The 140222-nt window shown below is 45.1% G+C and overlaps 16 protein-coding genes across 19 annotated transcripts in view; 9 read left to right on the top strand and 7 right to left on the bottom strand.

Moving 5' to 3' along the window:
- The window catches only part of LOC128730209 (signal recognition particle receptor FtsY), a 5321-nt gene extending 4101 nt beyond the window's left edge, over window positions 1-1220 (bottom strand). For 2 of the 4 annotated variants that reach the window (XM_053823244.1, XM_053823266.1), the window contains exons 1-2: window positions 1167-1220; window positions 802-1084 (exon numbers count right to left, since the gene is read on the bottom strand). In XM_053823244.1, the coding sequence (XP_053679219.1) occupies window positions 802-820 (19 nt within the window). In that variant the 5' untranslated portion in view covers window positions 821-1084; window positions 1167-1220. Of the gene's footprint in view, window positions 1-801 lie in introns of all 4 variants that reach the window. The other 2 variants (XM_053823251.1, XM_053823259.1) reach the window with 2 other exon arrangements.
- Window positions 1221-2469: 1249 nt separating this feature from the next.
- LOC128720531 (centrosomal protein of 131 kDa) lies at window positions 2470-6984 on the top strand. Its single transcript, XM_053814204.1, has 6 exons — window positions 2470-2496; window positions 2622-4875; window positions 4944-5220; window positions 5307-6383; window positions 6455-6748; window positions 6852-6984. Exons 1-6 carry the CDS (start codon window positions 2470-2472, stop codon window positions 6982-6984), a joined length of 4062 nt encoding a protein of 1353 aa, XP_053670179.1.
- Window positions 6985-7086: 102 nt separating this feature from the next.
- On the bottom strand, window positions 7087-12157 carry LOC128730192 (mucin-12-like). The gene is made up of 2 exons (XM_053823224.1): window positions 11662-12157; window positions 7087-9133 (listed from the first exon to the last, which is right to left on the bottom strand). Exons 1-2 carry the CDS (start codon window positions 11899-11901, stop codon window positions 7277-7279), a joined length of 2097 nt encoding a protein of 698 aa, XP_053679199.1. The 5' UTR covers window positions 11902-12157; the 3' UTR covers window positions 7087-7276.
- Window positions 12158-16778: 4621 nt separating this feature from the next.
- LOC128731263 (sister chromatid cohesion protein PDS5 homolog B) lies at window positions 16779-21232 on the top strand. The gene is made up of 7 exons (XM_053824369.1): window positions 16779-17248; window positions 17345-19652; window positions 19721-19857; window positions 19954-20048; window positions 20100-20353; window positions 20460-20765; window positions 20854-21232. Exons 1-7 carry the CDS (start codon window positions 16779-16781, stop codon window positions 20989-20991), a joined length of 3708 nt encoding a protein of 1235 aa, XP_053680344.1. The 3' UTR covers window positions 20992-21232.
- A 788-nt stretch (window positions 21233-22020) lies between these two features.
- Window positions 22021-23461, top strand: LOC128730191 (39S ribosomal protein L39, mitochondrial). Its single transcript, XM_053823223.1, has 5 exons — window positions 22021-22081; window positions 22146-22328; window positions 22404-22646; window positions 22716-23161; window positions 23244-23461. Exons 1-5 carry the CDS (start codon window positions 22021-22023, stop codon window positions 23301-23303), a joined length of 993 nt encoding a protein of 330 aa, XP_053679198.1. The 3' UTR covers window positions 23304-23461.
- Window positions 23462-24831: 1370 nt separating this feature from the next.
- Window positions 24832-27250, top strand: LOC128720005 (digestive cysteine proteinase 1). Its single transcript, XM_053813651.1, has 4 exons — window positions 24832-24960; window positions 25385-25705; window positions 25791-26048; window positions 26131-27250. The coding sequence occupies exons 1-4, from the start codon at window positions 24918-24920 to the stop codon at window positions 27150-27152; spliced, it is 1644 nt and encodes a 547-aa protein (XP_053669626.1). The 5' UTR covers window positions 24832-24917; the 3' UTR covers window positions 27153-27250.
- A 243-nt stretch (window positions 27251-27493) lies between these two features.
- LOC128722158 (reversion-inducing cysteine-rich protein with Kazal motifs) lies at window positions 27494-52447 on the bottom strand. Its single transcript, XM_053815995.1, has 6 exons — window positions 52231-52447; window positions 36373-36428; window positions 30586-31066; window positions 30095-30511; window positions 28618-29694; window positions 27494-28551 (listed from the first exon to the last, which is right to left on the bottom strand). The coding sequence occupies exons 1-6, from the start codon at window positions 52445-52447 to the stop codon at window positions 27755-27757; spliced, it is 3045 nt and encodes a 1014-aa protein (XP_053671970.1). The 3' UTR covers window positions 27494-27754.
- Window positions 52448-54789: 2342 nt separating this feature from the next.
- LOC128724992 (synaptotagmin-B) lies at window positions 54790-60091 on the bottom strand. The gene is made up of 6 exons (XM_053819085.1): window positions 59672-60091; window positions 59506-59589; window positions 58985-59363; window positions 58713-58903; window positions 57434-57670; window positions 54790-57365 (listed from the first exon to the last, which is right to left on the bottom strand). Exons 1-6 carry the CDS (start codon window positions 60089-60091, stop codon window positions 57081-57083), a joined length of 1596 nt encoding a protein of 531 aa, XP_053675060.1. The 3' UTR covers window positions 54790-57080.
- Window positions 60092-72093: 12002 nt separating this feature from the next.
- LOC128730190 (pericentrin) lies at window positions 72094-98620 on the bottom strand. The gene is made up of 13 exons (XM_053823222.1): window positions 98549-98620; window positions 91331-94321; window positions 91112-91255; window positions 90527-90904; window positions 86533-86658; window positions 85250-86422; window positions 84412-84579; window positions 83426-83482; window positions 82045-82239; window positions 81456-81974; window positions 76532-77209; window positions 76260-76295; window positions 72094-75474 (listed from the first exon to the last, which is right to left on the bottom strand). The coding sequence occupies exons 1-13, from the start codon at window positions 98618-98620 to the stop codon at window positions 72094-72096; spliced, it is 9918 nt and encodes a 3305-aa protein (XP_053679197.1).
- A 651-nt stretch (window positions 98621-99271) lies between these two features.
- LOC128722107 (dynactin subunit 2) lies at window positions 99272-101263 on the top strand. The gene is made up of 5 exons (XM_053815936.1): window positions 99272-99348; window positions 99467-99554; window positions 99621-100448; window positions 100512-100614; window positions 100700-101263. The coding sequence occupies exons 2-5, from the start codon at window positions 99519-99521 to the stop codon at window positions 100885-100887; spliced, it is 1155 nt and encodes a 384-aa protein (XP_053671911.1). The 5' UTR covers window positions 99272-99348; window positions 99467-99518; the 3' UTR covers window positions 100888-101263.
- A 61-nt stretch (window positions 101264-101324) lies between these two features.
- On the bottom strand, window positions 101325-103292 carry LOC128722105 (mitoguardin). The gene is made up of 3 exons (XM_053815935.1): window positions 103245-103292; window positions 102315-103172; window positions 101325-102241 (listed from the first exon to the last, which is right to left on the bottom strand). The coding sequence occupies exons 1-3, from the start codon at window positions 103290-103292 to the stop codon at window positions 101624-101626; spliced, it is 1524 nt and encodes a 507-aa protein (XP_053671910.1). The 3' UTR covers window positions 101325-101623.
- A 954-nt stretch (window positions 103293-104246) lies between these two features.
- LOC128730795 (probable histone-lysine N-methyltransferase CG1716) lies at window positions 104247-112481 on the top strand. Its single transcript, XM_053823874.1, is given in 6 exon segments — window positions 104247-104951; window positions 104996-107936; window positions 107979-111047; window positions 111111-111325; window positions 111388-112074; window positions 112153-112481. Coding segments are annotated over 6 exon segments (7797 nt in total). The 3' UTR covers window positions 112333-112481.
- Window positions 112482-113149: 668 nt separating this feature from the next.
- Window positions 113150-114455, top strand: LOC128721775 (60S ribosomal protein L27). Its single transcript, XM_053815567.1, has 3 exons — window positions 113150-113183; window positions 113499-113723; window positions 113894-114455. The coding sequence occupies exons 2-3, from the start codon at window positions 113505-113507 to the stop codon at window positions 114083-114085; spliced, it is 411 nt and encodes a 136-aa protein (XP_053671542.1). The 5' UTR covers window positions 113150-113183; window positions 113499-113504; the 3' UTR covers window positions 114086-114455.
- Window positions 114456-118306: 3851 nt separating this feature from the next.
- On the top strand, window positions 118307-121031 carry LOC128730697 (protein germ cell-less). The gene is made up of 3 exons (XM_053823772.1): window positions 118307-118521; window positions 118595-118967; window positions 119041-121031. Exons 1-3 carry the CDS (start codon window positions 118385-118387, stop codon window positions 120115-120117), a joined length of 1587 nt encoding a protein of 528 aa, XP_053679747.1. The 5' UTR covers window positions 118307-118384; the 3' UTR covers window positions 120118-121031.
- A 1807-nt stretch (window positions 121032-122838) lies between these two features.
- On the bottom strand, window positions 122839-126008 carry LOC128730396 (protein unzipped). The gene is made up of 7 exons (XM_053823442.1): window positions 125745-126008; window positions 125435-125674; window positions 125189-125353; window positions 125013-125124; window positions 124744-124940; window positions 124520-124672; window positions 122839-124450 (listed from the first exon to the last, which is right to left on the bottom strand). The coding sequence occupies exons 1-7, from the start codon at window positions 126006-126008 to the stop codon at window positions 124022-124024; spliced, it is 1560 nt and encodes a 519-aa protein (XP_053679417.1). The 3' UTR covers window positions 122839-124021.
- A 9843-nt stretch (window positions 126009-135851) lies between these two features.
- On the top strand, window positions 135852-138023 carry LOC128730189 (uncharacterized). The gene is made up of 2 exons (XM_053823220.1): window positions 135852-135861; window positions 136234-138023. Exons 1-2 carry the CDS (start codon window positions 135852-135854, stop codon window positions 138021-138023), a joined length of 1800 nt encoding a protein of 599 aa, XP_053679195.1.
- The last annotated feature ends 2199 nt before the right edge of the window (window positions 138024-140222 follow it).

The following is a 140222-nucleotide window of genomic DNA, read 5'->3' as shown; positions in this document are numbered from 1 at the left end:
TTGAATGAATAAAAACAAAAACATCCTATTGAAATAATCTCTAATCAAATAATAAATTTTAAATCCGTATTGAGCAATGAATTAGAGCAAGATTCAATCAAGTAACGGTGGACCTTCAACAATTCCGTCATTAAGGAGCAAAAGGCCAAACAGATGGTTACTTCCCGTTGGCCCCACGTTTGTCTCAAGGGCCACGGAGCTACTTGACCCTTCTTTTTCCCCCAATCCTTCCCGTGGACTGTAAATGAAGCGCGCATGATTGGAATTCCAACGGACAGACGCCACACTGGCGCAGCGTTGTTTCGTCCATGAAATCATAAGACGGACAAAAAATGCAAATGAAACATAACAACGAAACAAACCGAGGGTGGTTCGGGAGAACCTCAGAGCTAAAAGCGAATAAGGGGTTTGACAACAAAAATGAAACAAAATACTCTAATCAAACCATACTGATTAAAATCCGAAGGGGGTTTGAGTGACTATTTTTTGTAGATAATTGGCAATTCTTAAAGACAAGTATGCAAAAAAAAGCACCACTGAACATTTAGAGACGTACACATGAGGGATCACATTTTAGTATGATAATGAAATTTCAACTCGAAACGTTCCGTCCAAGAAACACATCATGCCCCGTGCACACGTGTAGGGCTGACATAAATCGATGCGTAATAATCAGCTGGAAGAGGGCCTTTCATTTGCGCGAGTGCTGTTGACTTCTATAAGCCCATTTTTGAAGGGATCATCGTGACGCAATTTGGGTGTGAACACTTTTACTCTTCTTCGTTCTTAACAGCTACTCACCAGATATTCCACTGAACATTTTCACAGGTTGCGACTTCGGGAAAACTAATTCAAAATCCGTTGGCCTTGAACTGGGCGGGACGCGTTAACGCTGCGGATTCTCTTTTGCGATGTATGTTTTACAAAGCGCACGCACGTGAAGGGGGCAGGTAGCGAGTGCGGATGCAGTCTGTCGTTCGTTCTCTTTCTATCTCAATGTTACTTCAGTGCAACGGAAATATGCAATGACGTCGTCGGTATTCAACCGCAACTGGTTTTGCTTTCCTCCTAACCGGATGGGATGCTAAAACAGAAAGGAGATGGATCGGTGTGGTGCTGGGTGGTAAGGCCAGAAAGGGTGCGAACTCGACGGATTCTCGACTCACTAGCGCGGGTGTTACGGGGAACCGAGTTTGGGATTAGGTCTTCACTACGCGAACGGTGCTAACGAAATATTTTCGATTTTCCTCTCAAAACGCTCCAAGAGTATATGAACAGCCGCACGCGTGCCGGACATGCCTTGCACACTGGTCTTGATAACGTTGTTGAGGTGGTCACGTTGTAGTTAAATATCTCTACTTCTTCAACAAAACTAAGAATAGCAATTCAACGTTTATGTATGTTCCTAAGTTTATTGTTCGTGTATGTAAAGTGGTATAAAAATTGTCAATTAATACACTCAAAAATGCATCCTTATGAAATATACTCACCACCTTTTCGAAAATTTGGCTTTAGGGAATATATGCTTTTGAACTAAAACTATGAATTTTATATTATTGTGATGCTGTTTTCACTTGAAATTTTCATTCTTCAAACACGTATTTCTTTCAATTACAGTTTTCTATGTGGCTAGCTAGATATGGTTTAAAATGAGACAACCCTGTCTTTGCAGACGAACGACGCATGTGGTTATTTTTCTCTCCTGACTATAATGAATTTTCTCTCTTGTCAGCGATGATTTTACTCTTTTGACGAGTTAAGTTCTCTCTACCTGCATCGATGCAACAGAAAGCGTTCTACTGATTAAACGATTGCAGTAAATTGTAAAAAAATGTTTTATATAAAAAATTGTGTTATATTAAAGATAATCGCTTGCTTTAGTTTCTACGATCAAAATTGTTTTGAAAGAAAATGAATTTGTCCATGAAATTGCTGTGGTTTAGTGGAATTTAATTTAAAGGTGTAATAATAGGTGCTTTACAAAGCATACGAGTTATCAAAACAAGAATAAGACCACTCTAATTAGTACTTTTAATCCATTATTTACCTCAGTCACAAGGTAAGTTAAAATATGCATGAATTCCTATGGACTCATTTATTACATTTCTATACTCTTTCATAAGCTACTGCACAGCATTGCGTCTCCATCGTTCGAGCGTTCAGCTCAAGCACGTGGTCCGTTAGATGACCGTTGTGGTTGAAAAAACGGCCATTAACGAGCTTCTTAGCAACGCTTCTGTCATTGCTCACCTTTGTAGTTCCGGGTATGTTGCTAACGGCAACCTTTTTCCAAAGTATCGCGGTTGCCATATTTACAGCAATTCAACACAAAACATTTCTAGTTTCATCCAACCTGGGCATTCCTACTTCTGAATGAGCACATTTTATTTTATAATTTCATCAGTGAAAAGTTCTTCAAAAGTTATGATTCTTTATCACGAAGTGTAGTGGACATTCCATTGCATCAGTATGGAATTGAGTCTATACGGTTCGCAGGTGAGAAAAACGATAAAGAATGGTTTCAAAAGTACCTCATGTTCGATCACGGCCCAAACACAACAAGGTAGGTCATGGTGTGAAGTTGGTATGTGACATTTGACGCGCCATTCTCGTACCAACAGATTAGCCTGGCAACGCGCGAGAAATCTAACACAAATCTTCGAGAACGACCAGGTTCGGCGCTTCAACACTCTAGCCGTCCTTGTTCGGGGGCCAGATCGTACATCAGACGTCCGTTGTCCGCGGATAGTACCCAGTATCTGTACCGAAAGCGTCCGTCTTCGAGTGGGAGTGGAGTTGATGGACCACGACAACCTACATCGCCGTTCCATCAGCTGCAACAGTCGAAACGCAGCACTTCCTCCTCAAGCCTACTACTGAAGAATCTCCTTGCAGAACCGATTCCTCGCTACTGGGAATCAAAATCTCTTTCGCGTTCTTTAGCAAACAACTGTGCGGAGCGCGAACGCGTTCAGCTGCGTCGTCACCAAACGCAATCAACGTTGAATAGTGGTCGACCTGTGGCAAAAACAAAGTGCCGCAAACGATCTGGAAGTGGGGGAGGGAAAACGAAAGTACCTTCGAAGACAAAGGGTCAGCGTTTAAGGACGCAACGTGACAGCACCGAAGAGGACGACCGAGACCAGGACGAGGGAGACAGCACCATGGACGATATGGAAGATACCCAAGAGTCTAACAACGAGGCAGAGCTGGAAGGAATTTGGCGAGCCAAACCTTCAACTGGCGCTAACCGGGAAGAGAAAAAACGATCTCTTCCATTACCAATGGTCGCCTTGCCGCTTACCCAGAAAGCTATCGAAATTACATCCGGTGGTAATACAAAAAAGAACAATGTGTCTCCAGAAAAGCAGCCTCGAAAACTCGACCTACCCGGGAGGGTTTCGTTCAGTTCAAACGACCCATACGAAATAGACTATAGTGATTTCGAAGATAACGAGTTTGGTTGCCAAAAAGAAGCACCATTAAAGCAAGCACACAAGATGAAAACAACTGTTGGTCCAGAGAAAGGCAAAAAATCTATCACTGGCACGGGAGAAAACATGGGTTCAATGTACGATGAACGAATGTTCCAAGAAAATTCACTTCTCGAAGAAGTCGCCGTACGATTCGGAAGCGTGAAGTTCGACGAAGATATCGCCACAAGCTCAGGCTACGAAACCAAGTGTGATGACGGTAAATCAACCTTGGGAAAGCGGGTTTCCGCTATATCGGCATCACCATCATCAGTTTGTGATGTGCGAGAGTCTAACAAAATTATAGAAGACTACAAGAAGGAAATTGAGGATCTTAACCGACGGCACGATATGGAACTACGAATGGCCGTTCGAAATGAGGACGATGTCACGATGCCATCGAAGCAATATGATTCAAAATGTTTCACTCCATCCGACACTCCGGAAGATTTATTTGCCAACTCGTCTTCCACGAAGGCGATCGAGAGTACCACTGATGATACGGATATTGAGCTCGAACGTTCACAATGCAAGTCGAGTTTATTTGAGAAAAACGTCATCAATGAATACTATGAGTGTATCAACGAGATTATCACCGAACAATCTCCTACGCGGCAATCCAAGAATCGAAACGGTCCTCCACTCGTTCGGGACCTCGGTGGATGTTCCGATGAAAAAGAGGACACAATTCAGCACAACTTGAACAACGAATCTATCAAAAGCGGACCCAAAGAGAAACAATTTCCCTCGTCGGTTATGTCCACTGGTAAAGTAAAAACTGCGAATGGTGATAAAAATCGTCTGGATGGAAGTTCAAACTCGGTCATTAAGAACTACTTTAAAGTGAAGGAGCAAAACATTGTGAACGCAAGTGCTAGTAGTTTGGCTAGCGGAAGTGGCAGCAGTACCACTGGAAGTAAGTCAGGACATTCAAAAAATGCGTTGATATCGAAGAGAAACATAAAAGAGAAACCGAAGTCAGCTGATACTCACAAGTCGATTCTAAGGAATGCCAAGAAGCAAAACAACAGCAATACTGGGGATAGCTTGAACGGAAGCGCCGGCTCCGGTAAATTTTCATCCAGTCTATGCCGAGAGGATAGTAACATATCCGAGTTTCACATGGACAAGGTTGTGAGCTGGATGTCCTGCAACGAGGATACGTTCCCCGTCGTGGGGGATGTGCGCGTGTTGGACGACGCTCGAAAAGATGAACCGCAACGAAAATGCTCAACTACGGGGGGATTATCTACTATCGACATTCCCGATTCTACCGGTCGTCCGCCGGGATTTGCTGTCAACTTTGATTCTGTTCCTCGACAGCCCGACGAGGCTGTCAGTAGCACTCAGTCCAACTGTGACGATGAATCCCTTATTAGCAGTAGTGCCAAACAAAAGTCAGGTTAGTCTACAGCATAGTACATTTGATGTCAATTTCCTTTATGTTTTATTAATTTATTTTTCCTACAGATTTTCAGGCTTTGAAAAACGAAGTTGAGTATAGATTGAGCAACATCCTAGATTGTAGGGATTCCCAGGCAAGCTCTGGATGTGAAGACGAACCCTGCGATCAGCAGTCAAAAGGAAAGGTAAAGGATTTGTTCTCGTACCTCGATCAAGTCGAACTGAAATGTGAAAAAGGTGTGTACAAAGGTACCGGTGGATCATCAGGAGTGATACCCTCGGAATCGGACCGCTCCGAGTTGGAGTTTGTAGCCGAACCAGATTACATCGAAGCTGTCCCAAAGTGAGTACAAAGAAACAAGCAAAGGACACCGAAGGGTATCGAGTATATGAAATATATTGTTCATATGTTCATGAAATATGTTTCAGAATGAACGACCTACTGGAACTTCCACCGCATCAGCTAGCCCGAAGGGTGATCAAACTTTCTCTCCGTGCCAACGAGCTTAGCAATGCAATGCAGCTTTCAAAAAATCACATTGCTACCGTCCGGGCAGACAAGGCTAAGGCAATACGCACGGAGAAGTGCGCTCTGCAGGGAAAGCTTAAGGACCAGAAGAAACACTACGAGGACATCATAGGCCGACATCAGGAATTCATCGACCAGTTGATCAAGGACAAATCGGGTCTCTGTGACAAAGTCACACAACTGACGCGTCGCCTGGACTCGCAAAACCAAAGCTGGGAGCACCGGTTAAAGACGGAACTGGAAAGAGCTCGTGACACGGCTCTAGCGGCGGAAAAGATCCGTCGCGAGAAGTGGATGCGCGAGAACACGAAGAAAATTAAGGAGCTAACCGTGAAGGGGCTGGAGCTAGAGATCAACAAAATGACGGCATCCCACCAAAAGGAGATCGGAGAGTTGAAAAGACAACACAAGGACGAAACGGTGTGCGCATTGGGGGAGTTGAAGCTGCAATTCGAGCAGAAAGAAGCTGACATGCGCCAAGGGCTGATTAAGGACCGGGAGACTACAGTCGAGCGGGAAAGGCAGGCATTGCTGGAGCGATTCGATAGACAAGTGAACGAAGAACGCAATATTTTCGAACAGCAACGGCAACATTTGTTGAGTGAGTTTGATCTGGAAAAGGAACGCCTTCAGAAGGAAGCGGCACGTAAAGCGCAGTACGCTGAAACGCAGCTGGAGGAGTTGAAGCGTGAGAACGTGAAAAATCTAGACTTCGCACAGAAAGAGTACGTGCAGATGTTGAAACAGCGCGAAACGAAACACCAGGATGAGTTGGCGAAGTTGCAGAAGCAGTTTGAGTCAGATTTTGCCATTTGGAAACGAGAGCACGAACGAAAATCCAAGACGGAGCTAGAAGAGCGAGAAAATGAAATCCGGGCGCAATGTCGCATCGAACGGGATCAACAGATCGATCGAATCGTAGCGAAGGTTGATGCAGAAACCCAAAAGTATCAACAAGAATTCGATGCCAAAATGAGGTAAGCTTTTGCCGTATGTGTATGACTCTTTTTGTGCACTTACTCATGCAAATCTTGGCTTCGGGTTGCAGTCGTTTGAAAGAAAAACACGAAGCTGAACAGAAGGAATCGGAGGCTTCCGAAGCGTTACTGAAACAGAAGTACCAAGACGCCCGGGTGAAGCTTGCCGAGATGGAGGCAACAATGCAGAACATGAAAGCCACGGCCAAGCAAACCGACATCCAGTTGGACCATGCGAAAAAGCTTTGCGATGATTTGTTACGAGAGAAGGAAACGATGCGCGAAGAGGCTCGCCGCGAGGTGCAAAAGGATTTAACCAATATGCAGCGCGAAAGAGAGCGCGAAATAGAGCGCATTTATTTCAGGTGAGTCCTAGAAATCCTACAAACAATGATCATTCTAATGTGCGTCAGATGGTGGTTACATTAGAGTGCTTGAATATAATGCAATTTTCTTGTTTTCATCCAGAGTCCAACAAGCGATAGAGAAGAAGGATGCTTCCATTGCGACATTGCAGAAGGATATCTCGGGTTTGAAGGAGCGTTGCTTAAAACAGGATGCAATAATCCGGCAGCAGCGAATGGATTATTGTACGAAATAACAGCAAAATATCTGCCCTCAAACCACACAAACGACTGAACGAATCCCATCGTGAATAGACTCCTGCTAGGATTATAATATTTCGAATATTTATTGTTTGTTTCTAATCACAACAGTCAAAACACACAACATTTTTACAAACATAACAAATGAATAGTCCATGCGTGCCTATGCTATTATTGCGCCATTTTTTCTTAGTAAGGAAACCTGGCATTTCCCGATGAAGTTACATTGTTTTAAAGCTAGTGTGCCAGCACTAGTTCATCTTATGAACCAGCAAAGTCGCAGCTCTCCTAGGATTCCTTAGTGTTGACCACTTTCATCTCATCGATATCGATCTTTATGTCTTTCAGGTTTGTCAAAAACGGATCCAACGAGGTTTCGGAATTGGGAATAGTTTTAGTCACAACGACCATATCCGGATGGTTGTTTGGAGCATTTGCGAGATCCTTTGCAAACGATACATATTGCTGCTGTTGTTGGTTATCGCTCACGGCCACTTGGCTTGGCCGTCGATTTCCTTGCTGTTGTTGCTCCTGCTCCTGTTCCATCCTCTCCAAATCCGTCAAAATACGGAATACGGGTTTGATGGTGTCACTTTTTGAGTCTGAAACGTCTACATCAAATCCCTGGCGTGAAACCGATCGTTTGATGGTAAAATTAGGTCTTCCGTGAGTAAGCAACAGCTTACGTGCTGTTCCTCCGGAAATGGAACTACTGTCTGCCCAACGATTCAGTGGGCTTTTCGGGGGTTCTTTGTTCACCTTCTCGAAGAGACCCGTGCGCTCCTTTGGGGACGTATTCGTCGAAGACAGAGGTGCAACATTCGCAGGTGTTTTCGGTGGTGGAGATACGGCTGCAGCTGCTGTCAGTACTGGTGCAGGTTCAACCAGTGTCACCGGCAGCTTGGGAGTTGGTTTCGATGTTTCCAGAATATCTGTGTGGCTCACAACGCTACCGGCTTTAGTCAGTGTTCGAATCTGTGACGGTCGTATGGAAGCGGCGCCATTTCGTACCTGAGGCGAAAGAAGCTCCTTAGGCGTAGTAGGCGATGCGGTGCTGTTTGTAGAGCTCCCTGCCCCGTTCGGGCTAGTATCTATAGTAAGCGGCTCAAAACTGGAAGGTTTTCCATTCCGTACTACCGAACCAGAAGTGTCAGCAGCCGTTTTCACAGCAGCCCCGTAGCTGCCAATAGAAACCTTGACGGTGCTGGTGTACGCAGCAGGTACGACGGTTGTCGGCAAATATGTGGTAGGTTTTGCTCTTGGAAGTGTGTTCGAGTAGTACATTCCGTTTGATAATTTGCCCGGCTCATGGACTGATCTCGATGCAGTAGATAGCTTCGGGAAATTGTTGCTTGTGCCATTCGCGATGGGAACTGTACTCGTGACAGAGTTTCCATTTGACATCTTCGTAGAATTACTAACCCCTACACCGATAGTTGTAGTAGCTTCCTTGACAGAAGATGCATTCTGACTAGCTTTTACTTTAGAGATAAAACTCGGCACGCCACCGGTGGCCGAAGATCCATTTGATCCACTCGAGATCGATTTGCCCGTTGAAGCAGGAGTGGCGTGTCCAGACGATACTGGTGGCCTTTTATCTACACCATTGGCCACTGCCAAGCCCTTCGGCGAAACCGTAACGGGTGACGGATTATTTCCCGCAGTATTATTAAAATTGATCACAATGGTATTGCCATTTTCGATAGGATTTTGAGACGTTGAAACCTTTCTTAGAGTGGAAACACCGTTCGCAAGCGGCTGATTTACGGTGAAAGATGGAGATGGAGAAACCACAGAATGTGACGGCGATTGACTTGGTGGCTTGGTCGGGGCAACGATAACACTGCGTTCCTTATCAACAATATCGACGATCGTTTTTAGAGGATTTTCCACCTGGGAAACGTCCTTGTTCGAGGCTACTGATTGATCGTTCACCTTCAGCTGCACCTCGCTGCGGGAGCTCTCGATCGACCGTTCGATTTCATCATTCTTTCGGCAGTCCCCTTGCTCGAGGTCCTGCATCTTGATTTTTCGCTTCAGTGTATTACGCAGCTCGGCTTGAAGGGCGTCCTTCATCTCGTCCATGGAGGCCGATTTGTCGCATGCGCCTGGTGATACTGGATCTCCGTTGTTATGCAGCACACCCTAAAAGAGGAACAAATTGGACATTCGTTACTCGATGGCTATCAATTTAAAAACATCAATTTTCAATTATGATCTACTAAATGTGAGTTTATGTGAGGAGTATGTATCAAACCAGTATGTATCAAAACTGTGAAGCAGTACAATTGCGTCTCATCACTCTATAAAATAATGTATAAATCGCTTCTAACCATTGAAATAGCACGTGTCTAGCCATCATATAATGCAGGTTGATGGTGGCTTCGCTGGCGCTACGGCTCCTAGTGGTGCAGTGTGTGTACTAAGTTACTCAAGCTGTGCAAGCAAATGCACCGCTGCATCATCATCCGAATGCCACGCCCTCCACTGAGCCATGTTGACAAGTGGTGATGATGGTGAAGTATCCGAGTGTCACACAATGATTCATATCGCTCTGAACAGCGGGAAGTTCCCAATCATCGCGCAACTACACAGCAGTATTGAACGAAAACAATCGCTTCAAAATGTACTTTAGACAGCTAGTGACCAAGCGCACTAGCCAAACCACATTCCTGACGTTCATTTCGTGAGGAATTTTATCATTTCAGTTCCATCCTTTTATCGGCAAGGTGACACCAATCTACCCCTGCCCGTTTAGAGTAAAGATGATTCGTTGCCTTTACAACTGAGCGCCGACCGCGGTGTTTTCATGCGTCACTATGGCGTGGCACTTTTTTACAGTAGATTGCAGAGTCGCGCGGTTAATCGATCATTATCGATAAAAAAACAGAGCAAATCGGTGGTGCGCGTGGGGTGTAATAAAATGATGGTTTAATGGGTGCGACCAAAAATCTTTCGCTTTGAATATTCCTGGGACACTTCGGTACAAAATCATTAAAGAATGCTGCACGGAAGTACCTCTTTACGTTAGTGAGTTGAAACAGAAATGAGTCTAGGAATGCTAATGGTGTATTGACTAGCTTCCTTGTTGCTGCACAAGGTTACCACAGTGTCTAGGACAATGCGACATGTACGTCGAAGAGAAATCTATTGCCATCGATTGCTGGTTGCAGATTAGAAATCCTCCGCCAACGACCGTGATGAATGGAACGAAAAGGAGAGGTCTCAGTCTAGAGAAAAGAATTGCGGTGGCCTTCGGGCACTGGGAGGCTGGCACGGTTGTCTCCACTCATCCGGAAGCGCTTGCAGCCGGAGCTTTCTTTGTTTTGCACGTGCAATTCTGGCGTCGGCATTGCGTGAACACAATGTTACATTATATCGGCCGATTCCATGCCAGGCAAGATGTTCCCATGCCCTCCACAGGCTTTCTCACGTTGGCTTTCCCATTGTCTGACTGTTTGCGATGAACGAGATGGCGCTCCAAATGAGAGAGGGTTTTGGTTAGAGTTGGAAACTTTCGGTTTTCCATGGATGTCTCGTTGTATGCGAACGAACACTGGAACCACGGCTAACAAGCCCCAATCTAGCCTATTCGGTTCACCTGGTTCCTAAACTAATTGATAGTTGGGTTTGAAAAATGCATCCAACTCTTTCATTATCGTACAATTCTCCGCGAAGGATTAAATGATTAACCAGCTCCACCTGCCATGGCTCAAGGGTTCGCCCTACTGCGCAACACACGCTTATCTGTAGTAACGTTTGAGTTTAAGTCGGCAAAATCAACGATAAACTCGAGGGATAATGAGCTTGGTCGTTGTAAATCCTTACCGCTCGGAGTTCAATTTGCGCTGCCAGTGCATGCTGTTCTTGCCGAAAATCCTGCAACAGCAGGTAACTAACGAGTACCTTCTCACATTCAAATGACCATGCGACATGTGTTCAAAGCCAATCCAAAACAAACGATCCACCCAGACCTGGCTGGCCTCGGGCTGCCGGCAAGTTGACGTCATCCGGCAATGGCGGCGTGCCTATGAGCCAGGCATTGCTGGGATTTTCTCAGTTCCAGTCGGAACTTATTAGCATTTTATCACGAATCGCGCATCGTTACAAAAAAGCTCAGAGAGAGCAAAAAAAACCGAACCGACCGCACTCGCCTTGGTCAACGGAACAGGTGTGCATTTAGCGGAACAAACATTTTGGAGGGAAGCTCAAAATTGAACATGCTTTACTTCGGCTGTGTTTTTTTTACAATAATTTTCCTCCAATTTTATGCCCGTTAAGAGAGATGTGATGTTTACACCTGTGTGCGATTGGTGTGTGTGTGTGAAACATACACTTCAAACGGTAGGAATTTGCTTCCCCCCTTAGGGCATCCGCTGAAGCACCCGAACAGAGTGGTTGTAAAAGATGAAACCGACCGCGACCTTAATTCGCCTCTCGGATGCACACGTGCATGAAGGGGTTGAACATAAATAAATAAACCAACACATCTCAATTGAACACGGTCGAAAGGGAGCCACCGGTGGGTCGCTGATAATTGCCGGTCCCGGCCATCACGTACTTTGTAGGCCGTTCAGGCACGACTGTTCGCTCATTGGCGGACATGTGTGTTAACAAAATAGTGATTGTACTCACCGTGCACGGGTTGTGTCCTAAAAGGACAATTAACTTACATTGGCTTGCTTGATAAATCCAGGGGTGCTGCGATCATTCGTTTTGGCTGGCTTCAAGCTAACTCCGTTGCGAATGGCCGCCATCAGCTGATCGTTATGATCTCCGACGGAGCTGGTCCCTCCATTGCTGGCAGTGGCTTTTGGAGACCCCATCGGGGACGCTGCGGTACCGATCAGGGGTTCCGTGGGTACCACCTGGGTCTCTGAGACCGGTGGTGGAGGTGGTGGCGGTGGAACCATTGTCGGTAATCGCTGACACTACGGGTCTGATGATTGATCCTATCGCCGTCAAGGGTTTCGATAGAAACGAGTATGCTCTTGATGATCGAGAGCCCGGGTTCGGGTTGATGAACTGGGGTTAAGTTGTTAATCCGGGTCGCAACACTTGACACTGACAGCTCAGTGGGGTTTCACTAAGCTCGTACACCGAGAGCCTTCCAGTCTTCGTCCTCGCTCACGTTGGACACCTGCACTCCCAGGGGGTTCGCGGGAGATCCTGCCCCTTTCCTCAGGATATGTACGCACTTTCTTCACGGAATCACGAAAGCACGTCGAGACACGTTAACGCGAGGCAGACACAAAATCGCGACTAACACGGTCGCTTACACCGACGATTTTCAACGCACGTATTTTCCACCGTGAACCGACGACAACCGCTTCCTCGGTTGAAGATTGGATTCGCATTAAGATAAGCGTTATCTTATCAAACGCACAGGTCGATTTTCGATTTCGTACAGCCAACAGCTCGTCCTGTGAGAGTGAAAGAGTTTTCCTATCGCTTCTCAGTCTGTTTAACACTGTTTATCTTTGGTGTAGTTCCTCCTGCCTCTCCCGTCGTGGGTGGGGGTTGTTTTTATCTTCCCACTGCCGAGCACCTTCGAATGGGCTAGCGGTGGGTGGTGCTGCAAGGGAGGATGCTTAACATTCCGTGTTTTTCTCCAAGCTTGCGCAGCGGTAAAAAACAATACTCCTTTCTTCAACTTCACTCCTATCGACACTGGCGCGAGTGCGCGCGTTCCGCACAGGAGGAGAAACGAAATTCCCAACCGGTGGCTACATTTGTTACACAAATTAGCGAAAGTTGGCGGTACTGGCAGACCGGTAATAAACGCCTCAAATATCGTCTACGAAAACGGAGCAGTGATCGTTAAGTTGGTCGGCAAAAATCAACCCCCAAAAACTAGGGTTGTTCGACGGGGTAGCTTTCATCGGGCTAGTCTCCCCACGTGTTCAACCGCGCACGATGCTGTGACCGATCTGGCCGCGTTGACTGTTGAAACTGTCTGTCGACTCCGGGGAACCTGTTCGCTGGAGCTCTCACTCTCTTGTGAGCTTCACGATCGCATGAGTAAAAAGCACCCTGTCTCTGGACCGGCACGACCTCCATCAAGCCCCTGGCCCGGAAGGGATGCCTTTCCCACTAGAGGGTGATTCATCATCTGTATCAGGTTTCGCGCAGCATATCATAAGGGGTTGTTTTTAAGTTTAGCCAAAATAAAAATGAACGCGGAGCCTCTTCTGCGGACGACAAAAGCGTTCAGCTTTCTGACATGGAATACAAGAACAAAGCCGACGTTGTTGGTGGCTTACGTATGTTTACGAGATGGTGTTAGAGGTGCAAAGACACATTAAGCTATGAGACTCTAATAGCTGGAAGCATTGAAAATTGATTAAATGAAGGATTGAAACCAATTTATACAGTTGTGGCACAAGCATTGAATGTCCTTCGTAGCTTCGTTAAGTGCTGACATTGATACCGGCAATGGCGTTTGTGCGACATGTCCCTGGCTGAGACTCTGGTTGACCGCGTGGCGACGACAGTTGATGAATATATTACACAAGCAAAAAAAACATTCGCTCTCCTGTGAGTCAATGGTTATTAATCATTGTAAACAGTTACTTATACCTCGTCGTTTTGTTTCTAAACATTTTGCTCTTCAACAGCAGAGCACAGTGTTGAACTCTTCATATGCTTCGAGAATAAGCTGGCATTTCATTCTCAACTAAATTAAAGATCCATTTTTCTTTAAAAATAGTGTAATTTAAACAACTTAATTCGCCGACAGAAAAACTGCAGCACGATTTTAGTTGAATTTGGGTTCAAGGTAAACTGCCTACCTATTACCTCTTCTATATAGTTTCTTTCTTATTTCATATGAAAGTGACAATCTAAGCGAAACGGATTGTATAATATGTAGTGCATTTTAGTTATCCCTCCAGGATACACCTCTGAGGATGTCACTGTAATCAGAGCACCGCAAAAGGAGCTTCCTTTGAACCGGCGATATGAGCAAGGCGTTACAACACCTACACGTGTTCACTTATCAGTCAACTAATAATGCTTCCATAGTCAGCATTGATCGATGGCAAGTTCAAGGAGTTCTTATCACGGTTGTGTCACGGATTTTTTTGCGTTACACATTTGCATATAGTGGTGCATATAATATACAGCCAAACCAAATTTGAAAATGGAAAAACATCACGTTCGTTGCGTGCTACGAATACTTGTTAAGAGGGGGGTTTCCTAAATGCTGATTTATTTGACACTGTGGATTGGCTTCAATATTTGGTTGGACCAAATAACGTCCATTCATGGCGGTCGTAAAAATGCGTTTGAAAGCAAAAACTTATCCGTGACTCATACGCAGTTCGACACCCAGTCTGTGGTCCCTTTTTTATGTTGTCTCACGTTCACCTTTTCATTTCGCTTGTCTATATCGTCTTATTCTTGGGATGTTGAATCCACAAATTTTTGTCGATCTGCATACTCATAGCAACCCAAAATAATTGAACCGAGCAGCATCAGCGGTTTGGTAATTTCATGATGATTCAGCATTCCATGAACCGAACGACTGCATCGAAGCTTAGGAATGCCTACGAAGCTGAGCTTAACGGAGCTTTGGGTTAGGATGGAAGCGAAATTGATAAATAAACCATCAAAAACAAAAAGCAGCATTAAACGAATCAGCGAGAGAAACATAAGTGACCTTCTGTGCGCAACCAATTCGAGATGAGATGTTCAGGGTTCGTGATTTACCTACTCTAGCGCTCGATCTTCGGAGAGGGAGTTAATTACATTGCGTTTACAATCAAGCCCATTCAAAAGGGTAGGCAAGGCGGGGTATGTAAGACAGTACATATGTACACTTTTTCAAGATGCCGAAATACACGTAAGCGGATGCAGTGTTTGAGAATGGTCGCTTTTTCTGCAGACTTCGTGATGCGGATGAATCCTCGGACGGCAGACGGATCGCTTTCATCGTGCAGGTCGTACGAAATCCATTAAGAGAAGAGGCGTTGCCTTTTGTCGATAGCAATATGAATCATTGCGCGTGAGTACTGAGCGTGATTGTGATAAGATAAAGATTTGGTGGATCGTTCGATACATTCAATCCTAGTGAAAAATTGCAGCAAATTTCACTTTTGCTTATCAGAATTGAACTCTTCTTGGTCAAAGCAAAGCGAATCAGTATAGTGTCGATCAGTGCTACGAGGGCATTAAAAAGAGTCACATCGATTCCGATGGCTTCACCTGAACAAGAAGGGGCAGCACCGGCTCCACCACCCTTATCCGGTCCAGTTCCACCACCTCCACCGCCGATATTGTGTCCCGGAAGTGGACCGCTGAAAGGACCCAGTCCTAAGGGAAAGTGCTGGACAAGACCGCCGAGTGACTCCATGCCCAGTGAAGACACTAACGATCGTTTGTTGGCCGACATAAGGGCCGGCGTGAATCTGAAGCCAACAAAAACCCGAGACCGTAGTTCAGCTGTTCTGCGCCGGAAAGGAAATTTTAAATAGTCAAATATAGTGTACAATTTGTCCTTTAAACAATTCTGATGCGAGCTGGTCAATAAATGGATTTCTGGTCAATAACGGTCAATAGTGTTCAAAGAATGGGATATATTTCATATGATACGTTCGAACAGTTTAGCATAAAACATGACGTTTATATATCAACTCAATGGGTTAAAAAAAATGGATGTTTAAAATTTAACTATAGTTATAGAACAACAGAAAATAATAAAAATAAGCCAGATGAAGCTCCTATTTCAAATTTCATGTAAAATTAGAGCCTTTCTCTATGATAGACATTTTAAAATTACTTCCTTCATTTCCACAGCTCGGCATTGTCAAACAGCTGTCAAGCCTGCAGAGCTGCCAACCTTCGCAGCATAAGTCGCTTGGTATGAGAAAACGAGAAGGGTGATGAACCAACCGGCGAAATCATAAGCTATTGAGCTATCTCGCTTACTCTGCCGCATATATTGCGAGGGAAAATGAGACAAGGAAAACCAACATCACAGAAGAGACCAAAGCAGAAAAACGGCAAATTAAGCAGAACGCAAGGATCAATTTTCGTTAGGGCGGTTTTTGTTTGATTATTTTCTTTCCTCTAGGAGGAAACGCGGTTTCGAGCATAAGCACTTTTGTCAGTGAAAGAAATGCGTGTTGTTTATGGTTTTAATGCGTTAAAGCACTTGTGAAAAGATTCGATGGTACACGGTGGTTCAGTCGGTGCGGCCAGAAGTTTCTATGATACAATCGTACTCTTCAGAGTAGATGGGATTGATCCTGTATGCTATATGGTTTTTGGTATAAACAATTCGTAAAGAAAATATTCGCGTCTTAGCCATTGTTTTTTTGTGTGAATAATTGTGATGAAATGGCTTCTATGCAGGCATTTTTTGAGTATGCCTTTATATGACACAGTCAAGAACGCCAAATAACGCCACAGCGCCGCTGCTGCAAAACAATCCATGTCATCCTGCATACCAAGCGTACGCGCCAGTATCGTATTGGCGCTTTAGAAAGATCCGGAAGAACTGTGGACGCTCCGTACAATTTGGCGCGTTGAGTTAATGAATGATCTCTGTTTACTCTCTGGGCGAACGTTAAACGAAAGGTGGATTGTTAGTTTTGAAAGTGAATAATGTGCGTTGGTTTGATTCGAGCGAGCCGAATGTAGTCGTTCACCAGGATAGATTGCATCGTTCCAGAGACAACCATTGCGGCCTTGCCTTGGACATTTTCAGAAAAAAAAACTTGACTAGTTGGGTACACTTCACCTTTGTGGGCGCCGTTGCACGCTTGTTTGTTTCGTATTGAGATTCGAAATGGCTGACATTACATACCCAGCCGGATGCCGTCCGATTAACGAAGACCTCGGGCAGGATGAGCTAATCCGTCGACTCAAAACACTTACCCACACGCTGCAGGCGATGGGCCAGGACGAGGACGGCATGTACACGCAGTACATTCCACTGGCTGTGCACCTAGCGGATGACTTCTTTTTGCAGCATCCTTCACGCGACGTGCAGCTTCTCATTGCCTGTTGTATTGCAGACGTGTTACGTGTGTATGCACCGGAAGCACCTTACAAGGATCAGGATCAGATCAAAGGCATTTTTATGTTTCTGATCCGCCAACTAAATGGATTGCGCGATCCAAAGGACCCAGCATTCAAACGCTATTTTTATCTACTGGAAAACTTGGCCTACGTCAAGTCGTTCAATATGTGCTTCGAGCTCGAGGACTGCCAGGAGGTGTTCTGCACGTTGTTTAGCCTAATGTTTAAAATTGTCAAGTAAAGTATCATTTGTTTTATACCGAAACATCGTATCCGCCTGGCATACGATGATTAATCGCTGATCGCCTACTAATATTTTTATTTTCATTTTAGTGACGAGCACAGCTCTAAGGTTAAATCCTTTATGCTTGATGTCCTTGCACCGCTTATCACGGAGTCGGACTCAGTTTCATACGATCTGCTCGATTTAGTATACATCAACATCGTAGAACCGTTCCGAACACAGAAGCGCAACGCTTACGAGCTTGCCAAAGAGCTTATCATAAAAACGGCCCACTGGCTAGAGGCATATACGCAGGCATTCTTTAATCAGATATTGATTTTGGATAAGAACGAAAAGCAGTACCAGATAATGCCGAAGATCTACGACGTGATCTATGAGCTGAACGTAATCACACCGACCATTCTGCTGTCCGTGTTGCCGCAGCTTGAGTGCAAGTTAAAATCGACCCAGGAAGCTGAACGGTTGAAGGCCGTATCAACGCTGGCACGGATGTTTTCTGAGCCTGGTTCTACACTGGCTCGGCAGTACGGGCCGCTGTGGAAGCAGTTCCTAGGCCGGTTCTACGATATTGCGGTACCAATCCGGATCAAGTGCGTTCAGAGTACGATGCACTTCTTGATCAACCATCCGAGCTTACGTAAAGATGTTATAGACACTCTGCGCATTCGACAGCACGACTCGGACGAAACTGTTCGCTACGAGGTTGTGATGGCCATTGTGGAGACAGCAAAGCGTGATCTTCAAATCGTATCTGAGTCGGAGGATTTGCTGGAGTTTGTGAAGGAACGTACCCTAGATAAAAAGTACAAGATACGCAAGGAGGCGATGAATGGGTTGGCTATGATCTACAAGAAGTACCTTAGCGACACAAACGTGCCAGCGACGACTAAGAAGTCGGTCAATTGGATCAAAGACAAGATCCTACACGGGTATTACATGACCGGAGTCGAGGATCGTTTATTGGTTGAACGACTGTTGATCACCTGTCTCGTGCCGTATCAGCTTCCAGCGTTGGATCGAATGAAGAAACTTTATCAGTTGCTTGGAACGATCGATGACAACGCCACAAAGGCTTTCATTGAGTTGCAGAAAAATCAATTGAAAGTACGACGCAGCGTAGCCGACTGGATTAAGCTGCACCGACTGAAGGACTTATCTGCGGCAGTTCAGAAAGAGATGAATGTCAAATGCACGAACATTGCTAAGCAACTGCCTGATCCCATAAAAGCACAAGAATTTCTGGTTAAATTTTCCGCGCAGATGCGCAAAGATCCAAAATTGATCGTCGAAATGGAGACCATATTGAAGCGCGATGTTTCGTGTAAGGAGTGTGCCGACACCATGGCAATAGTACTGAAGAAGCTTGGTCAACCAATTATGACCAATACGTACTACAACACGGTTAAGATGTTGCTCGAACGAATCGCATCGGTGATGGTGGACAAGGAATCAATTGGCGTGCTGATCGAGTTGATACAGGAGTGTATGAATGGTGTCAAGGAGGTGATTGAAGAAGTTAGTCTGCCTGCGGACTCGGCAGGCGAACGAGGCCTCAAGTTGTTAACCGTGCTGGCGTACGTATTTTCGGCGCATTTCCAACATGATGAAATTTTGCGGCACATGATCGGTTTGCTCTCATTCGGCGAATCATACGTCGCTCCGTACGTTTTAAAGGCGTTCACATACCTTGGGCGTTACAAAGCACTGATCGAGTCTCATCCGGCCATCCTGAAAGAGTTAGCGCCGCTGTGCAAAGAATTTGCAATTGTTGGCACACCGAAACAAGCTAAACATGCGATTCGGTGCATGTTTGTTAATACGCAGACGGGTAGCGCCGGTAGTGGCAATGATTTACAAGGATCCGGAACTGATCTCACTAGTATCGATATATTTCCGGAGATTGTCGAGGGGTTGAAGCAAACACTTCACCCACAGAGCGAGCATTACCGCACTGCGATCGTTACACTCGGGCACATTGCGTACAATTTACCCGAAAAGTTCCACGTGCAGATAAAGAACATCATCTCTCGCAAGATTGTAAAGGAACTGTTAGTGAAGGAGACTGCCGACGGGCGTACGAACGTACCGTCGAAGGAATGGTGCGATGAGCAAGAGCTGCCAGAAGAAACTCGCTGTAAGGTTGAAGGACTCAAAACTATGGCTCGCTGGTTGTTGGGACTCAAGAAAGACGTCGTGTCTGCACAAAAAACTTTCCGCATGTTGAACGCATTCATAAGTAAGAAGGGAGATTTGCTTGAGCAAGGTGGGGCTCTTTCCGCAGCTGAAAAGTCTTGGTTGCGTCTCAGCGCTGGTAAAGCTATGCTGAAAATCTGCGAACAGAAAGGCGTCGGGGATCAGTTCATTGCAGAACAGTTTTACAATCTTTCACAGCTTATGGTAAGATTGTTTACCTCAGTAAATCACGCATTTCTATACGCACGCCTTGTTCTTTTTTGTTTCCGTAGACTGATCCAGTTCCGGAAGTGCGTGATACGTTCGTTAAGAAGTTACACAAAGGTCTCAACAAGGGTATTCCGCACAAGTGCCTTCCGCTTGACTTTATGGGCTACTATGCGCTCGGCGGAAGAGAAACCGATCAAAGGTATGGCAAGCAAAAAAGCATTTGCAGGAAAGATTTGATTAGAATTATTACTAGATTTCGATACTTAAAATGATTTTTTTCTAAAAATTTTGCCAGCTTGTTAAGTCAAATCAAGTCCAATATCGAAACCGATGTCAACAGGCGTCGAGAATACGTTAAAACCTTTGCTACAGGTAAGATTGTTGCTTATAGCTTTCGATAGTATAATATTAATCGTTTTCTTCCATATACAGTCGAGCGAGCCATGAGCCAATTGCCGCACATTCTACCAGATTACATGCTCGTGTTCGCCGTTACGGTTTTGACGCATGATCCACAATTTACGCGACCGTCAGATCCAGTTCAGCTGCGTCAGATCGAACGGTGCCTCTGGCTCGTCTTGGAACCACTCGTGACAAACAAGGAGTTTTTCTGCTGTGGTTTTTACAAGAACTTGATAGAACGCATGAAACACCACAAGGATGCTCTCAAACCGGACGACGAAGAAACCAATCATGTGAGCGAAAAGAACAAAAGCGCGCGGAGTAAGACCGGCGTTAGAAGTCTTGTTGTCGTCGACAGACGATATTTGAACCCAATTTTGTCTCTCTTTTCTCGTTCAGAAATTATGGGCTATTTGTGATATTGCGATGGGACTCATACTCACTCGACTAAACTTTTACGATATGCGCGAGTTTCCGGTCGAGGCACGCATTCCCTCGATGTACTTCCAATCGCAGCCGGAAGATTTTAACAACATACGCTATTACATTCCCGACGATATGTACACTTTAACAGATAGAGCAGGTCGCACTGCTGTCGCTAGCAGCTCGAAGAGTGTAGCAACTGGAGCCAAAACCAAACCATCCTCTTCATCCTCTACAGTAGTAACAGTTGCGGTTGCTTCCAGCTCGTCGGCATCATCATCGGTAAGCCCAAAGGACTACGGCAATGAACGTTAGAATGCATCAACCTATAATAATTTATTTTATTGCTTTTTTTTTCTACTTCATTCAGGATCGGAACAAAATTAAAACGAAAACAGTTCGTCCACCAACACCCGACGATAGTGACCATAATGGTGAGGACGAGGAGGACGCAGGTCCACCTCCATCGAAACGAGCACATAAAGGAGTCGACAGCGACAGCACATAAGAGCAATGCATAAGCAACTTCAGCCGATGTTGGTGTGTTGTTGTTGAGGAAGAAGATGGAGAATTAATGTTTAAGTTATTTATGTACAATACTGGATAGCGCGGTTTGACAAAGATATAAGACGGAGTAATCGTTACTTCCGGCTCAAGCACTAAGTTGCCAAACTCAGGCTGGCAAGCAAGAAAAAAAATGTATGGATAAATCTGAATATCTTGAAAGTTTCTTTAATAAAAATGATACAGAATGCAGAACGCTGAATGCTAATAAACAATGCTGCTTATAAATGGAGTACAAACAGAAACAAATGGGATGGGATCATGGATTTGAATTTGAAGTGAGTGGCTGGTTTGTTTTCGGTATTAGTAACATATTTTTCCAATTCTAGATTTAATAATCACAATATGATAAATGTTATGATTATTAAAAGGTAGAAATTATTTTGTAAATATGATGTTGAGAATAATGATATTGAGAAATAAGATGATATTGATATTGAAATATTTCAATAAAAAGAATCACGCATGTTGTTCCTAGTGATTTGGGTTTCATTGAGCGCTTACGACGTCCAATGACTCTTATGGAGGAAGGTTTGTTTTCGGAAATGTTTATTAATTTTGTTAATTCTTTATTTAATAATCATAACATTTTAAATGTAATGAGTTTTAAAAAAGAGAAATGCAATTTAAAAATAGAGCTAGTCTTTGAATGAAATATTTCAATAAAAGCTTAGGACGTTTCAATGGCTATTGTGTATAAAGGTTTGTTTCCGGTATTGTTAACCTATTTTCGTAATTATAGGTTTAGTAATCGCAATATAATATACGTAATGAATTGCTTTCAATGGAAGTACAATTTTTAAATAGTGCTGGGCTGTGAATGAAATATTTCAATGATTTATAACGCATGTTGTGTCTAGTAATCTTGGAGTTTGTCCGACGATTCGTTTCAAAACAAACGTGACATAAGTAGAGCCCCGGCATTTAATTCAACACACATTTTTTGATAAAGTTCTAACTAAAAAGTGAAAAAATGCCGTTAAAAGTTGCACAAATGCGATCCACAGCAGTGCTACTGCACCATGTGATAAAAAGTTTGTACAATCATGTTGAAATCACATACATTTTATATCATTTATTGTAGTGTTTCGTTTGCAGAACATTACTCTGTCGCATCGAATGTGTCAACAAAGGCAAGCGAGCTGTTTTCTGATGAACAGAGGCGACAGCGGGAAAATGTGGGTCGAATCGAGAAAATTGAAGTCCGATATCTTGGCTTGCCGCACGATACGACGCTCGTGATGAACCGCGATATCTCCACACCGTACGATTGCGCTAGACGTAAGATGCGTGTTATACTAAGCATGCGAAGGGTAGAAATTATTGGTTGATGTTTCGGTTCGACTTGTCTTTTAGATATTGGGGAGAAATACTGCCGCCAATCGGCTTTGGCATTGCTTGACAATAAAACACCGTGGGATATGCGCCGACCATTACGTGATTCCTGCACCCTTCAGCTACTCAATTTCAACTCTGCCGAGCCACACATCGCTAATAAGGCGTTCTGGCGATCTTGCTCGTTTCTGCTTGGCGCAATTCTGCAGTCGAGCTTCAAACCGGAAGCCGGTTTACATCTGCACAGTTTTCCCAAACCAAATAGTAAGTTGCAGCTCGCTAATTAGTCAAGATCCATGTAGTTTATAAAGATCCATCAAATCTGAATTGTAGTCAAATCGGGCAGCTTTGTACATGACATTGTGCTAAACGAAGAACACTGGAACCCAACCGTTGCCGAGTTGCGAGCGTTATCGATCGAAATGATAAAGCTTTCGCAGAAAGACTTGCCGATCGAAAGGTTGGACGTGAGCTGCGACCTAGCATCAGAAATGTTCAGCGATAATCCCTTCAAGCGTGACCAAATACCGTCCGTTGCAGCTCAAAACAATGGTCAGGTGACAGTTTACAGAGTAGGTGAGCATTTGGATATAAGCAAAGGTCCAATGATGAGCTCGACAGGACTGTTAGGCCGTTGTACGATCTCAGCAGCGCATCCTATCAAGGATGGAAGCGAAAATGGAAAGTATTTCTACCGGATGCAGGGTGTTGCGCTTCCGTCTGTACTGCGCATCAGTCATTTTGCGTACGCCATTCTAGAAAAACGCTCAAGAAAGCTGGTAAGTTTAATGCATTCCGCGTCTGTTTAGTTTGTATTATATTACAATGTTAACAATTCTATCTATTTATTTATTATTGTAGAATTCAGCCAAATTACCAAATGAGCCTTTTGAGGACTCCGTTGCGGAGCAGGTAGCCTAATATGCATAATGAACTAGTGTATGGAGCTCAATAAAATTCATGTTAATGAATGAAACCAGCTATATTATCATGTAATTGTTATTGTCATTTATTTAAGAACGGCCTGGCCGTATTTAGATTTGGATAATTTTTTGTGAGCTGAAAGGCATTTCCTCCCAACAGCCGCAGATAGCCTTATCCCGGGCTGACTCGGTTATTATCATGTAATATAATAGTAACAAATCGAAGCATGTGAAGTAAATCAATAAATTATCCGAAATCAGTAAATAACAGTGGTATGGTAGATACATCAGTTGTCGTTGTTGGTTGTCGGCGAATCGGTACAAAAACTACCACGTCATCAAAAGAATTTTGGAAGTACAAAAAACAGGTCGACATCACTCGGGCAGATCGAGAAAATTTGAGGCAAAAGTAACAGGAGAGCATACCAGCTAGGAGGCTAATTTTTTCTCGCTCGATTGGTAGAAATTGTGTATAACAGTATTTTGAAACCGCTGTGTAATAGTTTCAAAACTCAGTCATACATGACGCTTTTTAAACTGGCGCGAAACATTTCAAAATTGAAATGTTTCATAAAGCGTTTCTGAAACGTCTTAAATGGTTTGAAATGTTTCATAAATTGAATAAGACGTTTGAATGGCGGTTGCGTCCAAAATATTTTTCAAACGTCAATACCTCGTAACTGGTATGCTCTCCTGGTATTTCTGCGAAAAATATTCTTGTTTCAAATTCGTAAAATTGCTCGAGATTATTTTTCTTTTTCCAACATTATGAAATAAATCAAAACAACAGGGGAACATAACAGCAGAAAGGTAATCGGACCAAATAAACTTGTATTTCCAGGTTTTAAACTAGCATGCACGTTGATTTATTTTTAATGCAAAATAAGTGTGATGAGCCAGATTGAACTGTTTTCAATACAAATAATGTGTGTTGTTTACAATTGTTCTTCTGCAGTTTGCGCAGGTCCAGGATGCACGTAACAGAATCGGAGAACCATAATTCTTAGGACACCAATGTGAAACACGTGAGAAATAACCGCGTGAAGCAACACAGAAGAACAGGCCGTTCCGGTGCCAACACACCACAAGGGATTAGAAAATATTTTACGTTTCTTTCATAATTGTTTCGACAAAAAATGGGAATCCTTTTGAAAAAGCAATTATGCCTATGCCCGATTGCGTGCGGTTTCGTTCCTTATTCCATTGCGCCCTGCTGGGCCAACACGAAGCCCTGTAAAAAAGGGAATAACATTCCCAATTCCAGCCCGATGTCGACGATCGCCCCGAGATGCAGCCGGCGTATGAAGCATCTGATACGCTAGCCGAGATAATGGCCCCTTATGTATTTCAATCAGCCTCCGTTCGTACGAGAGAAGGAGAGACACACGCACGCCATTCGATTACGCATTGTGTTCTGCCGTTCGGTTGTTATTCCGTATTCGAATCCTGCTGGCGAAACGAACCTCGGCTCTTATAGACGGTTCGAAGCCAAGGTACGTCAATCGTACGGTTGCCGTCCAGAAGGAAGGACGTATTTCTATGTCCATGTTCTGACCGATGTGCAAATAGGATTAGTTGTGTTGTGTCGTTACTTATTACTGTGTGTGTTGTGATGAAATTCTTGCTGTTAGTTTTAGGCTGCACGCTGGCCGTTGGTAAGTAAGCCATTGCCACTTGGATAGTGCACTTAATATTCGCCTGTACCAAGCATTCTCATCGCCAGCCGTCTGGTGTTGCGTTTGACCTAAAGTGACCCCTTATTGCGTTGTGGCTTGCAAGAACAATCATCGGCGATTGGGGACGACCTCGCACGGTTGATTCCTTTCTTTTTTTGTAACACTATTATGCATTCTGCAATGGCGCATGATCGAATGATCGGTCAGGTTTGGCTGGTTTTCGAAAACAAAATGGAAGATCATGTTAAGCCCTTTCATTTGCTTTCTTTTTGCGGCGATGTGCTATAGTTATACACGTGGCGATATCTAATCCTTCTTTAACAGGAGGGGTTTCCCTTTCGACTGCAGTCGATTTAAGGGGGCACTCTATGAAGCGTTTTGTGTGCATTTTTCTCATCCACAGCGCTTGGCACCAAGCCACCAAGATGGCCGGACGTGTATTCGGTGAGTGGCGTGTTAAACATACCGTACGCGGAAATCAACGAACCGTTCTACGCCTGGTACGATAAGACGAATGGACGCTCCCGGATCGACTACTACGGTGGGATGGTGAAAACGTATCAGCTCACCAAGCAGGGTGATTACGGTGTCAGCCTTAAGCTGGCCCCGGTCACGACGCAAAGCCTGCTGAACAAAGAAACCTGCCTGCAGGTCAACGGAACGGCCGATAACGCGATCGACGTGCAGGGCATCCTGCCGTACGTGAAGGACTTCAACTTGATGGGTAAGCGGCGTGACTCACGGGGCAGTCGTCCCCAAGCGGTAGCGGGAATCCTTTAAACGAAAGCGTTTTTTTTTGGTTTTTGCAGGCACCGAGGAATGCTCCGGCTATCAGTGCGATAAGTTCAGCCTTACTCAGCTCGTTGGCCAGAAACGAAACGTGTACACGCTGTGGGTGCGTTATGTCAAATCCCCTAAGTATCCTGCGTCCCGGATGCCGATCCCGGTGCGGTACGAGATGAAGGGCTACAATACGCTGCTTGGTTCGCATTACGATCACTATTATCTCGATTACGACTCGTACGATCACCAGGACATTCCCGAGGATGTGTTCGAGGTGAAGCTGAGTAAGTGAACAGCCTGCGATAGTCGGTTTACTCTTGGTGTTTGATTTTTCACTTCTCAATTTTATCGTCGCTTCCCGCAAAGGCGATCCGTGCGTTGGTTTCCCGGGACCCGGCAATGGCCACTACGCCACGTTTAACCCGATGCAGGAGTTCGTGCATCCACACTCAGAAGAACATCTGCACAACGAGTTCGGGCGGTTCAAGAACAAGCACAGGAAGTCGTACGCCAGCGAGCAGGAGCACGAGAGAAGGTTGGACGTGTTCCGGCAGAACTTGCGCTACATTCACTCGCATAATCGCGCCAACCGTGGGTTCACCGTGGCCGTCAATCATCTAGCCGATCGGACGGAGGAGGAAATGAAGGCGTTGCGTGGTTTCCGGTCGTCCGGCGTTCACAACGGTGGCCAACCATTCCCGTACGATACTCAGCTGCACATGAACGAACTGCCCGATAGCTGGGATTGGCGCATCAGCGGTGCAGTGACACCGGTGAAGGATCAATCCGTGTGTGGGTCCTGCTGGTCCTTTGGCACGATCGGTCATATCGAGGGTGCGTACTTCCGGAAAACGCAGAAACTGGTGCGTTTCTCGCAACAAGCCCTGATCGACTGCTCCTGGGGTTATGGCAATAATGGCTGCGATGGTGGTGAAGATTTCCGTGCCTACCAGTGGATGATGGAGGTCGGTGGTGTCCCGATGGAGGACGAATATGGCGGCTACCTGGGGCAGGACGGATACTGTCACGTACAAAACATGACACTGTACGCCCAGATCACCGGTTGGGTAAACGTAACGTCGGGTGATTCGGACGCGTTCAAGTTGGCACTGTTCAAGCACGGTCCGCTCTCGATCGCGATCGATGCCGGGCATAAGTCGTTCAGCTTCTACTCGAACGGTGTGTACTACGAGCCAGAGTGCAAGAATAAGCTGGATCAGCTTGATCACGCCGTGCTGGCCGTCGGTTACGGTAAACTTAATGGGGAGGACTACTGGCTGATCAAAAACTCGTGGTCCAACTACTGGGGCAACGATGGGTACGCGCTGATGGCCGTTAAGGATAACAACTGTGGCCTTACGACCGATGCCACTTACGTGCTGATGTAAGGCCCACGGGAGCCACTCCCCGGTGGGGTGGAGTTTGCTTTAGTTAGTGATTTGAATGAATTTACAATAAAAAAAAGTGTCCATATTGGCATCCTCAGAACAAACTGTGCTTCGCGTATTTCTGCAGGGCCACAAAAGGTGAATAGATCTCGTGTGTTTCGCACGTCTTGTTTACTTAACGGATGTTCGAAAAACAATTCCAAGGCAACTTCAATGTCGGCTCGATCATTTGGAACGTTTATTCTTTCTTCTATTGTAGAAGAGAGGTTTGGTAATAGAAAAGTCATGACGTACTTTGTTTTAACGTTGTTTATTTAAATAAACGGACGCCACCATTCGGATGGCAACACTGAAACATGGGCAGCATCGGCTGAAGCTGAAGCTATTATACACACCCATGGAATTGTTCTACGCTTAGACTAGACGAATATTGCTGCAGCTTCCTCTGCCACGGACTTGTGGGCTTTGGCAAACGATTAACGATACGAGTAACGTTTCCTAGTCCTTCCAACTAGACACGATCTATCACAGTCCTTCCATAGGTGCGCACTCAGTAACGAGTGGCCGCCCTACTACATCCTAGTTTGGCACGCGCGAATTCACTACCACGCCCGTAAATGGCTCCCAACCAAATATCCTAGTGCCACCGTCGCTACTATTACGCTACTACTGTACAAACCGCAGTTTCTGGCGGCGTTTGAAACCGTCACAAGTGTGGCCACTGTCAGCGCACTCAGGTTCAGCTCACTCGTGATCCGATGGCTTTGTGTCCTGACTAGGGTGACCAATCGTTCGGCTTCTCTGGCACAGATCTGCGACTGCAACTGGGATGGACTGCGGCTCAGCGGTTCCACTATCACGTACAGGTCGTTCTCGAACGTCAGTTGTCCCGACAGGCGACACTCGACCGTCTGCAGCAGTGCTTCGAGGGATTGCAGGATGGATTTCAGCGTCAGGTACGTCGCCGATTGGCCCTTTAGCGCGTACAGACCTCGATCGATCTGTTTGCGAGAGTATACGATGCGTAGGGCTGTGGCACATATCGGGCAACAGGCACCAGGTGGCAGGACTGGCGAGCAATTGGTCACCTTCCGTCGAGGACACTTGATCGAGGAACATCGCGCATCCATTGAGGCACTGATTAGTCCCACCTCCTGGCAGGGCCCGTTGTAATCGACCGTCGAGTAGTCACTCCAAGCTTCACACTCGCTCCGATAGGTGACGCCATTTACGCCGCAAACCTGGCTACGGCGACGCGATGTGTCGCAGGACTTGCGATACTTCTCCTGGTACGCGAACGTGGCCTGTTCGAACACCATCCCACACAGGTTCGCGTGGTAGCCCAAGTTCGTGTCGCGGATATCCGTAATGGTGGAGCAGTTGGTCGCCGTTAGGTTCACTGAAATTAAGCAAAGGATTAGACACGTGCTAGAGCTTCGATCGGCTGGTCTTCATCCTGACTTACCGCAACGATGCTGTGGACAGGGTTTGTGCATTCCCGACAGGCAAACGTTCCAATCGGGCAAGCAAACGGCTAGAGGTCCACAATCCACGCGTTCACAGGCGTTCCGTGCTCGACAGGCTCCGAATTCGATGTCACCCTCTTGAACACCGGCACACCTGGCCACACATGCCGACGGGTAAGTGTTGCCATTGCGCCCACACACAGGCACATAATGCGGTGGACAATTACACGGCAGACTCGTGAAGGATTGGTCCACGGTAAGACCCGGCACATGGCATTGTCGCTTGGTGCAGGTGATCTCCTCGGCAAAGCAGCTGCACACGTTACACTCGACGTAAAAGTGTGATAAGTGCGGGAACCGCTTTCCAGCCAGCGTGCACGAGTCGTAGCTAATGCAGGGCAATGGCTGACACTTCTCGATTCGACCGGATTCGCCACAACGGCACACCTTTAGGCAACCCTTCTGCGTCATTGACACAGGGATGCGCACGAATGCACCGACGGGCACGAGATAGGACGAGGCTTCTCCTAGTGGACATCCATTGACGCATCGGTAACCGTACGTACCGTCCCGGTTGGCCAGACAAATCTGTGTCGCATTGCAGGGATTGCCTTTGCACGGGGATACCAGCGCGACGTCGGATTCCACCGAACTGGATGGCTGAAATCGACCCAACGAAATGCAGGGCATCGAACTGTTCTGAGGTGCAAGCTGGTGGCAGAGAACGGACACCGAAAGCTCACCGGTGGTCCGTTGCCAATCGACGCAATTCCGAAGGACCTCGAGACAGTCCTGCCGGCAGATGTGGTTCGTGTGAGAGCCCTTGGTACAGGGTTTGATCTGCAGCGTGCAGGCGATCGACTTCCAGACCTCAAACGAACACTCGGTCTGGTTGCGGATCGGTAGCTGAACCCCGCCCGGGAATGGTACGTAACCCTGCTGGCGCCATTGGTGGACATCACCCCGAGCAGCCATGTCCGAATGCTGGCGGCAACTGCGGAACAACTCCGTCGGACGGTTGTTGAAGTTGCCACAAAACGACAGCCCGTCGCAACCCAGCTCACACGGTTCGTCGACTGCAACGGGAGAACGGGAGGAAGACACATTTGGGTTGGGTTGAGTGTGAACTTCCGGTGCGGAACTTCCGGTGTGGAACTTCCGATGCGGACGACACACTGCCGGCTCCTCGAGGGGACATGCGGTTAATCTGGTGCGAGGAATAAAACACGGTTCCACACAGGTTGGCTTGGTTTCATGCAGTAGTGTATATTATATCCATTGAGATGCACAAACACGACGGACACGCAAAACAAAAAGCGAACGAACGAAAAAACTAAACGAGAACAAAACACAGCGCCATTGTGCGGTTCGAATTTGAATTAGGCTCGCGGGAGGATCACGTACGAAATGCGACAACCTAATGGACGACGGCAAAGCGCGATCGTAGGACGTCCGGTGACCACTCGCACACCTTACCTTCGTCAATGCACTGCCGGAGGGCGTGCTCGTCCGGTGCAGTCAGGCACTCCTGCTCGAAGCCCACCAAATTCGTCGTCCACTCGTTCGCGTAGGTCGTGGAGCAGAGTCGCCGACAGCGCGTAGAGGAAGCCTTCAGACAGCAGTGTTGTTTGGCCGAGTCCATACCGATCTGGTTGATGCGTGAAACCTCCTCGGAAGCCATCTGCTGGCCACCTGTTCGAGGTCCTTCGGTCTCCAGGAAGCACTTCCAAAGGGGTTGCGTTGGCATAAGGGCACCACAGCCACCACGGTGTTGCAGTAGGTCTATCATCTCTTCCACCGTGTATGGGTCCGTATCCGAGCCACCTGCTGTGAGTGTTTCATGACACACACGCCTACACCGGGGTTCAGGGGAACTGTCACAGCACGGCACATCTGAGACGATCAACCGGGGCGATCAAGTGGGTTGAAAAGACAAGCCTTATGGACAATGGCAGATCATTACTTACATCGCTTCAGGTTCCGGTTGAAGGTGACATCGATGAATCCTCGAATGCACTGCAGCACGTTGCTGTTGTTGGAGTGACACGCTGTCAGTACCTGTTCGCGGAGTGTCCTTGAAGGGGTCTGGTAGCGTTGGAACACCTCACCACACGCTTTTAGACATTCGGGGGTTCTGGCGCTGCTGCAACACCGATGGCCGTCCTCCTGGCGCTTAAGACAACCGAAGAGTTGCTGCTCGTCACTGGCTCTACAACCTATTCGCAGATCGTCCCGTGATGACCCCGTGGCGCATGCGTGCTGACACCTGATGGACATTGCCTGTGAGCAACAGACACGGCCTGGCCAACTTGCACCTCTTTGAACGGCCGCCATTGTTGCGTTCATGCACTGCCAGAACGGGATCTGTTGCCGGGGACAGTACATGCGCACGTCCACGAGTTTGGCCTCCCGAGAGCTTGGATCGGCCGCGATGCGTGCTAGTGACAACTGAAAGGAAGTGAGAGGAAAAAAGAGACGAAACCGTTGAAATTGGTTAATCGCGTGCTATATAAATCTGTCGCAATTTGGATGTTTGCGGAGTAGTTTTACTGCAGACTCGTCAGACCGATGAAGGTGGTGATGCGATACGTTATCCTTTACGGGCTAGCTTCCCTCAGCTCGTTGGTTACTTCGTCCTTAGCGCTAGGGAGTGTGTATTACTCTCTACACTACCACCAACGGCATGTGTGCAATGCCATTAGCATTGGGCTCGGGTTTTGCCTTGTTCCTGCGGTTTGCATGAGCTCAAACGATCCAGCGATCAGAACGGAGTATACGGTGGATCGACAAATTCAAGGATCGCATGATACGAGGATGCTCAAAGAGCAGTGCCACGTGACGAGATTTAAAGCTCATCCAAAGCATGTGCTACTCCACCACAATGTTGCGGTGATGCAGGTAAAGTGTCCAACACTCCTGGCTAAATCGGTTGATCAAGGAGTTCCGATCCGTGACATCACCGGTGGAGATCAACTAATCCTGACAGGACTCGATGCATCCCAACGGCAAGTGACAACTCGTGTGAAAATTCTACAGTGTTCCGTTTGCGAAAAAGAGTACACTATGTTCGACTGCAAGCGGAATATGTGCCTGAAGCTAGCGGGAAAAATCCATTCCAAGCTATACACGTTGGATGTAAGTAGACACCGGGCAAATAAGTACAGCAATAACCAATGCAGTACAATAACCTATGCATATTATACCTTACGTTTTTTTTTCTTCATAGGGTCTTCAAGGTGCAGGAATTTTCACACACAACGGTGACCTCGTGGGATGCTTATCGTACGGATTTGCAAACGGCACCTTCGTCGTGGAAAGGGCGAGCTATTACGCACAATTCCTTAATGCGACAATGCGTGAGTGGCTTTCAAATTCGCACAAGTAAATACAATAAAGGAAGGCCAGTAGATTGAATGAAGTGTTTTTGCTTTTCATGCGACCATAAACATAGCACATTCGAGGCCACCTGAGTCAGAACAAACCAAACTTCCATAGCAACGTCCTCAGCATGCGATGCATTCTCGCACAACCCGTCGTTTTATTGGCCTGGTGCAACATTTTAAGCGATAGATGTATTTCTTTATATCGGCAGCCATTCCTCCGACCGGTTCAACGCCTTGTGGTCATAAACTTGAGCATCTCCATCCGCAATCGGCCCTCCTGCTCGAGCTCCGCGTACAGTGTGTGTTTAATCTTCCACCTAAACTGCCACAGCCAGGCTTCTCGCTTTTCCCGGCTTCTCACCGCTTGGGATGACTCCAAGGCGCTGGCCTGCAAGGGATGAGGTTACTTCAGGTGTTTTAGCATCATGGCGCACTCGATCCATATCGCACCTGCTTGAGACAGTCATTGTACAGCACGACCGTGCCGGGAATGACTGCACAAGGTAGAACCCGTCGAATAGCAAGCACTTGGCACTCACGGCAAGTCGATGTTCTTCCGGCGTCCAGAACTCCGTAGGTGGCGATGAAATTGCGAATCGTTGGGGCGAGACCGGACCGATCACTACCGTCAAGGGCGCGAACCAACGCCAGCGACGGTACGTTGTGGCGACAGGAAGGACTCCTCAAACTCGCTACCCTTTGGACCAAGCGCTCCCGGACGGCTCGGTCCGGTTGCGAGTCACCATAAATCATCACAATTTGGTGCTTTCGATGCGTCCGGACGCACTCGGCATCGCCGGCGAATGCTGTCGGGGACAACTTAACTGCCCAGCAAAGAAGGGATCGATTCCCGGTGGAAGATCGGAGCGCTACAAACTCACCCTCGACCGTGGTGGGGTGTGATTTAATGCAACCGGACAGGGTGGAGTGCTGCAGCAGTACGAGAAACAAGACCCAGCGTGCTCCAGACCGAATCCGGTTGCTGATGGACGGTGTTCGGTGGGACATAGTGTCTCCGGTGTGGTGACTAGAACGATCCTCAACTAGCGAATGGCAATAACGAGAGACGAAACTCTTCGATCGACGTAGAACCTAGGCTCACACACCTGACATCTCTCTGTTCTGTCGCGGAGCTCGCAGCCAGAGCACCTTGGAGGGTTGATTTATTGATTTGCCCTGGGCAAACGGTAATTGCACCACTGGGTGGACACTTTGCTGCACTTTCTGCTGCATGCGACAAGTTGCGAGCGTACACGTCGAGGATCGAAGATCAAGCATAGGCGAATGACGGAGGAAAGTGCACATGCGTAAACAGATAAACTTTGCGCAGGTTGGGACGAACTGCCGGTTGTAGTTTTTTTTCTTCATCCGCCATATTGCTCACCATAGCCACAGCGTGTGCGATCGTCTGCTGATCAGTCGCCGTTTTTCAACCGCTCAAAGCGAAACGAATATCGATCCCAGCCCCAGGTGAAACCTCGTTTCGGAGTATTAATCGTTTATCATATTTTATCATTTTGCCATTTTGTCTGTCTATTTGGCACGCCGCGCTAGTTAAATTTAATTGGGATGGCGTTCAAATGGTTTTCGAACGGATAGAAGCTCGCCTTCGAACTGTGCCTTATTTAACATAATTGGTGTTGGCCGCCATCGGATAAATAATTGCCCGACCGGACACAAAAGTCACAGGATCGAGGCCAACAGATCTTTTCGGTCTCTTTGCCACCATATGACACGGACAGCGTCCTTTCGAGGAGTGTACTAAAAATATCCACGGAGGCATTATCATAAATTCAAAGCAATAACGCCGTCGCCACTCCGGGCCCGGCCGTGAAGCGCGATGAATAACGAATCCACCGAAATACTGGTTTGCTGCTAGGCCGTCCCATCCGCACGATAACGCGTAGTCCTGGCGACTAATTGCATTCCGTTCACGAAGAGACCCGCAAGCCGGAGTCGGTTGATCGCACGGCGTGCGTTAATTAATTGGTAGCTGCACCATTAAACCGTCATCGGGAGCGTTTTCACTTCACTTGGTCGATGGCGTTGCATCCCGTGCCGTGCAAGATGCGGCCAATTTACCCTTGCAACCACGCTGGAGGACACCGAGCGGCAGCGTGCTTCGATTAGGAAACTCCCGCTGATGGTTCCGTTAATGGATCAATCTTCATCCCGAGTTCTGTGAACACCCTCGGTGCGAGTGATTTCAAATAGAACGTACCGAGGCGGTGGAGACGGACCATTTAGCGCTGCGTATGAATTAATTACGCCGCTCGCGTCGTTGGCATCGAGCACCGTGCCACGTCTTGCGGAGTTGAACCGAGGATCATCGGAAGACAACAGCAAAAAAAAGACACAGACTTACCTAAAATTAATCTCAACCTGTCGGGAGGATATCTAATATCTCTAACCTTCCCTGACTCAAAGATTCGAGATTCCTCGAGCTGGCAGCCCAGCTAATTGCGCAATCTGAGTTTGCCTGCCGTGTGCGATCGTACGCGCCCCCGGTTCGGGACGATCCAACGGGTTGGTCAATTAAAATTCAAAGTTATTCAAAACAAACGATTTGGTCTCCGTTTTCCGCTGGAACATGGTCCCGGTCCTAGGTCCGGGGGCAAACGGATCGTTATCTCGGCAGGATGTCAACGACCGAGTCCGGTGAAACCGCGACGGTGCATCGGGAGACGGCGTTTGGGTTGAGTTGAGAATCATGCCGGTCATAATTTATTGCCGATGGTGTGACAGCGATCGGGCCACGTACGCGTGAGGTATTCGGTGACAGTGGTAGACTAGAAACGAAACCACAGCGTCCTCCTCAGCGTTGGGACAGATATTCAAACCACAAAACCGCGAGCAGCCGATGGGCGGACCCGTTCAGCTGGTGGAATGCAGCAGGTTCGTGAAGTGAGGAGTATTTGGGTAGAAATTTCGACGAAGCCATCGGTAGCTATTTATTGGGGCCATAAGTCGTCAATTTGTTAGCTTTCTCGAGCGCCACCAAACGAGTCTCCAGCCAGTCGGCGAATTGGAAGTGACTACTGATTTTTGCAGATTTTCTGCAAAAGTGTTCTCTGTCCCAGAAAGAAGCAACAAATGTGTCTGGGACGAAATTTGGCCACAAAAGATTCATCAAACGGTTTTATTAGCGCGATGAGACCGGGAGGATGGAAAATGTCACCATTTCGGCACGGATTCGAAATAATCTCACATTATGGAACGTTATTATCCTCGATCGATATGCTTCCTTAGCTCATCCTGCTGCTATTGGCTCATAATGCTGAAGATCACGCCCGCGAGTTGGCCGCTCCTTTCTTTACGACAAACGATCAGCATGGAAAGGGACTCAATTACGTGGGAGCACGCGGACATCGGCGCGAATCTGCCAATCGTAAATACCGCCATCGTATAAAACATTAACGCTGATGGCACACCGCCGCCGTATATTCAAATGAGTCAGCCTAGCCTCCGAAGATTCCGTATTCAATTATCGGTGTTTGGTCAGACCCGCCAAATATTACCGCCTCGTTCCGTTTGGGGCGAGACCAGGAAGGGCACGAAGATCAAGATAATCGAGACTCTCCCCGCTGGTTTCCTGGTGCGAGCCAGGGGTGCAGTTCGAGAACGACAAAAAAGTAACATGATTGTCTTGAAGGAAGCCTTTCACGCCCTCGGGGGGAAGCTGCAGAATGGTGGAATCGGGTCCGCCAATGGAATACCAAAAACGAAGTGCTTCGCGTGAACAAAGACGAACCATAAGCCAAAATATGAAAATAAAACAACCGAAATAAATCATATTCACATACGGCTTCCTGGAAGTGGGAGCGGCCTGGCGTTCTCGTCGGTGGGGCTGGGGATAAAAAAATTCATTCCACTTTATTTGTAGTTCTTCTTCATGAGCTACCCCTTCTCTCGCTCTCTTATTCAATTTACCCAAAAGCTACCAGAAGCAGCATGTGGCACATAAATTACCATACCCACTCTGACAAAGCCACGTTTCCAAGACGAGGCCGTTGGAACGGTGCGAGAAGATAGGATTTGAAAATTAATAAAATGACAGATGGTTATTTGCGATAATGAGCGCAGCACCGACCGGTTGCCACATTCAGACCCAGAACCTGCAGGTTCATGCAGACCGAACCGATCGACCGAACATCGGAGCGGGATTGTGTACCAGACTTAAGTAAGACATTCAACGAAAAGCGTGCTCCACGAGCTGATCAGTCATTCGTTAGGTCCGCGGTGCAGCGACGAGCGCGATCATGCGTGGATGATCCCGTGGCGAAGGGTTTTCAGATTTTCTTATCCCGTCGCCCAGCGGGGTGGACGCGTTCGGGGGATTGATTGATACGGCGATACATCGGCGGGACTTACGCTCTCGCAGGCCACCTTGCAGGATCCCTGGAGGTCGGAGCAGCAGCGGAAGATATCTGCGGGGCGAGACGGAAACAAAGAAGACGGATTAAAAGAACGCACCAACGAGCGAGCGAAGATTAGATGCCGTCCGTAGGTATCGGAACGCGCTTCAGCAAGTCGAAAAGATAAAGCGACATGACAGGCGCAGATGAATGGATAATGAATTAAACACGGCAAGCGGTCTCGGCCAGGAAGCATACCTGTCAAGGGTCGTTCCATTCACCAAGGGCTGCATCCGCAAGCGGTTTTGCGTGGGCTTCGACGGGCTAAATCGCTCGCTTGCAACAAACATGCAGGCACCCGGTGTGAAGGAAAAGCGAGTGCGAAGACGAGAGACAGAAAGTGAGAAGGGAGTAAAATTTATTATGCAAATGTTAAACCCTTCGTTGTGCCCTGCCTAAACCTGAAGGTGCCCCACGGTGCGTACCTCCAAATCAATTATTTACCAGCGCGGGGATAATGCACACATAATAAAGCGAAACAGTCGCAAGGTTTGATGGTGGAACGGTTCGTGGCCTTTTCTCACCTGATTGTAATTTAAGATTTGCATGATCGTCGCAACGGAGTTGGTATTCCCTTCGCAGGTATTTACCTACTCCTGACTGCAGGATCTCTTGGATTAAGGCTGTAGGCTTCACGAATTGTGACATGGTTTGCATCGGCAACCAGCGCCAACTAAGCAGATTTTAGCAGTGTCTTTCCGCTCGATCTCGGAAGCGGGAACAACGTGGCTCGTACGGTGAATAAGTCCTAATTCACCTGCCGCCACCAAAGGCGTGTTTCCGTTGACGGTTATTGTGTGTAAGAATAACAAGTGGGCCTAAGATAAGTACTTTACGTTGTTATTTTGTCTCCGTACACAAAACCCAACTGACAGGAAGCGAGGACTATCTTTTCGACCGTTGGCACGTACCATTTGTTTGTGATTACAATTTACTGTAAGTGATCGGTGTCGTACGGAGAAAGAAAAATGATCCTAGTTTAAGCCGTGCAGGGCTGATATAAATTATTTTGCAGCCAGACTAATGCAAACGAAGTTATGTTTGAGCTTGCATCATCGAGGACGCTTGCAATATCAACAAAGGGCTGGAAAAACTTGAATAAAAGAAAACGAACCAACAACATAGTATGCATTTGCATATGTTAAACAATCGCCGGTCGCTCCCATCTGGTTGTTTTGTTTGTTGTGTTCCTTATAGCCCGTGAAGCATGGCGTATAAATCTCGCCTTTCTTAGCTCCAGGATCCTGGGTGGTGATTATTATTTCCCCCACCATATCCAGACGAGGTGCGAAAAACAAAAATAAAAGCCAAAAGAGCACTTGAAAGCGCTGCTTTCTTGGAGAAACAGCGGCAGCACGGGAAAACCGCAAAGGCATCTAAATTTAGTCCGTCCTCTGTCGGTTCGCATCACCGTTCGTCATCTATCATCACAAAATCTTCGCACCGGGAAAGATGTTGGCCTACTTGGGGGACATCATCTTCAATCCTCATCCAACCTCGGTGTGTGTGTGCAAGCTCGTGAGTGTGCTGTGGATCCGTGACACAGAGCGGTCACGCTGTAATGGAACTAGCTACTACAGCTGGCTCGCGAGCGATTGCTTGGCATCTTCGGAGACGTCGGCACACCCGTACGACTTCCATCAGTGAGAGCGCGAAAGTGATGCCAGTGAAGGATATTTTGTTTTGCTAAAAACACATACTTTTCCCTACACTTTTCACCACGTTTTCTCATCCCTTTTCCACAGAAAACGGTTGCCGCTATCGTATCGCAGCAAGCGACGTTTGTGACACATGGAAATGCACACTTCATCAATATGCCGGCAAAAACCTGGGAAACTGCTACTTTGTTCTCGTGGGAAGCATCATAAGCGGAGCAACCGGCGAAAGAAAAATATTTGAAAAAGTGTGGCTGTATTTTTAGACTGCAGCGAAATCTACAAAGGTAATCCACCCAACACCTTCAGACCGGGAGTCTCATAATCGTTCTCTGTTGCCGCCGCTACATCTGGAAGGCATGAGGACTATTCCACGCGTTAGCCCGCGCTCGTCTAGACGTCTTTTTCGTTGTTGTGCATTTTGTCTAGCTTTGCAAGTGGCAGATAGACATCATGTTTAAGTAACGCTCGCTTGCATCAAGCAACGGTCTGTACAGTGATGAACAAAACATGACAACGCTATCACGTGCTTACAACGCAGCCGACACACGGTTACTATTACTTCAGCGATGGTGCATGCTTTCTTCGACCTTTCTCGAACCACGCGCGATAACAGACCAAGTGCAACGAAATAAACTCACCAAAAACGTGCCGTTTTCTGCAAGGGCTACACCACCAACTGGGATTGCGTATAAAAGCGCACGTCACAGAACGGACGGGTATCATAGTCCCTGTTTGGTTCGGTAAGAGGACTGCACAATGAAGCAGTTCGTGTATGTGTTCCTGCTGGCCTTCGTGGCCCCGCAGCTTATGGCCAGCGAGTGTGACACCAAGGGAGTCACCATCCACAAGAGCTTCATGCAGTCGGTGCACGACTGCTCCGAGTATTTGCAGGTCTCCAAGGATCGGCTGATGCAGTATCTGTCCAACGAGTTTCCTCCGGATGATGAGACCAAGTGTTTGGTGTTCTGCGTCGGCGTAGATCTCGGCTGGTGGAACAACACCTGCGGCCTGCAGGTTCCGGCCATTGTCAGCTACTTCCAACCCGTGCAAGGAGACAAGCAGTACGAAAAGCGCACCAAGGAGTGCCTCGAGCGCCGTGTCGGCGCTGTCCAGTACCCGAACAGCTGCTGTCAGGCGTATGAAACCTTCCAGTGTTATTTCCAGGAGTTCGGAAACTTGGTCACCTGCCCGCAGTACGTACGCTTGACTAAGCTACAAGCGACTCAGGCTGCTGCCGATTGCCTTGTGATGCTGCGTTACCCCGAAGAGTTGCTGCGAGTTTACGCACATGGCACAGTGGAGGATTCACCTGAAACCCGCTGCCTGTATCACTGCATTGATTTGCGCACGGGCCTGTACACTCCCGAGAACGGAATTCTACTCTCACGATTCTTCGTGCGTGATGCCCCCTTCTACGACATGCGCTACCTAAGCAAGGAGACGAAGGCGTGTCGCGATAGGGTGCGCCATTCCGGATGCGATAAGTGCTCGGAGGTGTACAACACGCACAAGGAGTGTCTGGCAGGGCTGGGTGAAAACGGCTACACGTCGGGAATCATCACCGAGGCAGCCAAGCTCACGTTGACCAACCTTGGGGTGTGCTGTGCCAAACCCCAGGTGGAGAACAAGCCGTGCAATGTGTGCCAAACGGTGCATCCGACGAGCCCACCGAAACCGGCGTATGTGCCGAAGCCTTGCACTACGAAACCAAAGCCATCATGTTCCGTGTGTGGTAACCAATACGAATCACAGGGTCGCTATCCTTCTCCGGCAGCTTCTGTAAAACCTCAGGAAGCTCTATCCTACCCTGCGCCGAAGCCGAAGTGCAGCAGTTGTAGCTCGAGCTTACCTATGGTAAAGTACAATTTGCCGAAAAACAATGGTTACAACGGACCAAGCTCAAATCCAGGGAGATATTAATGACACACTTGAAATTTTATAAAATGAACGGATTTTTATTGTTTAATTTATTGCGACACTTTTGTAGAAAAAAATAACAACAAAAATATAATGAATCTGATATAGCACACAATTTGTACTGTTTATTGAATTTGAGAAAAAAAAGGTAAATAGTACTATGTTTTACGCCATAAAAGAATCTGGTGAAATACATCAGTTTCTACTGCATGTTTATTTTGAAACGAAAATAACATATACACCTTTTAAAGTTTGTCATACAACTAGAAAACTAAAATGCTATAAATATGAGTGTAGAAGAGAATAAAATGCTTGACCTTTTTGTCTACTCAATGTAGTTGATGTACGATAAAATAGTGTGTTGCATGTGTTTGATGTTAAGGTAACAATTTCTAATCGCATATTAGCATATCGAATTTTAGCTATGTATTTATAATAACTGCCAAACTAATCAGAAAACATTGAAAATCGATTATTGATTTCGTTTTTATTTATTACAGATTTAACTGCTCTGAAGCGTTAAAAATGAATGTCATATATACTACAATCGCTTTAAGATTAGTTTACATAAATAGGCTGAATGTTTGCTGGTCCACAGTTGTATAAAACATAATCCATTGTATATCCATTTCACACATCCTACCTGTGTGTGTAGCTTAAGTAAAAGAGATTTTCATAAACATATCCTGTGGTCCACGATTTCAAACCACCAATCTTTTCCATCTGCACGCTGCATTTAACCGTCTAATTTCCCTTTTTTTAATCATGGCGCACTGAAGAGCGGTGTTGCCCTAATGAAAATGTGCCGGCGGTAAAGCAATACGTGCCTCAAACAACTGCACGGGCGGAAGCAAGATGCGCGCGCATATAAAAAGCGTTTATCAGACCCATGCGTGCCGCATAAAGCGAGCAGCTTTCGGTACAAGACGTTGATTTGAGAATTGGACAATACGGCGCCACCACGATGAAGCAGTCGGTGCTCGGCTTAATGCTGGCTTTGGCGCCGCTAGCTGCGCTCGGAAGCGATACCAAGGGCGTCACCATAGAGAAGAGCTTCCTACAGTCGGTGTACGACTGCGCGGAGTATCTGCAAGTGCCGACGCAGCGTCTTGTGCAGTACCTGGCGTACGAGTTCCCGCCCGACCAGGAAACCAAGTGTCTGGTCTATTGCGTTGGAACCGATCTTCGTTGGTGGAACAGCACATGTGATTTGCGGGTGCCGGCCATCGTGAACTTCTTCCAACCGGTCCAGGGAGATAGACAGTACGAGAAACGCACCAACGAGTGTCTGAAGCGGAACGTCAACTCGCTGGGCGCCTCGTTGACCAGCTGCTGCCGAGCGTACGAAATCTTCCAGTGCTATTTTCAAGAGTTTGGAAACCTGGTTACCTGTCCCCAATACGTACCAGCGACGAAACTGCAGGCTACACAGGCCGCACTCGACTGCATCAACATGCTGCGTGTACCAGCTGAGCTGCTGCAGTGCTACAGCAACGGAGATCTGCCAGATGTGCGCGAGACGTGGTGTCTATATCATTGCATCGACCTTCGGACTGGGCTCTACACACCCGATAACGGAGTGCAGCTGCCCCGATTCTATGTGCGCGATATGTTACACAACGATTTGCGGTACCTGAGCAAGGAGACGAAGGCTTGCCGTGATCGCGTTCGTCACTCTGGCTGCGATGCTTGTTTGGAGGTGTATACGACGCACCAGGACTGCTTGGTTGGTCTGGGCGAAGAAGGCTACACCCGAACACTTATCACTGAGGCTGCCCGTATGGCTCTCGGCAAGCTCGCTCCATGCTGCGGAAGGATGGAACACCTTCCAGAAAAGCCTACTCCAGAGGTAGGATACAGCTACGCGTCTTACCAGCCGATGACTTCAAGTCCTTGCGAATCCTGTGGTGCTGTCAACCTAGCCGTCCTACCATCGATAACGCCAACACCTTCGATGGCTCGAAGCCCTTGTAAATCCTGTGGTGCTCTGAACCTAGCACTCCTACCATCGAAAGCTCCAACGATGAGTGCGATCAACGTGCCTGTGTATGCACCTCGCAAGTCGTGCACATCGTGCGGAAGTAAGCCTAAGTCCGTCCCTTATACGGGAAGGTTTCCCACGGCCCCTTTCGTAAAGCACGTGCAACATGCGGCTTCAGGAAGACCCCAGCTGGTCTACTATCCAGTGTCCAAAGCACCAGGGGTGGAAGACTCTTGCATCACGTCTGCTTTGGCTGGAAAGCCAGCATTTTCTGTCTTTTCCACACGATCATTTCCCGAACGATCGGGTCCGTACCCATCCTCTCGTAGTTGTCGATCGGAGCCATTCGACGATCACAGTGTAGAGTCTGAGTAGAATGTGTGCCAGCTACTTGTTATGCGTTTTGTTTGATTGTTTTATTTATTGTCATTAGTTTATCAACGAGGAAAGGATATGCCAATGTTTTCAATGGGTACCATAAGACATTCCGGTTTCCAAACATCCGTAGCGTATTTTGATAAGTAAAGAGAAATACATTTCGAAAAAAAAAAACATCAATTTGTTTTCATATCACCTAGGCGGTAATAATGAGTGTTTATCAACTAGCAGTAATGAAGCCGGTGTTTGTTGCGGTTACGTCCTAACACCGTAAACAAAGGAATCTCTAGCGAACGCAGACGTGCCAATTGCGTCAGTCGCAAAAAAGTCGCGTTAGTTACATGGATGGAACAGGTAGAGTACGTCTTGCGATCGCAGGTTGGTAAACCAAAAGCGCTCGAAGCTACACCACGTGCTAGTATAACAACGACGATAATACGTGGCTTTGTAATGTACAGTTGCGGTAACAGATAGAAAATTGAAAGCGTGTAGAGTAAAAGGGCAACTCCTCACTGCATACAACCAATAGCGTCATATGGTGGGGTCACATTTATTTGGAAACGCAGAAAGCAATAAATAATCAAACAGCGCCTGCGGCCGTACTAGAAGAACTTCGCATACCAGTGCAATGGTTTCTTGCACTTGCAGCAGGCGAAATTGCCATTGGAATAGGACCGGAACAGCTTGTTGCAGTTCTTGCAGCTCATCTCTTTGTAGTTGAACTCGGTAGTCGGTGGGCAAGCCGTCGTGGTCGGTTGGGAATGCTCTAGGACTTCACTGAGCGCCAAGCAAGCGGCCTCCTGTATGATATCGTCTTCATAAAACGGACGACCCAACTCCCCAAGGACGTCACGGTATCCCAGATACACCTCCGAGCACTGGTCACCGCAGGATGCCTGGAGCTTGTGTAGCTGGACTAGTGTTTCCGGACAAAGGTACCGCTCGTCAGGCTGCTCGAAATCACGCGTATACATCCGGGGCAGATCGAACCCGGTCCTGGCGTGGAACATGCCCGTCCGGAGGTAGAAGCAACGCCACAAACATCGCGTTTCCGGTGTGTCCGGGAAACTGCGCTCACAGTAGTTCCTCAGCAAGTCCACCGGGACCTGCATGACGGCCATACAATCCTGGGCCACTCGGACATCTCGAGACCGATCCTCAGGAAGGTACTTCGCGCATGGTACCAAGTTTCCGTAGTGTTGTAGGTAGCACTGGAAGCTCTCGTACGCCATACAGCAGCAATCGGTGGTTTCCACATGTGCCAGCACACGCCCGAGACAGTTGCTCGTGCGGCTTTCGTACTCACTGTCGGCAGGATCAGGTTGGAAGAAGCGGCTCAATACAGCCGGTTGCACGCCACTCGTGTCATTCCACCAACGCAGGTTGAGTCCGACACAACGCACCAAACACTTGGTTTCCAGGTCGTCCGGGAAGCTGTGTTCAGCGTACTCCGCGTACCGGTAGTCCGGCACCTGTAGATACTCCATGCAATCGTGCAGGGCCTGAGCGAAGTTCTTCGTCAGATAGAGGTGCGGCACGTCCGAGGAGTCATTCGCGCATCCGGTCTGGGCTTGTAGGATCAACAAGACCGGCAGCAGCAAGGCGGCGACGCGAGGGTTCATAATGGCGCGCAAGAAATTATGAGAAATTACCAATAATTGTGCGTCAATTACCACGCGCAGTTTACGTGCGCGATCGGATCACACCCCGGGGCAGTACTGCGAGGCGGACTGCCGTGTGTTTGTGCGGTTGCCTGGCCCCGTGCTAGCTCGGGACTGATACGCACGGCATGAATATGTATGAGCTTTTATAGAGACCCCCTCGGACTCTTTCGTTCTTCCGACCACAACCGGTCACAGGGATCTACCACGTCCTGGTGCAGCCACGACAGGCTCTATCTATTTTTCCCCGCCAAGCGTTCAGCACCTGGGACTCCCGAGGTTCCGGTAGCTGTTTCGCGGTCAGCACACATCATTCGCAGGCATGTTGATTCGAAACTGCACGTGCACGGGTAACCGCTGTGACGCAATCGGACCCTGAGTCGGTTGGGGCCCGAGGTCAGCATACCGAGCCGATGGTACTATCATACGGGCCGAGCTTTCACGTGGAAGCGGACTATTTTTATCCCACCAAGGCACGGTGCCTTTCGAGTTTTCGTTTTGTATTATCGGCTCGGGAAAACGGAAGGAACGCGACCGTGAAGGGGGTGCAGGAAGTTGCGAATCGCGTGTTTAGTTGCGATTGCTTCGCAGCACGCCAAAACGCCCCTTTATCAATGAATGAAAGCAGGATGTTATTATGGAAGCTCGGCAATGTTTAAACATGCCCCATGTTGTGCATTTTTTCACCTTGCGAATCAAAGCGAATGACTTCTTTTAGGTAGGTGACTGATGTTCCACTGACTAAAGATTAGTTTCAATGCTGAAGATCGCTAGCGAACAAAACAAGGGCATTACATCTTTATACCACTTTTCCAACCAATCCTTAACGTGCCTCTCGTGTGCGTGGTTTTCCCAAATTCCTTTTCCACTTCGGTACTGCTAACGGCGTAAAAAAAAAATTATTTCAATACTTTACTACCCATCGCGAAAACTGTTTGCAATGGCTCGACCGCCATTTGCAGTGCGATGAAGGAAGTACAGTTAATTAAATTCTCATCATAAACCAAAGTCACTGGAAGTGCTGTGTCGCGTGGAATTAAACTCACTCGACTTAACCCTTTTACGGACACTGTTGATGCAAGGTTTCGTGCAAGGTGTACAGCGTTGCTCGAGGTGCATAAAAAAGCTCAACTGCAGCACGATGTATCCTGCAGGGCCAAACAGGCACCGAGGGTTAAGGGATGGCAGCGAGCACGCACGAGACACGCACTCTCTATAATTTACATCTCCGCCTCTCAAATCAAGAGCCATCGGCCTGGGAGGATCCTGTTCGCCAATGGCCTCCCCGAAACTAGTTCAGGCCCAAGCCTGGTTGGCTTCCTTTTGCTCACTCGCTTCACCACACCGTCCCGGACACGATCACGCCATCAGATCGCGCAGTTAATGAAGCGCTTTATTTTATTACCGCTGATTGAAATCGAGCGTTAAAAACCGGCCACTCTGGCGCGCACCGCCCCGATCCACGCCTAATGAACCGTCATTAGCTTGGAGAAAATAAATAACCATAACCTCCATAACCAAACCCTACGCCCGGAGTTCGTTTGGCACGCACTGGGACGTAGTCCAGGGTAGATTCGGTAAGGGCACATGTTTTTTTTATTGCTTCGTGCTCGCGGTGTAACGTAACGGACAATACACGCTGTCGTACGGGTGCGTGAGGTGACATAACCTGAAAAGCGCGGCAAGCATAAACAAATAAACAAAAATCGTCGCCACAGCAAAGCCCAGAACTCCCGGTCGCGGTTCGGCCGGCGAGCCGATTATTCACTGTGGAAGATTATATGCCGCATATCGGAAGTGCCATTAATCCAGGCCACTACGCAAGACGCCGCGTGGTCGCGCCACGAAGCTGTCACATTTGTCACGTCATCCCGCGAAGACACCCCTCGCGTGGTGATCGTGCGCGATCATATTTTGTCCTTCAAAGTAAAGCATTAATTTATTACACATGTTTACCACCGGCTCGGTTCCGTGGGCCGATGTTGCTTTCTTTTTCTCTCACAACCGTCAGTAGAAGGGCTGGATCAAGCATAGCTCCCACCGAGATAGCGAGGCCGTTTCTTGACGAAATCGAACGGAAACCCACCGCAGATGAACGCCAAGAGGGGCCCGAGTTTTCACACCGTTCCACCAGCGAAAGAGTGAAGTGTCGCGCCGAGAACATTGAGCAAACAAAGCGAGAACGGCGAAAAAGGGACACAAATGTGCGAAACCATGGCTCCCCCGGCCAGCCAGCCTGAGCCGCCAAACCGGCCTGAACCGGGCGACTCGCCTGCGGTTTGGGATTTATTTTTGTGAAGCACACAAAAATAATTTATGAGCACCGAGCGCCTTGTCTCGTCCCGCATTCGCGTTTATCGTGCATCGCGCGCACTGGCGCACCTTTCGAGGGGCGATGGATGTGTGAATACGCGCTTTCCCTCGCGGAAAATCCACTCGCACACTGGCTGGCTGCGAAAAATCGAAAATAAATCGTCTGTCAAACGTGCGCACACACGTTTTGCCGGAGCGACAGCTCACAGGAGGACAGAACCAACGGCGTAAATGCACGCAAATGGTGCATTGGGCTGCAAACGTCGTCGGATCTGCCGAAGACCATGGTTTACGGGAACGAATCGCCTCGCAAACGCGTTTCGACAATGTTCTACAATGCGCCGCGAGGGCCTCTTCGTCGGTGGAAGGATTTAAGCCGCTGTCGGGTGGCTAATACAATCACGAAGCCCGGATCGTAACGGACACCAGGGAGGTTTGGCACGTCGGTGGAATTCAACGTGACAGCAATAAATGGACGATTGGATAAGATCGCTCGAGCATATATGCACGCACGTCATATTTTGGCCTCACACTACGTGTAACGTATACCTTAACAGAGGTAGACAATGCTGAAACTAGTTTCACCATCGGATCAATAGGCTATATTTTTCATACCTAAGACGATGGGATACGTATGTCACTGTCGTTGCCGTAAGTGCCACTTATAACTGATCTCGCATCCAGCGAAGCATCGCACGTATGAGCATCAACTTGCACGTACTAAGTACACTTGGATTTTTTTATGCGCAACCCACCGGGCTTGATGGTTTGCAAAAATGGTCGCACTTAGTGCAAATGGAAATATCCTGCCTTGGTATCTCCAAATCTGACGCGTTCTACGTACACGTGCATTTGATTAAACTTGCGTGCAAGATCCACAATTTACCATGGAACCACTTCGTGCTAACGTGGCTACTCGGATGCGGCTCAAAAAGCAAAATTTGCGATGCCAGCAGCAATTCCAATTATGATTTCATATTGAATTTCCCCATCAGCCGCACGAGCTGTCCGTTCCTTTTTTCCTCTCCGTCAGTCAGAGTGTGGAAACGCTGTCAGCTTTTCATAGTGGTCGGCCCAGGGCTTGATTCCGTGGCGTAGCTGTCAGTCCTGCGAGCTAGCTCCACGCCTGGAAGCTGGCGCACGGTTCCTTTTGCCGATGGCACGTGAAGCGAGCGGATTAGTTGTTTCCTTTCGGCGAAGCAATTTATTTCACGCGTTTAATCTGTCGCTCCCTGGCACTGGCACTCATAATCTAAAGTGTGTTTCCACCTCCCAACTGAGCTGTGCCGGATGCATTTGATCGTGAACCAAGCGTGGGGGTACTGTAGGAGCTCGAATGCCGTTTAAAATGCTCGAACGCAAAGAATCATATTTATATTCAAAGGCCAGCAAATAAATGGTCGCGTAAATGGAACGGGGTACGCGCGTGGCGTTTGTTTGCGTGTTTTTTTGTTTGTTTCAGTTTGTTTGCTGTTTGGCGTAGGCTGCGGTAACTGTGTCGCTGGTGAACAAAACTGTGTCGCAAACGGAACAAAACCTCTCCATAACGTGGTTTACGTGCGCTCAAAATCACGCGCTTCACTTCGCATTACGCGAGCCCGTCCCATTTGACAGCTTAATTAAAGCTTCCTCAGGACGAAGCTTTTCCACAGCGAGACAACCGGCGAAAGCTTCGCCTGAGGGAAGTACTGGATGGGTCTCAGTACCGTTTTGTATCACTTCAATCAATTAACGGCCAGGGATAAGGCAAGCGCTCGTAAACGCCAGTCCCGGGTGCGGAGCTTGGGCACGATTGCACGAGTGAATCCCACGGCCATAAGGTAAATTACATTTTATGGAGCAACAGTTTAACTTGGCAGACGCTTTAAAATGCCAGCCGACAAGGAGTTTCGCCCACGGGCCACTCGGATGGGGACGTCGAAGCGAATCAGTTCGCATAAAAACCCACTCGAGCGTTCCCTGGACGGAAATAAACACGTTCCACTGGGGCAACATTTAAACGACCCGTTGGTAGCCGATCCCGCAGTGGTGCATTTTTTGTGCCTGTTCGATTAATTGCTAAAATATAATACATACACGCACAGGTACGAACCCATGCGTAAGGGATATAAAAATATTACAAAATTCCGGTAGCAAGCCGGTCAAAGGCAAACGTTCCTTTTTTGTAGTCGAATCACCGCTTTACAGGAACGCTCCCTTTTCTCGTGCACCATGTTGAAAGCCAGATTTTCCTGTTTGACAAATAGGTTGTCGATTCCGGCCGGTAGGTTTCGGTTCCCGCTCGCAAACGGGAGCGCCTTGGCTAGCTAGAACGGGTTTTTCGATGGCGTGCTGCAGACGCATAAATTAATTCATCCACCCGGGAAGTATCGAAAGCATTCGACGGCCAATAAATGCGGTTGTTAATGGCGTATGCAAACTAAAGGCTACCTTTGAAGTAACCACCTGTGTCGGAGGTTAATCGGCTCCAACAAAGCATCTTTGTGGCTCCAATCGGCCTGTTGAGAGCTCGTTAGGTTGGGATGGGTTTGTGTAGCAGACGTTACTGCCGTGCAATTGTGACGTTAATTTATTTGACGATGCACTCATGTGAGTATGTTTTGTTGTTAAAAAAAACACCTCTAAAAGCAAGCGACATAGAGTAACAAAAAAATAGCCTTATCGTGAGCTACTTGGCTCCCTCGAGGAACTAGCTCACACACTATTGCAGATCCTCAAGTAAAACGTGTTCCAAGCTGATGTTTCCTGTCCCGGACGCAACCGAAGCAGCGCAAACCGATAACCTTTGCTGAACCGATGCAGTGAAGCCACTAACAAAAAACAAGTAACGAACGGCCTCATCGAAAAGATGCTCCACCGGGACACGGACAAGACAAGCTCGGCCATAAAAATCAAACGGCTGATGCATTCCTAGGCGGGCGCGTCGGATCGCCGATAGGAATATGAATGGCTTATTAATGTAAAGTCCCAACCCTGGCTGGAAGGAACCAGTCGGTCGTAAAGTGAAACAAAAGAAATGTTCAGCTCAATGGCGTCATTAATATGCGAGCTAGTCCGGGTGGGAGTGCTAGTGGTTAGCCTAGTGAGGGACGAATCGCGTGACTGGGACGCGATTGGATTATGGGGCAGTTAAGATGGAGCAGCAGGATAAATCCTTGTTACATTTACATGCAAACGGTTCATTAATTTACTGCTTCGTCGCACGTCTCACTTATCTCGCAGCATTTCTACTAGATGCTGTCATATTAGTGATATTCGGAAACGAATTGTTGTCCATCATATAACAACGTTACATAACCCAAAATATTAAACAGATAAACCAGGACTTCGAGGGGATGATTACTTCTTAATTGTTGTTTACAATCGTTAAAAGATAACGATTATATTAATGAAATTTTCATTATTTTGAACAATCCCCATGGCGGGCCAGACCTCACCAATAAGCCCCTAAGCTCATAATTAAGCCTACACACTCATCATCAACGATCCGGTTCTGACATCAAATGGAGCTCCTTGGGCGACAACCTAATCACGGTGCCACTGGCGGCAAATTTGCGGCTCGCGCTGACTAGGCTCCCTTCCAATAGACGGGCTTGCTAGACGTTCATTTGTCAACGAGTTGATAAGTACATTAGCGTTGCAGGAGCTCCTTGACTCGTTTCTAGACGCCGGTTTCCTCACCTTGTTCATCAGTCTTATTCATCGGCTGTCATCTTACAATTTGCATAACGCGAGATGTGCGTGAACCACCATCTAACATGTAAGATAAATGCGAGCTTAATGCAATCCTGTTCTGACGGTGATCATTTCGTCGCCCGCTGTCGCTCCGAACCCCGACTGATGGCGATGCATAGCGTGAATGCAGTGGCAGGACTGTTTCTCATTAGCCACAGCTCAAGGGCTTTAGAGATAAAACAGTTAATTTCTTAGATCGGCATTGGAATTGTAAACGATTAAACCGTTTACACTTCGTTGCGATGCTCTCGATTGAACATAATCCTAATAACAGATAATATCGAACCCCCAATTCGAACGTGACCCATTACAGTTGTCATGGTTAATTTATGAGAGCCGTATATTTTTTACAGCTACGGTTTATTGGCCCAGCACAGCCCGGCAAAGGTTTGTGGTCAGTTTGAGGACATTGTAATCTCCAAACATTCCGACGTCGTGTATGGCCGGAAATTGATTTTGGAGAGGACCAGCAAGTGGAATCGATCTGTTGAAACCGGATCGCTGGGAAGATAGATTTTTAATGCGAACCACCATGCGAGCCATGGGTCAAGCTTTTTCTAGTGTTAATCCGTTACTTTTCGTGTGCCAGATCGATGGTGATGCGAACTAAAATCGAAGGCCTAAATTTGTGGATTGATTCAAAAATATCCCCACTATCAGCTAAAACTAGTAACATAAACTAAATTGGTGGGGGGCTAGCGTGTGAGTAATTGACATCGTTATCTATCCCGTAATCGTGAGCATTGGTGGTCAACGAGACAAACGTGTCAAGTCGGCAGTTTCTGCAATCGTGCGATGCCTAAGAGTTTCCGAAAAGTGTGAGGCTCGTAGCTCTATTTTTTCTGCTCTCCATACATGTTTTAAATACCCATCACCCGCGTGGTTTCGAAGCTTGAAGCAATGGTTATCAAAATCATAATGGAACGAAGATAAGTGGACGTATAATCATGTGCTTATAATGACAATGAAAACTCTCAGGCACCCTGCGGCGAACTCGAATGAGCCGACATCAAACGATGCGCCGCGGAAAATAAAACATCCTTGAACAAAACAAAAAAACAATACCGGACATTTTCGATCGAACAAACACAATACACCACCAGCTATTTTCGCACATAAGAATAAGAGAGATAAGAGCGGAGATCCGATTGGTGACCATAACAAATAAAATATTATAACATAAAGCAAATAAAAGACATCCGATCACTCAAGCGGACAGGCATGGAGCGCGAGGAATTCTTCGCTAATCGCCGTGTTATGCAAATTTGATGAGACCAGCTCTGTTGGTCACAGTTTTTGTTTTTTGTTGGTTCGTTCCGGACGCAAAGCTCGGCCAGATCGAACCAATCTACCTAGGATGAAAGGCCAGCAAGTGTAGCAAATTCATATTCGACCCAAAACAGGCTCCAATTATTGATGAATTATCAATTGTTCCAAAGCTATTAAGAAAGCCTTACATACTCATGGGCTCAGACCGAGCACGGCTCAAGAGACTCCTTTTAAAGTAGGCTTATCGACGCTACGCGAGGGTAGATCTTTGCCCGAAGGGAACGCATTTTTTTTGTATAAATTAAAAAAAAATCTCATTGCTCGTCAAGGAAAGAGCCGATGAAACCGATGGTTTTCGTTGGAATGATGAGTTTCGTGTCAATCTATGTCATGAACGAGTGGGATTTATTATTGGATAGAGAAATAAAATATTGATAAAAAAACAAAAAAAATCACGAGTCCTGGAGGCGACCTGGAATGCAACATCAAAAGATGTTTAATAATTTCATCAACCAGAAATATCAGCCAAAGCAAAACAAGAAGGGGATGAAAAATCCAATAAACAATATTGACTCGTACAATTGGTTGCATTTCTCAAATATCAATTTTGTTGTCCAGATTTATTGCATATCGGTAACGACACCGTGCAGCCAGGTGCAATATTCATTGGTTTAAAAAAAACACCACTAAAGCTCGCCTTTTTGGCAGAAATTAGCATGCGTCAGTTCACTTTGGCGAGTCGTTTATCTATCCCATTTGCCCGGCACCCGGTCCTTGGCTAACTCAAAACAATTAATGGATAACATTTGCTTGCTTCGTTTGTCGACTCAATTAATGCGCGAAGACGAGGGACACGCAAAATCAATGAAGAAATGGCACGAAAAAATAATGGTAATCCTTACCGCTGGATTCGAAGGCAACGACTTCGGCGCCGTTTCCGGTGGCGGTACCGTCGCCATCTTTGTCATGATGCTGATGAGCCGCCGCCGGCGATGACGGCAACGACGATAATGGTGGATGTTGATTAGCATAAGCCTGCAGTGGCTCGCACCGGAACAGCAATAATCCGCAAACAATGGTCAACTGATGCCGCCAGCACGCCATTCTTTGGCGAGCCATCGTCGTTTGCAGCGGGTGTTCGGTTTGACGCCTCAAAATACACGCCCTAAGGATCGAGAGCGGTGAAGACCGAAGAACGCACAAAACCTCGCCGAACGGATATGCTCACAGTAAACAAACAAACAAACGCACAAGTGGCAGCAAAAAAACGAGATGTCGCGCCGACTCGTGCACTCGTGGCTTGCAATATTTATTGATGACTTAAGCGTGCGGACAATGCCGCCACGCCATTGCACTTTGCAGCACTCCAACGGCGCTCTTAATACATGCCGAACACTGTCGCTTATGCTCCACTTATAATTTATTCACAAGCATTTTCCCATTCACTGCTGCCTCTGCTGGTGTGAGGGATTTCGCCTCTGGCAGTCTATGATGACGCTGTGCCTACTGCGTTAACCATTTGCCATGTCACCACGAGCAACTACAAACCTCCCAAACGGGTATAACAAACTACTGTTTTCCGTTCTCGTCTTGCTTCTTGTAGCTCGAATCACGCTGTCTTTTTAACACAAATTTAACTACGGCTCATTTATTCACACACCGAGCAAGACCTGCACATGCACTTTGGGGCGTAAGTTTATAATTACCGCAACGTGAGTTGGAGACGGGATTTTTTTTTCTTCGTTCCGTTAACTTGTTGCTCCCTTTTCGGATGAATGGTGGAGCGAGCCTCCACGGGTGTGTTCGGGATCTCGAGGATTATTTCAGCTGTGGAGTGAAAAAAGAACTGGCTGAATTTCGCATGCCAGCAAAGCGGTCCGTCTTCAAGAGGCAACGTTTCGCATCCCTCCGGGTGGGGAAATCGCCTTAAATGGATTGCCCTTTCACGCGTCCGAAAAGAACTCGAACAACGCAAGGATCGTTATGGAACGCTTTTCGATTGGTTCAACCATGTGAAGCAAGCGGCGCCGGATGAGGTATAAAACCGTGCTCGAAAAAACAAAACAGTCATATTAATGACTCACCGGAAGCGCAGTTCGCAAAATTAACATTCGACTCGCACAAAACGTATTGGGTGACATTTGCAAATGCAGCTGAAATGGCCCGCCCGCCGTTGGTTCTTCTTTCACTTTTTGTTTCGGGTTGTTGCTAGCGAACACGTCACGCTAAAGTTTGATAAATCTCTTTCGGGCAGTCCAACTTGAGCCCGACGGTTTCTTCACTCAATTGATTAATTAATCAAGAGCGACCGGCCTCGTTGCCCCGTGCGCCGTGTTTGATTGTTATTCTGCCATCAGTCGCTCACTCCGGCCTCTAGCTCGAATTGCTACACAGCTCGGGTTCGGAATATGGCACCCGGTTTATTTGTCAAACACTTGCGTGTCCGAGAGCCGTCCCGCCCGATCCACGTACGCCGAGGGTAATAAAAACAATCGTTATCGTTAGGAGCCAATGGAATGGAGTGATTGTTTCCCGTGCTTTGGTGGACGCGTGTGCCCGAGGGCGATCGTCTAATTCAAAGATGGCGTTCCTGGGCTGTTTTAGCGATGTACGTGCGTCAAATCGCCAAGCTTGTTGCAATTGCGCCAATTCAGCGATCGGAGGTGTGCAGGCAGAATTCAAATCCGATTATGCTGCGGCCACTTTGATGTGTTACTTTGAGGATTTTTTGGTTCGCCACCATGTTCGTACAGGGCAAGCAACAACGGCCCTAACTTCACTTGCACCGGATTACCACCGACCACGTTGCTCACGGGCAGTCTCGTGGCACGCACGTCCTTCCACGACGATCGTAAAGCGCGAATTTTCAAATCTGTTGCGTCCGCGCCGTTCCGAAGCCAATCGGCCTGCGATCTTCCGTGAGAGAACTCGTTTTCTCTCTCACCAAACGTACGCAGATGATCGTGAGACAGGGTTCGCTCGATACATCGATCCATCTTCCAGACTCTCGATGGCAGTATAGGGAATGCAGTGCGCGGAAAGCTCTTACATGAAAAACATGCAAACAACTACCGATTGGAAAGGTTAACTCGACCGTATAATGACAGAAAGACAACTTGAAACTGCATCTGTTTGGGTGAAAAGGCATCTGTTAGTTTTACAATTCGGCTAAGTAACCCTGTAAATAAAGAGAGAGCGCGTTTTGAACGGGAGAAGGAGAGAGAGATAGAGAGTCACTGGAAATGCATCTCGCAGCATCTCTTATGCATCATTTGGATGGCTTCGAATGGGTAGGGGATGATAAGTGTGAAGGTTCCCATACACGGCAGCATTATCATAGCGAGGACTTGTACAATCTCGAACATTTGATAACCATCGAAGGACACATTGTAAGCATCTGCTATAATCTAATATAAATATTAAGAAAGGATAACTATGGTGGGAAATGTTGTTTGTGTGTGTTTCTTATTGTTTTTTTTTATTGAAAAACAAATGCTTTCCTCAATTCTGGGTTTAAACACACTCTCTGTGATTATTTCCTACTTTTTCATGGATTTTAATCTTGGCTATGGTTATTTTGCTCAATCAAGTACCCTTTGGGTGAGTTTTGTGACTTTATTTCGGCTATGTTTTTTAAGCTAGCTTGTGTGCGCTTCAAAGAAGGTGCTGTAGGAATTAGGGTGTAGAAAAGGAACTGGCCATTACTCTTTATGGAGCAGATACACTGCCGATAGAAGTAATACAACTGCTTAGGCAAATGCACTGTTCATGTTCCCTCTAAAATCAGCACGAAATCTAGGAACATTCAATTTCAAGGTAACATGCTTTTCCACTCACATTGGTTAGTTACTCAGGTAGTAATAGACGACAAGGATTAATTATTTGCAGGGATTGCGCATCCCAATGGTAGCATATTTGGATTACAAGAAATTTCACTGATATGGTTGGATGGGACGAAACAACCGACACATGTTGGGTACTTTTACAGGATTTTTGAAGCAAACTGCTGCTTACTAATTGATTTGTTTGATTACTGCGATACTGTTTCATTACGCCATAATGGACGATGAGCATTACAATTGTTTACATTCTTTGGTTTTAGTTTGGCAACGACAGCATCATGCTGCAGTTTCCATTACATATACTGGAAGCTACGTTCTATACTCCAAAAGGTACCATTTATATAATATTTCATGTATATGAATTTGTGATTCGTTAGAACTCATTTCTATCCTCATGCGGTAGCTGAGATAGCTTAGTTGGCCTCATAAAATATAGCATCTCCGTCTGAATTTAACGCCGATACCGGTTCAGCAGGTCATCGTTGCATGATCATATCATATTTGTGTTGATGTATATATATAATTATTGTATAAATAGTGCCGCCTTGTATATTTACCGCACACATACAAATGTATGCAACTACAGTAGAGTATAGTATAGGGTATAATTATATTTCACATGGTTTGTTCGATACGTCGCTCAGTCACCGCTCAATGTCTCGGTAGGTCGCAAGTCTTACAATTCAGTACTGCATATAAAACATTAATATATATGTGCACAAAGCATGTGACTGGTTTTTTTTGTTTTCGTTTTTTTCTCATTTTTTTACAATTTTTTTACCTACGGCTTTTTTAAATTTTTTACACAGTTTTAAACACCTTATTAAAGGCTCTACATAAATATATCTATATGCTTTATGCTTTCACAATCCTTGTTTTCGTAGTTAGCTATGCTTTATATTCTGACACATTTAAGCTCCAGTTTCGTTAGTTGGATTTTGTTTTGTACCACACCCTTATCGAAGTGATATTGAACTTCACACTTTGTGAGCGTAGCTGAGATATAAATATATGCGTTTATTCGTTTTTCTCTGATTTTTTTTAACCTTGAGCACGTGGGTTTTGTTTTCGTAATAGTTTTGATTATTTTCATAAAGTTATGCTACTCATCAGTCTGCCATTTGCATGTGTGGTTTCTGTTTATCCTAAAGTTGTTTATTAATTTTCATAAAAGAATTAAGAAACATTGTTTTAAAATACTCTTGTTAAAAAGTACACACCACAAGCGTTGTTCTACTCTTCATCCTTCATATGGTTGGTATTGCGTGTACCGCTACGATGATCGTTTTGAGACGATGCGAAACCCTTTTGCAATAAATACTTCTATCGAAAACTCACTGCTTTTAATAAGACAAGTAAAGATGTTTTCGTTTCGTTTAAAAACAGTTTATTAGCATGTTGTCTGTAGTACCCCGATGGCCGATCTGCCATCTTTGGCTGGAAAGATTCAGATCGAAACATGTTCAATTCTCGACTGCGTCCAGCAATTGTTTTAGTTTATGGTATATCCTTAGAAGCATGACGAAGAAGAGAATTGAGGCATGGAGAAACATGTAAGCATTAGAGTAATTTCATTCATCTTCGTGAACGCATTATGAGCCTTATTTCATCCTGCTTTCTTTGACGAAATGATGCTTCTCTTAACTGGCTGGTCGCATCTCAATGATTAGATGGAAATAGTAGGTGTTTTTGTGTCAGTTTTATTTGGCAAATCCATCCTTCATATAGTCGGATGCTTTATGTTTATTTGCTCCGAGCATTTTCTTTCATTTTAGTATTTTATCTTCATCCCTGCTTGCTCTTTTGTTTACTCTTCTGTTCTTTTTCGGAGTTTACGCTTCTCGCGGTATGGCTCCCAGCGGAATTGCGTGCCCTTTTGCCGCGTTTAGTGCCGCACTGTTTCCGGCCGTTTATCGCAGGACGTGCCACATGGCGATGGGTTTACGATTGTTCTGCATAAGGTCCTGCCAGTGCTGCGTCCCAGTACCACCCTCGCGCAGACCTACTCCACAGCCAAGGTCCTGGCCCTCGGCCTCGTTCGACGTGACGAATAGCTCGACCCCGGCGTCTTGTAACTGCGAGGAGGGCAGCTCGAACGTGAACGCCTCGTTCCAGATCGGATTGGTCGGATCGAGCGTCCGTATCGCGCTGGTTTTGCGCTTCTTGACGCGCTTATCGTTCACCAGCAGATACAACTGTACATAGACACGAGAAAGACATGGTTTCAGACCCAACACTGTTTATTCACGGTTGTGATAATTACCTTCACGAACGGTTCGTGGGAGATGGAGAGATTCTTCGCCTTCATCACGACCACCGTGAGCCGTTCGGCCTGTGGAAGGTAGCTAAGCGAGATCAGCAATTCAGACGTTGCCTCGGAGGGCTTTTGGGATGCGATCAAATCCCCCCAGAGCTCGCACCCAGACAGGTCAAGCGTGTTGAGTAAGAATCGAATCTCACCGATGACGGTGTCGTGTGAAAAGCGGTCGTAATCAAGCAGCTAAAGAAAACGAAACAAAAGCAGAAAAAATGAGCAATGGCTGACGATATGAGAGGGGAAGTTGAGACAAACACAGCAGGTCTCAGAGAAACGATGCCAAACACCTCCTGAGGATTCATATCAATTCAAATATGAAGTAATGGCGGACTCGACGGAAAATTTAATTTCCAGGTCATTCAAAAATAGCATCACGCGTTCTAAGGAGTAGCTAGTTTCCTGGAAAATATCTCCCATTCGGACTCGTGCCAGACAGATGGTCTTTCCGCTCGGGCTTGATTGCTTTTATTGATCGAATGAATGGTTGTCAAAAAGCTTTGAATTCGTCGGCCTTCCTTCAAGTTCAGCAAATTCACAGGGCACCAGGTAACAAAATTCCAATTATAACCTATGCGTGACCATATATACAACTTACCCATGTTTAGCTTCGTGCGTAGAACATTGTAGATCAACTTTTGTGCGTTTTTCACGCACATATCGTACGAGGAACTTCACTCAAATAGCTCGGTTTGGAGCGACAACAGCATACGACAATAGTATGGCAATAAATTACACAAAGTTCGTCGGGAAAGCGTTGGAGTGAAAAGCACTCCCAAACAAATCGACTCTAGGTTCGTTGTTGAAGCGTCCCGTGAGACGTCTCACGGCCCAGCGGAAAATGGATGACGCGTTTTTATCATTCAAGTACACTCACGCATATGGATAGGTTTTTAAGATATGTATGAGCTTCGCAAGGAGGAGTTGCTTCTCATGTTTGTGACGAGATGTGAATGAAAGCGGGCATTGATTGATGGTGTGTTCGTTGCAAGGTCGCGTGTATAAGCGATACGAATCATAATATGTATACATACGTATGTAGCAGGCATGCGAGTGAAGGTGATCACCTTCATTCGCAGCCTATTGTCCTGTGAATGTGCGAAAATCGCGTCTGATCAAATTGAAGAATATGAAGCGCCACGTCAAATGCCGGCAAAGCCAAAGTGAGCCTTACAAATGGGGCTTATACGCCAGACGGTGAATGATAAGATGGAAGCAGTAGCAGTACCTGTAGTACAAAGTTGCTCTTGACGAGATTGCGGGGCTTCAGTGGGAATGAAAGCTGCTGGTCAAAGTACGGGTGCGTTTCAGTGCGATGCACTGCCGTCTGCTGTGTGCGTTGTTCTTCGTCTGGCTCCAGGAACATCTTCACGTACGGATCACGGAACCCAGTGTCTCCGATGGGAGTCAGATCTTGAGCTGTTCATGCGTTAAGGGAGAGACAAAATTTTATAGTGGCAAAAATGGATGGAAATAAAGTCTAAAATGACAGAGTCCTACCTTCAACGAGGTGTACCAACAGCTCTTCCTTGGCTCCGTCGTACCGCAATCGCAAATGAAAGCGTCCAAGCACCTTGTGGATGTCGTTAGCCGCCAAAATCACCGGAACGCGTCTTCGTGGAGATCGTCCGCTGTCGGACCGAATAGAACCAATTGGGCTATCGGGAGCACTGTTCTCACCGCCTAAGGGCATCACTCCCGAAAAGGTACTGTTACGTTTCTTGGGAGAATGGACGTCTCGGGCGCTGGCACCACTCACTATCGAAGCCAGACTTGCTTTGCTGCCTCGCTCCAGGACCCCGTCTGCATTGCTTCCGGATCCGACGGGGAAACGACCCTCCAGGCTGAACGTACGCATAGGACTCGGTGAGCGAGATTTCTGCGATTTATAAGTCGGATGGTGAGACAAAAAAGAACATCAATAATAACTTTTGCTTTTGATTGCTTCGTTATGTTGTATATTTAGAAAACTATCCTTAATATACAAACAATGAGGCTAAGAAACTTTTGCTAGCACTTACCCTCAGAATTATGTTGTCAGACGTGGTGGAACGGGTGTCGCTGTTGGCATGGGTCATAAATTTGGGTACACATTCTCGATAGCTCTGTTAAAAGCACGACAGATGCACGGATACAAAACCTTGTACTTGTTCTGTGGAAGGATCATTGGCAATCGGGAGCACTTACCGAGGTGCGCGAATGGACACTCTCCATGCTGTTGTTGCGAGAAGCGGTCGAACTAACGGCATGTGGCGGTCGGCATCCGGTACCGTAGGATTTTTTTGCTGATGCCATCCCTGTCGGAAGGCTTGGCTGGAGAGGACTTGGTGTCACTTCAACCGGACCGGTGGCTAGCGTTTCCGAGCTGATGGAATGGTGGACAACACTGCTGGCTGGCTGCACTGGCACCGAACCGCTCGTTACGTTGCAGTCTTGCAGGTTGATCTTGCGGGCGGCTTTCTTTTCTTCGAGACGATCTAGCTCGGCCCACTCCTTGCCTTTACGACGCACGACGTAGTATCGGTACATCACGATTGTGACCGCCACCAGTAAGGCAAGCCCAGTGCCGGCGGCCGCGCCCAGAACGGCTGAGCTCACAAACACCATGGTTCGGATGAACGGCCAAGGGTATTGAGACGAGCAAAAGAGCGTCGTGGAGAAAATTGCAACCCGTATCGAGAGCTTGGTCTAAGCGAAAAAAAACAAGGAGAAGCAAAGAAAGGATAACAAATTAAAGTCCAACGTGCCACAAAACATCATGATTCCAAACGGTGGCAAACCATGATAATAGATGACACAAACTGACAAACTAGTGAGCCTGTTGGTAGCCATGTACAAGCAGATTGAAGCTATGCTTCGAACTGATTTATTTCAATACCAAGAAAAGCCAATTTTATTGATGAAAACCCAAGGAAAACAATACGAGCTTTGAGGTGCCTAAAGCTATGCAATTTGCTAAGCATTACAATTTATGGGCTTACGTGTGAGTGAAACTTGGCTAACTTTGTTGAACAATTTATACTGTTTATTAATAAACGGCTACCTTGTACCTTGTCTGCATGGTTTGTCATCAACAATACACTGTAATACAATTAATCACACGCTCTTTTCCCTCGCGTGCACACATGACGCTACGCATCGGAAATGATGCGATTCATAATGTATGTATCATTTCGTTCATCATCTCAATTCGAATACGGAATAAATATCCACGATTTTAAACTAATTACCAGCAGCTTGTTCGCGGTGTAAGCACCATAATAAGCTGTTGTTTTTATCAAAGAAATTGCAAACAGAAACTATTCGATTTCACTGGGGAAAATGCAATGAATGTCTCCATTTTTCACGACATTGCACAACGGCCGGCGAAGCTTCTATGGACGATCTGATGTAGAAAGAATTCAAATCCAGCGAAAGGTGTGCTCAAGTGAAGAAACCGGTTGCGGACGGAAATCGAGCCAGTTGGACTACGGAAATTGAAATGGAAAACCGATGCACGGGCAACGGAAAATGCTTCAAGCGTCTATCTCCGTCGTCCGGGAAGCCATTTATTCATTTCCTTTCCATGCTTTTCTAGTAGTTGCACTTTCCCCTTGACTTTATGTACACTAAAAGTAGAGGATTCAATTTAGTCTCCATTTGAAAAGGTTGCTTAACGAATTACGCTAGGCGCTGTATTTCTTCCCATTCTACGGTATTCCGGTTTGTTTCATTGCATCTGGAACGTTTTCTGGAATCGACGTTTCGGATGACTGCGTTTGGCGAAGTTATTCATTTAAACTCAAAATAAAATTTCAACTGCATCCGTCCGTGAAAGCTGCTTAACAACCCATTTGCCAGTTATGCAAACAATCTGAAATCTCAGACCCCGACTCACCATAGCCGGGTCATCTCATTGCTTCGGTTGAGGTGCTTCACATTTCGCAAAGGTCAAACGAAACCGGACAAAGTTTTATCTGCTCGCTCATACGAAAAGCTTCGCATTTTTTCTCTCTGGTTCTACTTGACACCACACAGAGGCGTATTGTCTCAGAGTGAAGAGCAAAATAATCCTACCCAAGAGTTTTCGAGGGTGAATGGTATTTTGCTTAATAATTCGAAAAAAGGATTTGACGAAGATGGGAGAATCACTGACAGGTAGCGTGTTTCAAGTGCTTCAGAAAACAACGTCGATAATGAGAGGTAATTAAAGCTAGCTAAAACGCTGCTTAAAATGAATCATTTTAACGGGAAGGTAAGAACTATCGATCATCGACATTGAACCTGACGAATCAATCGTATTACGATATTAAACTGACAGCTCCAGCTGTACTGTATAAGTATTGTTTTCATTTCGAACGGATTGTTCTATTCAGACACTCAACTTGTCGTTGAAACTTACGACTCCGTTATCTTCATTGACATTCCATTTTCCATTTCCTTCTAGCAATATTAAAACGAAGAACAGAAGCACTGTTCAAGTGTGGATGAAGTAGGCACACGAAAATGATTCGATATCCTTTCACTCGGCTCATCAAACCCGACCTCTATAAGGACAAATGAAAGAGACCCGTTTTTTGTCATACAAAACGGTAGACCGAACCATTTGTACAAAAAAATCGATCGATATTATACAGACAACACGTGATAAGGTTGCAGTATACTAAGGGGGCACAAATCGGATGGCATTTTAAGACGATCAATTTCAATCAACCTTTGGCTCGCATAAACCAACCCTACAACCAGCAATCCGGTAGCCTAGATTGGCAGGGTTTGATCTAAAACAAACAAACGTATTAAGGTGATTGATTGCATAATCCACTCAGTAAATCCGGAATTCCTCTTTCCGGGTTTGGCTTCAGGTCTATTCTTGATCGATTAAGCTGTAAACGTTCAATCGATACCAGGAAGAGCGTTTGAAGCTGGCAAGGCTTCTTGAATGAGTAAGAAAACACTTCAAACAACGTGATAAAACAATTCATATTTATTTGGATGTGGAATCATTGCACAACTGGTAGCAGCAATGCTCTAACGTCTGTAGAAGAAGCTACAGAGCAGCTCTGATTTTCCATTTCATTTACTCTCATTCATTTCATTAGTCAAACGCCCCGTTCGTAGCCCGGTGTGACTAGCGTGTTGCCGAAAATATGTTTCCATCAATGGCACCGACGGAAAGTCGTTATCATGGCTTGATTTTTTTCACCAACACACGCAGCACACTCTTGTTTCCCCTAGGCAAATCGACCAATCAACTCGTCGATTGGAACGTTTATCGAAAATCGATATCAATGGTTCGTGTTTTCAGTCGACAACTGGCCATGCATTGCTCTTTTCCGCGAGCCATGTTTCCATGCCCCGGGGGCCCGCAACGTTTATCTTATAGGTATTTGGCCTGTAGCAAATACCACTCTCCACTCAACTGCCATGAAAAATAGCAAGGGTATAGACCGTCAGTTGCACGCTGGCTCTCCAATTTTACGCTTTTCACTAGCGCTACGGAAACGACAATTATACCTAAATGTGTCAATTACTCTGGCGGGTGACCTTTCGGTGGGGGCGACAAGCGAAACGATCCCGTATCCATCTCGTGCATCCCGCCGGGTATTAATCAAATTTGTTCCAGTGAACTCCAACGGACCCGTGGGGCCAACCCCGCCGTTGCCAATGGAGACGCCTGGTGGCAGTGTCGGCGCCGTTGCCAATGGAGACGCCTGGTGCCGCTCAGCAGGCCGACTAGAAAAACTGGTCCATGCCGGGAAGCAGGAAACCATACCAGTTTGTGGCTGGTTTGAGACTTCCACTGTGAAATTAGCTTCCGCTGTGCTGCTTAACGATTAATGAGTATCCATGTTGTAAGTCATCTCCCGCAGAGCATGAAGTTTTGTTTTCTTCTTTCGACTTTCGCTCCAAAAACATGTCGTTGTTGAACATGCTCATAATCACAGTATGTCGTGGAATATTACTTAAGTCATGGATAAAAATCACTTTGTTTAGCTGAGAAACCTATCATTCGATTTGTCTCATCTAATTGGCACAAAATAATCCATCCAATGTAACTATACTAAAACCATTTCAAATTGAACCATATTAATCATAACTAAATGAAAAAAAAGAATCCACGGCGCTGCTCTACTGTAATCATTCTATTTTCGTTTGTTGTTCGGCGAGAATTTGCTACTTGGAGAGAGAATCTAATTTTCACATCCCTCTGAACTGGAATAAAATTGCAAAAAACACGTTGTTGTCCACCATTTCGTTTAGCGAGTGTAAATGTGGTTTGAAATACACTGCATGTCAAAACATAGATAAACGTCTCTATAAGAGTGATCGCATGTCTAAAGACTAATTCTATCACAAAAATACTACACATGCACACATCGATATGAGAAAAACATTCATGAAACACTTCGCTTTAAAGACAGCTTCAAATAAAAAGTTACTGCTAATAGGACACCCTCGGTAAGGAGTGTAGTGAAATCAAAACATGTCAAAAGCTTCCTGTCTCCTTTCAAAGTTCTCATTCACGCTACCTATTGCCGGGATGTCAATCACCGCGGACGTAAAATACATTAGTGGTATACTGACCAACCGCTGCATCCTTCGCTTCGTAATGAACGAGCAAGGCATCGCGGAGAATCTGGCCTTTCACAGTCCGTTTATGATAGGAAGACAACAAATCAAAGCCCATGAGGCTCACATATGGCGGATGGTCCGATATTAATGAACTGGAAAATTGCTTTACGAGCGGATGATTTTGTCTCGTTCAATCGCCACCGGGTTGACCAAAGAGGATTATATGCTGCTTCGTCCTTTGCTTCTGCTACTCCAGCTGTTGAAGAAATGAATGAAGCCTCTTTTTACACACTGGAACCAGTACGTGGTAACGTTCCATCGCATGCCTGAGCCTAATTTCATTGCAATGTCGACGAAGGATTTATGCTTCGGTCTGGTAAACGATCCGATTGAGTGGCTTTTCCCGTTAGGTTTCCTTATGAGCACCACTGGCAGGACGCGTGTGCTATTTTGATGCGACGATGCGATTTATGAGCGTGTAGTTTTTATCATGATACTGCCTAACATGCAAAGGGCACCAACAACTCTTCTAAAAAGGATCCTTAAGCTGGCTGACCTGAACTAACTGCTGATGGGCTTACACCAAACGATGCATATTTCCATGTCTGCGAAGGTACAGTACATGACTATAACGATGTTCCATACTTACTTTAGCAAAATTTAGTTCTAGCTCACGCAGATAGGAGCATTCTCTGGAAGGATGAACTATTGCATATTTTCTCAAAGCTCTCAAACATTCTCACACGCTCAACAGTCATCTGTAGCGAGCAACAGTTTGAAAATGCAGCTGACTTTTGACCTTCTAATGAAATGTCTACGAGCGGCATGGCAAAGAACGAGCGGCAAGAAAGCCAAAGAAAAACAAGGTATTTAAACCATTTTCCCATTTTCATGACAAGTTTAAAATCGCATTAGTACTTGCGGAACTGTAGCTCTCCTATCTAGCAATTTTTTTTTCTCGTTTATTTTCTACGATATCGACGTAAGCAAAATGGTACTTAATGGTAAAAACGAAATCACCCAATATCTTGCGACCCAAGACGTGCCTTGTTTTTTATTGGAAACATTCCAGACATGCCGTACGAAAATCTCGTCCGGCGTTAACGGAGGAAATATGATTTCGTCAACCTTCAACAGCATTTTTTGGGCAATAGCCCGCTTGACGCGTTTTCGTAAATGTTTATTTTTATTGTCGCTAGTCATTCTTGCATTCAAGTCAGCTCTTCCCTCATGTATTAAGAGGCAGCAAAATGTCAACAAAACTCTTGAGGATTTTATTTGGTTTCTTTTATAGTCTTTTCCGCATTCAGCGCCCACCTTATGGTCTGCTTTATGTGTGAATTGCCAATCTGGAAAAGCTTTCATAATATTTTCGTAGTTATGATGAGCTGAGTTTTTAGCATCAAACCGTTGATCTAATTTTTACTGAGTAGCAATAATAAAACACCTTATTGATCATGATGAATCTGTAAAGCATAAAACACAACAACGTCAACTATGCTGTGAAGCACAGTTAAGTAGTTGCACATGGACGAGAAAATATTACAACGGGCACTACAGCTTACCTATGAGGGTTGAGTTAGGTTAAAAACATAGATGAAAATTCATAATTCCAGAATTTTTCAAGTCAATGGTATGTGCTTTATGTCATGTTGATGGATATATATAGGCCCATTCAACCATTACGTCTGCTCACTGTTTTCAGACTAGATCGTTAATGCTGTGCCAGCTAAAATTCGTAATGGTGAGAATCATGTCATATGTTAGAGAATGAATGCAACTTGTACTAGAAGCGATCAACGCAACGATAAGCTGGCTACATGGTATGCAGCACCTGACTATCGATTGTATTAAAGATTAATAAATGCGCATGAGATTATTCATCGAAAAGCAAACGCAGAACAGGCTAGAAAAATCACCCATCTGTCAGTTCGACATATTATGCTCGATTGGCACAACATGCTGCACATTTTGAAATCAAAGAAATGTGCATTATAAAAATCACTAAAACAAGGTTTCTTGATTTGATTTGAGATATAATAAACTATGTAGTATTAATTATCTCATTTCATCATTTATCTTGTCATGACCGTAAACAATAAAAATAGCAAGCAAAGCCGAACAAGCAAACAAAGCTAACGAAACATGTGTAGTCCTTAATGATAATGACTGTAATTTAAGTTGCTGAAGGTTATTCATGCACGTGTACGTTTCGTTTTTGGTGAGTGAAAAGTTTCACAACGCGATTCCTATTTCCTTACGCGCACTGAGGGAACGAAAATTACTATCATTAATATCCATCATCGTTTTCATCGTCTCAGCGACCTCGAGCGGGTGCTTGACAAGTTGCCCAACATATTAAAATACCACCCTTACCTAATTGAGTTGCATCCTGCAATCAGGCCTCTACATCAGAGACGGCTTGTGGTTTGCTCATATGAAACGTCAGCTACACAGACCATAACCACACGCTCGGAAGTTTTTTATTCCATCATGCTTTCAATTTTCTTACTTATCGAAAACATGCACGCTTCTGTTCTTGCTTCGTTCAACTGAACTACTGAAATGTTCATGATACCTTATGTTAATGAGTTATGTTTCAAATAAAATACTTGAAAATGAAATCCACAATGAGCTAGCTTCCAAAACATGACAAGATGTAAAGGCGTCTTTTTAACGCCGAAACGGTGTCATGAGAGAAAAAAGAATATGACATCTGAAAACACCCACTGCCAATGTTGTTTCTAGTAGTGTACAAGGTAAATCAAACAAGGATTTCTCTTCCTCAAAAAAAAAACGTCCATACCTCAAAACCCAATATTTAATCATATGCGTGTCGCTTCGCTACTCGGAAGGAGCCCGATCGACTTGTTGATTAGTTTACGAAACTATAGATTTTCATGCACGCTCTTATTCACAAGCTACCTGTGGATTTTTTAATATGCTTTTCCTCTCTTTTCGAACTGTCGCTGTTAACTCTTAAATCTGAAAATTTCCACCGATAGCTTGGAAGAAATCAATATTTCCTTCGAAAATGCGGTAAAATAAAAAAATTACATTCGATAATATCGTCCCTTCATTACTTCTAGTTAACACCATTTGGTTGAATAGAACTTAAGCCTACTCTATTTTTTCATTTTTGAGAGCGTGTATGTTGAAAGCGCTAAATAAAAAAGTCGCCCACACGTTACTGCGGACATGTCCTTCGATGTGTCAACCCTTGAGACAGGGCTGAAGATGAGTTTTCTTATTACTCTGCTCTCCTTCCGAAGAGGAAAAAGGCGAGCATAATCAAAGGTCGGATTAAGTTTTTTTCGTATCGTTCAACTTTTCCATTCCCGATCAACCGATACATCATCTGACGAGTGACGAGTACCGTGGAAACCTTCGGGAGCAGATGGGCAATTTTTATTGTATTTAAGATAAAACAGAGAAAATCAAACCATCCGACCCTAGTGTTCTTGGGGTATACAGAAGCTTTAGAGGTTGCTTTTTAGGGTATTGTAAAATAGGCATGCTTCTATCGTACTAAGTAGCACGCAACATTTTTTTCAGAGATCAAAGCTATTTAATCCAATAATAGCTGAGAATTATGAACTATTAAAATTTAAAAAAGGGGGATTTTCTTCAGTGGGGTTTTCCTTTGCGAGGGTTCACAGGGCGCTTGAGGCGTTTGTACTTGAGCTAACATCGTTAGTTGTCAATTCACATCTGGACGGGGGTATTCCTTCTTAGCAACACATCGCTTAGGCGTTGGAAAACGTGTCCAACGCGAGCTCGAGGTCGCATACAAAACACCTGAAGGCATCCAAGGACCAACCCCCCGGTGGTAAACGATAGCGCTACATGTGAATCCTTCAGTCTGCATTAGTGACGACTTGCCGCACTGCAATATGTTGACGATACAATCTACGGCGTGGTAAGATCGGAGCATCCGGAAACAAGCCGACGTACGACGGAGAAAGAAAGCAGAAAGCCCGAGTGGCGTGTACCTGGGCAGGGTTGAGATGAGCTGCCACCCATCGTCAAGGATAACATGCAACGCAAAACGCCTTTTACATCCTGGAACAGCTACTCGGGGTGAAGATTACACCGCAGGAGGAGCATTTTCCACGGATAGGCCCGTACCAAACGAAACTAGCTTGCTGTCGTGGCTAATCGGTACTTACCGCGTCAAGTTACAGCTGGTCGGGTCTTGAGAAAGAACGAGCTGTTGCTGTGCGGATCCTGTGCGGAAGCGAGCCTCGAGCTTGCAATTGAAGCCCGCAGTGATCGAACCTCAAACTAACAGCTGTTGCCCAGTAGAGGTGATGTAGAGCGTAAAAAAAATAATAGTTCGTGGAGATTCTTGTTCAAAGGCGTTCAAAGGCGCTGCTTTCCGCTATGCATTTGATATGCGCTGGACTATTAATTCTCTTCAAACTACATACAGTTGCACTTCTTTGCTGCATATGGCTCCCGTTACATCATCACTTGCACAAAATTCTATTACATGCCAGATGTTTTCGTATCAACGATAGACACGTACCACCGGTCGGATTGGGAATTTTTCCCAATTGATCCCCACGAGTTGGTGCTATTGCAAAGTCGAACGTGGAAGCGAATGGAGTACACACCGACGGAAGATGTAAATATTTACCAGTCGCTGCACAAACACGCACCAGCTGTACGCTATAACTCTACTCCTTGGCTTCTCGTGGGAACTGCATCTTCCTGCGAGTGAAGAAAATACCGACGACACTTTGCAAACAACAAAATCACCACGAAATTCCTATCACCGCTATATCCACTAATGGGTAAGTTAACATGAACAAACACCGAGCCTGGAAATTATTGGATAATGCAAGCAATCCTTATCACACCGGTTTCTGTTCCGTGCTGGCAGCAAAGTTGCACTGAGGCGTACTGGAGATCTCACTGAGCTAACGACCACACGACGGTGCTCCGAAACCAACAAACACACACACACACACACACACATATAGTCTGACGATGGTTCGGGTGTGCTTTCGGCAACATTCGCGTATTGGGAGCTTTCCCGAGCGCGATAGCAATTATACCAGCCTACGACGCACTTTCACTATATGTTGATGGAGGCGCATGGTACGGCATGTGACGGTTACTTCGGTCAGTTGATGGAGGCGCATGGTGCCGCTCACTGACGCTATATGCAAACCAGTCAAAGCTCACAAGAAGGCGCCAATGAACTGACAAACACACAGTTTGTTCCACGCTTCATCTAGCATCCATTGACCTGGCCTCCGTCGCCTACTCCTGCCATAGCGTCGGTGTTGAGTTTCTGCTCGGAGCAGGCCGATAAGGATTCACAGTTGTACCAATACCAGTACAGTGTGCTGCCGAACGAGCAAAGAACCGAAGCAGCGTTCGGATTTTCCTTTGCACACACTGACGGCACGAGGCATCAAAAACAACACATCGAAATGCCGCCGGTTCGAGTCTACCCGGCCATCGCAACACTGCTTCGTTCGCGCCACTCCAAACCGACCGTCCGGAAGCTAATAATGAATGAAAATGCCCCATTCAACTGCCTGCTTGCCACTCTTTTCATGCCTTTGCAGCTCTACCGTCGCCATTGGCGAAGTGGTGAGCGTGTGTTTGTGGTTGAAATACATGCAATTATCATAGCCTCCTACGCCGTCTCGAATGTCTTGCAGCTCACGTTGAACCGACCGCTGGTTGGGTGGGCTGTTGAGAACGTTGTATGTATGAGCTGGCCAAGCTGAGGTTGCCGCATGTGTTCCACCAAAGTCAACGCTAAAGCACTCGGAGAAAACGTGAAGCAGTGGTTCAGGTTTTCGCCATGTCCATCCTTGCTTCTGAGGTATTTTTATTAGCTATATCTCTTGCACAAGCCTCTTACCCTTGCTCGGCCGGTTTGTACAACACGGCCAAGCCTGTGACGTGCGTCACTTGGAGGTCCTATTCAAGAAGCGCCTTTTCTCGAAGTTTTGCACTGGGTGTCAATTTTTCCTGTAACCTGAAACAGCTGTTATCGAAAACTGCAAAGCATACGTAGGGATTTGGAATATCTATGGTGGTATATTACGATCGGGCGTTATTAATCGCATTACCACACACGAATGGTGAGTGAAATTTTGTTCAGTGTCTAAAACACATTGCCAGAATACTAATAAGACTTGAATACACACTCCAATCGAGACAATATATACACTCCAGGAACTCATCAACCGTGCTATGCTGCAATAAATGCAAACTAGGTGTTTTTGACACCTGGTTAGCCCTCAACCACAGCCGTCAGCACATCTCCAGGAACAGCCTAGCACAAATTCACTAGTAATTTCATTGGTTGCTGGTCCTAGGACGCACTACCAACAATGCTTGCAAACGACATGTTCGGGTCAGCAAAACCATACTTTTGTTCGTACGAAAGGAGCATTAGTACGTTAAATTACACACTTTTCATTTTCGATGGCAGACCTTACGAAGAGGAAACATATTTCCCTACAAAACCACAACTCATTACAAAGCAGAAACAGCGCTGCACCGAAGCTGTGTTAGAAGGGGGTTTCACTTCCATTTGTTTATCGGCACAAATATGAGCATACATTGCAGTGCTATGAACAAACACTGCATCCCTGAAGACCTACAATTAATTTGCATCCATAGTGGCTAATACCTACCTTTTTAAACCATATCATAATCAATATCATATTCAATCAAATATTGTTGAAATGTTTCGGATATTTTAATTAAATTGACTCATAATCAAAAAAAGTACATGTGCATTGTTTCATTTATCTTGCACAGAACTATATTACAAATCGCCTCATCGGAAGGCAAGTGCTTACATAATGATATATACTATTCTATAACAGGATGAACACGGAAAATCGTTCTCGTAAGGACAATAAATCATGGAACAAATTATTAAAAAAAAACAATAGTAAAAAGTTATACATGTCGAACCTAAACATAGTAATTTCGTTTAATTTAGAACGGTTTTTGTGACAAGTTTAGCTACTTTATCTATGGCATGTACGATGTATTTAATGATGGCTTTTGTATTCGAAACTTATGGCGCGTTTTCGTAGGAGTTCAAAGAAAAAAAGTAGAGCGCAAAAGCCTCATGAATCTGTGTTTCTTTGGCTGCAATATATGGTTGCCTAAGCTAGCGAGACACTACATTTCACAAAGGAGTGTTCGATTATCTCAGTGTAAAGACAAGCCTTCGAGCATCTCTTGATAATGGATATCGGATTCAATGTTATTGGGTGAAATAAACATGAAATCTAAAATATTGAAATCATATGCGGGTTTCGATTGAGGTGGTGTTTAGAGAGCAAAAAGGCCCTTGTAAGGCACATTGTATCGTTGTAGATTTCTACGGTGTGCATGTGTTAATTTTGTCTACTTATAGCATTCTAAAGATGCGTTTTCTTCTCTATGATTTAAATTATTTTTTAATGTTTTTTTGTCAAAATACTGTTGAAAAAAGTTATTACCAAATTGAGAAGCACTACTGAAAACAACACGACAATACAATACACCAGGAAATCACAAGTACAAATACAGAGATCAATTCTTACAGAGTCGCTTTGTGCCAGTTTTAAAACCGCTGAGCAATTCGTCACTAAAAAATCATATTATCAAACCAATGAAATTTAGAGACACTTTTCCGGTAATTCAAACAAACAAATCATCAAATAGGCAAAACTCTTTATACGAACTATTTTTAAGTATCGATTCTTTACACAATTCAACTTTTCCAGGATATTATGGCTTCCATAAAATCTAAATGTTTTTAGCCTTTTAAATAGTCGGAAATGCAAAATGTCCGCAAAAACCTATACATTTTCCAGTCACATATATCTATTATTAGCATCTAACGAGTAAGGCTCCTTTTAATACTTTTGTACCAATTTGATATCCTTCCTGCCGGAGAGTATTTCCCTCTGTGCTTGTGTGCGTGTGTGCATAGCGCAGGCCGTTTAGGTGATTGACTCAGCATCCAGTGAGCATAGTGTAACTACTGGTACAACTCTAAGAGAACAAACAATTCATATTATACGTCCGAATTATCGACTGCCGTAAGTGTTGTTTCGATTGTACTGCTGCTGGTGTTGTGGCTGCTGATGTTCATTCAATGTTTCCAGCATACCAACGGTCATTCGTAGGGAGGCTGACGAACCATCCGGAACGGAAAGTGTCCTGGCAAAGGCTCCACCGGAGGGTGCGCTAAACACTTGTAGCGGCATCGGTTCGGCACGTTCCAATCGCACTGCTCCGCTGGCACTTGCACCTCCGGCCGAGTACTCAACAAAGTGCGAGTTTGGGGATCGAGCCCAAACATTCGTGCTGGCGGATTGTGAGCGACGAGGACTGAACGGTTGTGAGAAAATAGCCTTTGCACAGACCCGCCGTCCTCCATGCCATTTTCGTACGAGATATTTCATTCGCTCGATCGCCACGATTACCGTCACGATCGAACGGAATGATTTGCGACGCGGATGCAAGGGGGACTCTAGCGACCGTGGACCGCCTGCCAAAGCGAGCACTTGCAATTGTCCTGGGGCCAGCTGTGCGTTCAACAGGGCAAGCGCTTTAGCTTCGTTTTCCTCGTATGTCGTCACCACAATCTGCAGGTACCGCTTCTGATGGACTAGCGCCTTCCGGTGGCTTTCTGAGCGCAGATACTTGCCAAACAGATGGTTAGCCCGCTCTTCTAGATCATGGCGTTGGTGGTGACCTCCGCCGTTGCTTTGCACACTGTATCGCTCCAAATCTTGGATGCGCAACTGAAGCGCACGCCGTTCCTCCATCATGTAACGTAGTGTTTCTGCCTGCTCTTGATTTTCACGCGCATTCGCCTCAAGCATGCGATTGAGATCCTTTAGCTTATTCAGAAATTCCTCCGGTACGACCTGCCGCTGGTTGTGTGAATCAGCATTAAGAGAGTTTTCTCGAGATAGCGCCTCTGTCAGATGTGCTTCACGAACACGACGACGATCCACCTCAGAGCGGAGGTTTTGCATCGTGTCCCGTAGTTGATTACGCTCAAATTCCACACTCTCAAGCTTTATCTTCAGCTCCTGGAATTCGAGCGTGTTCTGGCCCGAAGTTCGTTCACGTCTTGAGGAACGCAGAGCTTCGGCTTCTTGCAGCGCCTCAATGCGCTTTTCCAAGCTTTCAATTTCTTTGTGTGCCAGCTCAAGCTTCTCCTGCTCGTGGTCCAATTCTAACTCAAGTCCTTCTTTTTCCTTCAGAACTCTGTTCAGTTCTTTTTTCACTTGTTCGCTGTGTTCGGTTCGCTCGGTTATTTCTTTTTCGAATCGCTCGCGTTCACGTTCGAGAACACGCTGAAGGTCGGCCGTACGCTCACGCTCTCTAGCGTTCTGTGCGGTCAAAAACTTGAGTTCGCTTTCATAACGAGCAACCATTTCCGCTTCAAACTCGTTACTCCTGTTAAGACGACGTTGTGGGGAACCGTCCTGAGGTGAGCATTTACCTTTCATCAGTAGATAATTGTCGAACGATTTTGTCCGCTGCAACCCACCGACCATTCTAGAGAGACGCTCATTTTTGGATCGTTCATCCTCCAACAACCGTTGAAGAGTGTTCTCGTTACCGAGCGCTGCCTCTAGTCGAATGCGCATCGCTTCAATGATTTCCGCATCCTGTTGTTGAATAGCAGCCGAATTTTGTTTCTCACCTTCTAATAGATCATGCATTTTTCTGCCTTTGTCCATCTCAAGCTGCAACTTCTGTCGCAAATCGTCTAGCTCGGACGGTTTACGTACCCCGACCTTCTTTGCAGCAGCGCCACTGTAACATTGCCGCTCATCGTCTGTGTTGACCTCATCACTCTCGATTGCTTTTAAGATGCTTGAATCAAGCTGCGCCGAGTAGTTGAGCTCTTTTTCCAGCTGCTCGGCAATCTCTTCTACAGAGAAAGGCTTGGGACTCGACGAGTTATCGCTACGCTGAAGTTGCTGTTTCACTCGTTCCAGCTCTGATTGCAGTTGTGCATTACGATCTTGCTCCACGCGCAATTTGCTCGTCAGCTCAATATTTTTCTCCTGCATCCTTTCCTGAATGTTAGAGAGAGCCTCGTGCAAGCTATTTCCATCGTCGCCAATCTGTTGAATTATCATCTCCTTGTCTTGCAATGCTGAGCGAAGATCTTGAATCTCTTGGTGGCATCCGTCAAGGTCTATTTTTACCCGTTCGAGGGCCAACATTTTTTCCGTCAGCAATGGCTTCATTTCGTGCAGTTCCTCCTCAAGTTTGACGCAATTTTGCTTCAACGCCTGCACATACGATGAATTGGAATTGAGGGAACTACTGCTGCGTGCTATTTCGTTCTTTAGTCGGTTAATGTCTTCCGTCAGGAAGCGATTGTCCTCGTTGAGTATTTCAATCTCGTGCAACCGATCTTTGTAGTTACCTTGCATAATTTTCAATTCTGTCTCTTTGGCATCCATTGATCGAAGCTGCTCGAGGTATTTTTCTTCGTTCTTACTGTAATTTAACAAATCCTTCTCCAGCTTCGACATAAGCTCGTCCTTGTGGCCGATGGTTTTGTTTAGCGACTCCACCTGTTGACGCAGAGTGTCTACTTCCAGTTTTTGTCGCTGCTGTTCTGTTTGCAAGACGGTGGCTTCTTTCGTGACCTCTTCGATCTCGGTACGTACTTTATCGTACTGGGAGTGTACTTCACTTAATTCGTTTTCCTTTTGATGGAGCTGTTCTAAGGCCGATTTAAGATCTGCATCCTTTTGTTGCATGTCACGTGTTTGCTGATCAAGCTTATTCAACTCCTGCTTCACAAGTTCCACTTCAACACGCAATTCCTTCTTTTCCAGCATTAGATCCTCATAAAGCTTATTGCGAGCAGCAAGTTCCACTTGGAGGTCTGCAATCTGTTCCTCTTTTTCTTGCAGTTGTGACTTCAACTGTTCCAACTGGCCATTCTTTTCATTCACTACCCTATCTAAGTTTAATTTTAAAGACTCTACTTCGTCCTCCAGGTTAGCCTTTCTTTCAACAGCGTTTATCGACTGTGCAGAAGCATCGGCATTTGCTTCTTTACCTTCGCAAATCTCTTCGATAAAAGCTGACTCCCGAAGAAGTGGTCTCGCGGCACCGCTGCCGGCAGTAGCACCGAAAAACATTATCGTTTCTGGAGCTGATGGTGCGGACTGTCGTCGGGCCCCGAGTTGAAGAGATGCATCATCCGCGAGAGAAAAGTCTATCTGTCGTGGAACGTACTCCGGAGTTGGAGCGCTACTACGTGTTTGATCGGGTATGCGCGGAACGGCCGAACAGACGTCATGGAAAAAGTTAGAACGCAACGGGATAGAATTGAACATCGAAGAATCTTGCCCGCTGCTCATCAAATGTGCCATAGGTAAGGACGATTGTTTGGAATGGTTAGGGAACAGCGATGTGCCGGAATCCTTTAGAGAAAAAAAACACAAAAACAAACATCGGGCGCACACAATGGACGCACGAACGAAACAATTAATTGAGAATTATTAATATCCATCATCGTGTGAAATGAAAATCGAATGGCTTTCTGATACCAAACGGTCGGTACGGTTTTATAGGTATATATGTTACGCGTTAGGCAAGTACAGGAACGAATTTCTGATAACGAGGAGAGGTGTTTGCTTTTTCTATAGCCAGATATATTTAAACGCAATTTAATCAAGAAAAAAAAACTATATAAGTAAACATGTTCGAAAATAATCATAACGAATGATTAGTGCGCATTAAACAAAGTATGTTGGAAACTTTCATATAACTGAACATAAAAATTATGCAATGTGAAAAACTATATCTACGACAACTCGCCAAAAAGCAATGTAAAATTAAAACTACAGGCATTTCAAACACTAAATCGACAACATTTGGACTTGTTTGGATTAGCTGGCAATATACAATTTTTTATTAAATTAGCTGCAGTACTTTTTTTTTAATCTAGTATCAAATCATCAGTAAATTTATCCAATTTACATCAGACACAACTTGAGATGCTGTCATTGTATATATACTGTTGGGAAAACTACATTTTAATGAGCAAACTTCTAAAGTTTGCATTAAGCACGGTAACTAAAGCGTACAAATGTCAACAAACAACCGAGAACGTAAGCCCATGAGCGTCAGAACTGCTCGTTTCGACGAAAATGTGAGAAAGCATGGCAATCACAAAAATATTATTTCGCTCGTAATCAAACGTAACCTTTATCGTTAGTATACAAAAGTCAGCCAGTAACATCTGCAAGGAGAGACGAATCCATACAGAGCAGGAAATTCATAACATACCGGCAGATAACAACACAAACACACCAGAGACGCGAGTTTTTATATTTGTGTGTGATATATCGGTGTGTGATTGAGTAGCAAAGAGAGTACAAACAAGGTAGCAAAATAAAAGTATTAGTATAAACCAAAATGGTATGGATTTTTGAAATATAATTTTAAATTGACAAACAACTGAATCCGCGTACTCACCATTGGAATGCTGTGGGCCGGTAAAATACCTTCCATTGTAGCTTGTTCCGGCATGCGCCGCATCACCATGTCAGATTCGTCACAATCGGTTATCGAAACGACATCACTCAGTGTTCGACCTCCGTCATCGTCCTTTGCAAGGATTGCTGCCGCCTCATTTTGCTGAGCTCGATCGACAGCATCACCCAATGTACGCTGATATTGAGCTAGTTTTTCCTTTAGATGATCAATCTCTTCATTCTTATCCGCCAGCATAGTTTCCATCAGGTCCGGCAATGCGGCTTTGTTAATCATTTCGTTCTTAATGCGTTCCTTCAGTTGTCGAATTTCGTCCTCTTTGTTGCGAAGAGCGGCTTCTAACTGTTCTTGTTCCTGACTACGATCAACGCCCTCCTGATTCATTGCTAATTCCTTTTCTTGGCGCGCTATTGCTTGCTGACTATTTTCGAGAAACTGCTTCAAATTGACAATCTGTTTGTCACGTGTTTGGAGTGTCTCCTTCAAATTGTGCAGTTCATTCTGAAGATCGTGTACTTTTACCGTAAGTTGCGAAGTACCTTGCCGATGCAGTTCCTCTGCGCGCAAACGCTGTTCGTCGAGCTTTGTTTGAAGCGAAGAAATTTTCATCGATTGTTCGGACATTTTCTCTTGCAGTACATCTCGTTCGTGTTGTAGCTCCTATAGAAGAAAAAAACATATTTATTTCAAAAAGTTTTTAAAACATTTTTTTTAATGTTAAAGGTGATGTATAAAAAAATTGTACACGCTACTGGAAAGTAGATTGACCATATTTGTTACCAAATTCGTTACAAAAAAATAAGTCTTCATACACAAATTTCTTTTGAAGAATACAATTATTCTTTTCTTATGCTTTTTTAGTATTTCAAGCATGATATTATACATATATCATGGTATTATCATAATAGAAGCTTTGTAGCCATTTCAAAACATGTGCAGATATACTTCTGTCTATGATATGCTTTGCCTTAATCAACAGACACAAATACAATGTTGTAATGAATGCTCGACAACATCCTGTGACAATCCTGTCAGACCGAGAAATATCCAATAATACAGATCGTTTGATTACGAAATACAGAAACGGTTCCGTTCTGCTATTATGGGTCAGGTTTGGTTTCAACATTGTTGCAGTGGAGTGTGTGTTGCGGAAGTTGTCCATAGTATTGATCCGCAAATAACGAATGTAAACTGATCATTTGCTCCTCGTAACCATAGATATTTAGCACACTACCTTATGGTACGGTGTGAATGACATACATATGTACCGCTAACGGCCCCCAATCCTACTAAATTGGGAATCGGCCCGCAGGAAAGGAACACGTGCAGCACGTGAGTTATTGTATACGATGGCGACCTTTCCAATCTGCGAGTGAAAAATATTGAATGTCAACCAGTATTCGCGTTAGATACATTTCCAATTTTCGATCCATTTTATTGTACCGAGCATATTTTTCTCGTTTGTAAATGTATCGATAGAAAAACGTGAATAATACCAAAACGTGTGAATATAATACACAATTTTCAAATACCATTTTCTGGACATTAAATGATTGGCAAAGCATACCTTAAATTATGAAAACCAATGCTTCTTCTCAAAACTATACTCATTTTGGGTAATGATACTAGGATAGATTTGATAGATTTCACCGCAATCAAATCATTAGCAACTTCAGACTGATTCCTTTTAACAAATCCTTGAATCAGAGCAATTTTCCAGCTTTTCCTCCCAGCATAAGTGACTTGCAGTGACTGTAGCTCTTTAAAATCTTTACACTGATCTCTTGCGCGATGGCCGTTGCCGCGGGAGATACTTACTCCAAAAGGCTCCACCAAGACGCCGGCCCTAAAACCGGTCCCATTTCTCGTTGACACTACACCGCTATCGGTGCTATTGATGCTGCTATTGCTGTCGCTACTTTTGTTACCGCAGCTACCAGGATCAATGCTGCTGGACGGAAACATTGAAACGTTGCGACCAACCAACCGAAGCGAAATAAGATACTCCAGCACTTGGGGCTATTTTTAACACTGCAACAACAATCAATCGCTGGTGTGTATGTGTTAACGTTCACATGGGACACGGCCCATTGAGCCGACCGTCTTGCCGCTTCAGCTTATGAACCACTCACTCTGTTGGGTATGCAGCATAAATATTCGGTTTTCTCGCACCACTCTCCAATAAGGAAACATTCGCTTTCGTTCAAACCATGTCAAGACATCCAATCAGTTTTACCAAAAATACGTTCCTGCCCTGGAAAAATGAGCTCAACACAACCTTATAGTTCTGCTTAAGGAGAACGCATGGATGAACACGAGCATACAATACGGTGCTAGTGATGAAACACGTGATTTGCATTTCACATGCCAACAAAACAAAACAAATAATCAAGTAAAAAAAGCAATGCCTACGGCATAACCAAGGCTGTTGCTCGCTAGTAAATGCCATACCATTTGTCCCAGTTCAAATTGTACTGTCATGTACAGATGCACAAGAAAATGGAAAAGAAATAATCGTGTAAACCGGTAACATTATTGCGTTTATACAAGACCGAAACAAATATGTATTCCATATTGCTAAGTAGTCTATAAGCTCAAGCACTCTATCAGTTAACTAAGTAACGAGCAGTGAAGTGCTCGAATGCTGTATTGATAAGAAAATTTCATCGACATTATTTACTATAATCAAATTGTAATTTTTTAGACTGTCAAAGACGCATCTTTCCCTCCATGCATGCAGTCACGAGCAATTGTAGAGAAATTCTCTTTTAAAAAGCATCAGAAGAAATACATAGGTTTAGAAGAGCGCAGAATCTGGATGCGATCATAAACACAACGAACAAACACAGTACTATGGCGTAAACATGTTCTGGTGCATGGTATACCTATGATTGTCGAGTGAGCTTCTTAACATAAATCTACGGCACCAAACACGGTCGGGGCAGAGAAATGGCAGAATAGAGAAAAAACGAAACAAGCATAAATCATGCACCATTGTAAGAGCAGGAAGTAGATGATCTTGTTGATTTTTGTGTCATAGAATCCTCGAGGCAAGCTTCGTTTAAATCTTTTTTCCATCACTATGGAACAATAATCATCCTAACACTATATTCGTTATGAATGATGAAACTATACGTCATCATTTTACTGTGTTTAAATTAACTGAATTGAAAAGCAACCAGTAATTGCGTACATGAGGACGCAGTGACGCAGTGCGTGACGCGTCGGTCGAAAATAATCGCTCATACTCTGCGTGAACATGCATGCATCATCTCGCAGCATACATACTCATACAAATTAAACTATTAATAAACGACAGCAAAGGCCATATGAAAGACTAACAATATTAAATTAACTCTGGCTCTCCGAGTACAACACTGGTTTGAACATGATGCATCAAACAGTATCACTTCTATCATAAATCTACACCAATTCATATCAAATATCCAGAATGTTTAATCATATTATCACTATTTTTGCTTCACAAACACAGTTTGTTTGATCTTTTAACGTTAAACTCCCCATGAAACATCAACATCCGCCATGGCCATCGATACTCGACATCACCGTAAAGACTGATCCGACTACATCAACGCAATACCGTCTGAACCAATTTCTCTGAGGGAGGCAACATTGCACCCTCGCGAGACCGGCAAGAATCTGACGCAGTGTGAGCTCGTCATTAGCGTATGGAGGATGCGCAGTGCATGGTTCCCGTTTGAAAAGAGCGACAGAAAGTGAGAGCGAGAGAACAGTCACTGGATAGAATTTATACACACTGGCAAACTTAATTGATGATCCTTTTTCTCTTTTATTTTGGGGTCGATCATAATGAGATTACATATTTGTGTACACAAACTCGACAGCATTAGACGGTCTCTTATAGAGCACTGTGATGCAACTTTAGGTTGCTACTAAAAGTTGAGATCATTCATAGCTGGCCAGATCCTGTAACCAACTCGTGGCAACCCTGATCGTGTCGCGACATTGAATATAACGTTAAAAACGTAAACTAGGGCATTACGCAATCCACTAAGCTAAACGACCCTCTTATGAACGGTAGCATATGAGTGTGGCAGTCTGGCATTGACCGGACTTTGCCTTTGCCATGAAAATGGTAAAGTGTCGCAAGTGTCTGTCAGTCAATGAAATGTTGAAGTTAGACATTCGGCACGAATTACTGGTAAACTAGGAGATAAGTTGTTATATTTTCAGATCACAACCGTTGTTTCGTTGTTTGACCAACAAAAAAAGGTTTTGAAGCATCTCATTTTTTCCAAACACATTCTGTTGCTCTGCGGGATACGGGAATTGAGAACACCAATTTACCAAATGGTTATAAATAGCATACACCGCAGGGTTCCATTTGCTATCCAAACCAGACACTGATCGCCGTAATCCCTAAATTCTCTATGACCAGCGACTGACCATCATACTCCACTTTGTACAAGAATTTCTAACAGATACACACACTGACAACTACATGCTACCATAGATATACGAGTCAATTTAAGTTGACGTGCGGTGCGAATAGCTTCATCAATCACCACGTACTCAAAAAAGCATAATCATCCGATCAAAAACGAATCTCGTCAAAGACGAGTTATGGATTTGTTTTCTGTACGGAACACCACATGAGCAAAATGCGTTTTAATTTTCCTTTTCCTATATCACACGTAGTTTTAAACTACGTAACTTTAATAACTTTTGAGAGTTGGTTATCAATTACAGAATTGGGGATTAAAATGTATATAGTGCATTTCTAGAGTATACTAGAATAGCACAAAGCCGCAAGATTTGATACAAAAAGTACCCATAGAACCAGAAGGATTCAAACAATATTGACAACATTATTTCGCACTTTTATAAATATAGTAAAAAGCACGATTGCAGATAAGGTACTTACCGCATAACTGCTTCTGATGTTACTAATTTGCATCTCAAGATCGTTGATGCGTTTGATAGCCACATCTTCGACGCGCGAATGTCGATGTAACTTATCGAATATCCGCTGTACTTCATCGACCGGCAGGGGTGTTACTTTCGATCTGCAATCTTCAGAAGAAATCTCCTCCACACATCCCGCAGATAAATTCTTCTTCTGTCGATGGATTGGGCTGTCTTGATTCATGGATACATCTTCTGACGGGCTACTACATCCAAGTGAGGCACCAGAGGTAGAGTGCAGCGTATCAAGATTCTTGATCTTTCGTTCAAGTGTTTCCTCGATATCGCGTAGTTGCACAGTCAGTGCCTCTAGAACAATGTTCTGTTCCGACGATAGTTGTCGCTGTCGCAGTTCCTCCTCCAGCTTGGCAATCTTTTCGTCGTACCCACATACAGCAAGATCTGTTTTTATGCTCTCCATTTCCTGGTGAAGCGATTCATTTTGCTGATTTTGCAAGTCGATGTATTTCTGTAGCTCCTGTAAAAGAAAAAAAATGTCTATCAATGAACACGACTGTACTCCTTCGTTTTTTATCATTGATCCTTACCTTGACTTTGCTTTCCAGAACACGTTCGTTGATTATTTTGCTTTCTTCTTGGGTTTCCAATTCGCAGATAATCGCCCGCAGCTCAAAACCCTTGTCAATGGAATCCTTCAAATCGGTCTCCAGCTTTCGCAACCGATCGTCTCTTTCGCCAACTTGTGTAGTTAGCTCCTTCACCTGTTGCTCCATCGATTCCAACTGTTGGCAACAATGGCAAAGCATTGGCGCCAGAAATGCACGCAGTTTAATAAATAATATTAATAAATCCTGCTTTCGCTACGAAATGAAACACTCCAACACAATCAGTCTTTTTCGGAGCCATGAAAAGAGCGACATTCTTGTCAAACATGACTTTGCTTGCAAATTGCTTATACTTCTAAATGGTTTTAACTGGCATTCTCTTACAAAATGCGACATTAGAAATGGTGTTTGTATATGAAGATATAATAAGGATGTTGAATGAAAAATGTATTTTCAATTGAATTCTCGGCATGCATTCTCAATGGCACTGTACGATAGTCTCGATACTACGTCTGGCATAAGATCCTTTCAATTTTGAGCCTGCGCTATTAGCTTAACTACGAGGACTCTTTCACTTCAGACATTATGCACAAATTCTATTTATCTGAGCTATCGACAGTTGTGACACTGGTTGGAATGAAAAAGAATTAGGATATGAGTTTGACGAAATGCAAAACAATTGGGAATAATCTAGCTTATCTGGGTGGCGCTTGTAAATACTACTTATCAATTGTTGTTTAAATAAGACAGTATTTTGGGCAAGTTGAATGTGAAAAGGATAAGTGTAAGCAATACGACAGGAGAAGCTTTTTTTTTGTTTTATAAAATACGGATGACAGATAAATTTTAAGAGCATTTCGAACTGATTTTTTTAGTTTCCGATAAAAAAATTATCACCTATGAATTAATATAAGTTCTCCACATTTGCCAAATAATTCACCTACTACATTGTAGAGAAACTATCTAATGAAATGTACAGTTAGATAACCATGAACCACATAATTTTGGAGCCATTGAGAATGTAACAAAAATGTTTTTTAATGTTAATAGAATAAAATTTCGCTTCATATACAAACACTATAACTCTTGTTTGAAATACCTTTCCCGGAAGCTATGTGCAAGATATAGCAATAATTTCACGTTAGCTACTTTGTTTTCTTTGTTTGATTCATATCCATTACCAAAGCTAAGTTATAGAATTTACCAAACTATTTTGTGCGTTCAGCAATCAATCATATCGAAACTCACTAATCAATATTAAATAATGGCCATAGTATAAGCTATTCTAGTGAAGCCCTTCATATAAAGAAATAAAAAAAATACCCTACATTTTACCACTAAATTTAAGAAATACTACACTTACGTTTGCAGCTATTGCCCGATTTTCATTTGCATATCTACAGTCGCTCACGCATCCTTCCTAATTAAAGTGAAACAGTGCAATGATACAAAAAAGCAAGTGGAAGAAAAAATATACAAACACGAAGTCAAACAAAATCGTACATAAATCCAGATAAATAAAGTAAAAAGAAAGAAAATTTTCAATAGAAAATAAAAACAAATTAATGTTGAATCAAGAAATTAAGATGTTGTTGATAAGGCATAGAATGCAGTATAGACCCATGGTAATTGTTTTACATTGCAGTTCATTCAATACAATACCGGAACGACGATTCGTTGCAATTATGTATAAAAATCAATGTTGGGGTGATGTGAAAACCACGTGAAAGGTGAGTGCGATAACAGGTGTAAGCGTTGCGTAAAATTGAATAGAAGAAAAACACAAGGAATACGAAATACAATACGTTAGTAAGATAAAACTACAAGTGATGCTCAATAGGTGTTACGTAGCTTCACAAATTATTATTAACTTATCAATGTACTATATGTTATATTGCAACAGCAATGTTATGTTAAAGATATAATTGCAGTTATATGCGTAAGTGTGTGTTCGTCATTTTTTGTGATTACGACCGAGGTGGCCTTTACTTATCGACCGCAGTTTTTTTGATTCCACGATAGGATAAATGTCAACATATGGTATTTAGAAACAAACCGAGTTGCTTCCAAAAGCAACATAATTTGTTAACGTTAGTGCAGAATTTGTACAAGGAGTGAAGGTGACAATAACATTTTATGTCTATCTCATGGATAAGCTGCAACAAACATTCTGTGAACACGCAAAATCATAGAGCTCGACGAACACTCCGAGCTTTTAAGATAGCAGTAGCAATAACCTATGCGAATCCTACAAAGCCCATGATGGCCAGCATCATCGTGTCTTATGCACACCCACATACATAACATTTAAACATCCATCCACCCACTGGGCTGGCCACTCAAACTTACCTCCTTCGTTGCACGCTCGAAATTGACCTTGTCCTTTTCCTTCTCACGCATCGTGCTCTTTAGGCGTTCGATTTCCTTGACAAACTCGTCACGTTCCTGTTCACGTTCGGCTGCCTGATCTTCGAGGAACTGCCGAGTTGCTTTAAGCTGTTTATCGGCGGCTTCAATCTACGACGATGCAGGAATAAAATGGCAAACCAAAGCGTTGTATCGATAAATTGTTCCGATAAAAAACAGCACACGTAGCAGGAACAGCAATGATGCGATATAATACTTTTTTTTTCATCGACATGTGATATATTTTTGTTTGTTCCATTCATCGGACCATTCAGTAAATACATAAAATCAACACATAAGATATAGCATAACACAGCACTAATACAATAATTAACAAAAATTAAATGAACAATAAAAACAAACATACGCATTTTTTGAAAAATGAAAGCTTATTGATGACAATGTTGTAGAAAATAAATACTATATTTTTTATATTAATCCCCTGTCAATATATATCAATAGTAAAGGCAAAACGTGGGGTAGGAAAAAGAGAACGACGGTTTATCCTTTTTCCTACCAAGCACTTTTAGGAATCATGAAAAATAAACTGCTGTTGTTAGATATGTAACACCATAAAAGATAGTGTTTTGTTTTAACCATAATCGTAAAAATAATTGTGTAATGTGAAATGTAATAAAGTGATCGTAATGTATACTAAGACCGGACGGCGGCATGATTTTCGACTAGTGGGAAAACATGAAACCAATAAATTAAATACGAATTGGTTTCAAGTTTTCATCGTTGATTATGAAAATAATACCATAAAATATATTGCACTTACCTGCAATTGAAGATCAATTCGATCGCGCTTTCCATCATCGATGCACCGTTCACCTTCTCGACAGAAGTCTTCCACCAACTGCAAGAGCGTCGAATTGTCTTGGATTGTTTGATCTCCGCCAGCAGCAGCATTACTTAGCAGCACTTTAGCACGCTCTTGGAGTTCCACAAACGAATTATTTATTCTTTGGGCAGTCGGAAGAAGTGCATTTGTGCCATATCCTTCGCTAAACTCGACACGCTGGGAGCTCAGTTCGAGCAGGTGCTGTTTTGTTTCAGACAACTCGCTCACCAGACTGTTTTGCTTGCTACGAACCTCGGCTAGCTCGGATTCGAGTAGTTTACGTTCATCCTCTGACTTGAGAAGCCGGTTCTTGAGTTCATGCAGCTTGAGATTCAATTCTCCATTGAGCTGGACCCCCGTAAGATCATTTGGAAGACTGCGACAGCCGTGAATGGCCAGTTTGGCATCACGATCCGAAGCTGTTTCACGAACAATAGTCTCATCGAATGAATGAGTGCTTTCGATGAGTTTATCTATTTTGCCAGACCGTTTCAATCCGTCCTCGTCCTCGCAGCTATCACTCTTTTCGCAAACCTTATCTGACTCAACGTCATCACCAGAGATCGATTTAAGTTTGAGACGTTCAGATAGAGCAAGTAAGCTGAATGCTTCTGCCCTTAATCGTTCCAAACATTCGTCAAGATTAAGGGATATGTTTTCGGATTCCGGATCTCCATCCTGCCATTGCTGTTCTCTGGTTGAAACGTATTCCACCAAAGAAGGATCTTCAATGATTGATATGATACCCGAAACATCTGGCGCAAACTTAAGCAGCTTGCAGGAGGCCACGAATGATGCATCGGTAATGTTTAGATCACTTTCAGCGGCTGAGCAGTTGGCTGCAGCATCATCAGCAAGGCCCACCAACGATGCGCTTGCTTGCTGATGAACTCGTTGTAACTCTTCAAGCACGGTGCTGTTGAGGTCTTGTTCACAAATTGAAAAGCACTTTGCCAGTCCGCCAACGACATTTCGTAGAGTGGAAGAAAGCTCCCGTAGGTTGTCGCGTTCATTAATGATTTTATCGAGCCCGCGGCTAGAATCAAACGTAGCGTGACGTTTCAACTTGCGCTGCAATTGCTTCTCGAAGTCGTTTTTCATACGCGCCATCTAACACAAAGTAGAAAAATTAGCAGTGTCATAAAACAATGCCACAAAAAAAGAAATTGTAATTATTTTTGCTCTTTTCGATTATATGTTGAAGCTTCAAGAAAACGAACCTCTTCTTCATGTTTAAGTTGTAGTTGAGCGATTTCCAGTTGGCTTTTGGCAGTAAACTTTTCTCGCAACAGCACCAACTCGGGAGGCCAGTGACTGTCTTGGAAGGAGTTGTCGGTTAGCAGAGCCTAGAATCGAATAAAACAGAATCATCAAAACCTAAGCACTTACAAAACCTTGTGCGTATGATCGATGTAACTTTTGAAAAGACTAGCATAACAAGCATTAAACTTGGAACAGGTAGTTCATAAAATTATTAAGTAATCTTCATTTCAATCAGGAAAATTTATTTCCCGAAACAAAGGGTTTTTAATAAACACAGGGTCTTTCATAGTGGGTTCCAACTTCAAAAGATCAACGAGATCTTCCAAATTGCACAACCCTCTTTTGGAAAAGGTTCCATATACCGAATGAATTGGTGTAATAACTAACTGTACGTGAGAAATGATGGGATACAGAGAGAGCAGAAAAGAAGACACTGAACAAAAAAGCAACACCAAAAATGATGTTTAATGTGTGCTGCAAGACATGGACTCGAAGCAGTTGTTCTATTTCTAGTCTTAATGCTCAAGTCATATGCATGGATTGGGGCGATTGTGAAAACATTCAACACAATATAACACCATAGCAACATGGTTATTCTCTCCGTATGAGGCTGAAATCAATAGACGAATACAATTTGCGTGACTGTAAGACTTTACAAATCTTTAGTAAACCAAGAACGAAAAATGTAACAGCTGCGAAGCAACCTCAAATAATGAATAGACACATTTTCGATTCTTGTTGATTAATTCATGTGAACGCATACCAATTTGGGCATCGTTTTTCCGACCCTTCTGGAACATTAAGCCAATCAATTTCGATTAGAGCCGAAAATGGTTGGAAACTTTATCAACTAAGTGTTGGTGAGCGAGAAAAACGGCAGTCAGGAGATCCCTCACTTCACCGAGATACTTCTCCATGCGCTATCCAATGCCGTTGATCCCTATCACATGTTATGCTGCCCGAATGTTGCCCAACCGCCCCATCCCACTAGTAGATGAATTTTTGTGGGGAGAGTAAAAATAAAAGCAACAACTGTACCACAAGCCCAGGAAATGCAATGAACACCCGTGCACGCACGGCTGCACTAGAACTGCCTGCATCCCAGACGGAAACGCAAGTTAGTTTGGTTATATTTAGCCAGCGCAGACAGCCTCATGCAGCATCTCGAGCCTCATAAGCATCTTCATAAAGATGAGCCGCATCAGTGTTGTCTCATGCATACGTGTCAGCATTAAACAACAGCATTAAACAGTACCGTTCGAAATTTTGCGACGGAGTTACAGTTGTCAGCAACGTACAGATTCGCGGCTAAGAATTACATTCAAAGATTCTACGTCATCCATGCCCAAAGGTCGCGTCTCTCCTTCGAAATACTAAGACCAGAATATGCATCTAGCACGCACGAGCGACATGTTCAACGTCATTCATTCCACGAAGCAATGCAAAGGCGCCGCTCATTTCAACCATGTCGCATTAATGCATCTTGTGCAACGTATACGCACACGCATACAGCTAACATTGTGTTTATGCTGCTGGTTGGTGAAGCATAAGTTCCTGAGAGTCTTTGTATTCGAATAAAATGAGCCGGCGCTACAAACTGCTTCGCACAGTGCAACTAACCTTTTTGTGTTGGAATGGATCGGTCCGCGTGTTACGTTTTTTTTACTATTTTATTTCTGTGCTGATGAATCGACAGCGAACGGAAATATAACAAACTGTATTGCCACGTGTTCGCGTTAGGAAAATATAGGAAATGTCACGTGTTCAATATTGAAGATATAGGAATGTAATTTTTCCATCAACTGGAATTAGATAAATTAAACTGTACATAAATAAATAATTTAACAATTTTCTTGTTCAGCATATTCTTTAATTATTTTATAATAAATTTTATTTTATTCCTTTACAATAAAACTAAACGAAAAACAACATGTTTTTTTTATGAGATTGCGCAATACAAATGCATACAAAATGTTGCAGTACATGCGACGGACATTTAAATTGCAACTTTTGTCCTTTCCTGGTGTCCACAAATGGCAATATCTGTTCAAGTGATTGCACTAATGAATACCACTTCACAACTAATGGTAAAAGAAACAGCGTGATTATTTTTCACTAGTATCGCATTCGATACGGTAGTGGCAGACTAAGCACGTAAATTGTTTCCCGGACTCAATGTAGTTCGGTAACAATATCTCACACTGCAGATTTATAGACAAGAATTGTGAGGACTTCTAAACCACTGGTGTAATGCATATTAGACATAGATTTATTAATGCTAACTTTATTTCAGCAGCATGAGGGGCGATGATGGATAAGGACCAAAACATATCCGATGGAAAGGGCGGTGACAACATAAACGAACATAAATAGAACAGTGTCTACTCATGGTATCCCACTGAGAGTGAGTACATTAAGGATTCAATTACCAGACCGTTGCCGGTGCTTGTACTGATGCGCTCTACGCTATACGCTATACAATAGGACAATATAACAAGAATGATGAATTATTTTCAGCATTGAAGATGGGGAAGCTTGTCAAACGTTTCCGGAAAATGTTTTAGTTAATCTTAGGTCTCATCTTTTATCCGATCCATTGAATACCGCGTGCGTCAAATTATTCAATTGTAAATTTGAAAAACAAACACTAGATTTCACGCACCTCGCCACGTTCAAATCGCGAATAAGTTACACCATGCCACAACAATTTTAACTTTGCTGTTATTATCACTAGATTTTGTTCAAACACACCGAAGGCAATAAACGAATTCGTTCAATTCATACCAAATACATAAGAATCGATAATGCACGTCATATGTTATCCAGATGATAGTAAACCATCCCTTTTTTACAGCTGACAAATGCTTCACAGATGCTGACAAAACGTTTGTGAAACACGTGCTTTAGTGAACCAGAATGAAAGGGTGAAAACACTGCCAGTAATCGGACACACAATAACACAAATGCTTATCATCTTCAAAGGCAGTGCCCACATTCGTCGTATGTGTGTGTATATTTCAAACCATTACCTCCTTTCCGTCTTTTTCGCGCTGATGGTATTATTTGCAAACACACCACAAATTATTAATAGAATCACCCCAATATCAATGCGTATCAGACGCTGTGAAACGAAGACCTTCTTTGCAATACAGTTTCTCACAAAGCACGCACGCGACTTTGTGATGGAGACACCTAGTTGTCTGACAGCATTAAAGTTCACCGCTTTTATTATTTGCGATAAATCGTCTTTCAATGTATGTTATACAACATTAACATAGTTTTCAACTTGAATAGCTTGCTGGGTGGCACGAGTTTTACAAAGTCAAAATGCGCGGACGGATTTCAACTTGCACAATGCACGATCAACACAGCTCTCAACCTTACTGTTTCAAATTTCAAATTCAACTGCCAGGCGAGAGCTGTTCCCAGTTGAGCGACGATCTAAAAATACAAATGATCCTCTTCCATCTTATGCTCCCGCTCATCAAGCCGATCAAGAGTTCTTGGCATTGCGGGAATAACTTCACATATTGGACAAAAATGGGGCAGCTAGTTTCTTGATGTTGAATACTAATCGTGAATGTATTTTTATTTTCCGAATGACTAAGATTCTTGAAAAATAAAACATGTAACTCAATATTATATGTATAAATATTCTACACTTTTTAGAAACCTAAAAGTTTTCGAAAAAATTTAAAAAAGTTGCCGATGAGTACTCTACATCGTCATGTTCAGAAAATTGTTGCTTTGTGTATAGCCAGCACGTATATTTTGTATTAAGAGAAAGGAGAAATGGCGAAAATAAAGAGAAATATTCGTCCAAATTTGAAGGGTTTAAAGAAAAAACAGCGTAGCTACTACTCACTAGATGGCGCTGATGCCAGCGCACGAAATCGTAGGTTGCATTCAATCTACTTAAAAAGGACGATAAATCTATCCCACCGCACTTACCTGTATTTGAACTTCCAGCTCTTTCAATACATCTTGCCGTGCGAGGGCTACCTGTTCTTGCAAGCGCCGTTCGTGCCCAGATATAATCTCTTGTAGATCCGTATCCGAGCCTGACTCGACAACCATCACCGTCGTCTTCGCCGGTAATGTGTCTCGTCGGTTCGGATCGGTACGCGGATCCGTGCGCTGATCCTGAACGGTGTTGTTAGTATCGGATGAGCGGTTAGTTAGCGGTGCAACACCGATAATAATATCTGCGGCAGGTGAACCGGTGAGTGAAGATGGGTGACCGACCAGTGATGGTAGTGGAGGTTCAATGGTTAGATTTGGTGAGCTTTGATCCTTGGCAATGGAGGAGGTGGATTCCGTTTGATTAGACTGGAGAATGGTGAAGAAATTCAACACACAATGAAAAAAATTATGAGAAGTGAACGGTTATATAACGTGATAACGGTTGCATAATTTTATACCGGTCCCATGCAATTGATTGTGATTAATTCGGGTTAAACAACGTCTGAAAAACGTGAACCGGGCTACTGCAGCAGCATGCCTATGTAAATTATCATAATTAAAACAATAACTTACTACAAACTGCTTCTGTTGTTGGTGGGTCTCGTACGCTTTCAATTTTTCACGAAGACTTACGAGCATCCGCTCATGTTGCAGATTCAACTCCTTTATCTTGCTTTGATAAAATACCCTCAACTCATCTGCCGTTAGATTACGATGCTGCAAAGATAAGAGTAGAAACAAGAAACATTCGTAGTTTATCTAACAGTGGCTTTTGTCTATTTCAACTCCTACCTCATTCTCCTCGACAATTTCCACTGTAAGGATTTCATCCGCACTCGGATCCGTTGCATCGATAGTCGTTGGAGTTATCTTGCGATGAGTCGGACTCAGGTAGATACCCTCTTTGTGTTTCCTTCTAGGGCTTGTATGTTTGGAATGATAACCACCATTCTCTTCTGGGAACTCTTCGGCGCCTGAGATTTCAGATGCCGTATCGTCATTCGATAGCCGGCGGCTTTGCTGCGAAAATACCTCCTCCGAGTATTGTTTTTCCAAATCCACAACCTTTTTCTCAAAGTAAGTACGCAAATCAGCCATCTCTTGTGTGTGCCGAGCTTCCAGTTCGGACCGCAAGTCAGAAATCTCTATCGAACCAGCCGTTACGTTTCCAAGCATACGCCTCAATCGGAAAATTTCTTCTTCCTTTTCAGTTCGCTCTGCCTGCAGCTGTTCTTGCAGCAATCGATTCTCAGATTCTTTAGCATCACGAACCTTATCAAGCTCCTGAGTTAGAAAGTCATCAAACTTTCCCTGAACCATGTTGAACAGGCGCAATTCTTCGGTGGACAGATAATCCCGGAACTGGTCGAGATGTTTCGAAATTTTTATGGGAATATGCATTGGATTTAGCTCAGAAAGATCACTGCAACTATACAAGTTTACTTGAGAAGTTCGTTCAGATGGTAGCAGTGGCGGCTGGAGATCATCGTACATATCCGGAAAATCTGATAGCCCACCGTCCTCCGTTTCGCTCACTAGATCAATCGAAATCTCTGATATCCGCTGCCCTCCGCTAGTGCTCTCCTGATCCGCTGGCCTGAATTTTGCCCAGTCCTGCACCTTAAGCCTCATGTTCTCGCTCGTTTCGACGAGTTGTTTCTTCAACTGTATTACTTCTTCGGCTAATTTTTCGCTTTCTGTTTGCAGCTGGTTGCGTTCATGCAACGAATTCTTCAATTGATCCGCCAGCAACTGGATCCATTGATTTCGTTCCATTATTTTTCCATACAAATCCTTTTCCGATCCATTTTCCAACGGTTCTCCCACGGGTCGATACTCGGTCGAATTAGTAGCTAAACTAATAGAATCACTATTGTGAGAACGACACACCTGCTGCTCGCGTAGTGATTCCGCACGGCTACCTGTTTCAGTGTTTTCCTTACTCGCCTCTCCATCATGCTTACGCCCGTACGTGTTTATTAGCACGTCTTTGGCGGCAATAATATCGTGCAGCTTTCGTATCTCATTTTCCATAGTCTGGAACATTTTTAAGCTCGCAACATGTTGAACATCAGCCGCAACTTTCAACGACGCTCCCTCTGGAATATTTTCCTTGTTATCCTCGCCGTTTGCACTGCCGTCGCTAAAACGCTTCTGTAGCAGTTTTTCTTCGAGAATAGTACGCATTTCTTGACCACGCTCAATCAATCCCATCGTGTCTTGGGGACACGTGATTGTTGCCCTTGACATGCGTTGTTCGTCGTCAGTATTTGGTAGAGTTCCTCCAATTGTATGTTCCGATTCCTCGGATATGTCTTCTAGTGCTTCCTTTTGATCAGCCGATACTCGTTCCATCGGTTTAACAGTTTCGCCTCCCGATCGTAGAGTCGCACGGTCGACATCTATCTTATCCTCTAGACGCTCGATTGCTACGACGCCTTGGGACTTCATTTCATCGAATGATTTACTTGTCGATAGTATTCTCTCACGTAGATTTTCCGATATGCCACTCCCACCCGAAGACGAACTACGTTCTTCGCCAGGTGTGTGTTCACTCACTTCACCTGTTTCTCCTGTTTTCACCTGTTCACCCACTAACTTTAATGTCCCGAGACTCGTGAAACAAGCTGCTGCTTCCGCGCCGCCACCCCTTTTCATTTCCAATGCTTCCGGTACACTACGACTTCGTCCTTCGGTGGTCAACATTGGAGTTTTGGACGTAATGCTTGCATTTATCGGGCCATCCATTTGCACGCTTTTCACGCGATCACTTTCAGTGTCCGGTGCCAGATCGGATATATCGTTTGTCGTGTTAAGACTGTTATCCAGACTGTTATTACTTTCATCGGCCATGATGACATTACTTTTCGCGTTTCGTTTAAACTCTTTACTACTTTGCTTCTTCAACGCATTCAAGTTCACTTTGCTATCATTTATCAGCACATCATCCTCTTTTAGGGGCGATAGTTCCTTTGTTTGGTGCACCTTTACTATTTCCACCGGTTTTACACCTTCTTCCTTGTCACCACTTTCCGCTTCATTCCCTGAATTACCAGTTCCACTCGCTATCTCACGAAACGAATCGTCATATTCATCATTCTGAGACAATCCCTGCCGGGTGCGATACGACGACTCTTCCTCGCCACTATCACTGTCGATTGCTGTCTGGAAGTGTTGCGCAATTTCGTTCCCTGAAAGTTGCAATCGATCTATATCGAACAGTCCACCAACGGTTTGTTCGACTCCTGGTTCTCTAGGTTGCAAGTCTTCGTTCTGCCCTATACCAAACAGTTTCCGTTGCCGATCGACCAACGCGCGCGAAAGGTTTTGGGATTTCGATCGATTCAACGAAACACCGTCCACGCTCGTTGAATTGCTATCGTAACTATTTCCACTCGCTGCTAGTGGTGGACCATCAACAACACTGCCACTGCTTGTTCCACCAACATGCTTATCGTCGTCGTCATTGTCGTCGTCATCATCATCATCACCATCGACCGGAACTAAAATTTCTTCCATAATCTCTAGGCTATCGTCGTCATGATTGCCGTTCGCGCTTAGATTTTCCGACAAGCTAGCACTAGCACTTTCACTGCTGCTCAACTCACTGCCGCTGCCAAGAAGTTCGTCCTCTAGACGAAACCGAACGGAAGATTCCTTTCGACTACCGTAACTGGACGAAGATTTACTAGCACTAGCACTCCCAACCGATGCAATGCTACTCCTGGTAGCTCCGCTGGCAGCAAATGCTTTCCTTGCTGCAGGTCCTACTCGTGTCTGTCCCTAGCCACACCGGAAACGAAAAAAATAAGAGTAAAAGTTATACGCCGATTCAGTTTGCTTTGTGCTAGGCCGGAGAAAGGTCAGCCCAATCAAAGGTATAAAATTGCGCGACATTCCATTTTAGAGATTCAAATAACCATGACCCTTTTACTTTTGCAAGAAATGGTGCAGCAACATTGAAATGTTGGTCATTGGATGGTGCAGACCTGCAAGAACCTTTTCATCGGCAATGGTGTGACATTAGTAACTATGTAAAATTCAATTAGTAAATCGAAAAATAATACTATCATATCGAAAGTAATTTGAAATACGATGGAAAACATAGAATCGATTTGAACACAAAACGTTCTAACATTACTCAAAGGTAAAGTTTCCCCATAACTCTCGATTTAGGTCAGTAGGACCTAGCCATAGCTAAGCATTGGAAACAAACACCCAACTCGGGATACTAAAAGGATACAAGAACACACGCAAACACGATCCTTTTCAACATAGCTACAGTGAACCATCAAAAGGATCGTTCTTGGTCATGCGATTTGTTGAAGCCGCTACCGTGTAGAGCCTAAACATTGTTTACATCTCCCATTAGCTTCTACCATCGTTTACTATCCTCGAAAATCCTGTCCTGTCCATACCCTCTCTCCCTTTGCTGCAATTTTTCATTGTACATAAGTTCTTCTACTCAAGTTTAACCGTATTCGACCGCTTCCGTCCTTTTGATTGTACACCAGGACCAAAAGCTAGGTTGTTTAATCGATATAAGCTATGAAACAACACCGTGATTTGTGAATCGGTAGTAAAGTGATCAAAGCAGAAGATTGATACTATCTTATTCCAGAGTCAACGCATAGAAACAAAGCAACAGATTTTCATTTCAAGTAGAATATGACCTTCCAGGCGACCTTAGATTTACATTAAAAAGGAACGTTTATTTTCATGACATGTTTTGTTTCATTTGAAAAACAAATAGAATCACGTAGTTGGCTAGCTCCTTTGAATTACCATTGCCTACAGCTTTTAGACAAAATTATACCACAGGTTTGTTTTGTATTATATCAGAAGTTTGTAACCAGATTTAAGTAAACGGCAACGTTAAAATTGACAGTGTAGTTTCCGAAGCACGTAATCGAAAAACATAAAAAATAACTCGCAAAGAAAGCCACCGTTGGGGACCTCGGCAGGATGATTGCGACGCAGCTAACTTAATTTTAGAACTGCATTCAAACCTAATACTACATACGCGGTGCCATTAAAAGGGCCGCATTATTCGACAACTCCTGCCATTATCAAAAACCATGTACAAAAACACCATAGATCATTATGTTAAAACTTTCATAGTGCTATGTTTGAAGATGAAGAGATGCACTAATACTTTTTTCTAATTATCGCAAATAGCTTTTTTAATATTATTGAAACATAATTATATTATTATAACATTTTAATATCATTGAAACGTCAAAAGCAACTAGTTATATGCTAGGTCAAACCACCAGATGCAGATCAAGTCTCTGAGTTGATTTATTTAAACTTAAGCTTAAAATTCTCAAATTCAGCACGATTGACAATCCCACGCCTCGCTACTACATGTGAGAGGAGTTCAAGCTTGTTTTTTCGGAAACGATTAATCGACGACGGATGACGAGATTTGCTTACTTCCGAAGTAGCCGTCACTCTATTTAGTCAAAGAGAAGATTTTCCTACCTTAGCAACTCCCCACAATGGCTGATCCAAAGGCAACGACAGAGAACGACTAGCTTGGTATCACAATTCTACGCGCCTTCCGAACCGACCCTTTCGTTACGAATTTTACCGGCATACTAACGAGTAGCTGCAACGATCCGACATTGCGCCCATGGATGGCCAAGATGATCCGAACGAGAATGAACGAATGAATGCCCGAAACGAATCGATGTTTAGGTTGCTTATTTGTCCACTCGGCTAACCTGCCATCGAGCGTAAAATTGTTGAAATAGTTAAGTAAAATAGTCGAATAGTCGAAGACCAATGCCCAATAAACTATACCAACCAAAGAGCAGAAATATTGCCGTATTATGAAAAACCTTTAAAGAATAGACACAGAAAGACTATGATTTCCCTCAGCGGATTTACAAATGAATGAAAACGATCTAGTAGTGCCCATACAAGAACGCCATTCCTCCAGTATGGACAATCGATTTCGGATCATTTATTTTTATAGCCACTTCATAAATACGATCTCACTTGAGACAGCCATCCGTGCTCGGAAGTAGATTTTTCCCCTAATTTTCCCTGCATCCCATTCCGATTTATTTCCGACACCCACCAGACTCATCCATCGGAGAAGCCAGACTACCGTTGAGAAACCCACCGCCAACATAAAATCCGGCGTGCTATTAATCTTCCATTACGAATTCCACCGTACCGGCCGAATACTCTGTGGGGCATGGTTTCGATATGGACCCCACTGCATCTCGCTTTCATCGCACCGATGTCACTTGCAACCACCATGCCACATTATCCGGCGATCGATTGGTGCAGCAGGAGCATGTATTTTTAGGCCATAAACCAGCCGGCTCTGTTATGAGCCGTCTTAGGTTTCCAGCACGGTTTTTAATTATTGTGTCACTACACCACATGTTCTTTCTTTTTTAGCAGAGTTTGGTATTCTGAGATACATATTATCCTCTCAATCACAATGAAATCGGAGATGCTTGGTGAAATGTTGCATGTCCAACATCATATGATTTACTTACTACAGAATTGACTAGTTTATCATGATATAGTTTGATAGATTAGAAATTACCTGACAAACTAATGTAACTCTAGTATAGTATATATTTTCGCCCATCATAACAGACTCCTCTAGAAGCATGTCATGAACGCTTTGTTCGATACAAGTTTTCCATCGACATCTTCAGTATTTTTTTATCTCTATGCAACCATTATTTCACCACCCTTTCAACATTTGCCTCATCGCAGAGCATTCGCTCTACAAGTGCGCTGTCCTCCCTATACTTTTCTGGTATTTCCCTCACTGGATTTGAATTCTACGGTTTAGGCACTGCTGTTGGCTACCAGCTTTTGCTGGTCCATTTCCTGCTCTGTGTTCTCTGAAACTAATGCAGTCTTGTTTATTTGTGAAACAATATCCACTTGGTGAGTTGAAAAATCGTCTTTGCTCAGATTTTTTGAGGTTCAATTAAAACAGCGGATGAAAAATTGAAGAAAAAGATTATTTAATACTAGGTTTCCGTTGGCGTTTTCCGGCCACAGAACAAATTACAACCCTCCTACAACACGCATAAGAATCTTCAAAAATTTATTAGAAAACATGTGACCTAAACATAATTAGATGCTTTCAAAAACAGATATATATTTAGTGAAACGTTCGATATAAATCGATAACAAGCATATTACAAAACTGTATGTCGATGAGACATATCAATCGAAAGAACTATGAAATAGATAACATTCTTTTCAAAAAATTAGACCATATTTGGTGTGAGTTTTTTTACACTATATAGTTTATATAATAAAACTAATTGAAACAATTGATAAATATTATTTATATAAGGTTATTTGTACTTACAATAGCCCATGGCACATCGAACCACCGACTTTATGTTCGACTTCAAAAAACTAATTTTTAGGTTTATGCATTAGTAATCTTGCCCAACATATTGTTTTACTTTGTACACTTGATCGAACAATTTTCGTATATGAGAATGAATAGCAACAAAACATGTCCCGCGGTGTCTTTCGGACCGGAACAGCTTTCTATCCACTATCGAAAGGAAGCCGACGACCCCGTCACAGAGCTTCGCTGTTAATGCCTCGTTGCCAAGGAAACCTGTGCTGCAACGGTACAAGTAGCACCACAAACTTTGACTAGTGCGCCTCTGTAGTTATGATTTTTATGCAAAATTTGTCGCTAAACACATCCCATAGCAGACGAACAGCATTGGTTTCGCCGGCGATGGCACTGCCGAGCGCTAGGGATGATTTTGCCACTACGCACTATTCCGAAATGCTCTTAAAATAGAACCTGTGTTCTACTTTACTACAATCCGTGAGTAGCTGTCTTCATTCGAGGCGATTGCTTCACGGGTTACTACAATACCATTTGGATAATTAGATCAACGTTAGAAATACAAAGCAATACTTGAATACGAATTATTCAGGATTTAACTAAAACTTTTACCCTCGGTATTTAAATTACAAAATCCCTTTTCTTCTCGGTGGTATTACCTCTCCGGTATCGTCCGCCGTTTGGCTGGTTCCATGGGGAAGCCTCAGCGGTTCCAACTTTGGCCGATTCATTTCCAAGCCGCTCTATTGTACAGGACACATTTCTTCAACAAATAACTTTAGCACATAAGCAACACTATCGTTTTTGACGTTATTCAACAAAACGAGTACGCAGAGCAAACACAAACGAAGCAAAATTGATTGAAAACACGGAAAAATCGTTTAAAACGAAACACAATTACACCTGAGATCGCGTCATTTTCGATTTGTTTTGGCACGCTTGACAGTTGATGTCCAGGGTAGTCACAGCGATTTGTTGTTTAAAATATATATAGAGTACGTGTATCGTATTCAAAATTTCAATGGATTGTTTATGCAGGCAATGCTAGAATAAAGATTTGCAGATGTTTTGCATATGCAAAATTACTTGGACAATAAATGCGTCTCAACTCACAAAATGAATTATAATTGAGGTTGAAGTTATGGTGATGGCTGACGAAACCATGTTAAGAGTAGAGGACATAATCAAGGAACTCAATACATTAATTCCACTGTATGAATTATATTTGTTTATTTCTAGCATTCTATTTCATTGTTTTTACTCAATTTTGAATTATATATTTGTATAGTTGACTGATATGATTTATCAAACGTTTGTCATCTTGCAGCTGACAACATCTGACGTAAGTGCGTGTATTGGCGATTTGTTTGTAATAATCGAGTAGCAAGTTCTGCAATTTGTGCGATTTCTGTCTGCTTTTTATCACTCTTCTGTGAGTCAAAGTATAGCTACCAATTAGGTAAGTTTATCATGTTCAACCAAGTGTTTTTCCAGCTGAGAAACGGATTTGCTGCCACGCATAAACCACAACTCCAAAAGCGGTATTCAGTGACGTCATTTATGAACAATTTTTGCAGGTTCCAATCGCCGACGATAGAAAATTTTCTTGCTTAGTAAAAATCGAACACTATGGCAGATCCTAAATTCCAATATCTACCTTATATTGTAAGTTAGAAAACTCCCGATGATGGCGATGTGTAGCACGAACGTATTTCAAAATTATTTTTCTAGGCGCACGATCAACCAGACGTCTACGAAACTCCGGATGTAAATGAGGCAGAAACTTCAGATTATGATGAAGATGAACCTATTAATGAAGCAATCGAGAGGCTGCACATTTCAACAAAGGACTCGATCGGTAAGTTCAGGGGAAAATACCTGACCGGTGACGTGGACTTCTCCGACGGTATCGGTCGGAAGAATCGTCTGGGATACGATGCCCGTAGCCTTGATTACGAGCTGGCTGGAGAAGGTGAGCGGGAGACTCCGCTGCAACGCTGCCATCGGCTAAAGTGCGAGATGAACGAGTTAATGGAGGAGATTGAGGCTTCTCGAGCCGATACTGGTCGAACGGCGGAAGAGAAGGCTTCGTATGAAACAGTGTTTGGTGTCGTCAGCACCGCGAAGAAGGTTTTGGAAAGCCTGAAGCTCGAACAGGTTATTGGAAATGAAGCGGTTTCAGGAGGAGGCGAAACGGAAGCAAAAAAATTAATCGCTCAAATCGAAGAGTATAAGAAAACGGGAGCCCTTTCTAGTAGCGATCCGAAACAGGTCGCAAATGATCTCATGCAGAGTGCTCGTATTGCACAGCTGGAGCATCGTTTACATCAGTTGGAGGCTGCGGTCGGCGCTAAGCCGGAACGCATAAGCCGCCTTGCTGGTTCTACCGGTACTGGTAATCTCATCGAAGCAGTGCAAAACATATCTGCCAAGGCAGCACTTTTGCAACCAGCTCAGCTGGATACAGTCGAAACGAGGTTGAACAATCTACTACAACAAATGAACAGCATACAGGAAAAATCGGATGCCACCGGACAGGATCCCAATCGCGAGCAAAAGGTAAAGAGCCTATTGGAACTGGTAGTATCAAGCAGAATTACATGATGTACTTTACTTTTCAAGATCCTGGAACTTTACGAAATTGCGAAAAGTACGGAACCAATCGTTCAGATCCTTCCCGACATGCTACACCGAATGCAAACATTAGAATCATTGCACAAATATGGTAAGCTATATAGGTTCGAAATGAACGGAATTTTTCGATCCATGTCAAATACATAAAAACTCGGTTAAATCTATTCATCCTGCAGCCACCAACTTTAGTAAGCTCTTTGCCGAATTAGAAACCACACAGGCATCTATCCTTAATGGTGTGGCTGCAAACAAATCGTTACTCACCGGCGTGCAGGAAGCGTTCGCATTAAACCTGGAGAATGTTAACAAGGAAGTCAAGAAGCTGGAAGAACGTATGACTAAATTGCAGCAGACTGTCAAGTGAACATAGCTCTGCAACGTATGCCTTGGCATTCAATTTTGTTCTCTTATATCGCAAAGTAAGCTATTAAAATGTAATACAGGTAGATTGCTTATAACACGCGATGCTGCTTTTCAATGCTGTTATCATTTTGGAAGCAGCATAAAAACTTTTATTAATTTAATCGCAATTTAACATTTAATGTTTTGGTCAATATATACAAGCCACTATCGGTAACCTATTCCAATCAAGTAGAAAATGGGCGAGTATATTTTATTTCTCGATAACACGTGCGCTTTTCAATAGTCCAAATAGGTTATTTGAAGGCAGTTTTGTATGGTCAACTTTCGCTTTTTTGTAAAGTCCAACCGATGATTTAACCTTCAATGTGAATATCGAAATAAGGTAGAAACCAGAGAAAATTCAAACACGAACGCAAAATCGAACTATCTTGGTGCTTCTTATTTTATATTTGTTATACTACCTCTACCTGATCGCATTTTGTCACGTTTGGTTCGCTACAGTTCAAGTTTGCTACTGCTAAAGTGCTATTTGTGTAGAATTATACATATTTTACACCTGAAAAAAGTACCTTACATCCCATTTGGTTGATTTAAACCTAGCGAAGAAAATCGAAAAAAAAGCAAACAAGCAAAAAACAACCAACAATAACCCTCCACGTGGAGACCCTCTACACCACGTAAAGTCGTAAAGTAAAACGAATCAAAAAAGAAACATCGTCCGCAGCCGTTCTGCTGGTCTAATGATTGAATTTGACGTTTATATTATTAACACGTTGTCGCATGTTTTCGTGTATGTCCTCCGCGAGTTCCTCCACCGTTGTGTAACGACACTTTTGGAAGCTGTAAATGTCCGCCAGGAAGTTAACGGTTTCATCTTTGAAACACTTACAGACCTCCTTTAGATTTTCGTCCGGGCCGAAAAAACCGCACACCATTAGCGGCGATAACTGTTCAGTTATGCAGTAAAAGTGCGACATGAATCCGTTCGGATTTTTAAGCATCCGTTTCTTTGCTTTTAGTACCGACCACACGGCTGTCGTCAAAGCAGATTCTTTGAAGCGGTTCGACAAGAACCGATTGTTAACCACCGCTTGAACGCTGTTCGGCAGTTGCTCCAGATCGCGAAACGCATCCAAGATGATAAAATCCAGTACTACGTCATAGAATGTCATCGCTTTCACGTTGCGTGATTCGAGTTCGATCTCTATGTCGTTCCAGTTGCTCACGTTTTGTAAATATTCCAACATGGATTCGTATGCCACGTGGAAATCTTTTGGATCTTTATCACCAAGACACAGCAGATCGGTTAAAATCTGTCTTCCCGTGTCTGCCACCCAGCGGCAGTTTTTGGGATCCTGCAGAAAGAATACGTAATTGCAAGTTATTATTAAAATCATCAAAGAGAACCTAGAACGTTGGTTGACTTGCCTTGAAAAGTAGCTTAAATGCTAACCGGATACAATGCAGCTTGGCAAGGTACTCCGCATCTGACCCACAGCCAACCATGTCGGTTCGCAGTGTTCGATACGGAATTTGCTGCTCATTCATCACTTCAAGCGCATTCGAGTACAGCGGATACTGTTCAAGATCCATGAACGATTCTGTGTCATCGAATTCGCGCAAGTCGGCAACCTGGTCGAGGGCAGAAGCAAAGCTTTCTGCCGAATCGAAATTGGGATCCGATCCCGACCGATGACCGTTCGTTAACCCGTGTTCTCCGCTGGTGATGGCCTTTCGGTCATCGTCCCGGTAGAGCACGGATCGTTCATCCAGGAACAGTAGCTCACCTTGCTCCTGGAGATTGTATGCAGCCTCGAGAAGGTTTTGAATTTCGCGACAAAATTCATCCTGTTCGGCATTCGCGCGTCCCGGGATGTCCATGTTGTTCCGTCCGCTTAAAGCGTCCTCCCAGCAGCTGACGACGTTCTCGAGAGCCTCCATCCCCATCACACCCAGCTGCTGTGGAGTGAGAGGCGTAGAATTTCCTAAAAGCGCGATTGTCCCTACTGCACCCACCGTTCCACCAGCCCCAACCAAAGATCCCGAAGCAAGGGACATCCGATCTGAAATAGCGTGCACTGATCCGCTGGGACTGTATGATCTGGCGGACACTTTTGAGCCCGCCACTGACATTATGTCGTTCGGACTGCGAACGCTATTTCGCGTCCTCCTGTTGCAAGGTTTACGAATCCGGCGTTGCTGTGGCAGTGGTGTTCTCCGCCGACCAAGATATGCCGCGAGTGCACCCAAAAGTGCAACCCCGGCTGACACGGACAGTATAATAATCTATGGAAGATGAATAAAATGCATCTTATATTAAATACATGATTCCTGTGAGGGTACCGCTAGCTTCCAAACCTTTTGCGAAGTGGAGACATGCACGGGAAAGTACTTTGAAACGCTCATCTTGATACCGTCGTGGTATATCACTACCCAAGCAACGACGAACCGTTGGAGGGATCGCTGGGATTGGTGTTTTCTATTTACACACTGAACATGCTCACATGGCTGTTTGCTTAGCAATTTGGGGTTTATTATAGTTGATGTAACAAAAACAAAACACTTCCAGCCTAAGCTAATTTTATTCTCAATGAAACAAATAAACGAGTGACAAAACAATAGTAAACACAACACTTTTTTCTTCCTTTTAGGCGATCCTACCACCAATGCAATCCAATACCTAGGTATGTACCAATTTACTTGATTTGATATTCAGATGAAGCGAACTACTCACTTACTGCACATTTCTAACCTTAGCAATTTTGATGCCCTTTACTTGAAAGGACATTCTTTCGTATTATTATTTTCGTATTCGCGATATTATATTCGTAACACATCCTATTTGAAACAAAATAGTGCGTAACATACGAACTAGTCTGGCTGTTTACGTCACGAGGCGCCCACTTTCCCCTCGGTTCTTTTGCGACATATCAATTTTGCTTGTCAAACAATTTTCTAGCGATTCACTAGGATGTCTTTGCTTTTAATCAGTATATGAAATATTACACGCACCGATTTACAACAAAAAGCCATATAGAAGACATGAATTTTGGAGAACAGTATTTACATGCGTATTTTATTTATTTTTCTGTATAAACTATCGTTCTTGACAGATGCCTAGGTGCCGGTTGTACTCAGCATGTTGTGACAGATGCTTGTTGTGACTGAAGAAGTGCTTACAAATAAGTCTGCGTGCATTGTTCGCGCGTTGCGAGTCTTTTTCATCGAGCGGCCGTAAACAAGCAAAACAGTACACTCCTTCCGCCATTTCCATCAAACTGTGCGCTGAATGGTTTCCGTAGCGGTGAGAACGACGCTCGTATAATTAGATCCAACCTAGGAGCAGTTAACCGATGTACGATGGGACGAAAGCGCGGTTCCGGAACGAAGCTTGCGGGGAAGATGCTGGAAGTGGCCGCAGATGAGTCGTCGGATAGTATAAGTCGTAGTAGCGATAGCGGAGGAAGATCGACATCTGTGACCCCGGTGCAAGAGATCATGTCTGGCAGAGGTCGAAAAAGAGGCAGAGGTCGGGGCGGTCGACGAGGTGGACGCGGTGGGTTGAATCTAAATGCCGCATCTGTGGTGATGCTTCATACTAAAACGATGCAACCCGTTGAAGACGATACCACTGCCGAATTTATCGGCGATCAGATGGTTGAAATGATCGAAATTTTGGATGAGGAAACGAGCAAATCATTGGAGGGTACCGATGACAGTACTATCGAGTCGATCATAATGCAGGACGATGGAACTACCCCTGAGATGTCGGAACCAGTGCAATTGCTTGAATGTCAAACAATTGAAAACGAAACAATTGTTGTATCAGAAGAAACCGTCGTGGAAGGCGATGCCGGTCCTTCCCTACTTGTTGCTGGAGATGAAGAAACAGTCATCTACATCGAAGATGAAACTGCCTTTGAAATGGCAGATAATGGCGCTGGTACAAGAAAATCTAAACGGCAAGTGAAGGCGACGAATAAGTTTCGGGATTTTGTTGTTGATGCACCACTTCCAATGACACAGGTAATGTACACGTGACACATTTCTTTTTTCGTTGAATCTGCATCGTTTTATTAATTTTACATCAAGTGTAAATTTTCTCCCAGCCTGTACGCACTTATTCTAGTGGAAAGTCACAACGAAGAACGATAGGAGGGGGAGTTCAACCAGGAACAAGCAAACAACAACGAACACCTGTGGGCACAACTCTGCAATATGAAACGTATCCAACAAAGGATTTCACCGCAACGGCAACAATGTCAACGATGGGTAAGAGTGCTGTCGGGACGGTAGCAAAAAGGGGCAGAAAAAGAAAATCAGATGTGAACGCCATATTGAACATCGCAGCAGTTGACCCTAGCGATGAGACCATCCAGTTGCCCCAACCAGAAGAGAGAAGCAATTCTTTGATATCGTTAAGAATCGATGGAACCATGTTCGGCGATGACGATAGTGCGCTTAGCTCAAGCTCGCAGGAACAGTGCGAGCAGGTTACTGCCATCGCTTCAGCAAAGGTGCTAGCATCTGGAAGAGGAAGAAAGTCTCGTGGGGGAAGCATGACAAACGTATCCGAGCGACCAGCTGGTTCCACTTTTATAAGAAGGTCTTATAAAACTGCAGCTACACCACTAGAATCGAAGAATGATGATGCTATGATAGACACGGATTATTCGGTCTTCTCAGAAACAACAGAATCCTCTTCAACAAATCCAACAGAAGCTGTGGTCGACGATGAGGACGTCATCGTATTACAAGCGGATGAAATAATTAACGACAGTTCGACTTCAAATCTTTCGGGTATTAGATCTACTTCTGTAAGAGGAAGTAGAGGTGGCCGCGGAAGTCGGGGAGGTCGTGGTGGTCGTGGCAGTCGAGGAGGTCGAGGAAGTCGTGGAGGTCGCGGCAGTCGTGGTGGTGGTCGTGGCAGTCGTGGAGGACGTGGAGGACGTGGCCGCGGTGGAGCAAAAAATGCGAACGACGAAATGTTGTTGGTTAGACAAAACGAAAATGTCGCAGAAGACATATATTATTCCTCGGGCGAAGATGCGAAAACAAAATCTCCAGTTCCCGATCTTGGCATTCAGGTCGTACAAGAAGACAAAGAAATGCCTCTTGAGAATGCTGATTTGAAAGTTAATGAAGAAAATGAAATTAAATTACATTCTAGCGAACTGTACGGAATCAAGAATAATGTTCCTAATAGGAAAGAGTGTAAGGATGCGGTATCAGTAGATACAAACCCGCCCGAAGAAGCTGCATTAGATGTGCAGACGTCAAAAGAGGCAGCATCTGAATTCATTCCGACGCTGGAAGCTGTAGGTAATGAACTTTGCATCCAAAAGTCAAAATACGTTAAGTCTGAGCAATCGGGCTCCGATAAATCTGAAAAACCTGCGAAGACTCCATTTAATGACAAGATAAAATTTGATGACGGTGTAAAATCAAATTCAAATTCAACAGTATCGAAATCAGACTGTACAAATGTGCAAGAAAAGGAACCCAAGCAAGTTTCCGACCGGGAGAGGGAAGTTACGCACGAAGATGGAAGAAACATGTCGAAACAGGAACAATCAAAGAAAGAAAAACGAGATCATGACAAATCGAGTGAGTCAACGTCCTCTAGAAAGTCAGGCAAAGAACGATTATCAAAAGATTCGTCCACAAGCAAAGACAAACACCGGTCTGAAAAATCTGTCAATGAAGATGAGCGATCACGTGATCGTAAAAAGGATAAGAAACGCTCAGAAAATGAGCACCGCAAACGACCGCTGTCAAAAGATGGTACTGAAGAGAAACGGTATGGGAATGAATCAGGACGAATTAAGGAGGGCCAGAAGCATAGTTCTGAGAGAGTGGGTACGGAACATGCTGTTAGTACTTCGGCAGGACATGAAAAGAAGGGAAAAAAGGAAGGGGACAAGAGATTATCAGAAACACCGAGTAGCGAAACGAAAGATAAGTGCTCATTACCAGAGAATTCCTCAGGAAGTAAGAAACGTGCTTCAATAGTTCCGCTACGACCGGACAAACCTAAAAAATGCTTTGAATCAGAGCTACAGGCGTTGGAATTGCAGCCTATTTCACGTAAAATACACGACGATTCACGTCGCCGGGAGATCAAAGAACGCGAGGATTCCTCATCATCATCTTCTTCGCACCGGAAGGAGCACAAGCACAGCTCTAAACACAAGAGCTCTAAATCATTAATTGATTCGATAGCTCGCAAAGGGGACACTGGTAGTATCGGCAGCAGTAGTACCCACAAACAATCTCGCTCCAAGGACGAACATGATAAGCATCGCGATGATACATGTGGAATTGCAAAGAAACCTATCTTAGGCTCCGGTTTTTTGCAAGAAGAAAGCGACCGCGATCGATCCATCAGGAAGAAATCAAAGTCAAAGGATAAAAAAGAAACCTCAAAATCAAAAGAAGCGGAAATATTGAAGGAAAAAACTGCACCCATGTTAGACTTGCCGAAAGCTCCTGTTTTGGAAGACGTATCCTTAATCAAAACTGAGGAACCGTTGAACGTACCCGTGATCGAAAGAGATGCAACCGAGCACGCTGTTCTGGATGAACTTCAACCATGTGAAACCCCAAAGATAGTAACGAAAGCCTCACTAAAGATGTATAAAATGGAGGAAGCTATCGAAAAATCGGTTGAAATGGAACCATTGGAGCCATCTGCAGCGGTTGCGGAAGAACATGTTCTTCCGATCGAAGCAGCTCCGATCAAAACGGATGAAACAACGCTCTCGATTGTACCTAAGGAAGAAACTATCATTATTAATGAACCACCACCGGTTGAACTTAAAACGGAATCAGCAGAGCCTAAGAATGTTATTCACATCAAACCAGATGAGGAGGATGGAATGTTCAGCGATGCTGAAACGATACGATCCGAACCGTTTGCCGACAGTTCGTATAACGAAGGAACACTAAGCGGTGGTCTGCCTTCAGAAGACGATTCCGGTGTACGTAGCGGTGCAAGTTCGCCATGTGATATGCTGTCCAGCGACGAAGGGGATGCACCTGGTGGAAGTGGTGCGTTGTCGGAGATCGAAACCGATAGTAGAATCCAGCTAGTCGATGAATCCCGTAGCGATCGTGATTCGCAGCGTGTTGATATGGTTCGGCTAGTGGAAAGTTACATCGACGATGGTGTAATTCGCCGATCCACTCGCATTAAAACGATCAGTTCCCAAAAGCAACGTACCAGCGGGCATGGATTGGTGCGAGACAAAGATCGGTTGCTTAAAAAGTCTGGGTCTGGGCTCGATTCGACTACAACTGCAGGTTCAGGAGGCACAAGTGATGCAGGATTCTCGCTGGTGGAAGGCACGCTGCAAGCTAGTCAGTCATCGGTCACGGCAGGAGGTTCTAGTGGGCCAGCCTGGCCGGTGATAGCCAATGAAGGAGACAGCGTGAACGTCGAGCTGCCCGAGGAGTACCTTCGAGATATGGAAGAAAAGTTAAGTCGATTCGAGACAATCCGCGAAAACATCTATCACAGTGATCGCATTGTGAGCAAGGAGGCTAAAAAGATGACTTGCGATTGCTTCCTTACGCACGAAGAAATCGAGCGTGGTGAGCACGGATGTGGCGAAGATTGTCTTAACCGGTTGCTCATGATCGAGTGCGGATCACGTTGCACTGTCGGAGATCGTTGTACGAATCGGCGGTTCCAACGTCAGGAATATGCCCACTGCCAGGTGTTTCGGACGGATAAGAAAGGGTTCGGTATCCAGGCCAGCACAATGGTAGGCCCCGGCGAGTTTATCATGGAGTACGTAGGAGAGGTGTTAAACAGCGCCCAGTTCGAGGATCGCGCGGAGGTGTACTCGCGAGAAAAGAACAAGCATTACTACTTCATGGCACTGCGCAGTGACGGCATCATTGACGCTACCACCAAGGGTAACATCTCGCGGTTTATCAACCACTCATGCGATCCGAACGCAGAAACGCAAAAGTGGACCGTTAACGGGGAGTTGCGCATCGGATTCTTCAGCACGAAATACATCCAGCCTGGAGAGGAAATCACGTTCGACTACCAGTTCCAGCGGTATGGACGCAAGGCACAAAAGTGCTACTGTGAAGCGGAAAATTGTCGCGGTTGGATCGGTGCGAAACCAACTGAAGAAGGTGGCGACTCGGACTACGAAGAGGAAGACGATGAAGATGATGACGAGGAAGGGGATGAGGATGAGGATAGCGAGGTTGAGAGAGAGAGTCAGAAGGGCTATCAACCAAGGGCTTCTAGAGAGGAACAATCATCACAACCAGGTAAAACAGGAGCTAAAGTTACGACTACCGAAAATGAATTCCATTCAGAAGCTGCCTCTGATACGGTTGTTGCTATAGCTGCGCCCGTGACTGCGGTAGAAGCTAAGAAAACTCGCAAAAGACGTACCACGATTCGGAAGAAACGTCGCTTAGAGATCCACGAAGATCCAGATCTGGATGAGGAGATCAACAAGTTGCTTAAGACGGGTTTGAAAAATCAAGCTCATACGCTAAAATTATCCCGATTGATGGTGCGCGCGAAGGATATCAAGTCCCGCAGTCGCTTACTGACGTTGTTGCAGAGCGGCGAGTTGCCTTGCCGTCGGTTATTCCTTGACTACCACGGGTTGCGGCTGTTGTACGGTTGGATTTGCGAGTCGACCGAATCAGTAGAGGATCTTAAGTTCCGCATTCAAATCCTGAACACGCTGGACCGGTTGCCGATCTCGAACAAAACGATGCTGAAGGATAGCAAAATTCTGCATACAGTCGAAAAATGGGCCCGCGTGGAGAAGGGCAAAACTACCGGTTCTTCCACCGTAGTTCAGCTGTCCCAACCTGCGGTTCACAAGGATCAGCTACGTGCTCCCGCAGCGATACCAGAACACGGACAGGAGAAGCAGGAGAAGGAAGTATCGAGGACGAGCTCCCCGAGCGATAGCAACGGCGCTGGTAGTGATAGCAGCAATCAGGCTGCAACCGACCAGCAGGCATCGAAAAAGGATTTGCTCGGTAGCGTGGAGGTGTTAAAGAACATGCCAGAATTGTTAAAGCTTGCCGATCTGGGTAAGCTGAAAGAGATAATTAGCACGTGCGATAAGGAGGTGGAAAATAAGGAAAAGGCGGCAGCTGCCGCCGCCGCTGCAGCAGCAACACAGTCGATGTTAGGCGCATCGGAAGCACCGATTGCAGCCAGTGTGCTCCTATCTGACATTCAGATTCCCGAACCGGAAGATGAGAACGCTCCGGAGGAGAAACGACTTGGCACACAAATCCGTATCCTTTCGTGCAAACTTCTGATTAGCTGGATTAACCTTAAGGAAGTGTTTCGCATCCCGAAGAAGGAACGTATTGAGCAGATGAAGGAACACGAAAGGGAGGCTGACATGCGCTACCAAGCGCTGGGGCTGGAGAATGACGAGAAAGACGATAAGCACCATCGTCATAGCCGAGATAGCCGAGGTTGGGACCGTGGTTTGCGTGGAAGCGAACCTAAGCGACGGCGTTCGTTGGATGATCGGGACGGACCGTATGGGTTGAGCAGCAAGTTGAAAAGACCTCCACCAGGACCGCCGGGTGGAGGCTATCCGCAAATCAAGCAGGACAATCTTTCCAAGCAACAACGGCGCCATCTGTTCGAGATGAAGGTTGCCCATGAGGAGGCGGAACGGCGTAAAAAAGAGATGTGGATGATGCACGAAAATGCGTGCCTTCGGTTCGGGTTGAATCCACACCTGACTGCTCCGATGGACATACCGGTACGCATGAACCCAGCCACGGGCGAGTATTTCTCCGAAGATGACCGGCTACTACCGACGCCACCGAGCCACGCGTACTTCAAGATTCAACCGCCTCCAATGTCGACCAACCCGGACGATTACGAGCTGCCATCGATGAAGCTTCCACCGTACTGGCGATATGCGATAGATGAGCGCGGTCGACTGTACTATTACCACGTGAAGGAACGCGTACCACAGTGGGAGCTCCCGAAAAAGTCGGGCCGTACAGTGGGTGCTTTCGCGGACGAGGATATCTCGATGAGCTCTGACTCCAGCACAACCGATACGTGTGATTCTAGCGAGGAAGAACTGTCCGTTCAGTTGGAGCAGCTGTTGAAGAAAAAGCGAAAGCAACAATCGAGCTTTAACCTTGGTAAGTTCGCTGGTCGCACAGTTGCGAATGATTACAGGATAAAGTATTTCTTGGTTCTTCCAGATGACGTGCTGGCAAAGCCGGATGACATGAACGACGATATGTCGAAGGCAAACGTAAAGCGTGATGCAGGAGAGGGATCTCCGCAGGTACTGACGCTGGAGGAAATTTTTGGCGATTCGGCGAACCAAACGGTGGACGAAGCGACCCTTCAGCAGCTGCTCCCTCGACGAAAAAGGAAGCGCAGCTTGAAGCTAGTGCAGGCTCGAATCATCAGTGTAAGTACCAGATGATCATAGTTAAAGAACTTTGCCGAGCATTTTGTTTTCTCTCACCTTAGCCTCGAACGGAAGAAGACAAACAGTATGGCCAGATGGAGATGAAGCGATACAAGGAAACAAAGGAGAAGCTTCGCAAGCGCAAGGAGGAAGCAAAGCGGATGCGTGCCCGTAGCATGTTCTCGAAAACGCTGGCGGACAATTCGTTTGGAAGTCCGCTCGACAAACCCTCGTTGGTGGCGAGCGTATCCGCGACGGATGCGGCTGGGGGTAGCGGTATCGGTGGCAGCGGTGTGACCACCGACGCCTCGCTAATTGACGACGATCTCGTCGTTTCTCACAAGATTGTCGAGGACAAGTGCATCGTTGACGAGCTGGACAAACTGACAAAGAAGAAAAAGATTTCTCCCTACGAAGAGTGGAAAAAGGTACAACAACGACTCGGTAAGAAACGAAAATCGGGCGAGGAAGTGGGCGAGGGCGCGGTGGCTGTGGCTAGTGCTGGAACCTCCAGCACCGGTCAGCAAGCTGCAGCTGAAGGAGGTCCTGCCATTGCCGCAGCAAAGCTGGCCAAGCGCAAGAAATCGAGCAAGGGTGACCTGAACAGTGAGGAAGCGAAAAAGATCAAAGAGAAGTTCCGGGTCGACATTGCGGGTGTTATCGTGCAGAATTTGAGTGCCTACCGGAAGGACAGCTGTCCGTTGGGGCGCATTACTAATACAGATGATTTTAAGCATCTCGCACGGAAGGTAACAACTGCCATCGCACCGCTCTGCGTTCCAATGCACCGATTAACCATGGTTTTCTGTTGTTTCTGTATTCGATAGCTAACGCATTTCGTCATGCTGAAGGAACTGAAACACTGCGATAACACCGTACACGAGCTGGAGGTGACGGATTCCGTCAAAACCAAAGCCCGCGAGTTTATCAAGAAGTACATGGCTAAGCATGGGCCGGTGTATGTTCGTGGAGAAAACGAACCAGACTACTCTAACGTTACGCTCTGAGCTCAACGTTGAAGTACCCCCGTTGGAGGGATTCGTCGACTCCCCATATGACCGTTGGAGTTGTGCTCGATGATGGTATTTTATTGTATCGGTTTCCATTATGACCAACATGGATCAAACAGATACAATTTAAATTTAAGTTTCAATATGGTGTGACTACGTGTAATACGATGGTGTAATAGTTTTTGCTTTGTGTATACCTTTTATGCAATAAATTATTACATAAATTTTAGTTAAAATAATTCCAAACAGTAACGATGATCATAGTAGAACGTTTCAATTAGCAACATCAATCAACCTGGTTCCCGAAAGAGGATTCCGAAACATGGAGGTAGATTTTGCAGCAGATCTTAGCGGAGATGATCATTCAGATGGCGCAACAACTGAGAGACTTCTTCTATCATTCCAAATGCATCAAATTTGCGATTTTCAGTGAACGGGAAAAACGCAATAATATTTTTTGAAACAGCTAAACGTAGCTGGTTTTAAAATTATCTCGTTCAACGCCACATACTGGGTCAGATGAACGGAAAATTTTGAAAGCTTTTTGCTTTCAACAAGAAACCTTTATCATGGAAATTTGGTAATTTACTAATCGTTCATTTTGTTCTGGTAGTATCGTAGAGCAGTACTCTTTATTTAACAATTTGTTGAATTAAAAAACCGTATCATTTTCTTCGAAATTGTATCGCTCCTTCGCAGTGGTAAATTCGAATTTTGACAAAGCTACTGTTATACGCTGGTACTTGTCAGCGTTGCTCTGGTGGCATACCAAACGTCAAAGCATTCTGTCCCTTTCTAGTTCTTTTTCCGGTCGGCCATTGGCAGCGCCAGTGAACACATTTCACTACGTAAGTAATTTCGGCGTTTAAATTTGTGATAAGTGCGATTAAATCGAGTGAAAATGGACCCCAAGAGTTTTAAAACTAATAGACACGTTGCGCACAGGCGTGGGAGCACAGCGTTCAGAGAAAATTCGGGTAAATTGCAGTCAAAACCCGTGAACTCGTGTATGCTGTGTTCTGTTTGGGGATTTGGCTAGCTGTCACCGATGTCTGTCGGCATATGTAGCGTGCCCGTGTCTCAGTTCCTTTTCACTCGATCGACGCGTGCAAGCCTGGGAGAAATTTCCACGTTTAATTTTGTGTTTTGATTATTCTTGACAGGCCAAGATGGGTAAGATTATGAAATCTGGTAAGGTGGTACTCGTCCTCGGAGGACGGTACGCCGGTCGCAAGGCAATCATCATGAAGACGTTCGACGACGGCACGGCGGACAAGCAGTTTGGCCAGGCCTTGGTCGCCGGTATCGAACGTTATCCGCGTCGCGTTTCACGGACCATGAGCAAGGAGCGTATCCACAAGCGCTGCAAGATCAAGCCATTCATCAAGGTAAGCATAAGCGGATAGAAAACCGCCACCGCTAAGCAGCGCCGTGTCGTGTCATTACCATGCGTGCATGCTATGGCAATCTGACCTGCGTATTCTATTACCGGTGTTGGTGAGCTGAAAGGTTTCAAACATGTAAAGCAAGTGCTAATTCAAATCACTCTCTCCCATAGATGTTGAACTACAACCATCTGATGCCAACGCGGTACAGTGTGCCGGATGTTAGCCTGGAGAGTAAATATTCCGTTGCTGATATGAAGGATCCGGTCAAGCGAAAGAAGGCTCGCAACCAGATCCGTATCAAGTTCGAAGAGAGACACAAGACCGGCAAGAACAAGTGGTTCTTCCAGAAGCTCCGTTTCTAAGTAACCTAACGCTAACGCAGACACGCAAGTGAGAAGAGGGTGCATTAACGTAAGAGAAGACGAGTTTACGTTCGATTCGGTGTAATTGCCGGTTTTTGGCGTCGATGCGAGAAGATGATCTATGCAATGCGGGATGAATGTGAGCAGTATCCTGTATTCCGGACAGGAGCGGTAACCGGAGCCAGTTGAGCGTTGTGTTGTGATACCATCAAGTCCGCATATATGTTGTGCTGCTTCTGAGAAAAGCATCTCGACGGCATAGAGTCTTCACGCACCAGCGCTGAAATCGAGGGAGAACAACCAACATCCATCGTTTCTCCGTCGATTGACACGAAAGGATTCATAATAAATTCGTGTTATCTACTGGAAAACAAATGAAAGGTGTGTTGATTTGTATTTTATTACTTGAGTTTTTGTAAATGGAGAAAACGTGGGACGATTATCACACCAATTTAGTCAGAAGAGTAAAGAAATTCGTGGAAGGTTTTCCTGAAGTTAAAAAAAGGATATGCATCGTATATCGACAATGAAAGGATTTCTATAAACATAATTTTTCATTTTCAAAATACTGCTTAGCTGTTGATTGCTAACGAACTCAGGAAATTTTGACAACACCACATGGTGGTTAAGTATCCAGTATACGAATGCAATTTGGCTGAGGCATTGCGTTATGAATCTTAGTATCCGGTAATAACTATTTTTTTAAACAAAAATGTTAGTAAAAGCTAAAAAAAAATTATTTACTTAGATGTATAATGTTGACTATTTAGAAACGATTTATCTGTTTTCAGTTCAACCACCTACTGTCCACATCTGCTGTCATCTGGATGGAATCGAAATAATACAGCAAAACGCAGTGAACATAACTAGCTCTGTTTGTTATGATGCGTTCTCTTTGAAACATCGACGCGTTTTTATCTCGTAAAGGTAATTCATTTTCGATGCGGTTTAGGCGAGTTTTTGCTTCTTAAACTCGCGATCTACTTTATTCTGATGCATGTGATAAATTTGCATAGTGCTAATGTGACTAAAAAACGTGTTATCCATGCCATTACAAAAAAAGAAAATACGACGTAATTTTCTTCACCAGTTCCCGCAGAAGGTAAACAAAACTAAGCACAGAGAAAAAAGTGAAATTTTAAGACCTTTGCCGGAAGCAATAATCGATACTGCATTACGTCGACTGCATTAACTAAGCTAACAGTCAGTGCTAATGTTTTGTGAGAAAAAAAGCTTCCACTTACTATGTAGCGTAAGCATCAGGGGGGCGTCTGGGTGCTAGTGCACGGGAATAGGAATGGTAAATTGTTCTGGGCGGTATATCACAGCATCATGGTGTTATTATTAGAACGGAAATACTCGTAACACATGAACAACATCGATTTCTTCGAGTAAGATATTTTTTATGTGACGGAATCAGCATTTACAAATGCTATTACCTCATCGTTCTGGCCTCATTCATATACGGTCTCAGTTGTTGGTTCAAAGCAAAAATCAAAACTTCGTCTGCTTTGATTTGTATTCAAATAATCTAAACTAGTTTTTACGCAAATTGGTTTGCGATAAACGCTAACAGTTCGCTGGAAAAGTTATCTATAGTAATCTCGCCCTAACCAGCGCGAGAACAAATGGGAATGATTGTAGTGTACGTTGGCCCCGATCGTATGACCATCTGTAATCGTTCCGGCTCCAACAACACGCCGCATCTGTGACATTAGACCGACAGATAAGGCCAAGGAGCTTACCCGATTGGGAAGTAAGCAAACCTTGCATTGCCACCAATAAATAAAGGAAGTGTGGTTGCAATTTGCTGGCGAGAAGCCTCTGTTGTGCAATCGCTAGAACGCTTCGAATCGGTGAAATGAAACGAAAAGATAGCGCGAATAAAGTGCTGCATAAGTTAAAAACTACCTTCTAATTTTAAGCTACGACTGGACCCTGCTTTATCTGCCCCTCGCAGCTGATTCATAAATTTTTATTCGAATGGAATGTGCGGATAGTTTCGTGGACGGAAGTCTATTTTCGTCGTCATTCCAAAACCAGAAGCAACGGTTGCTCACTGCAATGCATTTGAAATGTAGTTCAGTCCTGCTGGACGCATTTATAACACATGGTTCGCATTTGCTTCGATCGTTTGTTTTAATTGCTACCTAGTTTGCCATTTCAGCGACGATCCATGTGATGCTGGTAAGAAAATGTTGCTTTTTATCGGCTTGAGATGGAACGTGCAATAATGCAGTCTCAAGATCCCTATTCTAGCTACGTACTGATGCGTTATTTATGCGTTGATAGATCGCCGTACAGTGTGCGGGGTTTATTCAGCGCCAATTTTCATACCGAAGCGCACTTCCTCCGGTATATTATCCCGCAGTGGCTGATGGATGCCGTCATGGCTCGACAACTTTCAGTTGCTTGGAGTGTAAATAATATCTCCTCCCAGCTTGACTACACCCACTCGCGATGACATCACGAGGCGGTCACAATCTGCTCGTCTGATGGTGTTGGGGTGGTACCCAGCTCCCTTGGATCTCGTGGCATGCGACTCATCGACGCCAACGTGGAGGGGAGCTTCGGTTTCGGAGTTCCAATTCCCTCGTAGCTATCCTCCCGCGGTAAGCATGGAGATTGCACAATGGTTTTTCGTTTGTTTTTTTCCCACCAAACTGTTGGACCACGCTGCAACACTACTACATCACCAACGCCGAGCGATGTATCCACCACCCTTCACAGCAGGCTCAAAAACATGAACGGAATGACTCCATCCCCACCCGTGTTCGGAGACAGAATCGTATAAACCCAATGCTAAACCTGCTTGGCAAACCGCTTCCATCGATAGTTAGGTCGAGGTCGTTCCATCTCCGCACGTGAAACGAAGCAGCAACATAAACGTGTGCCGCCGAGTAGTGTGTGGTGTTGATTTTGAACCAGTTATGCTACGTAAAGTAGAGAGAGGTTGAATCATGTCGCCTACATCAACGCGACGCACTCGTGCGCTCGTTTCTCGCGATGTTGGGTGATTTATTTGTTCAGTATTTGTTTACAAAAATTCAAACGCACGCTGAAATGCGTCGTTGCAGAGTGTGCTAATCGGAATCGGTGCGTTGAACACGGTGGCACGGTTAATTGCAGTCAGGCCTTCCGGACAACCACCAGGTGACATCACGTGCGAGGCAAACAAAGACACAGCCGAGCGTAGGGAAGTACGTTGAGGTAGCGGTTTTTTTATCGAGCATGTGGTCTTTTGGGCATTTTTTTTAGCTGGAACGCTAAGATACTGACATCATCTGCCCCAGGGATGATCACTAGAAATTCCTCTCCCTCTTTCGGGAAGTGTTTGATTATGCTAATATGGTTAAACTGGAAATATTCGACGCACGTTTGCGAGAATAGCAACGCCACGGATGGTGGTTCATTTGAAATCCAATTTGGTGCAATTTTTGTCATCATCCGTGTCGTTTACTGCAGTGTAAGGATTGGACTTTGATATGAATTGGTTAAATTCTTTTAAATAAAACAAGTAGACGCGTGTTTCAACATATATTCATACGTTTTTGGACTTCACATCACATTCCATCTAAAGGAATCTGCCCAATTTGGGAGTACAAAAACGTGTCGTCATGGAGACGCCAAATGTCGTCAGAAAAAAAACGCAGCGCAATCTTTGATCACTCGACGGATGGATGGAATTATTTTTAGCCCATAACCCAACCGGCTTGGTGAGACGTGCGTTTAGTTTTGGAAGAGTTTTCTCGACGGATATCACTGCAAACAGCAGCCCGGTGTGTGGATTCGTGTTTTATTTGTTTTTCGAATGCCTCTTTGCTCTGTTCCCGCGATCTTAAGATTGAGAATATATGCAAAGGCAAACGGATGTCTGGCGAACGGTATATGTAACGAAGAAATTGATATTTGATGTTTAGACGACACATAGCAAAAAGCTCATTTTTGCTAAAACTTTTAACCTACCTTCCGTCTACATTTTACATTTTTCTAGTTCCGTCATTGTAGTTCAGACCAAGTGAAAATAGAACGCTTCTGCATAGGTAATGATTCTAGTTATAATCGTATTTTCTTTTTCATTGCTCTTTTCCGCTTAGATTTCCCTTACACTTTGACTCCAGTCCCAAGGGTGCATGCGGAAGGTGCCGCAATTAACACTTTACCCTAGCGGTGGTCTCATGTTGAAATGAAGTGGTCGCAACAGCCAGGTCTCTAAGCAGGGTGACCATCCCAAGCAGTATCGCTGCAGAAGACTGTTAATAGAACGATCCGGTTGAAAGACGCGCTTCAGGAGTCAGAATGGGTAATGTACTGAACAAACTGGGCAGTGTGTCGCAATCGGTGCGCGGTCGCAAGCGAAAGCGCCAAGACGAGTACGCTGACGACAGTGCCAGTATAAGCGAAATGCTGGATCAATCCCTGCAAACACCAAAACGGTAAGCGTTAGTGATATAGCAGATCGTTGAATAGAGATATTAATGTAGCTCTTTCTTTTGTTGCACCCTCTAGGAAAAAGCTAGCCTCGACGGCCAAATACATTTACCAGGCACTGTTCAAGGAGGAACGCAACTCGGATATTACGGTGCACGCTTTGGGCAAGCAGTGGCACCTCCACAAGGTGTACCTGAGCCAAAGTCAGTACTTTGCCAGCATGTTTAACGGGTCGTGGCGCGAAGCCGACGATGACTACGTGCATATCGAGATTATTGATCCGAAGATCACGATCGAATCATTGTATGCAGTGTTCGGATCGTTGTACATGGACGAGGTCGTACTGGAACCGAAGGCGATCGTCTCTACTCTAGCAACGGCTACTCTCTTCCAGCTAGACGGACTTATCGATCGTTGCGCCGAGGTAATGGTGGAGACCACTAACGCTGAGGTACGTCGAATGAGTGTGTTTCTGTTAGATTGAAGATAATTTATTTTGATGTTTCTTTGGTTTGGCTCCATAGACTGCCGTCCTTTACTACGAAGCCGCCTGTGAGTATGGTGTGAAACTGGTCAAAAAGACCGCCTTCGGATGGCTGTTGGTGAATCTGCTTAGCTTCTACCATCGTGTGCCCAAGTGGTTGAGTTTAATAGGCTGCAAGCTGATGGAGCTGCTGGTATCTTCCGCGGACCTGTACGTCATGCAGACGGAGTTTACGCTCTACTCGCTCGTCCGGTACTGGATGGCGTTAAAGCTATTCCCTGACGAGTCCGCCGTCGAGGGTGTGGAACATCCAAAGGAGCGCTACTTCTCCGAGCGGACGAGCTCCATACCGTTTCTCAACACACCGGAAGGTTCACGTTTCGAGCGCGTCTTTCGTGCGTTGCGGTTACGTAATCTGCTAAATCACCACGTGGATATTCGTATCCTTCGTCACGACAACATCATTCCCGTGGATTGGCTGTACAAACCGCTCATGCATCAGTGGAACAGTGTGCTCACAATCGATCAGTCGCTCGACAAGCAGATCCAGTGCGAGGACCGCGTCTTCCTCGAGTCATGCATCCGGTGCGGTCGAACGCTTCCGGAGAACATTCCACACAAGTGGCGGTGGACTGGCTTCCACTACGGACTCGATCTGCTGCTGCTGTCCGACACACGCTCACTGCGAATCCGACGGCACCAGCGGACGGAGAACGAACGCCTATTGAGCCTGCGAGTATCCCGGCAGTTCCTCGTTCGTGTCTCACTTGCCTCGCTGAATGAACTGCGCCAGATTAAGCACATGCAAACGACATCCATTCTCTCGATATCGCTGGAGAAAAATGAGGATGCTCAGCTGGTGGTTTTCGATCGTGAGCTCACCTTTCCGCTGCTCGTCTCAGTGAATCTGATGCTTGTCGCTGCGCCCGAGGAAGCAGACCCCATTGAAACGGTGAACGAAAGCAAAACCCCGATCGAATCCGCAGGCAATCGTCCACCAGCTGCTGGGTCCTCTCCAGCCACTCTGGCAGTTAGCAGCAATGGCTCAGTTGAATCGCTGGACGGCAACGGCGGTAGTGCTTCCACGCATCGGATGGCTTTCGTTAACGAATCCTGATTGCAGGTGTTGCCCCGGTGACGCGCTCAGCGGATGAACAACTGCAGCGTACCACTGGAGGCCTAAAATGTGTGATGCGTAAGAAATCGTATACAGGCGTAAGTGTACTTAGACGGACAAGGCGGAACACAAACTGATGGCACAAAATGGAACGATCAGCAAGCGAACTGTGGTGCCATTATGGGGGAGGTAGTATTTTACAGAATCAATTTTTTCGGATGAACTTATTATGTATGGATCGAGTTTCGTTTTCATAGAAATAAGCAATGGAATTTCCTATTATTGCAAAGAAGAATTTCAACGAGGAAATCAAACGTATAGAATTACTAAAGTATAGAGAGGATCGATCTAAAGGGGGTGATATTTTCGTGGAAAATAGAATACTTTTTTCTCTAGGCTACACACAACGTGTGGGCTTTTTCCACAATGTTGCCAGATTGTTGCGTATACATAGACGGTACTTTAGAAGCGAAGGGAACCAGAGCAATGAACACGGTTGAAGATTCCATGCCACTGGAAAATGTGGTTTACTTTCATATAACGCTCTCGATATCATCCTTCCTAATGTAAGCGTGTGGCAATTTTACACATGAATTAACAATGTATTTACTACACCCATACTGAGTAAGGATGTTAACATTGTTAGACTTTTCGAAACGGGAAAATCGAAGAAGTGCAGAGCTACGATAAGGCGAGATAAACTAACAGTTATTGCTAAGTCCTTCATTGTTTCAATCCATATTTTACTGCAATGGCTGGTAAACTAGTGTAAGGAAGCGGCAAAACGAAGCCCCGTGTGCGATCAGGTACATCTAATCATTAGGAAGCTAAGAACTGTGTAACATCAAGTAAATCCACCATCTCCAACAGCTACCCTGGTAGCTCTAGCGTAATAAAACTCAATCGCTGTAAAGCGCGGATTAAATGAAACTGTTGAGTTCTTTCCATCTGTTCGGTCCCCAAAGCCGGTGCAGCATCCATTGGTTCTCCAATTTTATTTCAGTGGCTTTATCAGTAATGGTTGCCCTATGCGATTGGTGTGAAGAAGTCGAATTCTTTTTACACGTGTTGTGAACGCATCTACAAAACGACGTTGTTCGACAATAGAGAGGTTTTGCTTTTACATCTATTCGGTATTCGATTACGTTTTGCTAACGTTCCTCGGTGTTTCGTACTATTTTGTTCTTATTCATCGCTTACATCGTTTATTTGAGTGGATCGCATTCGCTATATAGAACTGGTTCTTTATATTATTGTTGTTTTTGTTAATACGATTATAAAAATATTTGCATTCAATCACTACTTCACATCCTCGAGAAAGAGCGCCCACTTAATGCGGCACGAATGTGCTTTCAATTCTCCTTTGTTTGTTCGTTTTTGTAAATGGGTTTTACATATATTTCTGTGGTTCATTTTCGCATCCAATCTTCTTTCCATGCGTGTTGCTCGAATTTTCGTACCCAATTTTACGTACGATTTGCATATTCCTAACGCAAGCAAAAAAGAAACACACAAGTTACGGGCAATTGAATGCTCAATGCATCGCGCGGTTTTACAATTGGTTTAACAGGGAAGATTTTTTTTCTCGATTGAACTCCCTTTGTAGCACCACTTTGAATTCACCTTCCATCTCCGATTCCTCATGCACGTTTTATTTTTTAATTTGCCTCTCTTCAAGTGACTTTTCTCCTGTTTTTCCTTATGCACTAACTCGGTTCTCGCTTGATTACTTTCCCTTTCTTTGAGTCATCGTTTTGTTCGGTGTCAACCGTCTTACTTTTCTAACAATCGATACATGCGGATATCGGGGTCTCTTACAAGCTACAAGACTTTGTTTTACACATTTCCCCCATTTTGATTGAAAAGCATTAACAAGCAGCATAATATACCAAGCAACATTAGCAACCGAAGGCAACAATTTGTTGTTACTTCTGGACATTTTCTGGACTGTTCGACGGTACTTTTGAAGCGAAATAAAACTCTTCCCATTGAGTGGTTAAATGAAACATGTATGATCACGGCTTGTCTCAATTGCTCCGTTCGTGTTCTTGGCTATGTAACTGGCGTACGTGTCCTGAAACCCTTTTCGGCGGTGATTGACGATTCGCGGTCGGAATGTCCTCCTAGAATCCGGTCATAGTTCCGAGTGGACAGTTTATTCTTTTTTTAATGAGTTGTGGCTTAATAGTGCTTCACTTACTTATTTGTAATTGTTTCTGTTCAGATATTGCCATTCATCATTTTGTTTTATTTTCCCCACATGCACATGTTGCTTCTGCTCTACGCTGCATTTATGGTTTTATTTATTTTTTGTAGAAGTATCATAATAATGATCACACACGCAAGGCATTTGTCAGCTTATTTTGCAATTATGATTTTTGTTTGTTATTTCTTTCAAGAATTCAGTTAATCATTGGGTTAGATATTCTACCATAAAGTTTGTCAGTCGATTTTCTATCGTTTTTCAAAGATCTACTGAAAGAAAAGCAACGTTTTAAATTGCTCGATCGCTGAGGAAAGCAAGGAGAGAACGAAGCTGTGTGAGTGTATTTAAATAATTTTAACTGTTTGTACTATTCTGCAATCCAGATCCGTTGATTTTCGACAGTTAACTTTAGGTTCAACTACGCAAAAGAAAATCGAGCATCAAATCGATTAAAGAAACTAAAGGTGTGAAAAATGAAACTTGTTCTTTATTGAGATACATAAAACATAAACGGAAAGAAAGCTGCTATCGCCTAGTAATAATAAATAAACCATAATCGAACTAAGCTATTTCATCAGATGCAATTTCAAATGGAATAATGACGTAAATTGAAATGCTATAGAAGAGGCGATTTCATCATCTAGCTTTAGTTCAAATCAACGCAACCTTCTAATTGTACTTATTATTTTTTTTCTTTTGGGTGGAGATAAAAGATAATATTAAACAAAAAAACATAAAATCTTTGTTCTGTTGTGTGTTCGTGTTTTTTTGTTTTATCTTACCATACGTACAGATTAAAGTTTATGCTTGTATACATTTAGAATTACAATTGTCCTTTTCTTCCTTTTATTTCACTCACAACTTCCGCGGTTAATGCATTCTTATGTATGTCCTGCTTCCTTCCTGTCTACCTTCCTTGACTATTCGTTTGCTTCACTCGTTGCTCTTTCCATGGGGAACATCATCGAACGGAATGTGTCATTATTGTTCAGCGCTTTTACGCATTACCACGCTTGCTGTATGATTCGAAGAATTTTCTCTTAGCTAGAGCTGGTTGCGTTTTTCTTTGTGGGAAGAGGATTGAAAAAAAAACATGGAACTATTCGTCCACCGAAGCAGGAAGAAGTGCATCTTAAATTTGGGCCGTATCTCACGCGAAAGGCGAAGCGCCCTTCGAAATGCTCCACCCATCTTTTCGAAAAGGGATGCTTTTTTTGCTATTTACAGAAAGACGTAAATTATTTAACCACTAAATTTTACATCAATTTTTCTCCAGCCATGGCCGCTGAATCCGGCACGACTACGCGAGCTTATAGTGCTCCTTATCTCGCTGGCCTTACACGCGTATGAAACGAATTTCAGGGCCGCGTTTCCCGAGGTGCGGTGTCGGAAAACGTTCAACCTCAACTGTTGATGTGATGACGAGAAGCTGTTCGCAAAGCGGTTGGCGCGTCATCTAATACAAGCCTTAACAGTAATGCCTTCTTACATGACTAAAAACAAATCCGTTTGTATCGTGGGGGATCATCGTCGAAACGGAGAAGCAGCGATGCTCGTTCCGGTCCGTCAGGAGCGAAAAGCTCGACTAAAAAGGGGTCCTTTCACAGAACTTCGACGTAATAGACAATGAAATAGAAAAGCAATGAATGCTGGTATTGTTCCTGTGTGGAGGCGCATAACAGGTCCTCCGTTCTGCGCTTAGTTTTGGCGAACCAGGATCGCAACCGACGGGACGAACACCGCCAGCAAACCTATGCTGGCCGATAAGCTGGTGGCCGCGTTTGAACCCCGGCTGCGACTGCGGCTGGACATGTTGTCGAGGGAACCCTCGAGCTTCTCGTTGCTCCGGCTGACGTCCAGGTCCCGGCTGGTGGACGGTGCGTGTCCGATCTCGTTACTCATGCCGTCCTCGTCGATCATGGTGCCACCCTCGACCGGGGTGCTATTGATCGGAACCGGACGCAAGCTGGTCGATGGTTCTGTGGTTGACGTCGTAGTCGTTGTCGTAGTGGTTGTCGTGGTAGTCGTCGTGGTGGTCGTCGTGGTTGTTGGAACCAGAGTGCCGTTCTCGATCCAGTAGACCGGGCTGTACTCCATTTTCACGTCTTCCATGTCGCGGCTGACCATCTGGAATGTCCAAAAAAGGAATACTTAGCAACGAGTCCTTCAAGTCATTTCCCAGTCCCGTTTGCTTACGATCGCACTCAACCGTCTGCTCACGGGGTCACTGTTGTCATCGTAGTACGCCTTCAGCATGGCGGTATAGGGCGCCTCCATCTCGGTGTAGTTTCCGAACAACGTTACGTTGATGGCGGTACCCGGTTCTAGCATGGTGTTAACCGATTTCGTCTTGAGTGGAACACAAACATCGCATTAGATAACTCAGCACAACAGCTGGAGTGATTCTTCCCAGAGCCTACCTCGACATGACGCGCAGAACTCTTGACGCCCCATGTCACGTTGGTTGCCTGAGGCGTCCTAGAATCGTAGACCTTCGTGAAAAGTCCTTGCACGACCCCTTCCTGCTTGCCCCAGTAGATTTCCTTCATGTAGTCGTACGTGATGACCGTTTCGGCCAGGCTCGTCCTGTCGTCGGTGTTCGAGAGTATAGTTGAGCCTGTGAAAAATCCGCCAATTAGGATCTTTAGTGCTACGGTTAACCCATCAGCTTCCGATGGTTCATACGTACCCAGAACGGTCGTGTTCTTTTTGATGATCGTGCGAAGTTTATTCAGCTTGATTGAACGGAGCTCGTACTTGACCGGTTCAATTTCAACCAAAATTTCACCATGTTCGTGTTCCTGAAAGAGATAAGAACGAACCATTAAGCCGTCATTTTAAGTAGTGAAGCAGATGTCGACTTACCGTACTCGACGTAGAGCCGGGCAATGGGGCATAGATGCGCCCGATGAGTTTCACATTCGGGTCGAAATTTCCCACCACATACGCACCATGACGATGTTGGTGCGCCTCCACGGAATGTCCTTCGCTGTGACCGGATCGGATACGTGCGATGTAGTAGTCACTGAGCTGTGGAAACGTCGAATGCAGCGCTTGCGTTAGCTTGATGCACTTTTGCTACGCACATTGCATACCCAAAGGCGCTCTTACCTTGCCCATGCCGGCACTAACAGCTCCACCGAAGATTCCCGCGTGGTACCGGTTCCACGATTGCCATTTCAGCTTTCCACCACCGCCCATGTTGATCAGGACCTCGAACGAGTGGTGACGCTCCACCTCGGACAGCTGAGCCGCTACGATGCAGATCGTGCCTGATTCCTCCGTCAACGTCTGGCCGGCAGTGTAGATGCCTTCGATTTCCACCCGGCACACGTAGCTCGTCGGATGCATCTGGTGGATAAAAATAAGCCTTTATTAGTCCCATTTCTAAGCAGCCTCCTGCACGCAGGATCTAACGTACTTGTTCATGTTCAGAGTTCTCCTGGGAGTGTGGTTCAAGCTCGAATGTCCGCACGGCGAATCGCAGGTGCGCCTCGGCTCCGCTGAACTTCTCCCACGAAAGTGTGCTGGATGTCACGGACTGCGTGTTAGCTCCTATCGCTAGTGCCTTGAACACGCTGCTTGCGAACGCGTAGGTAGGTACCGGGAGAACCAACACGCATGACAGGACGAAAGCAAGGATCAGTGCCAACCGACTGCTTGGAAGCCATCGTACGTTCGCCATCATGCTAACGGTATGTGGATCTAATGTCCGTCTGATGCAGTGATTATCGCCGCTCTGTAGAGTCCTGAAATTGGGAAGTAGAATGGAAACAATCAGCTCACGTGCGCATCGTTTATGCGTCTATCCCATCTCCCGTCATTAGCGGCCCATTAGAGCAGGTTCGGCCGTTGCGAGTAATTACATTAAAATCCGCCTGGGTTAGCCCGGCATGGAGGTCAATTTGACCGGCCTCCATAAAGCAAACGCTGGCAGAGAAGGGCATTCGAATGTCACTCTGGTACACGAGTAGCAGGCCATTGGAGCCGTTTCTCGTAGTGACATTGCAGATTGCATTACGTCATGTGCACAAATGCACCCCCTGCGGTACTGGATGGTGTGGGTCATCACCATGCATGGAACGAAACGGGAACCGCTCGCAGTGTCAATTTGCATGCACACAACTGGTGCGATTTGTCGGTCAGGGTTATGTAGCCGGGGGATCTGGTTGCGCTCGTTACGTTGGGAGTTTTGATGTGAGAGGTGGGAGTATTAGGGAAAATTGGGACCACACTCTTGCATTAGGATGGGCGAAACAAGCATATCGAAAGCTGTCGCCCTGTCGGTGTGCAGACATTCGGGCGCCATCGCGTTTTATCGTGAATACATCAACTCGAGGAACGACGACGATCCTGTTGACGATGGTTGCTCTATCGATCGAGACGCGGGCGGGCTTTTATGATGGCGACTAGCCAGATGTCTCCCCAATGGCTGCTGTCTGTCCCGAGGCGGGGTGTCAGAGTTTGTCGAATGGGATGTTTATTTAGTGGCGACCGCCGGAATTCGGGTGCTCCAATAAAATGTATCACCATCGAGCACCATCGGACAATGTTTCACGCCGTGAAGCAGCCTCTTTCTGTTGACGGCCGTTCTGTGCTTTTTTTTTCCTCTTCAACAAAAGTACCTCAAGAGGACTCAAATTACCGCTCTAGACACCTCCAACCCAGTGTCCAGTGTCGGCTTGTATCGTAGTCATCAAAACACTACCCCAACAGTCCAGGGTAGAGCTAGAAAACCTTCTCCATAAAGCCCTCCGAAACATCGAACCAATCGTGCTTGTAATTGGGCTGTTTGTCTTTGGGCGTTTGATGTTTGCTTTCGGTGCTGTTTGGTCTTTAACCTGTTCATTCGGTTTCGGCGGATTATTTACTTCCAAACTGCGTCTAATTGGCGTTCGTTAGAAAATTGTTCCTCGTAAAACGTCGATCCGATCCGACGCGTTAAGCTCACCTGGATCGAAACGGCACGGAAATTCGGTTGTGCGAACGAAACGGAACACGGCCGCTGCACTAGCGACGAATAGGGGTTAGGTTTTTATGTTCCAAAAGAAGCCAAATAGCCCTCTGGCGTGTGGGAATATACCTCCCAGTGGAATGAACACGGCTGACATTTAATGACGCCGTCATCATGTTACCTCCAAACGGTCGATGGGAGATTGGTCCAGTGGGAGAGAAGTGAAACAAGAACTCCAAGCTCCAAGAAAAGAAAGCGAATTGTCTCAAAGAGAAAATCCAAGCAACTCGGAAGGGAAGTGAACGTAATTTACGACAGCTCCGCACCACCTGGGAGGGATGAAATATGGGCTCGTGTCGAGTCGGGAACAGCAGCGGATGTTGGGTATTGTCTTTGGAGCTCGTTCTACTAGGAGTGTGAGCAACCTGGCGTACAATTCGCGACCGACTATTACGTTTGAAAATGATTGCTTGCGATAAAACAAGCTTCGAATCGGGCAAGGATTCGTTGCGTAAGCTTTGGTGTCCTTGCCCTGCCAGTAAACAAGGAAATAAATTAATTTCCGCTCTCCGGATGATTCGTTCGATTCGATTAGTTCAAATTGGCCCCGACAACTCGGCCGGGCTGTGGTCTGGAAAACCGGAATCGGGTCCAGCGAGCGGGTGAGCTATTTTTTTGTGAGTGAACTTTCCTCGTCGCTTGGGTGGTCGCGCCTTCGCCATCAATGTCACCGAGATACCGGCGAACTGGCGACAGGATTCTGCTTGAACGAGGGAAAAGTTTCGCCTTGGAGCTCTTCTTTCCATTACCTCCTTTGCCTTTATTCGTGTGTGGTCTTGTGGGTTTGGGCTAAATACCCATTTTCTTCTCTGTGACCACATCCGCCTACTCGGAAGGAAGCTCAAACGGCGAGCGGTTTGTTTTGCGCAATAAAATAACATCGTCCGCCACGTGGGCGTCCAGATTTGCGTGTCATGGAGCGTTGTCAGGAAAATGCCCTTCAGAACCCAACCCATGCAGCAACGGTTTTCGCAAGACTTTTAGCCTCCAAGGGGGAAGAGCGAGAGAGAGAGTGAGGTAGTTAAATAATAAAAGCGTTACATAATAAAGTGGGTATTTATATTGTAAGTCAATAAAACGAGCCGGCACAAGGTCGAGCCATTTTTGCTAGTTATTTGATATGAATCGCTTGGGTTGCATCATGCTCGGGTTGCATGGTTTTTTTTTGCAAACCGTTCTGATTAATGATTTCAGAGTTCAACGAAGACACCGCGCGAGGTCCTGTGAAGAAGATGTTTTATGGCTGCCAACACGCCACCAAACACACGAAAAAAAAAACAAAAAATTGGCAAACATCTTCATACGTCCCCTTGGCATGTCAGTGATCGGGTAATTTTTTTCCAAGGAAGCCGTTTCAGCTCGACCGAGACACGCGATCGGTTGCAATCGATCCGGTCAGGAATGGCCTTGGGGTGGAGATTCGCACGAACGCTGGGATTTTAAATTAAATTTTCCACCTCAGCTGATTTCAGGAGACGATGAGCGGGTCAGTGTAGTTATTCGTTTATTAAAAGCTAAAATTAAAATAACTGGCCTGCTGGATGCTTGGAACCGTCTGACAAAGTCGTAATTAAAGTTATTACCCCCGTATGAAGATGGATTTTTTGTTGTAAATTTATCTTCCATCATCACCCCCACCCTTTCTGAGGGGAGTGCCACCCTTTGGCCACCCTACGATGTTTGTTGACCTTCAAATTAAATGCAAGCCAACGCGTCGATGCAATCCCCGTGCGGGTCGGTTATTTTTGTGTCGCTGCCACCGGTCGGGTGTTTGATGAATGGCGAACGGATATGCAAATTGAGAGTGTCACGCGTTAAGTGAGATTGTACCAGGCGCACACAGAAGCGCTTCCCGCGTGGCCAGTTGCGTAACGCGAAAGCAAACCTGGTCGACGATCGACTTTTCTCTGCCATCGGGTTTTATTCCCGTACGAGGATCGCATAAAGCGAGACACCTTTCGCAACGGAACAGCGTAACAGTGGCGCTCTTTGGGATAATTAAATGACGTACCGATAAAATGTCAAAGAAAAAATCATGTCACCATCGCACGCATTGGTATGGTAATTCGGTGGAGACGTGTAGCTCATAAATTAATGCCGTTCGCTAATTACGAGGGTTTGGCCATAAGAGTAGCAGCAACAGCAGGTGTTGATAATTGGTCGGGTGACGCTCGTTTTAAATACTAATGAACGAAGCCCTGTGTTATTGGAATCGTTTATCACACTTTACCGGGAAAGAAACTTGAGTAGAAAACAAGCCAACATCTTTATGTTTCGATTTTATGCTTTTCTATCAAAGATCACTATCACGCGATCGTGTGGGATCATGTTTTGCATAAATTCCAACCGCATGCATACCATTACCTATATGCAACTGGTTCAAATGGTGCAGTGTGTGTAAATATGCACTGTTGACATTCCTGCGATCGCGTAAATTATGTTAAGGCACGTGCATTTCGATATCAGCACTAGCAACACGTGATTGTCCATTACCACACCATTGTATGCACATCCAGGGCAGGTGGGTTGATTGAAATTGGAACATCATAAATAGCTCCATAGCTCAACCAATGGCGTTTAAAGTGATTGATATTATCTTGTGCTTGTCAAATAAAGCCGCGCCCTATTGACATGCCGGCGTGGTACGAGCTTAAGGAACTGGGATTCAATGGACAAACCTGCCATTAAACTGCCACACCGCGTACGTGATTGTTGGCCCGTTAAACCGTTCCTTTCGTTTCTGACTTACCGCTGATGAGCCGTATGATCGTAAATTGCCATTTGGTCGCACATAAATCAATGCAATCGGTTTGGTTGGACGAACGTGACGAACAGTGCCCCTAGCACGCTAGGTCTTTGCTGACGCATTTCTAATGAATAAATTGTGTTCCTCGCAAAAAGTTAGCTCAATTCGTGGGTATTTAAGGATGCAAATTTGAATCCCTTTCCTGGGGGAGAGAAAAAATCCATCTTTTATGTGGATTCGAGACGTTGAATAAATTACCGCAACCGGTAAAGAGAGTAATTTTGGCTTCAAAATATGGTTGCGGTACTTGAGGATTTTGCCATCCAAAGGTACGGGTGTTTTATGAGCGCTCCAATCCACCGTAACGACCGTTTGGCGGACCGTCTAATTATTGAGTTTTGTTTTTCAATTAGCAAGCGAAATGGCGATTAGCAGGAGGAGAGTTTCTTTGTCGCGACGAGGGATGAATTAGAAAGTAACCAATGACTATGGCCGTGTGCTGTAATACAGCACGAACATGACCGTATATTTATTACTCATAATTCGCCATGATGACTGCGTTCGATTAAGATGAATGGTCGGTTGTGTAACATTTACATACTTGAATAGAAGCAATCGCCATCCGTCGTCTGCTACTCGATTGATACTTGCCAAATGTGTTCAGCCAAAAAGCGGCCGCCATTTTCATATCTCTCAGCGTGAGTTTTCTTGAGATGATCTTATCTGCCCTTTTTGAATGTTTTCTTCCGCAGACACCATTCGAACTGGCATAAATCACTTGGACGGAAATGTTTTGCATACGGTCTGAAGGACTTGCCGCCACACTTCGGCAGAGTGTTTGCTAATTGTCGACGCTTATCTAGTCGTTCGTATCTACCATCCCAGTGGGTTAGGGCTTCGAGGAGCCATCCACTTCCACGGACACTTCCGGTGTGCTTTCTTTGTTCTCAAATGCCTAAGGGAAACGAAGGTACATACTAGTACGATGCGCAGCGAATGGACGAGAGATTTAGAGCCAAATTTTAAACAACCACGAATGCTTGGCGTTCTATCGAAGCGTAAAGCCTGGTTGGTTCGAAAAGCTTTGCCCGGTGGTAACCGATACGGGTATTTTCGCAAAAAACGGTGGCTCTGTCGTGCGCAATACCGGGAACGGATACTCGCAACCATCAAACCGGAACCGAGCCGTTCTCGTTTTCTAGGGTAGCTAAGGTCCAGGCATCAGGTGACGAAAAGAGGCCTGCAAACGCGTGGAACAGAACACGGAACTGGGTCCCCTTGGTTTGATATTTATTTCCTCTCTGCTGCACCGGTTTAACAAGAGCACGGGCTAAGCCGCGTAACGGAAGGATGCACTCGATCCGCGCTTTTGTGGTGCATCTTTTGTTTGTCGTGTTCGTGTTTTTATTCTGCAGCCGGCACCGAAAACCCTGACGCACGTGGTGGAACACAGGAAACTGCACATTTAATTGCATAAATCCCCCACTGAGCCAGGAGAGTGTGGACAGGTGAAGGTATAATTTATTACTGGCACGGATTTTTTCGCCTGCTGCTCCTCGAAAGAAATAATGGATAGTTTTGGTAATGAAAATTTATGACCACAATACTGACCAACCGCTGGATGGTGACTGAGCCAGTGATTGGGCATAATACGTCGATGTTTGCGTTGGATTTATTGTGAGTACTTTTATTTGGGAGTAAATTCAACTTTAAAGCATTGTTTTTACCATGTTGTGGTCGTATGCAGGCGAAACGAAACTGACGCTGCATGCTGCAATGGCATTTTGGCATATAAAATGGGCAAAATTTCGAAAAGTGCGCAGGATCATCATAAATCATCCACGCATGCTCACCCGTTTGTACATGCATACGAGAGATGCATTCCGATCGTGGGGATCCGAGACGATGCATCGTTTTTCTTATCACATTCCTGATACGTTGGTACGGGCTGGAGAGTTTTTTTTCTTCCCCTGCAGGTTTAGTATTTGCACAGCGCGAGAAATATTCTGTTTGTTCGCTAAGGCATACAGATATGTGTTTTTTTTCTACCTGCACACTTTCGCTTCTCCAACGTGAAGTTCTGCCGTAAAGAGTGCACACGTTCCAGTTTGTGCTTTAGTCTCCAAACCCATGCCCTGGAAGACCAAACACCTTCGTTTACTTAAACCGTGCGTCGACAAATATAGTCGCCTCTAGATAAGCTCACATTTTTGATGACAAAAACCAACAAACCCTTGCGTTGATGGAGAAACGTTTCAAAATCCACACATTAACACTCGATAAAGGAAACGATTATGCTGCTCATCGTTGACGTCGTCGGCTGTCGTTGGTGGGAAATGTTAAAACACTTTACGGTAGATAAACCGTGGCCTACTTCTGGGATTCTATTGCCCATTCGGTGTATTTATCGATCCAAGGGGGTGAATTGCAATATTAAATGCCACTTATAACGCACGAAAAATAAACCGCAAAAAGCTCCTTCCAACTGGTGGCAGTTGCCGATTGCCAATTGAACCAAACCTCCTCGAGATATGATACTTGATTCACCGTATTGTACGGGTTTGTTGTGTTTTTCTTTACCACAAGCGGTTCTCTCCTTCATGCCATCTCCGGATGAAAAGCGATACGGATCTTGTGACGGAATCAGGAACGAATGAATCACTCCAAAGTGACACAAAATAAGTACACTTCCATCAAACTGTCGTATTATTGCTTTCGTTCGTTCTTGTTTCTTCTCCTTTAAGCGTCCTTTTACGAAGTATCGAACACCATAGGCTCCAAAATCGATCCCATGGTTGCTCATTTTTCTCCCGATCACGGCAGGAAACAGGCTGCAGACATCGTAAGGCGTGGGTTTTAAGGATTTATTCTGCCACCGTGGTGGGCGCCACAATCGATCTTTCTCAGCACTACGCGGAAAAAGGTGAACCAATGAAAAATCGCTATTGGTCTGGGAAATTTATCTTCCCCAGAGCAAGCGGAATTAATCTTTTATTTTTTCTTCCTTTAGAAGCCAGGGGAGCATTTACGAACACGTTAAAAAGCATAATGGAAGGAAAGTGTCAATTGTAAATAACCGGGAACTTTTGCTGGGAAGGATCCGTAGCTATACGAAAAACATCTGCAAGCTCAGTTGTGTTTACGGAAGTTAGTGGAAACAGAAATTCCATCGTCAACAGCCAAGGAGATGAATTGAGCCCGGAGCAAAGTTCTTTAAACCGTTCACAAGTTACCCTAGACGTTGAAAAAAGTTCTTTAAAATCCTTTTGTAAGCTATCCTTCCGCACGGTGGCATTTACGCGCGTGTTTGAAAGAACACATTTTTATTTTTTGCTGTTTTTCAATGTACGAGTTAACGATGTCCTTCTAGTGCGGTGTTCGGGTTTACAGGAGCCGTAAATTTTCGACAGTTTTGAATTCAATTTCGCTTCCAAGATAAGTGTTTCTGGACCTCCACTATAGGCCGGAATGGGGTATCCAGCAGCAACGAGTTCGAATTACGCGAAAAAAGGGAAAGTTCTTTGTTGCAGCATTGCTGAGGTTTACGACTAGAAACGTGTCAGCATACCCGACACACCGACATAGAATAGACACTAATGATGTTCCCGAAGACAATGTTTGGAGCTACATCATTCACACGCTACAAAAGAACGTTCGTCTCGCAGCACGTTTCGGATCCCATTCGACGCCTGTCGGATGGCTTTGGACGGCTCGACGTGTCGCTCGTTAACTACGATCGAGCCTCAGACTGACATCAGCACCTTCAATGTCACTCTTTGGCGGCTTTGTTCGAGCAACCAGATTCCGGTACGTGCATCGGAGCTGTTGGCACCTATCCCTGAATGGTGGCTATCTACGGCGCCATCGATCTCGTATGCGGAGCATCGTGCTGCTGCGACGAAGAGTTTACGTCATAGAGCTGGCGCATGGAATTCAATTTCGGCCATGGTTACGCTCCTTTTCACGTCCTTGACTTGACTTGTCCCTTGCTCCATACTGTCGCAGTTTTCAAACTGAGATCTGCAAACAATAATACGCATAGAACACGTGTAGCAAGCTGTATTTGCATAAATAAGGCATACCGGAGAGCCGATATTAGCGCTTAACACGATGATCTTAATCCTGCTCGCGTTAAACCGGTTATGATTCATGGAGTTGTGGTTTTATTTTGATATTCTTCGACTCGCGCCCTGCGTTCAGCATCATAAACGGCGTGACATTTATAAAGCGATTGAGGCATTTAAGACCCGGCATGTTTATAGCAATTATACAGAACATATGTATGCGGTATTCGAGTGCTGCTCAGGGGTAGGAACCTCTGGACCCTCGGGCTGTACTCCCGAGGAAGAAAAAGGTCCATAAAATCACGAATTTGACCAGCGTTCTTAATGTATCCGGCTCGTAACGCTAATCAAAATATATGCCGCTGGCCGGAAATGTTAACGGGGCGCACCATTCGGTCGATTCGACGCGTGAGGACGCTCGATGAAGAGCTGCGACATCCAGTAGGACTCCTACGCGCGCCCCAACTATGGCAAGAAGCCAGGAGCATGGCATGAATCGCATCAACGACTTTAAGTACCGAGAGCCACTCACTAATCCCACAGCCCGTGCAAGTGAAGCCGAACTCGCTCGATTAAGAGTCGCTGCACGGTTGGGGTTTTCTGAGCTTGCGTGCACTGAAGAAGTGCACAATCAAACCGGCCCGGCCATTTGGGAGTGGGGCGGGCCATAAAAAGGAGCATAAACCAACTTTTTGGCTCCCCGACAAAGCACCGCATAGCCCGGTCGAAAGCGTCGTCTCTACCAGACGATGTAGCATTTCGATGGGGACGGGCCACCATCCCAGGGCGCAAAAATTGGCGATGACCGGTTTTGGAGACCAGTTTCAGGCTCGCTGCTTTAGGGAGCGAAGTCAATCCGAACACTCAATCCGATAACGTACCGACGAAGATATAAAAAACAGGTAAGCCTGTCACATATACGCAGCACCCGCTTTTCCTGGTAGCACGCTGTTTTTGTGCGTCTAGGGGTTCAACTGAGCCTGTTTGATGCTCGGAATCATAAATAAAAAAAAGAATTTCCCCAAACGGCCCCCAAAATGCAATCACCAACTTGACAAGAGCTGGCAGGACAAAAAAAATGGTCCGCCTGCGGATGGCAGTTTTGCATATTTCTGGTCCCATATTGTCTGCGGCATGCAGTCACCCAGCAGCCTTTCGCAATGGCGTCTCCCAACGGACCATACGTCGGAACTACCATCAGTGAATTGCTTTGGTCGGTTCGTCAGCCGGCTCGTCATGGTGACATTCTGTGGCGGCCTCGACATAGCTCGGGTATCAGTTAGCTCGATGAAGTTTTTGCCCAACATGCCCCTCTATGGTCTTAATTAATAAGCACCATAACTGCCCGGTTCGAAGCTGCCGCACGCCGTTTTGCTGTGCCGAGCCATCCGTGACATTCACCGGTTGCTATGACACCACGCTCTCGATGGAGATGCAAAATGATGCCATACGCCCATACGCTCCGGATTGAGTTGAGGCCACCCTTTCGCGCCAGGGTGCCTCGGGTTGCTCGTTAAGCTACCGGTTAATTCTAGATCATGTGTCATGGAGCTACACCACCCCTTGGTCTCGGACGCCGACGCCGGCGGAAGAACTACCCTTCTTCGAAAGGTGGAAAATCAAGCGGATGGGGAAATCGCGGTACGCTGGCGTGCATAATTTTTCGCTTCACGCCACCTGTGTGACCTAATGTCGGACGGGAGAATGGGCCTGGGTAAATGAGCTTTGCGGTTACCGGTTCCGACACGGGGTCGTTTTGGGAAGCGTTACACATGACGTAAGGCTAGCTGACTCGCAACAAAGCATGCGCCATCGCACACAAAACAGCCTCAAGTGTTTGGAAAGGCAATAGCCGGCCGGCACTGTCCGTGCATCTTCAGTTGGGGGCATAATTTATTTCATATTGTGACGCTCATTAAACATTCAACAGCTTTTTCCGTTACCGCCCGTGGAAGCTTCGTAGTGTGCTAGGTGTGTTTGTGGTGAACGTGGTTAAAAATAAATACCGCACAACGAAATGGCGGAAAACATGTCAAATTTCCCTTGTCGACATGTTCAGTTGCAATTCGACTGTTGGTTGTCGCAGTAGGCGAATCGTCAGCGATGGCATCATCCACTAGCGTGGCTTCAACCGATTCCTATCCAATCAACTTTCGTTCATTCAGCACTGATTTGAAGAGCGACGAAATCGGTACAAATAGATCGGAACTGCCGCCAGACATTGGAGTACAGCCGGACGCGCTTGAAACTGGAGAGGCTTGTGCCAGCCGTATCGCGGCGTTAGGAAAGGTAAAATGGGACAAAGAGCAGTTTGACACCCGGCGTCCGTACGAGCGGAAAAGCTACGACCGTTCGTACCGGCGGCTTCCGGGACACCTAGCCGAGTTCGAGGGGCTTGACGTGAAGCCTAGGAAATGTGCGGTCACGGACACGTTCGCCAGGCGGACTCCGATAGAGGAAGTGTTTCATAAGCGCAACATCAAGAGTGTTTGTGCCACCGAAGCACCGCGAAGTCTGGTGGATTGCGTCGACGATGTCATTGTGGCGGATAACGTGAGTTCAAGCGAAACTGAGACTGAGGAGGAGTGTGTCGAGTTGGAACAAGCCCCTGACAAGAGGGCTGTTTCGCGGGAGTGCTGCAAGACGTTCTTCCGAGCCAGAAGAACACTGCTACGGAGTGAGATGTTTCAGGAATACTTCAATCGAGAGCCACCTCCTCCGAAGGAAGTGGACTCTGATGACACGGAACAGACGTTGGACGTCGTTGCGTCGAGAGATTCCCTTAGCCAAACCGAACAGGTGCAATCTGATTCGGTTCAACCCCGGCAGGTTAGATCAAGTTCCATTGGATCATACGAGCCACCCGCGATTTTGCACAAAGAAAGTAAAGCTCCCGTCATCAAGGCACAGGAGCTGTTCATACAACGCATGAGGGGGCGCTATCTGCAAAGATTCGATCGGGTCCGTCAGAAGCTGGAAGATGCCGAACGGGAACGCCAAAAGCCTCCCGTACCCTTCGATGCGGAGCAGTACGAAGCGGACTATCCGGCGCCTGATATCACGAACCAAGCTAAAGTTCACTATCGCGAATCGCTTCGCAAGCGTCTAGAGGAGTTGGAACTACTTCAACGGCGATCTGTTCGCAAATATCCGGCATCGGCCAAGCAGTTTGCGGCGTACAAGTTCCAGCTAATGGAGGACCGGCGAAAGCTGCGTGATGAAGCACTTCTTGTGGAAGATTACCTCCGAAATGCGAACACCCCGAAAGAACTCCCGCAGGCCCGACTCGAAGTTCGCCACTATCGACTGGCTGAGTTTGGCGTCCAATGGGACGATGCGGAAGACACCGAGGACGAACGAGACCTGAAGGAGCAGCAGCAGCAGGACGAACCGCTGGTCTACCACACCTGCCTGACACGGGAAGAGTGGGGCCACTGGTTAGCGAGAAGTACCAAGATCGAGAAGCTGAAGTTGCCGAAAGTCAACGTTCCTCGGCTTCCGGTGCTGGTGCACAAAAGCCACGAAAGCCCAATCCGTGCCTACATTCATGGAAGACAGGATAGTTACTCTGCTGTGGGTGAGCCCGAGCAGAGCCACCAACGGCTTGGTCAACCGCAAGAGATTGCCAGTTCCATTCGAACGCCCGCCTCTCAGCCAAAGGTTACGATGCGTGACCTCCTGTTCGACCCAATGGTCAAACCCGAGCCAGTGGATTACATTTCGTACAACATAAACCTACGGCCATATTTGGAAATCGCCGAGCAGCGCCAACAACGTCTCAAGGGACAGCGAAAGGGTCAACGGCAGCTACGCAAAAGCCGGATGCAGTGGATTGAGCAGCTCGTAGACGAAATCTGTCACCGGAAACGGTGCTAGAGGGTCGGGTCTGCTGCCAAATTTCTCTCCCATGTGGTCCTCGGAAAACAACTGGCTCGAGAGGTTACTTTGGCCAGCGATCGAGGACGTACGGCGCCATTTATGGAGAAATCTTTGGAACCGTTTTGCGATGGTGACGGCGTTGAAGGGCGCCCTGTACGGTTGATCTACCGATCGATTCCCGGTTGCAGATGGACGTTTTGATGAATTTGTGGCATTGGCACGGACCGCTAGGGGAACAACAAAGAGAACAGCGACTGCCGGAGTCGTGAAAACCCTAGATGGCGTGCGACAAAAGCGTCATAAATCTTGCAGTGAAAGAGAAATGAGCGATGTAGATAAAATCCCATGTTCAACAAATTGATATGCTAATGACGGTCCTCCCTCTCGGAAGGTCTCGCGGTAGTTTTTGATCGATCAGTGTACGCGTGCGTTCCCCTTGGGGCACGATTCGGAGATGATTTGTGGCTCATATATACATTTTTTTACGTTTCTCGATTATGATGAATGGAAACGGTTTTTTTTCGGAAGGATCGCGTACTGAATCCGATTGAAGATCTGACGGATGCGGTTGGAATGGCAGCATTAATATTCAGTAGAGCTGTTGGGATGTTTTTCCCCGAAAGTTTCTCCATTGTAGGTGAGAATTGAGGTTAGCCGAGCGAGGAAGGTCATTCCGGCGACATACATAATTTCTGATTAATCCAATACACGTGTCCACTTTTCTGAAAGCAACGTTGTCGGGAACGATCTTCTGGCACATGAGGGATAGCTTCAGCAGCGCTGACCATGGTTCAATTGGGTAGCAATATTTATTATCCACAAATTCGGTGGAAACTTTTTTTACAGCACACATATGTTATCCGTCGCACCGGTAAATTCGTTTCGTTTCGAACATCTGGTCGGCGGAAGCTCGGACCGGCACCAGGACATGCTTCATTATGGACTCTAATGCAATAAAATTCGGCGCCCGGGCCGATCATTTTCGCACCCCCTATTGCGATGGCCTTGCTGTGGGCTCGTGTGAACGGGGGAAAAATTGGGCAAAGGTCAGGTTTGTGGCGTCGCGCTTGTTAGCACAGTACTCGACGAGAACCCGAATTTCGGTTCTAACTTAGCGTCTAATTGAATTAGTTGGTCCCTGGGGGGAGCCAAACTGACCAAAAATCCCGGTAAACACCCCTCTCGTTTATGTGTTGGCCCTTCGGCCACATTTCGGCAGCCCAAATGCGGGGGAATAAATCAAATGAAACAACGACGACGCTTTCCAACGGTTTCGGCCAGCAGCGCCGGCCAACGGGGTTTCAATACGAATCCGGTGGCCGTTAATCCACCCAGCTAAGAACGTACGCGTGCCACCCGGACGCCGACGATTCCGGCCGGAGAGGAACTATTTAATTTGTTCTCATCTACCCTAGGGCTTCCCGTTCAACGATGGCGCGAGTAGCAGCCCTGGGTCTGCTGCCGTTGGGCGAAGGGTGCAATTAACATTCGCCCTCCGGGCGGACCGGACGGGACCGGGAATGGGACATTACACTCATAGCTGCAGCAGGAACGCGTCTAAGGAGTCGAATTTCGTGCCCGGACGCGAGGCTTTTCAACATTCCGAGTCGACTTGACCAGCGCGAGTAATGGGTTACGAGGGCTCGCATTTCCTTCGCCGCCCGAGGCAGAGGAAATCTAATCCACGGGAAGGCTCTTCGGATGGTGTGAAAAGTAAACATCCCGACGGACGGCGGCCATCGATTCGGTTAATGCCGCCCATTTTCTGAGCGTTTGCTGTGGCTTAAACGCCTACCGAATACATTGTTTGCGTGCGTAATTGAAGTTTGAAAATTAATTTTTATTACCAACCCACGCGTTCGCCCTTCGGAAACCCGGTAAGAGCATAGGCAAACATAATTTGTGCACGAAATGCAGCTGCCGTAACCGGAGAACGGAACCCTGCGGAGATTCGTCACACCGGGGCCTTGAACAAAGGCGAAGAGAAAGCGGATGGAAATGGTGAGCCGATATGGTGATGGCGTGCGGTGAATTGTTGCGCTTTCCGGCAACGTTTTCGGCTCGCATTCGGTCATATTTCATTCACACTTTGGCCCGGTGTGGTGTGGAAGGTATCTAAGGGTCTTCCGGGCAGGGACATGGCGCGCTTTCTGAGGTTACATCAACCGCGGCTCATGTGTTGTGGATGATGGAAGA

The sequence above is a fragment of the Anopheles nili genome, chromosome 2 (genome assembly GCF_943737925.1).
Source record: "Anopheles nili chromosome 2, idAnoNiliSN_F5_01, whole genome shotgun sequence".
Lineage (NCBI taxonomy): Eukaryota > Metazoa > Arthropoda > Insecta > Diptera > Culicidae > Anopheles > Anopheles nili.
The sequence above is the reverse complement of the archived record's forward strand: the minus strand, read 5'-3'. Positions and strand labels throughout refer to the sequence as shown.

Coding starts and splice junctions, on each gene's coding strand:
- LOC128722105 (XM_053815935.1), bottom strand. CDS start 103,292: ATGAGCGTTTCAAAGTACTTTCCCGTGCATGTCTCCACTTCGCAAAAG. Junction 103,173..103,244: donor ATGTCTCCACTTCGCAAAAG/GTTTGGAAGCTA, acceptor CATCTTCCATAG/ATTATTATACTGTCCGTGTC. Junction 102,242..102,314: donor CATTTAAGCTACTTTTCAAG/GCAAGTCAACCA, acceptor TTCTTTCTGCAG/GATCCCAAAAACTGCCGCTG.
- LOC128720531 (XM_053814204.1), top strand. CDS start 2,470: ATGGAATTGAGTCTATACGGTTCGCAG. Junction 6,384..6,454: donor GAATTCGATGCCAAAATGAG/GTAAGCTTTTGC, acceptor TTCGGGTTGCAG/TCGTTTGAAAGAAAAACACG. Junction 6,749..6,851: donor ATAGAGCGCATTTATTTCAG/GTGAGTCCTAGA, acceptor GTTTTCATCCAG/AGTCCAACAAGCGATAGAGA.
- LOC128731263 (XM_053824369.1), top strand. CDS start 16,779: ATGGCTGACATTACATACCCAGCCGGATGCCGTCCGATTAACGAAGAC. Junction 19,858..19,953: donor GGAAGAGAAACCGATCAAAG/GTATGGCAAGCA, acceptor AAATTTTGCCAG/CTTGTTAAGTCAAATCAAGT. Junction 20,049..20,099: donor AGGTAAGATTGTTGCTTATA/GCTTTCGATAGT, acceptor CAGTCGAGCGAG/CCATGAGCCAATTGCCGCAC.
- LOC128722158 (XM_053815995.1), bottom strand. CDS start 52,447: ATGGCTCGCCAAAGAATGGCGTGCTGGCGGCATCAGTTGACCATTGTT. Junction 30,512..30,585: donor CAACCGGAACCTGAAGCGAT/GTAAGTAATGAT, acceptor TGATCGTCTCAG/ATGTGCCGTGCTGTGACAGT. Junction 28,552..28,617: donor CTGTCCACAGCATCGTTGCG/GTAAGTCAGGAT, acceptor GCTTAATTTCAG/TGAACCTAACGGCGACCAAC.
- LOC128730697 (XM_053823772.1), top strand. CDS start 118,385: ATGGGTAATGTACTGAACAAACTGGGCAGTGTGTCGCAATCGGTGCGC. Junction 118,522..118,594: donor TCCCTGCAAACACCAAAACG/GTAAGCGTTAGT, acceptor TGCACCCTCTAG/GAAAAAGCTAGCCTCGACGG. Junction 118,968..119,040: donor TGGAGACCACTAACGCTGAG/GTACGTCGAATG, acceptor TTGGCTCCATAG/ACTGCCGTCCTTTACTACGA.
- LOC128724992 (XM_053819085.1), bottom strand. CDS start 60,091: ATGGTGTTTGTGAGCTCAGCCGTTCTGGGCGCGGCCGCCGGCACTGGG. Junction 59,364..59,505: donor CTGACAACATAATTCTGAGG/GTAAGTGCTAGC, acceptor TATAAATCGCAG/AAATCTCGCTCACCGAGTCC. Junction 58,904..58,984: donor GTTGGTACACCTCGTTGAAG/GTAGGACTCTGT, acceptor ACGCATGAACAG/CTCAAGATCTGACTCCCATC.
- LOC128722107 (XM_053815936.1), top strand. CDS start 99,519: ATGGCAGATCCTAAATTCCAATATCTACCTTATATT. Junction 99,555..99,620: donor TCCAATATCTACCTTATATT/GTAAGTTAGAAA, acceptor TTATTTTTCTAG/GCGCACGATCAACCAGACGT. Junction 100,615..100,699: donor AGAATCATTGCACAAATATG/GTAAGCTATATA, acceptor TTCATCCTGCAG/CCACCAACTTTAGTAAGCTC.
- LOC128730396 (XM_053823442.1), bottom strand. CDS start 126,008: ATGGCGAACGTACGATGGCTTCCAAGCAGTCGGTTGGCACTGATCCTT. Junction 125,675..125,744: donor AGAACTCTGAACATGAACAA/GTACGTTAGATC, acceptor TTTATCCACCAG/ATGCATCCGACGAGCTACGT. Junction 125,354..125,434: donor TTAGTGCCGGCATGGGCAAG/GTAAGAGCGCCT, acceptor ACGTTTCCACAG/CTCAGTGACTACTACATCGC.
- LOC128721775 (XM_053815567.1), top strand. CDS start 113,505: ATGGGTAAGATTATGAAATCTGGTAAGGTGGTACTCGTCCTCGGAGGA. Junction 113,724..113,893: donor AGATCAAGCCATTCATCAAG/GTAAGCATAAGC, acceptor TCTCTCCCATAG/ATGTTGAACTACAACCATCT.
- LOC128720005 (XM_053813651.1), top strand. CDS start 24,918: ATGAAATTCTTGCTGTTAGTTTTAGGCTGCACGCTGGCCGTTG. Junction 25,706..25,790: donor GAAGGACTTCAACTTGATGG/GTAAGCGGCGTG, acceptor TGGTTTTTGCAG/GCACCGAGGAATGCTCCGGC. Junction 26,049..26,130: donor TGTGTTCGAGGTGAAGCTGA/GTAAGTGAACAG, acceptor CTTCCCGCAAAG/GCGATCCGTGCGTTGGTTTC.
- LOC128730190 (XM_053823222.1), bottom strand. CDS start 98,620: ATGAATCGGCCAAAGTTGGAACCGCTGAGGCTTCCCCATGGAACCAGC. Junction 81,975..82,044: donor TTCTGGAAAGCAAAGTCAAG/GTAAGGATCAAT, acceptor TTTCTTTTACAG/GAGCTACAGAAATACATCGA. Junction 77,210..81,455: donor ACATCAGAAGCAGTTATGCG/GTAAGTACCTTA, acceptor TTTCTTCTATAG/GAGCTACAACACGAACGAGA.
- LOC128730191 (XM_053823223.1), top strand. CDS start 22,021: ATGCCGTTAAAAGTTGCACAAATGCGATCCACAGCAGTGCTACTGCAC. Junction 22,329..22,403: donor ACCGTACGATTGCGCTAGAC/GTAAGATGCGTG, acceptor CTTGTCTTTTAG/ATATTGGGGAGAAATACTGC. Junction 22,647..22,715: donor CAGTTTTCCCAAACCAAATA/GTAAGTTGCAGC, acceptor TCTGAATTGTAG/TCAAATCGGGCAGCTTTGTA.
- LOC128730192 (XM_053823224.1), bottom strand. CDS start 11,901: ATGGTTCCACCGCCACCACCTCCACCACCGGTCTCAGAGACCCAGGTG. Junction 9,134..11,661: donor GATTTATCAAGCAAGCCAAT/GTAAGTTAATTG, acceptor TTCCTCTTTTAG/GGTGTGCTGCATAACAACGG.